The 144,179-nt window shown below is 39.5% G+C and overlaps 4 protein-coding genes and 1 non-coding gene across 7 annotated transcripts; all 5 read right to left on the bottom strand.

The window, feature by feature from the left end:
- Nucleotides 1–48,882: 48,882 nt before the first annotated feature.
- Nucleotides 48,883–69,580, bottom strand: stk33 (serine/threonine kinase 33). Its single transcript, XM_062429500.1, has 14 exons — nucleotides 69,531–69,580; nucleotides 61,841–61,957; nucleotides 61,208–61,321; nucleotides 60,967–61,071; nucleotides 60,705–60,843; nucleotides 53,670–53,755; nucleotides 53,059–53,146; nucleotides 52,013–52,088; nucleotides 51,824–51,936; nucleotides 51,572–51,657; nucleotides 51,407–51,479; nucleotides 50,113–50,276; nucleotides 49,405–49,491; nucleotides 48,883–49,119 (listed from the first exon to the last, which is right to left on the bottom strand). Exons 2-14 carry the CDS (start codon nucleotides 61,955–61,957, stop codon nucleotides 48,883–48,885), a joined length of 1,485 nt encoding a protein of 494 aa, XP_062285484.1. The 5' UTR covers nucleotides 69,531–69,580.
- Nucleotides 69,581–71,145: 1,565 nt separating this feature from the next.
- On the bottom strand, nucleotides 71,146–74,443 carry rerglb (RERG/RAS-like b). Its single transcript, XM_062418862.1, has 5 exons — nucleotides 74,392–74,443; nucleotides 73,393–73,449; nucleotides 72,799–72,872; nucleotides 72,181–72,329; nucleotides 71,146–71,431 (listed from the first exon to the last, which is right to left on the bottom strand). Exons 1-5 carry the CDS (start codon nucleotides 74,441–74,443, stop codon nucleotides 71,146–71,148), a joined length of 618 nt encoding a protein of 205 aa, XP_062274846.1.
- A 3,330-nt stretch (nucleotides 74,444–77,773) lies between these two features.
- Nucleotides 77,774–96,084, bottom strand: trim66 (tripartite motif containing 66). The gene is made up of 18 exons (XM_062415657.1): nucleotides 96,073–96,084; nucleotides 91,997–92,216; nucleotides 90,974–91,184; nucleotides 89,017–89,146; nucleotides 88,568–88,684; nucleotides 88,281–88,395; nucleotides 87,884–88,030; nucleotides 87,103–87,220; nucleotides 85,900–86,747; nucleotides 83,719–83,925; nucleotides 82,972–83,101; nucleotides 82,796–82,877; nucleotides 82,527–82,713; nucleotides 81,072–81,991; nucleotides 80,842–80,965; nucleotides 80,650–80,724; nucleotides 79,651–79,803; nucleotides 77,774–79,486 (listed from the first exon to the last, which is right to left on the bottom strand). Exons 2-18 carry the CDS (start codon nucleotides 92,003–92,005, stop codon nucleotides 79,250–79,252), a joined length of 3,810 nt encoding a protein of 1,269 aa, XP_062271641.1. The 5' UTR covers nucleotides 92,006–92,216; nucleotides 96,073–96,084; the 3' UTR covers nucleotides 77,774–79,249.
- Nucleotides 96,085–98,055: 1,971 nt separating this feature from the next.
- dennd2b (DENN domain containing 2B) lies at nucleotides 98,056–143,714 on the bottom strand. 3 transcript variants are annotated; one of them, XM_062423153.1, is made up of 20 exons: nucleotides 143,644–143,714; nucleotides 127,428–127,526; nucleotides 122,503–123,783; nucleotides 121,016–121,161; nucleotides 116,734–116,855; nucleotides 116,157–116,372; nucleotides 115,657–115,753; nucleotides 115,436–115,480; nucleotides 115,037–115,221; nucleotides 113,971–114,080; nucleotides 113,554–113,623; nucleotides 111,970–112,047; nucleotides 110,673–110,813; nucleotides 110,357–110,505; nucleotides 103,262–103,439; nucleotides 102,218–102,259; nucleotides 101,771–101,882; nucleotides 99,669–99,908; nucleotides 99,082–99,168; nucleotides 98,056–98,561 (listed from the first exon to the last, which is right to left on the bottom strand). In XM_062423153.1, exons 2-20 carry the CDS (start codon nucleotides 127,499–127,501, stop codon nucleotides 98,527–98,529), a joined length of 3,408 nt encoding a protein of 1,135 aa, XP_062279137.1. In that variant the 5' UTR covers nucleotides 127,502–127,526; nucleotides 143,644–143,714; the 3' UTR covers nucleotides 98,056–98,526. The 3 variants fall into 3 exon arrangements, with proteins under 3 accessions (XP_062279137.1, XP_062279121.1, XP_062279130.1); XM_062423137.1 differs by lacking the exon at nucleotides 143,644–143,714 and adding an exon at nucleotides 138,680–138,831 and having other exon boundaries at nucleotides 127,428–127,529; XM_062423146.1 differs by lacking the exon at nucleotides 143,644–143,714 and adding an exon at nucleotides 138,680–138,828.
- trnae-uuc (transfer RNA glutamic acid (anticodon UUC)) lies at nucleotides 101,084–101,155 on the bottom strand. Its single transcript has one exon. It is a non-coding gene; the product is annotated as a tRNA-Glu (tRNA).
- Nucleotides 143,715–144,179: the final 465 nt, after the last annotated feature.

Below are 144,179 nucleotides of genomic sequence, written 5' to 3'. Positions count from 1 at the left end.
AGTCCCAGAAAATTCAAGTACAGCTCCACTTCAGCAACCAAGGACCACCAGGTTGAGACACTGGAGGAGTACTGCAGAGGAAGGCTGAACTTCACCTTTCTGGACAAACTGAGGCAGGAGCTTGGAAGTGCACAGCCCCACTGACTCGGCACAGTGGAAGGACATTGACCAGGGTCTTAACACTGTTCATTCACTCTGCGATTTCAGTGGTTTCCAGGAGGAGGAGACCCAACTCTAAACAGAACTGAGAGTCTTCCATGCATCATACCAATGTCCCAAGAGGACCACCAAGGGGATGATGCTGTAATTAAAGAATTTGATGCTCACACTGTAATCCCCACACTTTTAAAGCTCATCAAAACATACACCTGTGTCAACAGCAACTGTAAAACGCTCTTATTCAAATATAATATATCTATATATATCTTGCGCTAACAGTGTGTATTTATTTATTTTGTAAATTTCAATCATCTTTAAATTTCACAACAATACACAAATTTAAAATTGATTTGTGGTTAGTTGAAGGCCATATGTTACATCATTCAGCTACATGTTGATGGGTGACACTTGAAATCGGGGTTGGGGGTTTCCCTTTCTTCAGGTTAGAGCAACAGTCCCTCAAAATGTCTGTGCACGTCCCTGATAATGACAGCTATCCTTTTTAGCTCCAGTGTTTTCTGAAATAGGTAAGTTAAACACAGCGATTATTTGGTTCAAAATCATGTCCTTCACCAGTTAATTAATGTGACAGTTGTTATTCTATTTGTCCTTTTCTACATTTACTTAAGCTTTTTCTCTGTTTCTCAATCTTTGCACCACAAATGTGTCATTCTTTCATCAGAGAAATGGCTGCAGGACAGGTTATCTCTGCTCTGCCATCTGACGAAAGGGTTTAGTGGCGACGAGGGATGTGGTTCTGGATGACAGATTTTAATTACAGGAACACAGGCTAGTGACACTCGAATGACCAGTTGCAGCTTACCATCAGCCAATCACCACTGATAACCAGATGATGAGCGCAGAGCGACCAATTAACTGTGAAAGGGCAGCAGTGCCACATCAGCTATAGTGCTGCTATGCCACGTGATCTTCATTGTAGGTGCAAATCTCAGAAGACAGACTTGTCATGTCAAAGTGGTTAAATGTGTGGACTCACATCTGCAAACAGGGGTGCGTATCTTTAAAGCCCATGTAACAGGTCTGCAACATGGCCTGGGAGAGTTTCCTTATTTCCTCATGTGAATTATCAAATTTCATCCTTCTGTTATAGTCCTGATATAGTGTCAATTTATGGCATGCGGTTTCATTGCCAGAAATTCATAGCAGTATTATAGTTACTATAACTGTGGTACATTACTAATGAACCCTTTTAGAAATTAGTATAATTTGTAAAAATTGTTGCTCTTTTATTTTCTTTTTAAAAATATGTTTCACTGCATTTTGTGTGAAAGGTGATATATAATCTTTCCACTTATATATCAGATGATGCAGTACTATAACTATTGGTCTACCCAAAGTATATTGTTTCCACATCAATAAACTCCATCATTAAAATGCTCAAAGATGTATTTGTCAGTGATAGTAACAGTAGAATATACTATAATAACATAACAGGTGTTTGCTAATAATCAGTATCACCTACATTATTACATTTTACCCTGAAGAGGAAATGAATGTCTGTCGAAAATGTCATGGCAAATCATCAAATAATTATTGGGACATAACAAGCACCAAATAACACACACACACACACACACACACACACACACACACACACACACACAAAAAGACAACCTCCTGGTGACGCTAGAGAAAAAGTCAGTAGATCACAAAGTCATAGGGTTCATCATCTGGGAACCATGAATGTAAAACATTTCAGTGGTGGGCTGACTGACTGATGGACATTGTCATTCACAGAGAGGATAAAAATTAGGCATTTAAATCCTGTTGAAATGGCATACGGTGACACAGACATCTAAAATTCCTTTTCAAACATGTTTAGTCCAGCAACCTAAAGACCACCAAATCAGTGTAACTGGGTAGTTATTTGTAATAATATCATGGTAACATGTAAAAGAAAATTCCTTAAGTTTTCTGTCTTTCTATCACTACAGTGCGACATAAGAATCCAACACGTGATTTTATTCACCATAGTGTTTGATGCTCTGTTGTCTGTTATGAACACACATCACTGTGACTAAAAAATAGTTTACTGCAAAGTGCACAACAACTTCCTACAGCTGGCTCCAGTGCTTGATCGCTCAAGAGTGTAGTTGTTGTAGCGAGTGTAGTTAATATCGTTAACTGCGATCATATTTGCTGTAGACCAGTGGCTGCTCCAGTACAGGAGCCATGCGAGGATGTGAGTGTGTGATGTTTAAACCAACAGCAGCACAGAGCACAGGCCTTTCCTGCTTCACACGGAGCATAGAGTAGAACCTGAGCAGCTATATTCTCGTTATTCTGTAGTCGCAGCCTGCTGGTCTGTAGGTATATAGGCATTTGGGCGAGTGGCTGGGAGTAGTGCAGTGTGAATGGTAACACCCAGGACAAATTACATGATGAGAGAAGAGTGGCCTCTCCCCCGCTGAGCCATGGTGGCATCACAGAGGCGGAAAATGACAATTCCTTGAAAAGGTCATACAAGACGCCTGCACTGTGATACGAGCTTACAGCCAATCTGACAATCTTAATTCAAATCATGACATTCCCCCAAAAAGTAGAACGTTTTCATCTCCCCATGTCAGAACAGCAGTCTGACCTTTAGCATGTAAGAACTTCCCTGAGTTTTAACAAATGCTAATCACAGCCCTTCATTAACGTGTCTCTTTCACGTTCCACAGACTGGCCCATTTGCAATTTATGCATTTCACACTGAGATTCAAAAGAGTAATAGGTTTTCTGTTATATTCTATTAACACCTATATTTTCCATGAATTGAGCCATCTAAAATGAAGTGATGGTATTCATTAAAACACATTTCATCATGATGAAACCAGAAATGCCTTTTGTAAGAAGCTGTCGCATTTAATAATTTATGTTTTTATCGGCTCGTAATCAAACATTTTTCATACCAATAACTACCTATTTGCTGTTGCTATATCTCGATTTTTTTTTTGTGCTTAACTGGAGGAAAATCCTTGACAATGAATTTCATGCTTCAACCAACCACCTACCTGCATGGCCTGTGTGTGTGTCCCACACCTTAATACCACTGGTGATGAAATGTCATGGAATATTCACCTGCAGAGTTACAGACCTCACATCTGGTATAGCATTGTTTTTAGTCATGTTAGCAACATAGCTCTGGGGATGGGGAAAATTTCAGTTTGTCAAATACCTATGGCCTTTATGAACTACTTTATGACGAAAGCTAATGACAAATTATTTTTTATTTAAAAAAAAATGTATCAGATATTTTGATAGCTTATCGTTCTCACTTCCCACCTTTCCTGGGCCTGCCTTTAGTGTTTTGGCCCAGCTAAAGGGATGAAATGACAGTACGCTGGAATAACTGTCCATGAAGTACCCTGCTACATTCATGTCAAAAGTAGAATTCCAGAAAGTGACAGCTGCACCAGCCTAAGATGTGGACAGGCAATTTTGTCAGACATGTTGTGAGTCAGTCTAACTGTTGTTCTGAGGAAACAAGACTAGGTCAAAACCTGGTATACAGCTGGACCGCGTATAAAACATTAGAGGGTTGTACATTTGGAACAGCAGATACAGAAAGTGGTGACACTCGGCCGAGACGACTGATAAAGTTATCATTTTATCACTCCATCGATCAGGGAAGTTACACCATTTGTTGCCCTTCATTGGCGTAACTTCATTGTTACTTCACAGTCAGGTCCTTGTGGTCCAGCCAAAAAGGGATCATGATGAAAAATGTTTTACTCAAACAATGTACTTTTTTGTTTTATTCAATTTTTTCTAAGTTTTAAAACAAGATGGCAATATTCACAGCCTTCTCTACAGTGTCTACCTTAAAGTTGAACTGAAATTTTAATTATTCTCACTTTTTGTGTATGGAAGCTAGTTAGCCTGGCTTGCTTACATTAGCACTGATTCACACTAGACATTACTTTTTGTTCATATTATTAACACCCCATTCAATGGTCTGTTTGTCCTACTTTGAACAAAACATACTGTCGGTTTTGTGTTGTTCATAGATCCAGTTGTGGTGATGATAAATTATTGGCCTGTCAAACTCAGATCAGACTGTTGGATGTAAAGTAATATTATGAACTATTAGTGCCCATCCACACAGATGTTGCACCAATTAAGTTACAAGTACCAAAACTTTGTGCCACAAGGAAGATACTAATGTAGAGGGCAGACAAATAAATACAACAAAAAAGTTTTTCTTGTTGGGAATTATATTGTTGGCCATGTAAGCACATAAGTAAAAACTACAGATATATAAACTGATTTCTTAGCAACAATAAGTGCTAATAAACTGTTTTGTTTAGTTTTTTTCCACAATTTTTTCTTTTGGAGCTGCTTTGTGTCACTGCAAAAATCATCTCTCTGCATCATTTGATCTACCTCTCTCTCCATCTCTCCAGGATAAGTTGCTCATGTTCCAGATCTACAAGAATATTCACAGAAACGGCCTCAATTCATTCACTGGTGTGCTCTGATCTGTGTTGGAGTGAAACGATCCCGAGCTCTCGATGAAATCCAAACACGGGCAGCAATACTGTCGGGCTACTGTGTGGACTAGAGGAGATAGGGCAGCAAAGCCTTCCTCACAGCTGGGTGCCCAGATTAATAGGCAAGATAGACATAGTGTATGTGTTTACTCATCATTCTGATTGTGGCTGTCTGGTACAAAGGCTTTATTTGAACAGGTCAAGATTGTAGATGACTGTATGAGAAGCAATATAAATTAAGATATGCTGAGAGGCATAATAACGTAACGGCATAATAACGTGCACTCACTTCCATCATAAAACACACAGCAGGCTCGTAGCTCAGCCATCTCTGTCTCTGCATATTTAAATCTACTTCCAGTATCATACACAATTCCCCATTCCCCTCTCAAAAACTATTCCGCCACTTCAGAGAAAAAAGGCCTTTAATATATGAAATTCCGATGCTGCTGTGTCAGTTGGTGAGAGTTCAGGTTTTACAAGGAGCTGCACTTCAGGATGTGACCCGGTGCCACGCATATCTTCTGTCTCATTGTAACATTTCTCTTGCCGAGGTTAATGAGCTTGACACTGGGTGCCCTCAGTCTGCTCGACAGACAGAGTTACCTTGCATTTCTCCTTCTTTTCTCTCTGCATGCTCGTCAACCTACAGCCTAACATCTCCATGGTTGAAAACAGCAATTTCATTTAGCACATGCAGCCAGGGAAAAGTTATCACGTAGCAGACTGGTCACCTGTGCTTTCAAGGCTGTTCAGCAAGGTCATACACTCAGCAATTAGCTGCATCTACTTGGTTTGTCACCCACAGCCTCCAAGGGATTCATTGTCCTCACTCTGCTTCATTCATGGTCTTTGACAAACTGATCCATGACTCTCCTCTTTCATTTAAGTCATTTGCTAATCATTAGAGCCATTTCTAACATTATGCTTTATATTTTTTTTTACCAATCCTAATTATTTAATGACAAGGAAAACACAAGCCGATTTGAAGGATCTATCTTTAAATCTGTGGCTTCATGCATTTTTAATTGAACATGATTGTAGCATTAACAGCTGAATATGCAGCCAGCCTTTTCTCACATTTGTCTGAGGCTTAAGTGGAAGTACCTTAAATTAAAAGGCTATAGAAATCAATACAAGTAGCATCCATGAAAGAGCACATATCTTCAACAGTGTGTCTCCTAATGCATCACTCACCACATGCTCTGCTCTTATGTCTAAAAGCACTTGTGCGCAGTAAGAAGCTGCCCATCTCAGATGTTGCCAAATACTGGAGATGGCCTGTCTGAAGAAGCTTTACAGTTTGGTCTAATGCTACATTAATGGATTATTATCATGCAGAGCAGTGCTGTCAAAATATATTTATGGGTCAATGACGTATAAGGATTTAGAACAACTCAATTGTAGAATAATAAAAAACAAGCATATCTAATGCAGTAGTTCAAACATTCAGAATGTTGTGTAACTGAAGATCCATATTAGACATTTGAAATTAAGTGATTTTAGTGGGGGTTTTTCAAGATTAATTGGCACTGGCCTTAAAAAGAGTCATGTGGTGCGACCATGATTCATCTTGAAATAAATCAATTTACTTAACACGCTTCACATCTTTTTTTACAAGTTTTCAGTAATATAAAGTGTTTGGAAACAAAGTATTTTAATTTTTTTTTTTTAATTTTTGTAAATGATGATCTTTTATTTAGAAAAGATATTTCAAGATGAATCATGGTCGCACCAAATGACTTTTTTTCAGGCCAGTGCCAATTAATCTGGAAAAACCCCCACTAAAATCACTTTCAAATTGTAATATGAATTGTCAGGTACACAACATTCTGAATGTTTGAACTACTGCATTAGATATGCTTGTTTTTTTATTCTAAAATTGAGTTGTTGAAAATCCTTATTTTAAGATTTTGCTTTCATATGATGCAACAATAAACATTTTGACAAACACGGTACAACTGGACAATAACTGCTTTCAGAATGAGTTTGCATTTAGAAAATTGATTTCACACTAATTTAATATAGTACATCTATAACAAGCTTGGATTACATTCTGCCTGTTCTCTAGATGGTGATAGTGTGGTGTTAATAATATATTTCTAAACCACATCAAATAAAATTCATTTTAGAGGGAGCAGAGGGGATGATTGGGAGACTCAGAATCTAAGCTTTCTGACACGGACAGAGATGGAGGTCTGAGCTGCCCACTCTAGGTCATTTCCACAAAACAATCTGATACAGATTTCTTACTGGTGGGAGATTGTCTGTTTTCTTCTTCTTAAAGGTGTAGCTCCTTTATTGGTATGTATCCCTCATCTTCCCTCAATTGGAATCTTTATCCTACACATATACTCCAACACACAGATTTGTACGAGCAAAAACAGTGAATCTGCAGCGCCAGCGAGCGAGGCTGCAAAGGACTGCATGAAAAGAACTCATTAAAGCTGTGACTCACACACGGAGACACTCCAGCTTGCACTGATTTGAGATAATTTGTGCGTAAATCCAATGCTGTTGTCCAACAACATATTTTCTAATTGCCCCTGCAAACTCACGCACACTTGTACACATTTTCAGACACCTGCGCACACACTCATACACCGTGGCACATAAGATCTCCCCTCATACAGTGAGAGTCAAAACTGAAAAATAGATGAGATCTTTGTCACTCAAATGGCTGTAGGTTTCTTAAGTGCTGTCAGAGTACGGATGAGGCCAACATGCATTATGGAAGACAGTGCCTTACTAAGCGCCTTGGCTTTCTGCCTGGTCCATGGCACAAAACTGTCTAATGGAGTTGAAGACATGGTAATTTCTGTGGCAACCTAAGATTCTATAATAATATTTAAAGTTGGAAGCTAATTAATCTCAGAGGTATATCACAGGCTTAAGGCCTTTCTGCACTGTCTGGGGCAGCTAATTCCTTCCATCTGGGGTGTTGAGGAGCATAAATGGGAGTTTACCAGATTAGCCTCAGACACAGGATCTTTAAAGGGAACTGCTTGTTCTCTTCAGATTGGAGATCTGTCCTCCGTGCACAGCAAAATAGGGGATAGGCTAATAAAGCCCTGTTGTATGCTTATGTGACTGGTTTGACTTGAGGGCTAAAAATGGAATCCAATGCACAAGAGAAAGCCATTTTTTACTGATGTGTAAAGCGGGACATGGGTAGTATTCATTTAAATCCATGTAGAGTGCATGCCTTTCAAATTACACTTGTAGTGGACTTTCTTGCAGAACGTGCACTTACAAAAATAGCTTATGGTACTTCTGTGGTAGATATGCATCTGTGTAGATTAACCAAAAGCTACAGTATCGTACATTTTGAAATTAGAATTATCTAAAAGTATTGTTGTAGCTGATTAGATGGCAGAGATCACAGACTTCTCGTTACTGCTACCACGCAGTGTGGTTTATGGTGACTAAATTGGAACACAATGACAGATGAACAATGTTATTTGTCTGTTTCAAACACATATACTTAATAGTAATATTATGTCGTGCCGGTTTTGGTGAGATCGACCTGTCCTGATAAGACCAAGGTCATCTGTTAGGAGTGTCTGCATAGGAAATGAGTGCAAGCTCCCAGCAGACTCAGCAGGGAGCTGCAGAGATGAGTTAATAGTCACCGCTCTGGTTTTAAATTCTGTCTGCAGTCCTAGTTGAGTTTCTTACCCTCCATCCATGGCACAGAGTGTTTAAAAAAGAGACACAGGAGCAGGAGAACAGGAAGACTGACATAGAATTGATAGTGTAAGAGAGACATAACAACAGAGAAAAAGGGAGTGCTCACATGGCAGCATCATCTGTCCCTTTCCTCTAATCATTTTCCAATTCATGTCCTTTCTGTAAAGCACAAGTTTCACTCTGGATTCACACAGCAGAAATTCAAATTACCCACAGCGCTGCAGACTGGACCCAGAGTCAACCAAGTTAGTTAAGTTAATTTCCCCATGTGCCATTTTGGGTGGGCAGAAGAAGCCATCTCACCTACAGTTTATGTCAGTCACAGCTCGCAATGAGGAATTATTAGGGTGGATTTGACATGAAATGTTGGACGTAGTCAACCTCTACCTTTTCTCCCCCCATTAGTCTCTGAGAGGGATACTTGACAGGGAGTGCCATCAGCTAGCATCAGATCAGCCAGCAAAGCTCTCTCCTCCCCCGCAGATGCACCTTGGGCCTGCAGTGGTCTCCTCCTCTTCTTTGTTCAGTGCATCTGTTCAGCGTCAGATGACAACACTGATTAGCCTCACTCAGGGTCTTAATAAGACAACCAGAGTCCAGAAAGGCAGCACAAGGCAGACACAAACACACCGGATCACCCAGCTGTAATCACTACATGCCCAGCCTTTATGCTTACCATATCCGACTATGACTTGCCCTCATAGTTAAGTTAACCCTAATGAGGTCTGGAAAATCACCAAGTATTAGTGATTTATAAAGAGGAGCAAGTCAGATCCCATCTGCTGCTTTTCCTGACATCCACACTGCATGGACCAAAAGCCATAAGCCACTTATTCTAATTTCCTTTATCATGTCTGTAGCTGTCCCTTAATGTCAAGCTCTGGTTTAAATCCAAGTACACTTAAGCATTAATTCAGTGCTTAAACTCACACTGCTTTGAATGTTTCTCCATCCTTTGCTTCCAACCATTTTTGGCTGGACCGGCCACAGACCAGCCCTATAACCCTGAATGTCTGTCCGTGACTGACTCACTAAGTGATGAAGTTACACCACTGGTGTAGCTGAGTGTTGGAGTTTCCTTAGTGGTTGTTGTTCTTTCAAAAGTTTTAATATTTTTCGGTAAAAAATTAACCATTTAGATCATTTCAGAGCTGATCATCTCAGCTGCAAGCAGCTGGGCTCCAGAGATGATCAGCTGGTTGTCATCCATTGTCATTCCTTAAAGAAAATGATCCAATGAACTAATCTGCACCTCTTTTGTAACAGCAGGCTCTGATGTTTCCGTAGCATTTTAATATATGATATAATTCCTTTTAGAAGACAAATGTCGGTTGATGAAATCTAATATTTGTAGCTGCTGCATTAATTTGTCTGAATGTAATGTGAAGGTTCATGTTTTTTTTGGGTGGGGACAACAGAACATTTCTATGAATATGTTTAAAATAAACAGATCTGATTATAGAACATTTTGTGTTATTTTATTTAGCATCCTCCCGGAAATGTTTTGAAACTGAGTCAAACTTGCCAAGTCCTCAAAACACCTATGTGACTGTACTGTGACAAAATAATCTCAACTGAAAGCTCGACCATCAGTTTTTTCTCACAAAAAGTAACCTCATTGACAGAGATGCAGTAAATGATGTTGCTCAGTCTGTAATTTAGCTATAATAAAATCCAAAATGTTATATGTAGCTTTATAAAAGTCTACAATACTATTTGTTTACTGATTCACTGTTTTCTTTTTTGACAGTGAATTAAAACAGTTTGGCCTTAATCTCTAACAGATTTTGAGTGAAGTAGCAATAGAAAGGCTTATCAGGTTTAAAGGAAAAAATGGAAAGTGCCCTAAAATCTGTTTTCTAAACAGACTATAAATTTGCACTTTATGGGGTTCAATAAATTCTTTGACACACTCTATTTATGTTCTTTTACATTTCTTCTACTTTTATTATAGTGGAGGAGGGCAGCAGAGTTGTAGCTATTATAAAAACACAAATGTACAGTATTCAGGCGAAGCAGTTAGCTCCAATTGTGTAATGCTATATTAAGTATGTTTAATGCTTTTCTTATGTGTACACCACCTTGAGTTATAACTGCTGTATGACAAGTGCTATATACATAAATAAACTTAAGTCTTGTTACTGAGTGTTCAACTTAATTGCAGACAATTTCAAAGTATGGCGTTAAGCTTAAAAATGCTAACAAAGTAGTTTGCAGTATCTTTTTTTCAAACAAAATGGTGTTCTCTGTAAATAACAAAAGCAGAGCAGTGGTGTTTTCCTGTCAAATTAAAGGGTAAACCATGCACAAGGCGGCTCCAAATATTCATAGACTATTTTATAACAGGAGCTGGTGCCTTACAAATTATACCTCTCGCTTGATTCACATTCTGTTTCATTCCCAGACCATGTTTTCAATTATTAGAATGTATAATACAAAAAGTGCTACAAAAACAAGCAACTTAATACATTTATGTAATTGCCAATTGGCCAGTCTGACCCATTTCTCAAATCTAAAATCAATGTTTCAGTCATTCATTAATTTGAAATGAAATACATTTTTCCAAAACTTATATGACATGCACATCCTAGAGCAGCACAGGAGAAATAAACATTTAGATGTTGTTTGTTTCAAGTTGGACATGTGTGTAGGTACAGGTGGGTGTGCAACCTCAGCTCTCTGTAGGGCTTAGCTCCTACAGGATGAACTTCTCCCACTCGTTTTCACTGTCTCCCCCACTGCCTCCTGGCGGATGCTCCTCACTCTGATATGTGTGTCCCAGCCCACCTGTTCAGGCCTCATTACTGTCAGGCCTGTGTTAATAAATATCCAGGTGTAGAGCGCTCCTCAGTGCCTGTACTTCATCACTGAGGAGCTCAGTCTGCCGGGCGCCCCCTCCTCTCCTGCAGCAAGGCTGACAGGAACCATGATTACACTGTAAGCACTGTAGTTATTCACCTTCTGCCCAAACTCCGACACTGCACTCCATCTTACACACCAGTGCAGAGGCACGCACACATACACTGTTCATGCACATGTACGCATCTGTAGAGGAACACACACACACACACACACACACACACACACACACACACACACACACACACACACACACACACACACACACACCAACAAACAAATACTTACAGATATTTGCACTTTCATTCCCATTATTTCTTCCCTTTGGTGTAACCATTGGTGTCCAGACAACATGTACAATACTTTTCCATTTGCACTGTAAGAACATCTCTACAGCAATGTTTGGTTCCCTTGGTCAATCATTATTGTAGTGGTGGTTCACAACACTGAGCAATGAAATGAATTTTGAAATACAGTCCTTTTGGCACTACGCTGTTATATTACTTGCATCATCTAAAATACAAAAAGTTCAGTTTGTAACACAGTGTGACGTGTGAAGATTCACAGACCAAAAGACTGAAAAAAATCAAGCTTCTGACAAACTGAGGCAATATTCATTCTGTCATGTAGTCTTGACAAGTTTCAAAAATCAACTTTTTTTTAAATATTTGATTGTTTTTCTCTGCTGATAATGTCTCCATCTTCGTCTTTTACATTTGCACTCAAATGCTCTGCAGGGAGTCCTTGATCATTGTTAGTCACCAAGACAGCTTTTTTTATCCAGCACCTACTTCATTCCATGTTTTCAAATCATTTTTATCTATGATTGACTCCTAAAAGCTGAGCCAGCCCTGGATCTTTGGGTGCCCTAATCAAAATATGGTTGGGGGCCCCTCTGACTGTTGTGCATTCTCACCACATATGGCATATGTGTGCATGGAGGCAACATCTTTCGTTTATAAGTAAGACCTGATGAAAAACAATAGCTATTTTATAAGTATTAAGACTATATCATTATATCTACTATGTTTGATGTGTAACAGGAAGAATATGATGCCAGCAGTGGTACTGCAATGAATGGCAGTGCAAGATCGAAAGACACCTAGGAACTCAATGCTGAATAAAAAGACTGATAAAGTGACTATGACTGACACTTACCATCTATCCAGTAGGGGTCCAGAGTGAATAAGGTGTGGCACCAATTCCTCCAACTCTTTCAACTCCTCCAACTCCTGATTTTTTTCAGTGCCTCATCAAGTACATCAAAAAAGAAAAAGATATACATATTTTGAAGAGAAGTTATAAATCTTACATATTCAGCTCATACTTATTAATTTCGTAAATTACATCAATGATTATCTATTCATTTATATTAAAACCAAACATTACTGTAAATATGTAATTTATTCTAAGAGTAAAACAAACACTCTCCCCTGAACCCATAAAGCTTTCAACATCTTCCAATTATCTGATCCATAACTGTACTACACTGTTATCACTATATAGGTAATTAGACTCGTATGTACAGTAAAAAAAAAAAAAAATTCTCCCACTTATTTGAGTGTTGTATACATTTTTGCTAATTATCTTTTTTGCTTTGCTGTAATGGTACAATTTCCAGCTGGGATTAATAAAGTATTATATCCAGCAAAAAAGCCAAATAGGCTACACAAAAGATTTTCTTAATTTTTCTTTAATGGTCGCTGGTCAACTTTTTCATACATCTATTTCAGGGATTAAATGCCCTCACATGCCATTATTAAACAGTGGAAAACTAATGTTAGTACTTTACTAACATTAATTAATCCAACCTAATCTGCTAACTAGCATAGCTTCAAGCATATGCTAGACAATGCTTTATATTGCAGACATTTGATTTTCAAGTTTGTGTAGTGTTATGTTACAAATGACCGACCGTGTTGATATTTTAGTTGTCATCAACTCTAGGTGACAACTGTAATGGTTATTTATTCAATTTGTTAGCCACGTACTACAATCACCTGGAGGAGGACAGCAGTCGTAGTCATGTTCCTGCACCAGCAACACTACATCAACACACTACCTTTCATCATCCACCGTTTCCTCCACATCACAACCTCTTCTTTCTGCCGTTTGTCTCTAGCACAGTTAATTTTTTCTCCAGTTATCCCACAAAAATTTGAAGGGACAACCTGCAGTTTCAAATATTTGCAACCAGATTTTGGGTGGGCAAGGGCCACATCCTTATTAAAGTGCAAGACACACAAATAAGTACATCCCGCCTCACAGTAAATCCTGCTCCCTCTTCTCTTCTTATGGACAAACTCCATTTCCTTTTTAAATGTTAGTTGGTTGGAAAGCTGCAAAACGACAAATACGACTGTTTCTTTTTTTAAGTTTGAACAGTATATCACACCACATGCCTGACTGCTTTTGGACTCTGCCATTGTTTTGACTATGAGTTAAACTAGCACTGTAGCAGAAGAGGGTTTTCCCGACATCTGGTTTGTGCTTACAGTATTGTGAAATAATCCTATGGAGCAAGCCTAACCCTAAACTGCCGGGGCAGCTTTTTTGCCATAATAAACAACTCAATTAATAACCACTATGCTTATTATGAAGCTTAAGATAGAGAGCTGTATGTCTTTTTATTTTATTCTTTACGTTCTTCCTGAGATTGTTTAAAGAAAGACAGATGACTCAGTAATAAACAAATGACTTGATTCTTGAGTTTCTTTGCAGTGTTCCCTCACAGAGAAATGTTTATTATTGATTATTATTGTTTTGTTATTGCTTGTTTGTTGTTTCATATATTGTATGAGGTAAAAAAGAAAGAAAGAAAGAAAGAAAATATAACACTAAAGCATATTTCCACAGTATTGCAATATACATAATAGCTCAGTAATGAATTACTGGGGCTAAGCACATCAGTCTTGTGATATGCACTTATCACCTCAAACATACACTTCCAGGCCACAGTGCAATCTGAAAATCTAATCAGAGAAGCTATCATGATATTGACCTTCTAAAGTCTGAATCAGAAATTAATTTCAGTCAGTAAGTCAGTTTAAGGTTCTTAGTTTCTCCTTCATCAGAAACTTTAAACATTATTTCTCCTGTTTTTCCACAACTTTATGTGATGAACAAATGTAGTTATAATATTTTTATGTAATGAGCAACCCTCCGAAGGCTGCCTTAATTTACTGGGCATCTTAGGAGTGCTCAGTAAAAGGAGCATGAAAGATTTTAGGAATGTAATTACTTAGATAACTGAGTGAATCCATAAAAACCTCTATTACATTTCAATTGTTTGGTTAATGAAAAAAATCCTACATGAGAAGAGGATGCTACCAATAACTGTATATTTTCTCCTGTAATCTTTTGTGTACAGCTGTTTTTTTGAGTATTTTGGAAAATCGCTCAGTAAATGTCTTTACTGAAGTGCGTTTTCCTTGAGCACCGAGTGTGGATGCCACCAACAGTGTGCAATGAAATAGAAAGCAGTAACATACTTTTAGTGCGTTGTTTTTTTTGTTTGTTTGTTTGTTTGTTTTTTGTGCTTATTTTACTGTTTCATTTTTTGTAAACCAAAACAATGTAATTTGAACTCTTCTTGAAGGCCACGGTTCCCAGCACTAAAGCTAAAGGCTTTATATTAAATCTACAGAGAATTCTTTCATCATGTAGGTCATCTTGAAAGTCTCCTATATTCAATTTATTTTTGCTTAAAAACATTCTTGGCAGCCCTCTGTGAAATCACCACTCTTGTATCTTTTTGTGTGGGCTCCCACCTCATTGCATGTATGAGGTCAGTGTGAATGGGTGAGTGGGTCACCCAGCCTGGTGTGAGGGCTCTCGTCTCAGCAGCTCTAAGCAGCCAGGGCGGCGATGAGCGGTGGCCAGGGGAATGACAGGGAGGACACAACCACTTGACTCTGGAGAAGCAATCAGACACTAAGGGGTTTAATACACTGCCTTGGGTATGAGCCGCAGCAATTGGGTTTGATAGCCGTGTCATTATGAGAGGAGGGCGTCTGGAGGTCTTCAGCGGCCGGGGATTAGAGTAGAAGAGGGCAACGTAGAGACGGAAAAGAGAAGAGCTGGAGAGCAGGCGGTGGGAATCTCAGCGCCTGCTGCTTTGGACACAGGCCTTTCTCACCTCCTCAACTCACTGTCATCATCACACTCCCACTGCTCTCACTGATTTCCTTTCACATAAGTGACAATGAGAGCAAGCCTTGAAAAGACAATACTAGAGGTCACTCCCACAGTGTGTCTGTGGAGCCCTTAGTGTTTTTGAGCTTGTTTTACACCCGTTCTAATTTGCTGCTATGCAGACCATTATAGTGTATTTCTTCACCAACACCTAATTAAGAGGATATCAGTGACACTGTCTAAAGCATTTTCTGTCTTTGGTTTTCTGTACGTCCTCCTCCCTTTGTAGCTTCTGTAATCAGTGGAAGTGTGAGAAAATCTCAAGACATCCCATAAAATAACAATTTTTGTGCAGAACATTCTGCAAAAAAATCTGACAGTCAACAATAATTTTGCTTAATTCTTTGCCAGACTTATTAAGTGCCTTTTCCCATAAGATGCAAGTTGTTGTTCCCCCACTTTACTCAACTCCTAGAAATGTGAAGGTCTTACTGTTGAGTGAGAGCTCATAGTGCAGTGTGCAGTCGTGTCTATGAGAGAGAGATGTGGAGAGTGAGAGTGAAGGAAGTCAACCTGTGATGGATACGATGGCAGATGCTAGGGTAAGAGTTGTCATCAGCCTTCCCGGAGCCTTATGGAAGAGAGCCAGGTACACAGCTTTGATTGGGCCTACTGTGGCTGTGCTGTTTGCCACAGCACAGCTTTGATTAGTGCCTCCATGAAAATGTATGCCCTATGCTCAAAGAAAACTGGGGGAGTAACTACCTGTCAGGAAATTCACAAACAAGGCTACCTAGAGCACAGGGAACTGTATATTTTAAAGTCTAATATTCACCGCCATTTCATTTCATTTCATTGTGGGGGACTTGCCAAATCCCTGCAGATACCCCACCCCACTGCACCTTTGCAAAAGGTCCCCAGATAAGGGGTAGGTGCACCACTAACCCCCCTCCCAAAAGATAGGTGTGGGGGAACGTGCTCTCTCTCAGCTACACAACAAAGGCTCTCTGCCAGATGCTGTGAATACAAAAAATCCCCGCAACACAAACTCAAAATGTATAAATTAATCAGAGTGCAAGTAAATAAATAAATAATGTATATGAGGAGCTAATTAAATGTGTTTATTCCTGTTATCATATGCTGCCCTCATTTCCACCACTTTAAGTCATGAATCATTAAGTGGCTGCTAAATTGGTCTCTTGGGCCATCCTAGTGGCAGGGGGTGGTCAAATCCTGTCTGGCAGAAGGCAGGTGTGCAGCGGACGGACGGATGGCCTGTGCTCCCGTAGTCCTCGGACAGCGGCGCCTGACAGAGGGGAAGCAGGCATCATGCTGGGAGGTGAGTGGCCGGAGGAGAGCCTGTAGCAGAGCGGCTGACAGGACCGCCCGTCACCGAGCCTGCTCCGCTTTGATTAATGAGGGCATTTGAAAGACAATTAGTGGGAGCAGATTTGCCTTCAACTACCTTATCAATCAGAACTCTTTTAATTCAATGTGTAGCCCTCTCTGCACCAAAATGAGTGTGTAAGCATGGTGTATCTGGGCAGGAACAGCCTGCCAGTCAACAGGAGGTGGGAGAGGAAGGCCAGTCTATAAAATCCAATTTTACTGATTTTACTATACTTTTTATCAAACATTTAAGAAATTATTATGTGGAATATATATTTTCTCTATACATAAAAAGAGTGTCAGCACTGCATGAACAGACAAAGCACTCATATTGGACAATTTTGCAAAAGCTTGGATTACATTCGACAGCAGCATTTCTTAATATGTCAAACCAATGCCAGCGTTTTTCATAGCAGCTATGGTATGGGAAAGTTTAGGGAAATATTGAGGTTATGGCAAATAAATTATGATTAAGGTGGTTAGAAAAAAGCTTATTAAAAACAGTTGGATTGTGATGGGACACAAACTTCCAAATCAAAGTTGCATCAGGATGTGTCAACCCCTCCAAGCTCCTGTGAACCTTGTGTTGCTACCTAAAGGGTGTGCTTCTTCATGTATTGACATTGAACATAAATTGTGTGCCACATAATTGCTCAGCATGACAAAATTCCCAGGGATACTGAATGGGACAATGAGAAGCAACTACTTCCCCAGTAACAAGAGTTTAAAAGTAACTCAGTAGATTGCATGTCAGTTACTTACAAAGTGAAGGAAAAACTATTCAGGTAATCTTGTATCACTAATAATGATCAGAAAATACTTATGTAATAAGGAGTAAAGATGGTGGTGTAAAGGCCTACACCAACTTTTAACACTATAAAGTACCTGCTTAATGACATCAACCATGTTACTAACCAGGTTTTCCTGCTTATATATAATCGTTGGATCTCCCAAAAAAAAAAACTCACAATCTTTTACCTGTTATTGGTCTATTGGCCCCTCCCTGAGCTAATACCTTATCGTGGTGGAGGGGTTTGCGTGTCCCAATGAACCCAGGAGCTCCGTTGTCGGGGGCGTCATGCCCCTGGTAGGGTCACCCAAGGCAAACAGGTCCGGGGGGAGGGACCAGACAAAGCGTAGCTCACAAAACCCAAATGACAAATACAATACATGGTCCTTGGTTTCCCTTGCCCGGACGCGGGTCACCGGGGCCCCCCCCTGGAGCCAGGCCTGGGGGTGGGGCTCGATGGCGAGCGCCTGGTGGCCGGGCCTGCACCCATGGGGCCCGGCCGGGCACAGCCCGAAGAGGAAACATGGGACCCCCTTCCAGCGGACCCACCACCCGCAGGAGGGGCCAGAGGGGAAGGGTGCGATGTGAGCTGGGCAGCAGCCGAAGGCGGGGACCTTGGCGGTCCGATCCTCGGCTGCAGAAGCTGGCTCTAGGGACGTGGAATGTCACCTCTCTGGCGGGGAAGGAGCCCGAGCTGGTGCGCGAGGTTGAGAAGTTCCGGCTAGATATAGTCGGCCTCACCTCGACGCATAGCAAGGGCTCTGGAACCAGTCTTCTCGAGAGGGGTTGGACTCTCGTCCACTCTGGAGTTGCCGTTGGTGAAAGGCGCCGGGCAGGGGTGGCAATACTTATTGCCCCTTGGCTTGGCGCCTGTATGTTGGAGTTTACCCCAGTGGATGAAAGGGTAGCATCCCTCCGCCTTCGGGTGGGGGGACGGATCCTGACTGTTGTTTGTGCCTATGGCCCAAACAGCAGCTCAGAGTATCCACCCTTTCTGGACTCCTTGGAGGGGGTGCTGGAAAGTGCTCCCTCTGGGGATTCCATCATTCTGCTGGGGGACTTCAACGCTCACGTCGGCAGCGACAGTGAGACCTGGAAGGGTGTGATTGGGAGGAACGGCCCCCCCAATCTGAACCCGAGCGGTGTTCTGTTATTGGACTTCTGTGCTCATCACAGATTGTCCATAACAAACACCATGTTCAAGCATAAGGGTGTCCATATGTGCACTTGGCACCAGGACACCCTTTGCCGCAGTTCGATGATTGACTTTGTAGTCGTGTCGTAGGACTTGCGGCCGCATGTCTTGGACACTCGGGCGAAGAGAGGGGCGGAGCTGTCAACTGATCACCACCTGGTGGTGAGTTGGCTCCGATGGTGGGGGAGGATGCCGGTCAGACCTGGCAGACCTAAACGCATTGTGAGGGTCTGCTGGGAACGTCTGGCAGAGTCTCCTGTCAGAGAGAGCTTCAATTCCCACCTCCGGGAGAACTTTGACCATGTACCGGGGGAGGCGAGGGACATTGAGTCCGAGTGGGCCATGTTCCGCGCCTCCATTGTCAAGGCGGCCGACCGGTCCTGTGGCCGCAAGGTGGTCGGTGCCTGTCGTGGCGGCAATACCCGAACCCGCTGGTGGACACCGGCGGTGAGGGATGCCGTCACGCTGAAGAAGGAGTCCTATAGGGCCTTTTTGGCCTGTGGGACTCCGGAGGCAGCAGGCAGGTACCGGCAGGCCAAGCGGGGGGCGGCTGCGGCGGTCGCTGAGGCAAAAACCCGGACATGGGAGGAGTTCGGTGAGGCCATGGAGAACGACTTCCGGACGGCTTCGAAGAGGTTCTGGACCACCATCCGGCGTCTCAAGAGGGGGAAGCAGTGCACCGTCAATACTGTGTATGGGGCTGACGGTGCCCTGCTGACCTCGACTCGGGACGTCGTGGATCGGTGGAAGGAATACTTCGAAGACCTCCTCAATCCCACCGACACGCCTTCCGGTAAGGAAGCAGGGCCTGGGGACCCGGGTGTGGGCTCTCCTATCTCTGGGGCTGAGGTCGCCGAGGTGGTCAAGAAGCTCCTCGGTGGCAAGGCCCCGGGGGTGGATGAGATCCGCCCGGAGTTCCACAAGGCCCTGGATGTTGTGGGGCTGTCATGGTTGACACGACTCTGCAACATCGCGTGGACATCGGGGGCAGTGCCTCTGGATTGGCAAACTGGGGTGGTGGTCCCTCTTTTTAAGAAGGGGGACCGGAGGGTGTGTTCCAACTATAGGGGGATCACACTCCTCAGCCTCCCTGGTAAGGTCTATTCGGGGGTACTGGAGAGGAGGGTCCGTCGGATAGTCGAACCTCGGATTCAGGAGGAGCAATGTGGTTTTCGTCCGGGTCGTGGAACTGTGGACCAGCTCTACACCCTCTGCAGGATCCTTGAGGGTGCATGGGAGTTTGCCCAACCAGTCCACATGTGCTTTGTGGACTTGGAAAAGGCATTCGACCGTGTCCCTCGGGGGGTCCTGTGGGGGGTTCTCCGGGAGTACGGGGTATCGGACCCCCTGATACAGGCCGTCCGTTCCCTGTACGACCGGTGTCAGAGCTTGGTCCGCATAGCTGGTAGTAAGTCGGACTCGTTTCCGGTGGGGGTTGGACTCCGCCAGGGCTGCCCTTTGTCACCGATCCTGTTCATAATTTTTATGGACAGGATTTCTAGGCGCAGCCAGGGCGTTGAGGGGTTCCGGTTTGGTGACCTCAGGATTGGGTCACTGCTTTTTGCAGATGATGTGGTCCTGTTGGCTTCATCAGACCGTGACCTCCAACTCTCACTGGATCGGTTCGCCGCCGAGTGTGAAGCGGCCGGGATGAGAATCAGCACCTCCAAATCCGAGTCCATGGTCCTCAGCCGGAAAAGGGTGGAGTGCACCCTGCGGGTCGGGGATGAGATCCTGCACCCAGTGGAGGAGTTCAAGTACCTCGGGATCTTGTTCACGAGTGAGGGAAGGATGGAGTGGGAGATCGACAGGCGGATCGGTGCGGCGTCTGCAGTAATGCGGGCTCTGCACTGATCCGTCGTGGTGAAGAGATAGCTGAGCCGAAAGGCGAAGCTCTCGATTTACCAGTCGATCTTCGTTCCTACCCTCACCTATGGTCATGAGCTTTGGGTAGTGACCGAAAGAACGAGATCGCGGGTACAAGCGGCCGAAATGAGCTTCCTCCGTAGGGTGGCTGGGCTCTCCCTTAGAGATAGGGTGAGAAGGTTGGTCATCCGGGAGGAGCTCGGAGTAGACCCGCTGCTCCTCCACGTTGAGAAGAGCCAGATGAGGTGGCTCGGGCATCTAGTTAGGATGCCTCCCGGACGCCTCCCAGGTGAGGTGTTGAGGGCACGTCCCACCGGTAGGAGACCCCGGGGAAGACCCAGGACACGCTGGAGAGACTATGTCTCTCGGCTGGCCTGGGAACGCCTCGGGATCCCCCGGGAAGAGCTGGACAAAGTGGCTGGGGAGAGGGAAGTCTGGGCTTCCCTGCTTAGGCTGCTGCCCCCGCGACCCGACCCCGGATAAGCGGTAGAAGATGGATGGATGGTCTATAACCTTAACAGGTTCAGACAATTTTACAGAAAATCTTACAAAGCCTGCTCCCCAGTTTTACCTACCAAAGTCTTCATGGCACATTTCTACTACTTTCTCTTAAGAACTGACAGCAGCAAAGGTCAATATTCAGGAGATATTTTTCAACTTCATGACAGCTCAGAAGAGTGCTCAACAAATATACATATTAAGAGTTCAGTTGAGTCCTGCAGCATTTCATCTGTCTATACAGCAGCCTTCTTGCACAATTACACTTGTCAATCATTTGAACTCAAATGATTTGAACCACTGGAGAAATGATGTAGATCTGCCAGTGTGCTTAAGAGGCTGAAAGATGTGTTTTCATAAAGCTGGAAACAAGCAAGTGAGGAAGTGTCTCTATTGATTCTACTGCCTGTAAATAAAACAGGGGCAAAAAAGAAACAAACAACTCTGGCGGAGAGAACATGGGGAGGAAAAAAATCAATAGGTTCCCTCACTGGTGGGTCTTCTCTGGTCAGACTATTCTCTCTGGGTAAGGCTGTCTGCAGGCAGTAAGGAGGGGAACAGTCAACCTGCTCTTGATTTCCAAATGTCTTTTATAATGGGGCTCTCCTGTGAGTACAGCTCATGTGCATTTAACCCATACAGCTACCTGAGAAAAAAAAACACAAAAATGTTTGGCTGGGGCTTCTTCTCACAAAAAGATAACAGCTTTGAGCAAAAGATGCAGGATAGTTTTATTACAAACTCAAATTACTCCATGTTTTAAAGGGGAACTCTGAACGAGCTTTGTCAAGTTGGAGAAAATTACTCAAGTGATTTATTACTCATCTGAGTAATTTTCGGGGGGTGGGGGGTGAGAAAGACTGCATGAAGTTACATTATAGTAATTTTACGATCCAGTTTTTATGAAACCCATACCAAGGTCTAAAGAAAATCTCTGCTGCGTAGATTTTGACCATTCTTAATCCAACTTTAAGGCATTTCCCTATGTTATGGAAGTTCAAAATCAAATTGCTTGATTACCCCATTCAGAGTGAATTATTGGTGTTCATCATTGGTGCATATTAAAGTGTGGATCATTTGAAGATGAAACTTTTCCACATCAAATATATGAAAAGATACTCTAAAGTATAAAATATTGCATGTGTGAGGATGTTTTGTTTTTTTCTTTTTTATGTGAAGATGAGTGGACTTGTGAAGATGAGTGGACTTGAGTGGATGAGTCTTGCCCAGAACATGTGATCATTTTCCATGTATCTGTCTAACGTGTGTGCTCTCGCAGTTTCGTTGGGGAAATAACATAAAAAATACCAAAAATCTATTTTTAGACTATCAAAAAAACAATGAAAACATTATCATATGGTCCTGCAGTATATGAGGACAAACACTTTTAACTTTCTCCATTTCTGAAGGCCCGTGAGGTATTCGGTTCCACTGTGGTAAAACCAGGCCAGTTGTGGACATTTGGCAGCTCTGCCTGCCTCCTCTCCTTGTTCCAGCTTAGCCAGCAATAAGGATGCTGCCTGCCACCCTCCATTTCCTATTAGCTGTTTTATTTCACGGGAAATTTGCTTCCTGCTTGCTGTAATTGGTATGTAGGCACCTCCTGATGTGGGCATTAGGATTTTTAATACAATATTTTACGCAGGTGAGAATGCGCATATATTACCCTTTCAGAAGCACATTATTTGATTGTCATTCACAATTATTTACCCATACTCTGTGTGAAACAAAGTTAAAGATTGTGGCTAATGTTATTAGCTAAATACATGTAGGCATAACTTTGTTTCCCCACACTTACTGCACAATGGCGATAATAACGTTATCTGAGGACTTAAAACTTTGGTGATTTTTTTCCAGCAACAGCTCTAAAATGGAACTTAATCCATAAACGCAGGTTGGTTTGCATGTTGCACTAAAAGACTGCACTGTTTTTGTATCAGCATGAGCAAGCAAGTAATGAAAGGCAACACATTAAGTCAGGAAAACCAGCAGAGAATGATTTTTATCCATGTCCCTAAAGAAATACCTCATATAGGCGCGCAAGTGGTCGAGTGGTTAGAGCGCATGCCATATACGCAGCCGACCCCTGTTCGAATCCCGAAAGGAAGTCCTTCGCTGCATGTCAAACCCCCCTCCTCTCTCCCATGTTTCCTGTCAGTCTACTGATAAATAAAGGCATCTATGCCAACAAAATATTTAAAAATAAAAATACCTCATATGGTGACAGAATTTGCAATGACAAATGTTATAGGGGGTACACAGACAGGATCTCATACAGCATGTCCTTTAAAAATATTTGTTCATGTAGCGAGACAAAAAAAAAGAGTTACTTACTTTAATTCATTACATTTCTAAAGGTTTGGTTCCTGCAAATTGGTAGTCAATTGTGTGTTTGGAATTCAAGATGGTATTGAATTGTGAAATTGCAGCAAGTCTCTCTCCAGCAGAGGCCAGAACTGGGTGCCATAATGATATTCATTTTCAAACAGGAGAACATTCTAATGGGCAATTAAGATGATCAAGCCTGCCAAGATACACGTGAAGAACGGAGTGCTGGTGCCAGTGATTACGTGTCCTCCGCCCCTGCCTCCTTCCTGCGCTGGCCCAGGCTTTGTCTTATGTGTGTGCATAAGTAGCAGGGAGGGAGAGAGGGAAAAGGCTCCAAAAGCACAATATAATTGAACTTTCCACATTATTTCTCACTAATATGTGCTGCCACTTGGTCTCATTAGTGGAATGATGTGCTCTGCCATTCTGGAATGAACTCTTTGCCCGAGTAATTAAGGCTCCTAAAGTTTCTAGTCCTTTGTTTAAAGAATTCGTCCTTGTGCTCTCCATGCCCCATCAGCTGCCTAATTAGCAGGGCCTTTGTGTGATTAAAAATTCTCACAGAGATTCCGTTGGATATTTTCCTCTGTTAATGAGTGTTTGTGGACAGCTGGGAACGGGCGCAGGCTCCCTCCTCGTAGGACCTCCTGTGCATTGGGCAGACCTCTGTCAGGGCCCAAGAGTGAGAGCTGTCATTTCCGTAATGGGGATGGAAATTGGTCAAAACCCACCAAGGCCCCCGCAGGAATGGAAATGCCTTGAAATATAAATGAGGATGAATATTCATAATTCTTCCACTTCGATAAAAAAGTGCTGAGTATTAATATACATGTCTGTCAGTTGAAGCAGCACCAGGAACTCAGTGTGCTATGTCTGCCCATTAACGCAGACCTTGGCTTCATTTGCTATTATCCTCAGGTTCTTTTTCTCCCTAAAGTTGGGGTCACCCTCTCCACTGAGAATTGTACATTGGAGGCTTTCCTTTTGTTACAATTCTCCCACTTAAAGTGTCTCGAAGAGAGAGACAGGAAGGGAAAGAGAGGGAGAGAGAGAGAGAAGGCCCTGAAAGAGCCAGAAATACATTTAATGAAGCCCACTCGGAAGTAAGGTAAGCAGGGGTCAAATCCAAATGAAACGAACAAGCCTGCTATGTGTGCAGCTGGAGGACAGCAGAAATCCAGAGGGAGAAAAAGAGCGACGCTGGGAGGAAAGGCCTGGAGAAGAAGAACTAGTCCACGTTGGTTTAGCAGCCTGGGATAGATACCATCAGCCTTGTAGCCAATTCCTCGCCTCACCTCTGTCTTCATGCGTCTCCTGTTGCAAATTTACTTGTTCATACAGTACATCACATCTATGTTTCAATAATGAGCTGAATCTCTTCCACATGAAAGATCTGTACAGTGTCCACTGCTTAAACAAACACTGCCTCCTGCTCTGAGGAAAGAAGATGCCCTTTAAAGCCGGATGTGTGAGCCTCGCTTTGGCGAAGCTGCAGGAGAGAGAAAATCTAAGTAATGATACGACTTGGCTTGCACAAGGAGAAACTGTTTAACCAAGTGATGGAGCAATGGATTTTTTTTTTTAACATCATTATAGGCACAGAGCGGTATTATATTTCTATGTTACTGACCTGGATCTCCAGAGGAAAACAGCTATGATATACATACATCTTACAGAACAATTTACATATCAATGAACATATTTAGACTCTAAAATAAAATCCATTCAAATTCTGTGAGAAAATTGTTACTTACCCTTTCTAAGTATGATTTTCAAAATCATTGTGGATGTACTGAAGATAAGTGTCCATGGTGAAGGTTAAAGAGATAAGATTGATTATCAAATAATAAATCAGCCGGGGATGATTTCCTATTTGCTGGGCTCGTGAGATGTATTTCTTGATGTAGCTGGATTCAGTTTCCTTGCTATCTTATCACATGCCATTTGCATGCTTCTTTAATGTATTAGCCCTCTAAACATTAATAGATATTCATGTTGTTTTTTTTAAACAGTGTACCTGCAGACCTCCTCACAAGAATCGTTCCACACTTAAAAGTTAGGTCTTATTTGGATTGAGTTAAATTTCCTGGATCCATGCAGCTCTGGGTAATTTGTTTGTTTTTAATTAAAATCTAATGTAGCCTTCTCAGGGCCTGGCAACTCTGCAGCTCTGCCCAGTGACTGGGGGATATTTAATAAGCTGCAGTGCTGAAAGTTGTTTCATTAGGTGTGAAAAGGGCTGATAACTCAATAGCCAACAGCCAAACATCCTCTCTGTGTCGGTTTCCTGCCTCTTTAATCTGTTTTTCATTCTGCCTGGCATGCTGTAGCAGTTCAGGGGGACTTCACAAAAAGGAAAAGACATTCATCACCATCGGGCCTCCAACAAACCAGGGTGACAGAGCGAGCCAGCTGGTTTGGCTGAAGAAGGAGACGATCAGACTGCAGAGCACGATGGCTAAAGCACTTTGTGTGCACTGGAGATTGCATGTGTGTTCGAGTGTAAATGTCTTTTCATCTCATACATTTAGTCCCAGGAGTGTGATCATTAATTATCTCATTCATGAGTCAATGACACACATTTCCTAAAGCTTTCAATGGTACAGTCCACCTTTTTATTTCTTTGTTCACCACCCTGACTGGCATCAAACCAACATATTGCATACGTGCTGTTGATACATTTCGATTTAAGATTTTCAGTGGGGCAGAATCAAGTAGCCTATACTAGATCCATCATGATCAGCAGTCTTCAAAAACCGGTTGTTGTCGTTATGTTAGTACAGTATTATAGCAGATTCACATTTGTGGTTATTGTATTCTTATTGTGTCTATAACTTAGCAACGTGTGGGAACCACAGACTGTATATAAAGATGGATGTAGCGAGATGTGACATCACAGCGCTATGTTTCCGTTTGGAGCTAGGACCAAACATTAGTTATTTTAGCTAAATTGTGCTTACATGGCAGGTAATATTAAGCTTTCTGAAATATTGCAAAAACAGTCAGACTCAGTGTGAGTCCCGGATCTGAAGAGAGCAGCAGGTGAGCCAACTGTCAATCATGCCCACATAGCAGCCATCAAAGCTACTATAAGTCTTCCAATCTTATTAACGGAGTAATAAGTTCCAAAATGACCACCAACACACTTAACTGAGGACCACAGGTTAAGGATTGAGACCATAATGATTCGTTGAAAAAAATGTTTTAATTTAGTATCCCAGAGATGTCAATTTGAGTAATTTTTGGATTTTGGGTTAGGGTTATCTAGCGGCTGTCAGCAGCATTGCACTTTCAGGTGCTTTCATATTGACCCTAGCCTTAAGCCATGGTTGTTGCCACAAGGTGGGAACAAAATAACAGGTAAGATATCATGAGAAAAGGGGTTGTCCACTGCCTGAAAGAGCTCAACACAATGCAGCTTCAGAAAACACGTGTAACTAGACAAAGCACAAGCAAACGAAGAAAATGTCTATCACTTTGAAATTATTATGTCCATTTACAAAAAAAATGCTGCAAATAAGTAAACACAAGAAAATTAAAACACATTTGCTGATTTGACAAGACATTCACAGCAAGACACACAATGCAAATACAGGAAACAAGCAAGCAAGTAGAAATGCTGCATGTTGTACAGAACAACAGAACAAAGCTACAACATGAGTTTCCCTGACACACTAAGAACCAATTGAAGTGTTTGTAAAAGGTTTAAGCTAGTTATTTAGCCAATATCAGAACCATGAGATCAGAATGTTAAACCTAAAATAAACATTATTAGCCTACAAATGGTGGACATATTCAGCTTTTAGTGTCCCCAGGAAATTACTGTTGTGATGTGTTTCGGTGGCAGTGTAACAGTGTGGCCTGTCTTACGTTGAAAAACATCAGTCTTCTTCACTTTTGTGCAAAACTATCCAATGCAAATCCTTCAAATCCAGAGCCTTGATCAGATCACTAGATGCTAATAACAGCTAATTATGCACTCTGAGCTGTTTCCTTTTTAGGATATTGAACGTTTTGTATTCATTATGTTGTTAGTTTGTGCAGTGTATGGCACAAAAAACATGTTTTTGTTTCAATTTTATCTCTCCATCTGCTCTCAGTGATAATTTTCTACACTGGATATACACAATGACATGGCTCAGAAGACCATCTATTAACTAGACATTTTTGGATCAAGATGGGTCATACATGAAGCATTGTTAGCCAAATAATACTTATTTCAATCAACTATTTAATTACACAAATTTGCACAGTTTTATTAACGTTTTAAAATGTTCATACAAATGTTTTACAGTCCTCTTTAATCAATGTAATTACTTTTTTCAGTGATGTCTTTATTACTTATCTTCACAAGGGGTTGAGTGCTGTGCATGACCTGGGCGATGTTTTGTCACTGTTTAGTATGCAAATAATACCTGCATTTATAAAAACCCAGAAACTGCAGACCTTAAATAAACCCTGCTCATTTTAAACATGCCAATGTACATGCATAGATCACTCTTTGTATGCAGAGTTGCTTGGTTGTGTTGAGGCAGTAATGTTCCAGACATATCATTAAAGTAACCACCACTGAGTTATTTTCTTCTACCTGAAAAATGTGACAGGCCAAGTATCTCGTAGCCTCTTTTTTCCATACTGAATAGATAACACAGGCCCTAATTTGCTGCTAGAGATCTGTGGCGTAGTTGAGTGTTCCCCCTCCCTCACTCACTCCTTCAGGGAGGACTTCTGAAGCTCTTACAGTAATAAGGCGACAAGTATTCCTTCACGTGTTGAACTACATCAAGCCCACTAATCCTTGTAGATTGAAGCCGCCCACTGATTTAGATTGTCATTATGTGTTTCATAAACGTTCCACTCTGAGGTTTTATATTCAAAAAATCTGAAGAGGTGGAGGTGGGAGAGAGGATGTAAATGGTCCTTTCATTACCATTCATCCCTCTGTATGCAGAGTTTAAAAAGGGAAACGTAGATGTGCTTGCTCAATGGCTCTGTTCCACCTGAGATGAAAGGCTATTTACATCCAGTGATGATGATGATGGCTGTGGGAGCTGCCGATGTTTCCAGGCGACTGGGTTTCCCTGCTCACCGTCATTTGACAGGCTTTAAGGAGCACACTGTTAAAGCTCTGCAGACATTGTGACCATCACACCTAATTGACCAGAGGGGCTGTGCCTTAAGCGAAACAGAAGTATAACAACTGAAAAAATGAACCTCTTCCTCCACATTACCAGATGGACGTGACAGTGCAGACAAATCACAGGTCACCACTTGTTATGTGTGAAGCCATATAATTGTCTTGTTTGAGATACACTAAGCCTGATCTTTCAGTTTGTAAGCTGTAAGAAACTGGACCATAAGAATGACTGTGAAGCCGGGGGGAAAGTTTGGTTCCTTTTTTCTTGTCCTGCTCATTCTTGTTTCATGCAGCTTTGATAAGTTGATCGCTGATAAGTGTTATTCATTTCAATGAGTAAGCCAATTAAAAATTGAGTTTTATCTAATTTAACAGTTAGGCATAATTTGCAAGAGTTTAAACTGAAAATTCACAGTTAATAGTGTGGTTTAATTTAATTTTCCACTTTTTTTCTGGAATATTGGATTAAAAGGATTGAAACTTTGTCTTCCCATTGCACAACTCTATTGGTCTATTTAATTAGCCATTTTTACCGCTGAGACGTGTGCATAAAGCAAAATCCCATATCCCAGAAAATAAATGAATAATTAAAATAAATGTATGCTTAAAGGCAATTAAAGTGGTAACTGCTTTGGCTGCTACATTTGTACCACTTGTCCTGGAAGGTTTAAGTGTAAAGAAATGTAAATGTGCACAATGTTACTGACTTCAGGTGGGAAATGGCTCCACAGCAAACCTAAAATAATAAAATGGAGCAACTGAAACAGGCAGCTCTATTTTTCATGAATAAGGTCACTTATCAGTGAATGTAATGTCACCAAGTTCTCTTCATCAATTCAATAACAGTGCAAAAGTGAAAAAAAATAGTTGGGTCATTTCTTTGTAATACACCCCTGGGCTTTTTATTATGACTTCATTTCCCGTTGTAATATTGGAACGTCTCTATAATTGTAAAAGTGTAATAGACTCTAATATAATTTCATTTTGAACCCTGAATGGTCTATGCCATCTCTGCTCAATCTGAAAGGAATAATGATTTTTAATGTCCACACATGGCTTCCCGTGACCTTATTCAATCTCTGGGCTGATCAGGAAATATATTGATTCAATTACAGTGCTGATGACAAGCGAACAGAGGAGTGGAGGGAAAAAAGGTCAGCATATATTTGAAAATGTAAATCTTAACAATGTCTTTTGGGTTTGCTGAAAAAAGCCATTATCAAATGCCATTTGGCTCCAGTGGCATCTAGCCCTCTGCCTTTTTCCCCCACACCAATGGGAATAGTTAGAATATTTAGGATATCCATAGTGGATTTTTCCTTTGTCAGCAAGTGAGATGAATTCAGAGCATGTGCCTCTATTTTGCTATTTGCTATGATTGTGTTGAATATAATGGCTCACATTATTTCTTTAGCATAAAATGTCCAGTACTGGCCTTTTGGAGACTTCCTAATGACCTTGAGGTAATGACTTTCCAATGCTTTTGTATGTACCACACAGTTCTTCTGCTGCATAAGCTGCTCTATAAGTAAATTAGCCTGTCTGTACTCAAACACTGAACAAAGCTCTCAAATTCATTCCCTCTCAAATTACATGCACGCCACACCGGGCTCTACTAATTATTTGTTTGGTCATTAAAAACTCATTAAATTTAAATTGTTCATTTGCATATCACTGTGTGTTGCATCATAAATTATTAATTGGAGATAAATAAATGAATTCAATTAGAAAAAATAAGTAATGCAACATATGCACCAACAGGAATCTTGTGCTCGTCTTTCTGTTGACATTGAGGTTTTGCTTTTGGAAAAATACTGTGCCACAGCCTCAAGTCCAATTGTCCGAATAAAGAACATACACCATGAAAGAGATCTTTGTTAAAAAAGGGAATAACTATAGAAAATCTGAATTCCAGAGAGCAGATCTGAGGTGGTGCTGATGAGTGCGGTGCGGATCACAGCTGCATGGCCAAGATGAACATACTGTTAAAATTCTTTCTACAGACAAAAGTGGAAAAAATGTTCTCCTCTTCTGTTTTACATTTCACTGATTAACCCCCTACCCCCTCCCCTGCTGTCACTGTTTGGCTTTGATGAATTTGAATAAATCGACTTTTCTCTTGCTGACAAATATTTAAGCAATCCAGCCAAAGAAAGGCAATTTTCCTTAACCCAACTCATTACCTCACATCTGTATGTGTTTTGTGGTTGGACCATCTTGTCTCAGGGCTGGAATAATATTCCATCTCATTGCAAACAATTATGCTGCAACAAAACTCTTGTGCTTTTACTCTGTGTAGGGTATTTGTTTTCTGGCTGAGGCTGTTGCTGTTCTTGTTGCTCGTGTTGTTTCAGTTACTTTATATGCCCACTATTTTCCAGTTCTAGGGATTGGTAAATGTTCACCCTTTTTCAAATCACTTCATTAATTAAATGGGATTGGGAAAGGTTCTGAGCTAATGGATTAGACTGGGGCTGACTGGTTCAGGCCTTTTACCAGAGGTCACATTTCATTTGCTGCCTATGTCAAGCGACCAGTAGCAGGGCCTTAGAGGCAATCTAATCAATGTCTGCGTGCCGTAGCCCTTGAATGAATCCATTAAAGTTATGTGGATGCATCCTGCACAGAGAAAAAAAAGTCTCCTGATACCTCTGATAGAAATTAGCCATGAATTAGGGGAGAGGCTGGGCTCATTCTGGATGCCAGCCAAAGCAGAATTAATAGGCCATCAGAGCCTCTTGTGTGTTAAATCCCATTTGTTCGCCCATGGTTTATGAAAGCTCCTCCTCTGTTGCTCCAGGCCTGGCGTGAGACCCCCGAACACCCACCACAAAACTTCACTCATTAAATAAAGTTCTGGGAGGAGACGAGGCAGGGAGGGCTGGAGATCGGGGACATAGCTGCAATTTAGGCTGGTGTTGTTGGAGATGATGATTCTGAGGGGCCGGACTGAGCTGGGGTTGTGATTGCATTTGGGGTTTGGATGGGCTTATTCTGCAGCCAGGAATGGAGCTAAGAGGACTTTAGCGGGACACTGGGGGGACGATAGTCACGTGGGCCTCTTCAGCACCAACTTTATCTCAGCAGTGTCCACTAATCCCACAAATTGATCCTCAGTGTTTCTGTGTTTAAGTGGAGGAAAAGCTCTGACCAGATCTCTTTGGAAAAGGATGTCTGAAATGCCTAAACCTATCAGAGGGAGAGGTTTCACCCCTGCAATTTTTCAAGCACTTTGTGGCACACGATCATTATTTTCTGTATGCCTGAAAACACGCAGCATCATATGAGATAATTACTGGACATATACTTTACTTAAAGAGTAATAGCTTTTGGCATGCCTGACTCAGAAAGTCATGAAGTCAGTGCTTGGAGTTTGTTGCTTATGAACAAACAATGTTCTCCTGTAAGAGTTTCCTCATCGCTGTATGCCTGATTTACTATATGATATTTTTCAGCATAGTATTTTTCAGCTTCAACTGGACCAGTTTATCAACAATTTAACTATAGTACTCAGCTATGCTACCAGCTTGGCTCAAGGGATGGCAACGTTGGTTTGTTGGTCAGTCTATTAGTTCACCACACAGACTGAAATAAATCAACATTTATGAGACACAGTGCCAACTGTTGTGCAAATATTCATGGTCACTAGTGGATGACGCCTAATGTCTTTGATGCGCTGACTTGTGGCTTTTAGTGAATTGTCTCAACAGCTATTTGATGGATTGTGATAACAGTTTCAGATTGATGCACCCTCAGGTAAACATTTGAATTTGAATTTAAATCCAACACCTTGTTTTGTAACCAAATACCTGCGAAACTAATTATATTCCCATCAGTGTACATTGTGTTTAGCCATAATCAGCCAATGTTAGCATGCTAACAGGCTAAACTAAGATGGTGGCCAAAGTAAGCATTATTTCCGATGCTAACATCAACATGTTAGTGTTGTCATTGTGAGCATATTAGCAAGTTGCTGTTAGCATTTACCGGCGTAGCTCAAAGCACTGCTGTATAGTACAGAGCCCCGAGCATGGATGCTTGTCTTGTATCAATATAGTGCTAGTTCAATATATTGTAGAATTTTTATAATGGATGTGTGGCTATTTTTAGCCCACATTTTCACTGAATGGAATATTCATTTTTTTGATTTCATGCATCTGGTTGCGATAAACACAATGTTGCCATGCTTTTCCTTTTAAACCATTAGGAAGGCACACCATTGCTGATGTAACACAGCCTACACTGCATAGCCGTCATTTAAAAGCACTCCTGCTTTCTTTGTTTGTTATACAACTTGTTTCTACCTAAAGCTTTATAGTTGAAATGCTACCGCTCTTTTTCAAAGCAGCTGTGGTATTTTCAGTGTCACAGTAGTAACTTCTAACAGACCTTTTCATGTAAAGCCACAGACGGCAGAGACAGTTATATCTGCTGGTAAAAAGCAGTTAATTACAGTGTGACATTTAATTTGACTAAGTGTCTCAATGTACGCTGGGGACAGTTTGCAGGCAGAAACAAAACAGCAAAGATGAACTTGGAAGATCTTGCTGCCTCATTTGTGCCACTGTACGCAACAAAAGCACTGACTCACCTTGACAGAAGCAGCGATAACCTCTAACTGAACTGGTCCCATCCAAATCCAGCAGCCAACCAACATAACACAGAGATGGGTGGCTCAGAAGGGAGTCTTCAAACTGCTGCTACACAGAGAAGTTTGCATACTGAACCCACTGGAGGGCCATTACAGCTCAACCGTTCTTTTCACTGCACTGATAAACAACAATTCCCAGAGTCCCTGAGTCCTCCGTTGTCCGAATTTACATGAGGTCTGGGGGCTTCAGCGCATGTGAGTGTTAGAGGTCAGAGCAAGTGTGTATTCACAAACACGCAACACAAAGAAGATGATACAGCAGACATAATAACTTTGCTTTAAATCCCTCCATGTAAAGCTTAAAAACTAACTTTTAAAATGCTTGCATGCACAAATGCACCTGTACACATACTGTATTCATGCCTCCGTATACACATGCACACTCACGATGCTATATACTATAAAAAAAAATGCATGCTGTTATAGACACACTGTATGTAAATGAGATCTAAAATGGCTCTCGTGCTTGCCCTCTTCCTCCGGTGCCAGAGTCACGCATCATTGTCAGCAGCCAGCAAAACAAGATGAAATAAAATTCTAAGCCGTCCTGGCAGTCAAGGACACCATTCCCTCACCGTAATAGCCTGTATCGCCTAGCCACTCCATGTGTAGCTTTTCTTCATTGCTCTGGGCTTTTATTCCTGGCAATAAGCTCTTTATCACTCCTCAACACAATTCATTTAAAACCACCGTCAAGAAGCAATCAAACCTTAAGTAAGAGGATTCAAAGTCAGTGTGTTATTGTTAAGCAAAGTAGCATTACTTCATTTCCATAATGCACCCGGACAGAGATGCCAAATAGGTAATAATAAAGAACAGTTCACAAGAAAATAAACAGTTAATTTTTTTTCTCATTTTTGGGTCACCAAATGTAAATGCAATTCTTCATCCATCCGTGCTGTTTCCTCTTTCTTTCTTGCATTTGCCTCTTTATGTTTGGGTTAGTTGTCTTTCTGTCTTGGACACCTATGATTTAGCAATTCTTGACATATCCATTACACCTCACAGATTGGCTGTTCTCCTTTCCCTGTGTCTTGGCAACCTATAGAAATGACATGTACCCTTCCATTTTTTCCCCCTCCGATGTCCTCGTTTCACAGGGGGTGCGTTTAGAAAGAAGTGTATTCTAATTTGAGGAGTGTTCCCTTACTATTAACTATGGCTACAGCAGAGACATCAATCTTGACAAGGTCTTTTTGAACCATGTCTAAAAATGCAATACCATTGTGTATTTTTCACCTGCTCTCCACAGCCTGACCACAGATGGGTATTTCTACTGCCGGTTGTATGATTTACTATCTGCATTATTTTTGCCTCTATAGCAGTGTTTGGGAAATGGTTCACATGTCATCATTTTGTATATTTTATAGGTTGATTGCTTTGGTAGAATAACTTGTCTCTTCTTTTCTACAGCAGGGAAACAATACATTTTATAACAGGTGCAATAATTGATAGAATCAATGTCATCATCACCACAATCATCTTTATACTCTACAATGTTTACTTAACCGTTGAACCAGCTTCAGCTTCCAGAGGCACCTCAGTCCTCTTACATGGATGTTTACTTTTGGATTGATCTTCATCCTCATGTATTTGTATTTTCTATTGAGTCTTGATTTTTACATTCTTGACCGTCGCCTTTAATTGATCCAGTCAAAGAGGAAGTTCATCAGCTTGCAACTGCATCAATTTATTAATGGATTCAGTAAAACCACAAGGTCACTTTATGGCCCCACAGGATTGAGTCTGGTATACATATTAACTACTTTATGATTTCCAATACAAAAGAAATACATTGCCTCTAGATATAGCCGAGTTGAAACTAAACTTTCATTTGTACGTATTCAACATTTAACAAAGAGATATTTTGCATTACAAATCGAATCTTTATTTTTTGTATTATATCTCTTCAGGTATCAAAGTGTCAAATCACAATCCATTACTATATACTTGTTTTATTGAATTACTGTTGATAAAACGAGGACTCACTCTACAGACACATTTTATAGATAGGTATTTGCAGTCATTATCAAATAGCCCAATAATACCTGAGTTTTTTGCTGGTGTTTGTTGAACATGGTTATAAGTATGATTGTTTAATTCCATGTCCACTCTCCCCCCCCTCTAGTGCTTTCTATTTAATACACCAACTTCATCACCAGGGAGATTAAGGCTAATGCCTAAAGGAGCACAGCCCAAAATTGAAAAGAATTAACTGTAATTAGTGCGCTAACAAATGGCTAATATGATGGCAATTGTAATATTTTTATTATATAACCTGTAATCTCACTCTTGAGAACCTCATTTTAAAGTATGCTGAAAATTGATAGAGTTACTTTAATATCAATCAGTTTAATTAGGGAAAATACATACATCTAATAAACAATGGGTAAAAAAAGCATATTTATTATACAGCGCTGCTCTGTTCTCAGGGTCTTTACCTTTATGCATTATTCTTTAACAAATGTGACACAACACCGCTAAACACAGGTAAGCCGACATCAAGTGCAGCATCATTATACCAACACTGCAGCCACAGCAGGTAGTACAGCACATAAAAGGCCCTGCTAACTGTTTTTCTCCGGCCTGTAAACTCAGCTAATTAACAGTAGCTCCGTGCTTTTTGTATGTTGCCAGCTCTGTGTATTCCTTCAAGGCCATAGGATCTGCAACAATCTACAAGCCAATTGTCACAGAAAGAAAAAGTGAGATGGGCAGCAGTGGGCAGGGATTTGTTGGCTCTGTTAGTTATTAGATGGAGTGTTTTTTTTCCTCTTTTCTCACCTTCTGCTTGCTGCTGCTGCTGCCATCACTAGTGTCTTTCCACGCTAACAGTAATGAAAATAATAATAATGATAAGAATAGCATCACTTCAATCTCACTTTCAGTGATTACATTGTTCCACCCGTTTCCGTATCTGCTTAAATTATATTTAACTTCATCTGCTGTGGTCCGCAAACAGGATTACTGGTACTTATCTGAAATGAAAGTGCATTTTTAACGCAGTTTAATAACGAGAGTGGAAAATCCAGTCCATAGTAATAAAGCTGAAACTAATTCATTTCAATGGCTGTCGGTACAGAGTTTTTCTATTCTTCCTCACATGCCCATTCCCACTGTTAAAAACTGTTTTTAAAAAATGAAGAAGGCAGAAGGCCATTTGTGTAATCTGCTGCAGCCTGACATGAGGATGGTGATCACAGAAAACACTGAAGAATCTTCATCCAGCCGTCAAGAGCCTCTTCAAAGAGTCACTAAAAGGCCAACTTAAAAGCAACCAAGATCATCAAACTCTGAATACAACTTTTCTTAAGAGTCTTGAGCGGAGTGGAGGGTGAAGGGGTGGACCGCTAGGATGGAAGAGACAAACTGCCGCATGTCCTCATGCATCTAAAGTGGTCAGCAGTTTGAACCTGTCCGTGCCTCCTGTTCCATTATGGAATAGTAACACAGGGGCCTGTTTGTTCACCAAACACAATTAACAAGGTTTCTGCTGCACATCAATACTGCTATTTGCATAGGGTATTGATCTGAAGTCCTTATAATCACAAAATGTTAATTGCACCAATTAATTCTCAATCTGTTTGTGCCCTTGTCTGGCCGCCTTGAGCCCTGAAGGTCAGTGTGAAAATGAACTGCTCTTTGATTCTCCTCCAGGAAAAGATTTTTTCCCAAGACAACACAGTTTGCTACTGCGAAATCAAAAGGCCCTACCATCCTTTATCATTATTATCATTCCCTGTGAGTAGCAGCTAATGGGTTTGAAATCTTGTGATCTGATTTGTCCTTTTAAACAAGGTTTTTCTTGTCTCGTTCATTAACCAGGGTTGCTTCCTTTTCTCTGCAGAGCCACGGCTATTTACACCTCAAAGACACAGTATCCCGCTTTATATTGACTAATAAGTCATTTTCTGAGACAATGCATTGCCCGTTTGATTCATAGCCCATACGCAGTGTCTGTGAGTTTCCTGCTGTCTCTGGTCCTGCTGCTACACCATGTTATTACATGCTGAAACATGACCTCCTGGTTTATTGTCTGTTTGAGATGATCAGAATAATAAGTCAGAGCTGTCGACTCTGCTGCTCCTCTGTCTGTGATATGTAGGTAGACCTTCTTCCTTTGTTCCTGTTGGATCTTCTCCTTTTTTGAGTCGAAACATGATACTGTATTGCTGCAGTTGTAGCAATAATTACATATATCATTTTATGTGTAGTGAAGAATTAAAAACTGACTAAGTGGTGAGAAAAAAATTATCTTTTTACCTTGGCTGTATTTACCAGTATTGATTGGAGTCTGTGCTAATTGCTTTTCACTCTATCTTGATACAATAAACAGCAAAAACACAATTATAGGTTTTGCAACGTATTTTTCTCCCCAATATCAGTACATATCAGTTCAGAAGGACCTCTCTTCCAATCCCCGTCACCCATGCCTGAACACAGCCAAATGACAAATGAGCCACCCTGTGTGAAAGATGAATTTCAATCCACTACACCTGTGCCACCCCACCAAATGAAAGGACTGATTGCCTCCAATTGCATATTTAAAATGCTTAATTCCTCCATTAAGAAACCTATTTACATGAATTAGAGACAATTAGCATTTTCAGACCCACTTCAACTTTGTTCGCCCCCATCCATTAACATTTGAAAGTGTCGGCTGCCAGACACAAGAAAGCCCCTCCATCTGATTTGTGCTGACCCCCTATGATGGCTGCCTGGAAGGACTTTTTTATCTGCGCCACCTTACTAAAGGAGGGGGCTGGCCCCGGGTCTATAGTAAGTCACCTCATTATGGTTAATCAACAAAAGCCAGTGAATGAAAGACAACAGAGTGAAGGGCAAAGGGATGTCTAATGGAGAAAAACTGAGGTGCAGGTCTTAAATCTCACCCACCTTTTATTAATTCGATGTATTAGAGTTCATGGGTTGTCCCTCTAATAGTGCACACTGAAGAGGAAAAATCTGTGGCCTCTAAACTGTCACTACTTAAGTGGAAATAATAAAGAAAAAAGTTGATAAAAGAGTATCAGGGTATGCACCTATCAGGTTTTTGAAGTTATTAGACCTTGTAGCTCCATCCAATCTGCACAACAGAAAATGAGGCCTCAGTGAAGATGTTTTGGCACAGCCTTGAATATTTTCATTGGTCAGCAATTACAGCATCTGATTCAAAGCACTTACACATCCTTGGGATGAGCTTTTTGATGGAGAAAAGCTGTCATCTTCTAATGAAGATGACAGAGAGGCTGTCCCACTCTCTGGGGAATTTATTAGAAAAAGGAGCCTCACATCATGTGAGTCACATGTAATGCTTTTTATTGCTGTAGTCACAGGCAAGGGAGGGAGGGAGAGCTTGTTTTGATGATTATATTCACTCTTGAAAATATATTAATATCTCTTTGAGTTGCATAAATCCTCTGTGTGTGTGCGTGTGTGTGTGTGTGTGTGTGTGTGTGTGTGTGTGTGTGTGTGTGTGCGTGTGTGTGTGTGTGTGTGTGTGCGTGTGTGTGTGCGTGTGTGTGTGCGTGTGTGTGTGTGTGTGTGTGAGAGAGAGAGAGAGGAATAGCAGCCGGAGAGAGGAACAGTAACCATCTACAATATAATAGTACATGTGTGTATGTAAATTGTATATGTAATTGTAATTCTTTGAGCTGTTCTAAAATTGAATTGAATTAATGTTGGTAGGTAGGTCGATCAGAACTTGAGTTCTGATCGAGAGAAGAAAAACATGACTCCAGGTTCCAAATTAACTTTTCCTTTGTTTTCTGTACAGTACAATTATTAACACCATAACATCCGTCAAGGCCAAAATCCCATTGGAAGTGTGTTATGGAGGTCAGCGTACTTAAGGATCAAAGGTGAATTCAATTGCTTTTAAAGCGTAAAACCTGGTGGAAAATGAGTGGTGGTACATGAGCCTGAAATTGAGATCCAGACCCTGCTAATACCTGCCCCTTTACAACCCAAATGTACTAAACTCTACTCGTACTGCTAAATTTTGGATCTGAAGACCTAAAGCATAGCCTAAACATGTGTTTAAAGGGTAAGGACAACCAGAACATAGAATGTTCTCCCACTTTCGTCAAGTGGTATGAAGCCAAAAAGTTAGTTCTCAAGGCCATGAATATTTCAGACTCAGACCTTAAAGTTGATTTAACATTGAAATTCAATGTAAACTGGTACTATACAACATATAGGCTGAAACAGTGGGCTAACAGTTTTGCTAGCTTGAGTGCTCTGGTCTTGAATTAAATTTGAGGAACGACTTTGGCAGACCATTTAAGAGAGGTACAGACTAAAATGGTTGACCCCCAAGTATAAAACAAACCATTGGCTGCTAACAAACTAAACTGTATCTGCAAGCAATAGATTTACTTGGTGTGAAACAATCAGCCCAGCAGCTGAGGACAGAGTGGACGCATCCTCTCATGCTGATGTACACACCATTATTTGACAAAAGAATTAAGGAGTCCCGTTGGAGGTTTCTTCCTTGAATGTTTTTCTTCCACCATATTCTTGCATCCAACACACAGGAAATACAAGTACTTAAATGTTAGATTACAGCAACATACTGGTCTCAGATCAGATTACATTACCCACACTATGTAATGTGGTATTAAATTGCATTCGGGAACTGCAACAAGAAGTACTTTGATACTTTAAAGGTAGTCGTTTTACATAACTGTGTACTGTAGTCTTCTTCTACTCTTTAACTGGTGCATTGCTACCTATAAGGTGCATTACTGCCACCAATTTTCAACATGAATCTTCACGCTCTTTAGTCAACAGAAATGTATCTTATCACGTCATCGTTGTGATTGTGCATGCAGAGATACTGTACTAAAATGATGGAGTTATGCCCATTCAACTATTGTTCTACAGTATCAACAGCTGTCACAATCTTATCAACATACCTTCAAGGAAAAAATACTATGTTACATAAACATATATTCCAACTTTGAAAATAATATTTAGATATACACAAAGTGGCTAAAATAACAGCAGACCTTACTGAGATATCGCATGAGATAGTACAGAATGGTTAAAATGATCAGTAATAAAATGTCAACAAAGTGTAAACAGTGTGCAACCAGAATATGAGAAAAAATATGCGACACATCACAGTTTATCTACAGGACGTTTAAAAAAAAGTGCAGTTATTCACAAAACCACATCTACTGTATCTACGAAAATTATTTGTAGGCATGTGTAGATACCTGTCCACTTTCTAGATATATGCCCTTGATTTGCTGCTCTACAGTATGTCAGCTCACAATTTCCAATCCCTGGCTTCCCTCAGCTCTCTCTGCCTGTGTCTGCTCACCAATAATTCCCTCCTGACTCTTTTAATATGACATACAGAGTGAATCTGAAACACAGGCTTCTCTTCTTCAATAGTGAAGAGTTTTTTGTTTGTCTGTTCTTTTATAATTCAGGACTAAAATTGTGCCAATGTCGATCGTAGAGTCCTTGTACCTGGACCAGGACATGCACCTGTTTATGTTGTTGAACACAGAGGACATGTGTAATCATCACCAAGATGCCAATTATCGATCATCCACAAATAATAAAAAATAATTCTAGATACACCCAAATAGGATACAGCTAACAAACTGCATACATTTATCATTTTCATCACTTCATTATCAGTACTTATTTCTGCTTTATCAGCCTCTTGCTTGGTCATTTTATGTGTACCACCAAAACTTTTCTCTTGGCTGTCCCATGCTATTCAGTGCAGGATCACTTGTGCTGAAGAGGCATCCATTTCTGTCCATTTCCTATGCTAGGTGATACTTAGACTTTTGGTTGTAACTCTACTTCATTAAAAAATATAAATAATTTGACAATTATCTAGAGAACTTTGTTAATGTGTTATATTTTAATAATTTATATCCTCATAACTATATATTTTTAACTTACATAATATTCTATTTTGGTTAATTTTGCCAGTAATGTTAGTTTGCCAACATCAGCTGAAGCTGCTGAGTGTAGCTCCTATGAAACACTTTGCAATCCTTCCAATATTTCAGGGCACACCAAAGGACAATCAAATGCCATCGTCTCACTGGATTTAGCAGCCTTATTGTGTTCGCCTCCTGACAATCTCCCTCCGACATATTTCAGAACAAAAGTGGTCACTTCCATAGTTTCCAACAATTTATGGCCATGTATGATTTATTTCCTAGAGTTACACATGTAGCAATGAAGAGTCACTGGTATATTTATTAGGGTATTTTTACCTTTGGTGATTAACTGTTCAGGTATATCATTAAATTAGTTGCCTGAGACAATGAATGCCACCATAAATAACTGAAGAGCATGAATGTGCGTACACGTCTAGTCTACACATGCCCATGCTGAGATAAACACAATGAAGCCTGTTTGAATGCATTTATTGTCTGCATTGCAAGGACAAGTCCTACGCACTATCATAATTGTGCTATTGATTATACATAACTCACTTTGTCTGATTATGATTACAATTTAATATTGACTTTACACGTGCAATGAATTCACTCTGCTGGTGTCAGTCTTGTTGACTTGTATGATCTATGATTCATCAATACAATTGATTCTCCCAAAGTTCATCCATCCATATGTGACTGGCACATCAGTATTTTACATAAAAAAAGATTGAGGGGAAGCAATCTGCATGTCAGCAAAATGTCACTATAATTGAGCATGGCTGATGTTATTGTCCCTTAACGAAGTTCTGACTGTTTTATAAACAGGGCTGGGAAAAGAGACATCAGTCACAAGGGAGACTGTTAACATTACCAAGGACAAGAACATCTCGCATTAAACAGGAGCAGCAGATGTGGCACTCTCCCTCATATGGAATATGAATGCACTCTGATACTCTTGTGTTTTACTCTTAGTATTACTGTATGTATCCTATTATCTATCTATGTGTTTGTTTGTGTGTTGAAACACCACAGTTATGGCAGGAGATGTGTTCACAGTTTACAGAACAAAAGGAGAACATGCACTACTACGATAGCACACAAGAATGACACTGAGCACACTGAGGCTAATTGGAAAAGGCCTGTTACTGATTACAGACACTCTGTTTGTGTGTCTATGTGTGTACATGTGTCCCGGGTGCCTTGCGTGGGTGCATGGCTATTCAGTCCACACACGCCGCGTATATCTGGCAATTGCGTTGCTGGTGGACACCGCTGTGACAGAGGGCTGTCCTCTGAGGTCTCTGGATATCCAGTGTAAATCCAGCCCCGTGGAGCTGTGAAAAAAGCTAATAATATGTTATTGCAGTCTAGGTCCCCCTGTCGCCTCTCCATCAGAGCACCACTGTCACCTTACACATGGACCACGGTGTGATAATGGACAATAATGCGGAGTAGCTGAGAGTGAGAAGTCCAATCTGCCTCCTGAGTGGTAAAAGGGCTGCGGGAAAGTACACCCCATATGCTGTGTGAGAGCTCCTGGCTCCGAGGCCGCGTGTCATTCCATCAAGAACCTCTGGGCATCCTTTCTGATAGGTAAGCATAGTTTTGATTGATTATTATCTTATTCCATAAAGCATGAAGGTTCAGTCTTGCCAAGAGAGGGCCTGTGTGGGTTTTCACAGCAAAACTCAGTAATTACATTTTGTTCCACTGAGAAGAGAGGCTAATTTGTGAATGCACCACAGCTTGTCAATACACCACAGCTTTGTTTTTGTTATAATAGTTTTTTAGGCATCCAAATATATAATCCAGCTACACAGAAGACTATTGCCTAATTGTTTCATCATGATGTATTTATTCATATTTAATGTAGATGCATTTTCTCCCCCAAAAACATGGTCATTAGTGGGAGCTTTCCAAAAAAATAAACGCGTAGATTTGTTGAGAGTGTTTAAATCTCTCAAAGAGAATCTGAAATCGTGTTATCAGCAGTGACTGCAGGCGTGTTTGCAGTTAGTGAAGCTCTGCCACACATACACTGCTGAGCTATTGTTCTGCTTTCTTTGTTTAGAACAAAGTTTTATAAAAAATAACCTTCATAACATAAGTAACAACTTCGTTTTCCAACCTAAACATATTAAATATGCTTCCTTTGATCAACCAAACGTTTCTGGTTTTGCTTACAGTTACATTTTCCCACTAGAGAAATGTAAAAACATTAGCAGCAGCAAAACAGTGCAGTAAAAACAAAGTGGTACAACTTTTAGCCAGACTGAGGCCTCTAGTGGCAGCTGAAGGCAACATACGCCTTATTTGACTCCTCTTCTTCTCCATTCATGAACTGCTTAAGAGTGTTTGTTTGTGTTTAAGGTAAATATCTTTTCATAGATTGTACATACAGTATATGTCAGACATAGCATCTGAAGGTGTAAAATACTGTTTAATTTAAAGTGTGATTTCTAATTTCTAAATCTTAAGAATGTTTCCACTTTTCACATTGCAGTGCTCTCTAAATTCATTGAGGTTAGAGTAAATGTAAGAAGGTAAATTGCCTCTGTAATTGTAATTATTGTGATGTTGAGAGGGCACCAGTGGCATTTCATTTTTCTGTCTGATGATTGAATTTCTGCCCCTCTTCTACGCCGACTTGTATTTTGGTGCGTGACCACAGGCTTTGTGGTTTTCCAAGCCTCATGGGACCAATTCCCATTATTTACTTGACTGTGACCCCGTATCATGACCCCTCAAGTCTCTCATTCTCCAGAAGCCTACTTTTAAATTGCCCATCTAATGGCAACCTGCATTTTTACTGAACTGTAATGAATGCTCCAATTACGCTGAAGGTGATGGAGGTGATTTTCCTATGATAGAGGGGGTGATTGGATCCCCCCACACTCCATTTCACTATCTCCCTGCTCTTCAGGCATTGCCACAGACCTGTGGTCAGCACTAGCTGTTGGGAGGAAACTAGGCCTCCACTTGTGGTAATGCACCCTCTCAGTGCACTGCCAAGCCGTGCACCAATGAGGTGACTACAGAATTAAGTGCTTGAAATAAATGAATTCATTCTGGCAGAAATGTGTCAAATGACCTTTCCGCTGCTCATTACACATGGTGCACATTACACTAGAGAAATGCTCCTGTTGTCTGGGCTCCTTTTGCCCCCCCCCCCCCCCTCCTCCCCTCCTCAGCTCTGCCTTGTCAAAAGGGAATGGTAATTAATTGAAATCATTTCCATGTGTAAGGTTGTGTAGATCCCTCCTCAAGGTGTGTCAATGGGTCGATAGATATTTGGAGTGTATAGTGGAGTCAGGTGATAAGAACTCAAGTCATACTCTGCTAAATGACTGCCAAAGCACCATAAAACCAATTCAAGGGCAGAGGAGTTTTGAGGGCAAGAAGTAACAGAGGGTAGGGAGGGGGGCATTGTCCCCAGTGGACGATATTTTGACAGTAGCGATGGTGGTCACTATCCACAGAAATTGAAATGTTTTGGATCATTCAAGGCTGGGCATTTTTCATTTTCCACCCTTTTTTTCCCTGTGATTAAAAGGTTGTTTGTGAGAACTGAACAGTCTCCTTGGAGGTGGTATCCTCCTGCTTGACTGAATGGGGGGCATTTTACCCAGCTCTGTGCACAAGAGAGGAGAGCTTATCCTAATGCAGAAGCTGTCTGTCTTTCTGCCAAGGAGAGATGCCGCTTTAAGAGGCCCATACATGGTGTTGATTAGTTTTACGGAGCGGGTATGCAGAGACCAATAAATTAAATAAGAATAAATTAAAAATGTACTCTAGCAGAAAATTGCTTGGAAAACAACCACCTCCCCATTAAAATATGTATAGTAATGCCTTTTATGTGAAGTAACCTGGGATTAGATATCACTGTAAATTAACACGCCATCCAACCGTAGTCAAGAACTTTTCACTTTTAACAAGGACTTATAAAAGAGGTATTTACTCCAGTGTGTTCAGTAATTAATTTGATATTCAAATGAGCTTACAGTATGTATTATAATTGCAAATATCCCAAATAAGTATAGTTTTAAAAAGGGGGGTAGTGTCAACAAAGATTGATTAGGCTTGCTTTGAAATTTGAGTTAAAGTCCTTTAAACGGGACATATTTGGTGTTTGGATCGCTCTGTTATACTCTGCAAGGTATTTTTTGATCCAGCACCCATCCTATTGGGTATTGGGATGTGCAAGTCTTTCTTATCATTTGCTTTTAAATTGCCATCTGTTTCAAATGTTTACTTGAGACGGGGTTTACCCCCCTCTTTCTTCTTCTCTGGTAATAGAGGCTTCTTGGTTTCCTCCTACCATTTGGCCATATGTATCTTGTATCCTCTGTGTCATATGGCCAATTTTTTATTTTATTTTTTTTTTTTTTGGGGGGGGGGGGGCAGCAGGCGACATGAACACACACACACGCACACACAAGGTAACGTAAACATTGAAGGGGATCAGGAACATCAGCATGTGTGATGAGCTCCCACAGATAACGTCTCCACAACATTTCCATGACATTGTAGCTGTGTTACCTCATTACCACAATGTCACAGCAGCAGTTTGAGGATGTTGTGTTTGGGGTGAGGATGGAGGGGAGTACAGGAAGGGAGGGGGTATGGGGGGTTTGGTGGGGGGGTCAGCTGCAGGTATTGGGCCTCTGCAGATGAGCTGATTAATTAAAGGGAGCTCTATTAAGGTTATTGAGATGCACCAACCCTCCCCTCTCATAGCAGCTCCCTCCATACTCCTCAGTGGATAAGGGTGGATGGAGAAGAGGGTGGAGAAGGGGGGGGGGGGGGGCACCCTTGCCTCTTTTGACATTAGCCCATGGGCACCCACTCCACGACTCTCGCCACAAGTGCCTCTCTGCACCCCACCTTTGCAGGAGTGACACTCTCTTCAGGCTCCAAAATGGGGCTGCAGAGTTTTTAATCCCTCCATCCCGTCAACCCACCCACCCTTACTTCCATCTGTCAGGAGCACTGCTGGAGGAAAGGCGGGAGGGCTGTGGGGTGGGTTGGGGGTGGGTACAGGGGGCGCATCCCTTGTTCCATCCCGACGAATTTTCTAATTTCCTTTGCCTCCATGCTTTGTCCCAAATTCACGCCCCTAACCTATCCACCATACAGCCCTGCTCGTTCTGTCGACCCCTCCCCTCCCACATCCTCTCTGTGTTGTTTTGGCCAAAACAGTAAAAGTAAAACTGGAGGCTCTAGTTGGCTTGCAGCAATACAAACTGACAGTATTTTCACCTAATTTTAGAACCTAGTTCTATCATATATGAAGGCACTGATTTTTCCGTACTTTTCTTGATGTGTTTCAGTCTCTTTACATTTCTTCCACCCTGAGGCATGTACAAGCTCTCCTATAATTTGCTGTAGGTCATACTCTACTTGCACAAATCAATTTGGTCTTCTTTTTTTGTGTTCCTATAATTAATTAAAAGTCTGGCACAAGACAATGAGGACCATATGCTGAAATCCCATCTCCTCTTCTGACAAAAAATTAGCCATACAGGAGGTTGTCTAAACAGACTTTATGCAAATCCAGTTTGGTAGTCTAAAGGGAAAAGAGGTTTATCTAACTGGATGAGTCATTTCTGTGTTTTTGATTTTAATTTCTGGAATTATCTACAAACAAAATCATATTTTGTAAAATACAACAGCAGCCAAAAAGAAGCATGTCTTAACCATTTATTTTGTTTGAATGGACCATCAAGACATAACCATACAGCATATTAATTAGTGACACATTACATGAACATCACAGTTTTTAATGGGCAGTGACTCAAGCAATCAATTCTAATTACACGTCTTCATGCATAAAAACCAGGTAGTGAGCTTTAGGGAAAGCACTCTCCTGTCAGATTTACTCCCGGAAATGAATTCAGCAACTTACTACAGCTCCATCTGCTGTTTATACCAGTCTGAGTAAACCAAAGGCACACAGTATGATAATAATGGTGCAGTCTTTTTGGCAAGCAGCTTGAATCAAAGATAATTCATGTGTCATTTGTTTATTCTCTGTCTGTTTTTTGTTATTGTTGTTTTTTTGTTTTTTTTTAAATCAATCACACTTCAAAAATCAGAAAGTGAAAAACAATTTTTCATACATACTCCCTATACTGAGAAACATCACCGAGAACTACCTAGACAGAATTTATTAAAAAGGTAAACATGTTGTGTCCCCACTTTTAAGACAATCACCTCAACCCTGAAATATAAAAACACCTTTTGAAAACAGTTTTTAACAAATGTGCACTACATTCACACATACGCACTAAAACACAGAGCTTGTGCGTGAACGGGTGGGGGCCCCATTGTTGGCACTCATTCACTTCAAGATGCAAATGGGTGGATTTGAAATTCAGCCTCTGTGTGTTATGCTTGGCTACTTTAATGTTGTATCTATGCTGGGGATTATTCTCTCTACAGCGGAAAAACCTGTGCTTGAATGGCAGTGCCCTCAAAGTAGCTCCTACTGCTTTCAATGGCCTCCAAACGAGATTAGACCCGTGGCTGCCCTCGGTCCCAATCCTCTGCATTCAGATGGAGCGTAACCAGCCTGTGTGACAGTTTTTCTGTTTTGACACTGAGTGGGTGCAGTCACTGCATATAGGGTGTTGTGGAATTGAGAGGTCAGAACAGAAAAAAGAAAATCCCAGTTGCTCACTGCGGTGTTGTGAAATGATATACAGTGAAACCTCCTGTGCTCTTTGAATAGTCTGGGAAATTTTGCATATAATTACAAAACAACAAAACTATCTTGTTCTTTTAAAATAACAAGACATATTTTAATACAATTGTTGTACAAAGTTTTATCTTTTATGATATTTGGCACATTGTTTTAAAAGTCTCCCTCTCAAAAATACATACACACATAAAGTGTACCTATTTGAATTATCCCCCCGAAAATATTACCGATTTTAAAACAGCTTCACAATTATGACAGACACTAATTCTTTGGGAATTTAGTTCTACATTTCTTTTTAAATATATATCTGTTTGGATATTGAAAACACTCTCACAATACACATACCTCATTCATATACATCCCTGTATTTTCCCCATGTAATAAATAACATTCCCTTTTAATAGAAAAGATTTCATTATTCTCAAGTGACGATTACTTTCTGTATGGAAAAGCATACATTCACAGTGTGTATTAAGACATGGCATTAATAATTATACTAATGATATGCTGCTAGGTAGTGAGTAAATTACTAAATAGCAGTTTGAGTAAGTATTGAGCTGTCCTCAGCTCAAATCTCCTGAGTGTCTCCAGTCTGCTGCGTTATAATTAAAACATTCAGATGCCACCAGTAATATGTGACAAACTCATTCAGTCTCTACTGGTCACTCGAAAGAAAAGTGTGAGTCTGTATTTGTGCTCCTTGGCATTCTCAAACAGTTGGCCGTGTAACAGTAAGCATTTGTGCAGCAGCTTTGCCCCATCCGGAGGATCACCTCAGACTGGGGCCCTTTCCTTTGGCACACAGCACAGCTGAGGCTTCATCTATTACTCTCACACAGTAAACCTGTATATGCTGTATAAGGCCCATTCATTTGACACTACTGTCACTGCTTAATCGCTGGTCTTCACCATAAAGGTGGCACCATTCACAGTAGTTACATTCACATCACTGCTAAACCACAGAATGATATACAATTACCAGAATAACATTAAATAAAAGATATGTCAAATAAAGTCCACCTCTAGTTTCATTTTCTCTTTTTTATGCTCACTTTCTTTTGTTCATATGTATCTGTCTCACACTTTCTCACGTGATCTGACTTGGTTTTTGTCTTGTTCTGAAGGGACAGTGGTCTTAGAGCTGGCAGGTGGTTTGCGGAAACCAGTCTTACTTTTAATGGAGGTAGATGGTCTCTGGTCATCTGCTTTACTCAAGTCAGGGGCTGCTCTCTGTACTGTACCGACGTCCCTCTTGTCCTGAGGCCTGCGCTGCTTTGCACTCGACTGTCTTGTTGGTTTCACACCAGGAAGAATCTACAGGGATGAGGTTCATATTAATCTTACATAACAGTATTAACTATCACATTAATTTAAAAACAGCTGCATGGCTACACCTTCATTACCATCTTCTGTAACAGGTTAATCTGGCACCATCTAGTGGTGACTAAATATGACATAGCATGCACAGCAATATGAAAACAAACAACAACAACAACAACAATATATATATATATATATATATATATATATATATATATAATTTTTTAATTATATATATAAACATTTACATATGAATTTAGGTTCAACGGTTCAACAGACCTGTGCAGTGCTGGGCTGAGGTGGTCCCTGGATTTCAGAGACATTTTTGCGCTTGTCCTGCTGGAGATGGCCACCGCCCTCTTTGTTCTTCATACCAAGATAAAAGGAAAACCCAAACAGAAACATTAGAGATCTATACTTGGACCTCATGGCCATAAATAACAGATAAAGGCTGACCTATAGAGCGGAAAATGCAGGGTTTTTTTGACCGGTCTTCTGATCAAAATTAGAGTCACGATTCTAATTTGGATATTGACATGATAAAAACAGTAACTTTAAAAAGTGCAGCATGATCACACACAAAATACTTTTAACTCTGTATTGCAATGTAAAACTACATGCAGGGAATCATGGAGATTATATACAAACCACAAGGTGGTTTTGCAAACTCTAAGCTGTTTTGTAAAATACAAGATTGTGTAATAACCTTAATATTTTTTGCCAATATGATGACATGGTTATTAAGGTTATACTGTCCTGATCATCTGACCACTAATGTTACCCTTGTGACCTCTGTCAGTCAGTATTTAAAAAATGATCAGGACCATTATGAATAATGGCCAAAACTTCAACAAGTTGTAAAAAGTTTTGCTCTAAGTGTAATCTACATTACTTTATAGCATATAAATTTAGAGTCCTGAATAAGAAAACACATAGGGAAGTCAGGTCAACAATGTGACGGAGCTATGCTAAACAGACATACAGTACCGGTTTGGTGGATGAGGAGGGTGTGCAGAGGCTGCAGTCTCTCTCAGGACTGAGCTTAGCCTGGCTCCTGCAGCTGCTGTCTGTTTCTGTTGAAGCTGTGCTGTGGAGCAGGGACAGGTCAAGGGTGTCTTCAGAAGAGGTAAAGTCCTCCAGAGCTCTTGTAACTGTTGTGGACAATAATAAATAACATCAGCATCAAGTAATCTGATGTGGATTTGGTTTATCACACTTTCACTATCAGTTAACTCTCTTTGCTAAAATGAACCCAACCATGAATTAAACAGAATAGAAACTATTTTTAAAAATGTTGAAAACTTTCAATTTTTTCCCTTCTCTTTCTATTTCTGCTCTATTATCATATACCACAAAAACTTGTTGTATATTATCACTTTCACATTGTTGTTTATTCAAATGATCAAATCATGACCTGGAAGATTTTAAATTATCGGCAACGCTGCCTGTGATGCACAAGTTTATAATGTAATATAAACATACTTATTATGTGTCTACTTATAGCACTGTAATAATTACTTGTGAATATTAATAATTATGTATAACAATAATCATAACACATTATAAAACATTTTCTAAGGAATTGTAAGGTCAACTATCATGATACTTCATAATTGCTGATAACTAACAATAGTTAATACACTATCATAGTGTATTATAATTACAGTGAGTTTTTCAGGGAAATGTTCATTAATGAAATGTGAATGTCCATCATTTAGTTGTTCATCATTTAAAAAATGTGTGAAAATGGAGTATTAATTAAACCCATTAAACAAAGAAATTAATCTTATGCATAGATTTAATTAAATTTTTTCACTTTATTTAAAGCAAATAATGACCTCTTGACCAGCTTGTAATGCAATATATCTGCTTATACCTCAGGAATTTCATTACTTCATTTAAAACACATAATGACCACTTACAGTAACTTACAATCACATTATAATGCATTATAACAGCGATTATAATGCATTATAAAATGATTATAATGTATTACAACTATGAGAATTATAATACAATATAATCCTTACGAAAAAATGTCAGTGAGTGACCAACAATTATTAAGTATTATGATACTTGACCTTCTAAGTAATTATGAAATGCTTTATTTGTATGATTATTGTTATAAAGCATTAAAAAATATGAGTGCTAACTCTAGTAATACAGTGCTATTAGCAGATTATAATGCATTATAAGTTTGTTTATAATGCATTATAAACATGGGTGTCATAGAAAGTGTTACCATTATTTGAACTCAGTTAAATTTTCATCATTGTCTTACTCTCTTCCTGTTCCTTGTGGTGCCGCATCATCTCCAGAACATTGGATGGTATAGCAGGCATATTAGTGTCACCCTGTTGGACAAAGCACCCCATAAGAGCTCCTCGTGTGACCCATTTGGTTCCATTTCAGTTTCTGAATGCAGCTGGAAGAAACAGTGCCTTACTGTAATCCAGGGGTTTTCTAGTAGCTGATTAGCTGACATGCGGTAGGCAGGGTCAACCTTCAGAAGGCAAGTCAATACATTTTTTGCTGTTGAGACAAACTCAAGCCAATCGGTGAGTTTGTTAGTAACAATCTGAACTGCTTGATCAATCTGAATGTATGCACCATCCATATTTTCCTTCACTCCATATCAAAAACAATTTCTTCTTTTTTACAGGATTACATTTATTTAAGAATGGAGATGAAGTATCACCTGCATCACTGACTGCGGACCAGATGGGTTGAGTAAATTTAAGTTCTTTCTTCATAATCTTCTCAAGTAGGGTTGACTTTGTTTTGGACATAAATGGAGGCTCCCCAGATAGCCTACAGGAACACAGGAGCACATACAGACACATGTATCCTGCAGTATGTATGTGCATGCGTGTGTGTCTGTACTTACAATATATACATAATGATTCCAATACTCCACTCGTCACACCACTGGCTGTAACAACGACCGCTCATCATTTCAGGAGCTGAAATTCACACACAAATGTACAGTATGGAGATATGGAAAGTTAAGGCCTCAAACGACTACTAGTTAAAACTAGTCAATGCTTGTTGAGCATGTTTCAGTGGGTAAATCATATAGTTTGTATCATGTTTTATCAGTACATTCACAAGGACACAAGCACAGGAGTGATGTGATACACATGGCAGTTTTAAAGCATATCCACAGCTGGTGGCAGTAATGAACTGTAAAAGATGGCTTTAGCACCATTAAAAATTGAGAAGAAGAAGCTGGGAACAATGCAGATTTCACAAAATTAAAACTAGAATGTTTTGAAGGTCAGTGGTGATGTAAGTAAAGAGAGGAGCCTAATTTAAAGATATCCTGAGGGGACGCTGTTACGTTTAGATTCAGTGTTTTTCACTAAACACATTATGTGTATCCTTGAGGCCTAACATCTCATGTAACATTCACAGACCAAATTTGTGATTATTTGAAACCTGCATTGTTTATTTCCATGTTTTTATATCCATCCAACATTGAGTAGCATCCTGTCTTACCCTTTTCAGCATTTTCTAGCATGTTACCTCCAATTGTTACCAATTGTTAATCAGTGAAATAGCTTGAAAAGAAGTTACATCACAACGTAGTTTGAATACTATACACTTTAGTATCATGACTGTGCAAATGCTAGCATAGCACAGGACACAGATAAATCAATCATACCTTTGATTCTACATTCAAGTATAATATAAATATAATAAGTGTGGATATAAAATATACCTGACATATTCTTGATTCAAAAATTAAAATAACACTCACTGCTAAGAAAAGCGACAGTGAATAGGATTTGAATTTTTCCAACTTTTGCAACCCTCACCTGAGAGGATCAAAAAGACAGCGTAGAAAACAACAATTCATTCTAACTTAAAGCTCTAACTCTGTGGTCATCTGTGCAGCCTACTAGTGTACTGTAGTAGATGCAGATGTCATACCCATATAGATAAGAGTCCCACAAGCATCTGTCATCATGTTTTCCATCCCAACACCACCTGTCATTACTGATAATCCAAAGTCTGTCACCTAGGTAGAGAACAGAATAGAAAAAATACAGATGAACATAATTTAGATGTTTTCACAGAATTAAAGACTTTGAGAACAAAATAGCTGTAAAGGCTGTATAGATCTACATATTTACTATGGGATATGAATACAAAAGCAAAAAAGGAGAAAGAATAGACCAATACCTGTGAAATTAAAGTCATTTATGCTCTACCATGACAATATTTTCTCACAACACGTACATGTGTATTCGTGTATGTGTGGCCTATTCTCATTTTAGCTTGCACACCAGGTATGTCTTTGGTTGGCTTGTTGTCAATGTGCACAACATGCTGTGCTCAGCTGTTAATTTGTTTAAAGATACAGTTGAGCTTTTCTTTGTACAGGTGTATTATAAAGGAAGACCAGGGGGAGTCTGTCATAATGAGGTAGTATTTAAAGCCTTTACTAAATATAGAGGAAATAGTGGGCAAGAAAAGATTTCCCATTGCGCTCAGTCCAGAAGCATTGAAGGGGAGGTTCAAAATTTGTTTCACCATCTTACCTTGATATTAATCTTGTCATTACCATCCTTGTCGAGATTATTTTTCACAAGAATATTTTCAAGTTTCAAATCCCGATGCACAATGTCTGTAGATGGAGAAAACAAAATTTTATACAGACATAAAAGGTTTGATATAAGTTGTCTCGGTTGCTGTGTAGCTGATTTTCTAAGTGAAATACCAAAATAATGTGAAGGTAAATCATCAATTACTACCACACTGGATATATTTGTTATTCTCCCCCATGATCCCCGTGAAGATAAGCATGTTGGTAAAACTCATTGACCTTAACCTTGAGGCACTGGGCTCAAAACAAGAGTTGGTCTCTGGGTACGGCTCCTAAATAGTTAAGATGGGCCAAGCAGCAGACAAATTTGCCTACACATACACATGTGTGTGTGTGTATATATAAACAATATAACAAGACTCTGATTTGATTTATAAATAGATTTGGGATTGGAGTTGGAGTACTGATGAAAATAAATATTGCCTGTGATATTTAATTGCAACATGACTTGATGATATTAGTCACCACAATTAACTGTTGTAACTGTTTCACACACACTAACACAGTGCTCCGTTTACGTTGCTTACAGTATGCCAGGCTAAAGGGCCTCGTTAACAAAACTTGGTGGAGTGAGAGATGGCAGGTGGAAAATACAATTTGCCCTGGGCAGTCTTTTTCACTGCACTGCTTGAAGCAACCAATTATACGACACAACAGTGTTGATGGTGTGGGAAAGGTAAGTTAGACCAACTGTGTGCACAAAACACCTGAAAATGTTCTTTTTTCCATCTTGAGGTATTTCTTCTTTCATTTGTTCCCGGTCTTTCAACTGCTAGCTGGCAGCAGATCTGTCAATTTCATATTTATAACTGTCTTAAGGTAATAATTATACATTTCGTTTGGTTATTTAATAATTTCTGATTAGATTAAATCACTTAATAACTACCTTAATATATTGCAATTATGCATTGCATGTTTAACATGTGATCTGCAGTGTTAATAGTTACATGTACCATATTTTAATTGTAGCATATGTTAGCATTAAAGCTCAAAGCACAACTGAGCCCAAATACAACTAAGACTAATACCTCAGCTGAATCTGATAATTGACAGCAAAAATGTGATAATCTGAGAAAACCTTCACAAAATCAAGCTGGTTGACCTTTTATGATCATCATGATTGGTCATAAGTCCAAATGCCTACCTAATTCAAAGTCAGAATGAATGAAGGCTTTATTTCAAACATGTAGAAAAACAAAAACAAAGAAAAAATATAAATATATGTATCTTACATAACAGAAAACAACAGTCAAACGCACAAAACAAGGAAAACAAAATTGATTAAACATGTTTGAAAAGGAGTAGGAAGAAGCATTCACTTATTGAATCCTACCCCTTCTCCAAATTTATAATTCAACTATTTATTATTTATTTATTTCCTGTGTGTTTATATCTTATTTATGTATGTATTTTAATCCTAATTGTTATTTATATTTACTTATTACCATATCTAAATAATCAAACATATTTGTCTGATACAGACTCAAAAGAAATAAAATAAATTAAACAGATAAACAAATAATAAAGAGAATAATATGTGCAAACCTAGTGCTCGTCCCACCCTCCTTCCTCCCTGTACCTAGTGTAAACCATGTGCTTATACCGCTGTTTAAACATGTTCTTGCTTGGACATTGCTTCAGCCCCCCCGACAACCTGTTCCACAGTTTCACCCCACATACCGACACACAGTGAGTTTTTAAAGTTGTGCGAGCAAATGGATGCTTGAAGTTCATTTCCCCCCTGAGATTATATCCCCCTTCTCTCTGAAAAAACAGTTTTTGAATGTTGACCGGAAGTAGATTGTTGGCTGCTTTGTACATGATTTGTGCGGTTTGAAACTGAACTAAATCTATAAGTTTAAGTGTTTTTGATTTCAAGAATAAAGGGTTGGTGTGTTCTCTGTAACTAGTGTTGTGAATTATCCTAATGGCTCTCTTCTGCAATATAATCAGCGGTTGTAGTGTACATTTATAAGTGTTTCCCCAGATCCCTACACAGTAATTTAAATATGATAATATTAATGAGTTCTAAAGTATGTGGAGTGATCTGTGGTCCAGGAAGTGTTTTGCCTTACTTAATACTGAAATGCTGCGTGACAGTTTGGTTTGTACATGTTTTATGTGAGATTTCCATGTCAGTTTATCATCCATAATTACCCCAAGAAATTTATTTTCATGTACCCTTACAATATCTACCCCATCTACTTGTATATGAACGTTATTACTTTTACAATTCCCAAATAGCATGACTTTTGTTTTATTGAGATTTAATGACAATTTGTTTCTATCAAACCATATCTTTATTTTAGACAGCTCTATTGCAAGCATCTCTAGAAGATCTTGTAAATTTCCCCCCTGAACAAAAAATATTTGTATCGTCAGCAAATAAAACTAATTTTAATAACTTCGAAACCCTGCAGATGTCGTTTATGTATAAAATGAACAGTTTTGGACCCAATACTGACCCCTGGGGGACACCACAAGCAATGTCCAAGCATGATGAAGTACAGTCCCCCAACTTCACAAACTGTTTCCTGTTCTGTAAATAACTCTTCACCCAGTGTAAAACTATCCCCCTGATCCCATACCGTTCCAGTTTATTGATTAATATGTCATGATTGATTGTGTCAAAAGCTTTTTTGAGGTCAATGAATATTCCAATTGCGTACAGTTTATGATCTATAGCATTTGCAATTTCCTCAACTGACTCCATTAATGCCAGTGATGTTGAGCTGTTAGATCTGAATCCATATTGACTGTCAGTGAGAATTTTATGTTTATCCAGGAACTTGTCTAATCTATTGTTAAATATTTTTTCTAGAATTTTTGAGAATTGTGGTAGTAAAGAAACAGGCCTGTAGTTTGTGAAGTGGTGTCTATCCCCAGTTTTATACAGCGGCACAACTTTTGCTATTTTCATTTTGTTTGGAAATTTACCGGTTTGGAATGACAAATTACAGATGAAAGTTAATGGCTTTGAAATCCCCTCAATGACTCTTTTTACAATATTCATGTCAATATTATCATAGTCAGTAGATGTTTTATGTTTACAACTTTTTACAATATCAATTATTTCCTTTTCTTCCACTGCTGTGAGGAACATTGAGTTTTGATTCCTATCTATAATACTGTCATTCCAATCCTGAGATGGGCATGGATCTGGGATTTTTTCTGCCAGGTTTGGTCCAACATTTACGAAGAACTTATTAAAACTATTTACAATGTCGTCCATGTTGTCTTTCTTAATGTTGTTATCTATAAAATATTGTGGGTAACATTGTCTAGAGCTATTTTTGATGATATTATTTAATAAATCCCATATTCCTTTAATATTGTTTATATTGTTAATTAATATTCCATGATAGTATTCCTTCCTGCTAGCTCTAATGATATTGATTAGCTTATTTTTATACTTTTTATATTTAATCTCTGCCTCTATAGTTTTCTGTTTTATAAATTCTCTATACAGAGTATTTTTCTCTATTCTCTATACAGAGGCATTTTGTAATCCCTTAGTGATCCACGGCCGATCTGTATATTTATGTTTCTTGCTGTATCGTTTAACTGGACAATTTTTGTTATATAGTGATGTGAATATCCGAAGAAATGTTTCATATGCATTGTCAACATCATTATTCTTAAATATATCATCCCAGTTTTGCATTAATAAGTCATTTTTAAATGCATTCATATTTTCCTCAGTCCTCAATCGTCTATATATTGGTCTTGTATTGGAATGATCTCCTTTAAACTTGCCATCATACACTGTAAAAACTGGTAGGTGGTCGCTAATGTCGATGACTAATAATCCACTCACAGTATTATTTTCAATGTCATTAGTGAATATCTTGTCGATCAATGTGGAACTATGTGATGTAATTCTACTAGGTTTGGTGACTTTTGGATAAAGGCTCATGCTGTACATAGTGTTGATGAATTCATCAGTCATATTATGCTTATTAGGATTTAAAAGGTCAATATTGAAATCGCCACAGATGAAAATAATTTTTTGATTCATCCTTGAAAAAGATTCCTCAATCCAGTCTTTGAATAACTCCATATTAGACCCTGGTGTTCTATATATACACAACTGATTATTACATTCTTGGCTTTCATCATGCAGATTTCAATAGTTATACATTCAAGTAGATTATCCATTGCAGTTGACATATTGTCCAATATCTTGTAATCCAAATTTCTGTCCACATATACAGCCACACCTCCTCCTCCTTTGTTCTTTCTGTTTATATAGTTGAGTTCATATCCATCCATCTCAAAATCCATCCCTTTATCAGCGTTGATCCAAGTTTCTGATATAGCAATAATTTTGAAAGGTTCTGTAAACTGATTTAAATAGTCCTTAATATTATTAAAGTTTGCGTACATACTTCTACTGTTGAAATGTATTATGGATAACTTGTTGTCAGTTTTAACAGTCTGATTGTATTGATCATTCGTGTAATAATAACAGTTGTCATTAATATTGGAAAAAAAGTTGTTGTCCGGATCTATATCGTTTTCTATATCCAGTAAATTGTGATCAGAATATTGAAAGGTTTTTAGCTCCACATTGTTGTGATCAGGAATCCTTTGAGATGTGTCATTATTCCCAGTTGCAGATGAGTGATTTATTTCCGATGGTGTCATGGTTGTGTGTTGCGAGATGCGTCATACCTCACAGTCCGTGTCATGGTGATTATTGGTACTTGTCCAGTTCCTCCATGGTCCTGATGACCACAACCTTGGCTTGCTCCGGCGTTCCGTTGAGTTTGATGAATACTTTGCCATTATTAGTCCATGTGCTTTGAATTTTTCCCTGCTTTCTCAAGTTGCGTGCCTTCCATGCAATGTCAGAATTTCGTTTTGTGAGGTGCTCATTCATGAATACATCTGTTCCTTTAAGTTTCCTTCCCTGTTTCAGCAGCGTAGATTTGTACTTCCTATTTGTGAATCTCATGATAACGGCCGGTGTGTTTCTGTCATTTCTCCGGGGCAGGGTATGGCACGCTTCCACGTTGTTTAAATCCACATCAATGCCCTTTGAGTGGAGGAAAGCAGCCACCTGCTGCTCTGCCGATCTGCCATCCTGCTCACCGGGCTCCATCCCGTTGTCATTGGTCACTGCCCGGGCGTATGACCGCGGTTTAATGCGGAGTCCGGTGATGATCACATCATTTATCCTGGAGTACTGCTCCAACTCCGCCACTCGGTTCTCCAGTTCCTCCAGACGCCGGTCTTTCTCGGCGTTCTGGATCTGGAGAGCCGTCACCTGCTCCACCAGCTTCAGGATTCCTTCCTGCTGCTCTTTAATAGCAGAAATTTCCACTGTCATAAAATCGAGGGTCGCCTTGAGATCACAGGCCCCCTCAGCTGTTGTTGCCTTCTTTGGCGGCATACTGCTGCTTGGTAACGCTAGCGTACGCCGCGTCAGCTGTTTACCTGGCCACCGGCTAACTAGTTAACAAACTAGCATACAAGGCCAAGTCTCAAGTCAGCGCCGCAAAATAAAGCAGTGTCCAATGGCCAATACTGATCAGTTTTCGAAGATCAGTATTCAAAATGCTTCTGATAACTTTATATTCAAAGTCGAGCACCAACTCATGAGAGAGCGAATACCACTAACTCAACTAGACTTGTTAGGCTTTCATGGACTTTTAGTAAGCTTTTAAACTAGGGTGTAACTCTATATCACTACTGAGCTGCCAGTGGTGCTGTCAGCACTGTTTTATAAGTATCATAGTATCATTAGTCTTTGTAGGGGTAAAACAAACCAGCACCGTGGGACTCTCTCTTTGAAAACACACCAAACACACCAGAATTGCTCCCCAGCTTGTTGTAAATTAGTCATTAGACACATGTAATGATGCCTCATTGCCAGGCAATGTCCTAAATTACAGCTAACCACAGATTGCACCATTAAAAGGGGAAGTGGCATTTTCAAATAAAAAACGCAGATGTAATTAAAATAATTGTTGTGTTGTTTTCAAACAGTTGTTTATTATTACTTAAGGGCTATAGTTTGAGTGGAATAATAGCCCCCTTTCCACTAAGAAAGTTCCTGGTCAAATTTAGGAAGTCCTCTCACTCGGTCCTCTCAGCCGTAGTGTCTCCATAGCAGAGTAGGACCCACCGGACTCTGACCGTGTAGTCACCGAGGTGACGTGCCGGAAGCATAACAAAGAAAACAACAACGAGGAGGTAAACATGGAAGGAACTGACCGGTGGTCGCCGTGTTTCTGGTCTGTGTGTTCATGTATATGGCGGTGGACGCTATGATCTTTTTTCCAGCAGTGTAGTCGCTTTCTACTACTGTTCTTCTTCTGTTGGGTTTTAAAAATGCCGCTTATTTTGACACTTCCTATTGACACCACACCCTGCTTTGAGTATACCTTATCAGCACCGAGTAAACCTCAAGTCCCACCCAGGAGTTTTTTGGGGCCGAACGGAGTACATGCCCTGAGGCAGGGACTTGTTTTAGCCGCAGTGAAAATGTTCAGAGAGATTGTCCTTCTGGGGAGGTTCCTGCTATGGAGACACACACTGACGGCCATGGCCCCGTAAAATTAACCCGAAGTTCCTGCAGTGGAAACGGGTCTAATGGCACCATGGTGTTATTACAACTTAAAGTAACTGAAGCACACGTTACATAAAATCTGAAATGGTCAATTAATTTATAAAATACCAAACAGTAAAACATCATTCATACCACTAGTGCCACACTACAGTGTTATAAAGTTGAGAATATGAACTATATGGAAAATAACAAGCTGAAAAGCATTGTTTCACTTGTTTCTTGTCTGTTGCTTAAGTAACTAAATCTGTAAACACACCCAACAGTGATTTCAGGAGGCACACATCTGTATCACAAGCAAGGTGAGGACTGAAATCATTGGGGGTCATAAAAATAGATTTTCTAGTGGTGTAAAGGTAATATGTATTATCAAAATGTCAATCTGTAAAATGTCATTACCTCTTTTGTGAAGGTAGACGATGGCGTCAGCTAAGCTGCGGATGATATGTCTTGTCTCATCTTCTGTAAAGAACATTTTCTTCAGCAGCAGCTCCTTCAGTTCACCTCCATCACACAGCTCAGTAACCAAATAAGTCATCTAGAAACAAGTAGAGAGAATACATTTTACCATAGAGCCAATTTGTGGGTGATTATCAGTGATATTTATGCAGAGTAGCACAGTAATAGTAGATTATGTTTGTTACTTAGAAGTGAGACTCACCTTAGCTGTCTCGTAGGACTCCTCGAGATGTATTATGTTAGCATGATTCACTTGTCTGAGAATCTTTAATTCCTGCTCCAGCAGCTTGACTTTTGAACTTCCTGCCTGGATGGTAACAGGAAGTCAAATCAGAGCTGAGTTGTAGCATTGTTATGACCATTTGTTTCTCTCCTAAGACTAAATTCTACTTTTTTATCATAATAAAAAATTGGCTTCCCAGCGGGATACAAAATGCACTCACCTCTGGTCTGCAAACCTCCTTGATAGCCCATTGTGTATTTGTCTCAATGTGAGTGGCTTGATAAACAACCCCAAAGCTACCTTGACCCAATTTCCTTCCAAATGTATATATTTCCTATGGGGAAGAGAAAATAACATTAATATAGTTGCAATCTACACTTGCTCACTGTCAGTCAGAGACAGCAGAGGATTTCCCTTGAGCTTGTGTTTAAGACTCAAGGATCATTTCACTGCTTTGTTTCACAAAAACATTATGTCTTAGCTCAAAACCTAAATTCTGAAGCACATCCAAATTTCAAGCTCTCTAAAAAAACTGAAAGTTTTCAGGTCTCTGGAGCTGCAGAATATAGTATTTCTAATCAAGTTACAAATGATTAAGTTGCTGCTGCAGTTCGTTCAATCTCAAGTCTAATTAACTTGATCATTATCTGTGTGCATGCAAGGCTGAGCACGGGCTGCTTTGGATTTGGCAAAGGGAGCAGTGAAATTCCCCAGTCAAGGGGGGGGGGGGGGGCATACAGCGGCAACATGAAGTCTGATCCTCTTCTGGTGCAGATAGAGTACTATAGAGTTACCGGTGTGTGAGTGTGACTTATTCAGTGGTGGCCCCAAAGCACAACACAGCTCTCCGAACCTTAAGGTCAGCGTCATCCTCCAGACGTATGTGAGGTGCCTCCTTCTCCACTGTGTCCCTGCCGGTCCGCTGGGAGACCATGTTCATGTCTAGTCCACTAACATCTGCTTGTGTCATCTAGAGAAGAAGAAAGCAGTCATTATCGCAGTGCATGGCTAAAGAAATCCTTGGCTAATGAATAATAACTGACTCATCACTGAGTTATTACAACAGAATAATCAGTGAAATTATTTTTAAAATAATTTTATTATTACAGATGAATGCAGTCGTGCAGAGGGAATTGTTTTTTCAAAACAAAATAAAGACCAACACAAATTTGTGAATGTTGTCATGGTGCCACTGATGTGATCCATCATTTTACATTAATAACTTAAACCTGTGCAAACACTTGTAGACGAGACGATGAGCATTCAAAGTTCTTCCATCAGTACTTGATGTTTGGTACGTCATTATGTGGCCTCACGTCGTCAGCACTGACGCAGGGCAGAGAACATACCAACCAAAACACAGATTAAGTGCGTGTTGGTTTGTCCAATCAACTTAAAGTACGGTTCCAACTAATAATTATTTTCATTACTGATTAATTTATTGATATTGTTGACTACTCAATTAATAAGTTACAGTGGTTAACAATAATGAAAATGGCCATAAATACTAGCAAGTGCCCAAGGTGACTTTTGGCCGACCAATAGTCAGATAGCCAAAAGGCATTACATTTATAGTTATATATAAAACAGAGAAAAAAGCTGTAAATTATTTCACATTTGACCAGAATACATTATAAATTCATTATCAAATCATTTTTGAGATGATAAACTTTCATTTGACCAATTGTTGCAACAATCTGTAATAATAATACGATTTTTCCAGAGAGATTGTGTACCCGAAATCAATTGTCTTATTTCTGGTTTGCCTAAATTCAAGATATAATGCAAAATATTGTCTTATAATAATAATCCGTTCTGCTAGAGAAACAGTATAAAAATATGGACAGAATATTGACACTTATGTTGCTACACTGACTTTATCAGTGAGCAGAGTTACTTCCTGAAGTGACTTTGATGCTGTCGCTGACTTTTAATTTCTCGACTTCAACTTGTCAATTTTATTTTTTAAATTTCTGGTTTATGACCAAACTGCTGTCTCTGTCTGAGTCCATATTAACTTTAAGCACAATTTACCCAGCTTGAAAAACAGTCTCTAAAGCCAAATTAAATGTAAAGCAATTATCAAGTGATGACTGGGAGCGATGAAGTGGATCCACCACACGCACAGCAATTAATTATTAACAAGGAAGCGGTGTCTTTAACCTCTTCACTCTGATGCATTATTTTAGCCCTGACAGGGCTCTCATAACAGGCCTGTCTCTCCCATTATCTCCCGTCTATTTTCCAATCAAAATGATTGTGACAGCCTCTGGAAACTCCAATCACCTCAATCATAGCTCATTTGTGGGAGACAGAGGCATGCAATGAGTGTATCACTGGGGAGCTGAAGGACTGCAGAGGAGGGTCCTGTGCACCTCAGATGTCTCCAAGACAGAGGTGTCTGGTTCCTTGGCGGCAGATCCCCAATGCAAAGGAAATGGGATCTCAGGGTCAGGTCAGGTTGAGAAGTCTGACCTTAAAAAAGGTCACTAAACAGACACAGGGGTTGAATGTTGTCTATCTGCGGTGTCTAAACCTGTTTTTCTACATCTAGGAGGTCAAACTAAAGGTGAAACACAAAATAGGGTTACTTTAGTTATTTATCTATTTACTTATTCATTTAAACTTGATAAATTAAAACTTACACACAGTGGCCTGCAGCCAACCACAAGCCCAAACAAGGTACACGAGGAGCCCGAGGAAGAAGAAAACCCCAGAAAGAATCAGATTTGGGCCCAAATGTACCCAAGAATTACTGCATTTGAAGCTCATAAATTAGAAACATACACAGTTCATCCTATTAGTGGAAAAAATCTTGTATTTTGTAAATGCCGATGACAAATACTTCCATTTCTTTCCACCCCGTGAGGACCAGGCAGGCGGTTCGTGCTACTCCTCCTGTATACCTCCACTCTTCGGGGGAGTGACGAGGAAACGATCCTTTCCTGGCATCAAACTCACACACACTGAAAATTGTGTTTGTTGAAATGATCGACTGCTAGAAACACAACAGGGAAATAAACCTCCCTGCTATGATGGAGGAGAATTTGGCCGCTGTGCCAACTGTGAGCCTAAAAAGTTTTTTATTAAGGCGAATTCTCTTTGCAGTAGCTGCACCTGTACGAAATAATCTTTCATCATCTTCATTTTTCTATTGCTTTGATTAATGTCAGAGAGCCATGGTATCACCAGATCATTTTCTTTTTCTTTTCTGAGTAACAATGTCAAACATAATGGTCTTTGTTCAGAGGCAGACACGCCGAAGGATGAGCAAACATCCGCACGCGGCCCAAAATCACGAGGAGACACAGGCTGTGGTCCACCTACAGACAGTCTGCCTCGTCTCCAGTTTCGGCAGGAGGTAATTAGAGCTGACGGTTCATCACAAGTCAAGTCCAAACACGCCTCATCTCTCCATCATTCTGTCATACAGCGATTTATGTTTATTTTACACTTCTGAGTGAAAACCAACAGGACCCAGTGACTGAGAGAGTGTGGGGGTCGAAGAAAGAAGTGAGCACACAAAATCAACGTCACTGTGGAGCAAAGAGAGCGTCAACATACAGAGGACGACTCTGATCCAGATCCTCGTTTTCCATTAATTCAAGATAATGTAGATTACTTTTTCTCTCACCTTTAACGCCAGTAACACGACTAAATACCAGCATGTAAAGGCTGCAACGTTCTTTACGTCTCACAATATAAAATGTGATGAACTCTGCCCCCTAGCTTTCTCCGCCTATCAAGTACGGCAGCAACTAATGATCATTTATTTTCCTTATCGATTAATCAGCTGATCACTTTCTTAATCAAACGATTAGTCGTTGGGTCTATAACATGTCAGAAAATTTCCAAAAGCCTCAAATGTCTCAAAGATATTCAGTTTACTGTCACAGAGGACAAAAAAGAACCAGGAAACATTCACATTTAAAAAGTGAAAGAAATTTTTATTTTTATTTTTCTCACAAAATATCTCAAAACAATTGATCAATTATAAAAATAGTTGTCGATTAATTTTCAGTCAATGGGCTAATCGTTGCAGCTCTAATGCCATCATTATCGCTTATTGTTTGAATTGCTGTGTTGATATCTGTCTAATCGTAATAATAATTGACAGATTACTGAATGATGTTTATAAATGCCATCTGCACCAAAAGTCATCGGCAGAGTATCCCCATCAGAACTGAAACCAGAGAGTCAAACCAGTTACCCCTTTTTAATCTCGGCCACATCATCGAGATAACGCACATTTCAATTATTGTGCGGGGCCTTTAGAAGTTTGTTTTCTTTAATGGCACAGGCAGTAGAATAAATTAGGCTTAAGCAGCGCTCTAATGACGCTGCCTCTAGCTGTAACAAGCAGCCGCTAAAATATAGCCTGAAAATCAAACAAAAACAGAGTCTCACTAACTGCAATTAAAACGTACACTCTATCCGTTTTGCTTGAGCCCAAATATTACATTTTCCTCATGTGAAACTTAATCATTTATTGACAGCTTGGCTTTGATGACAAATGATAAACTTCACAGTCCTAATGAAGCGTGGAATTACATTACCTGATGAGGCAAGAAATTGCATGTTTAGAATGCAAATACAGAGCCTGTCGACTCCGCTACGTTATGGGGTGAATCCTAATATTATGCAGAGAGATTATCAAAGCCTGTGGTCTAAATGTAATATACCAAAAACACATCAACATTAAGCCATCACTAAAGAGCTGTGAAAATACCTAGTAGTGTACCTGACAGCTGAGGGACCAAATGACTGGAGGTGCTTTAAAAAGGTTCAGTTTTCAAGTCTGTCTCAAAACAACGGTCAAGTGCCCAAATGTCTGTGGTTTTTCTTGCTATAATCGTTCCTCCTTTTTATATTGACCATTAAAAGCTCCCTTTATAATCCACTTGCAATCTAAGTGATGGGGGACAAAATCCACAAGCTTCCTTGTGTGCAAAAATGTTATATAAAAGTTTATCTGAAGCTAATATCCATCCAAATTAGTCAAATCAAGTAGATATCTTTCAGCATTAGTCTTTTTCGTAACCAAGTCCCTCTTTTTGCTGCTATTCTTCCACCAGCTCAACAGGGAAACACAAAGAGGGAACTTGCTAAAAAGACTGTAAATGTAGGAGATATCCACTACTTCATATGATTAACTTAGACTTTGACTGCTGAAGCCTCACATAAGCTTCACCAGTGGCGTCAACTTCTTAAGCCCCCCTAAATAATTTTATGTTCATTTATTAATTTTTATTTTTTTTTTTTTACAAAAAAGGGCAGATAAATTCAATATAATGTGGCCAGAATATGAGTTCAAATAAATAATCATATAACCAGTCATTATCAACTTAAATAAGATCATAAATCTTAGTTTCCCTTCACTTCATAGCGGAGGGTAGAGAGTCCGAGTCAGTGCGTCTTTATCCAATCCATTCCACTTGTTCCTATAGAGCACACCCACATCACAGAAATCCAGTCCACGTTTTCCAGGTTGCACTCTCTGGGTACCTGCAGCATGTGTGAGCGGAGCATACAGAAGCAACTAGAGTAGCATTAGGATAAGGTGACCAGACGTCCCCGATTTCCGGGGACAGTCCCCGTTTTGGGTGACCTGTCCCCGGTCAAAGCTGTCCCCGAAAATGTCCCCGATTTTGACACTGATTGGGGGAAAAATGCACGCAGATAAAATTACCAGTTATTACGGTAGCCATTTAACGCATCTCCAGAGAAGACGTCGTATGACGTACAGACGTCAACAACAATCTAGAGGCGGCAAAAAGGAGAGAAAAGTAGACCAGCGGCCGCGATAAATGCCATGGTATGTTGTGTATGAACTTATTTACTTTGTGTGAACTGGCAGTAGATTTGGCTGTGTGTGTGTATGTGTGTGTGTGTGTGTGTGTGTGTGTGTGTGTGTGTGTGTGTGTGTGTGTGTGTGTGTGTGTGTCTGAATTGATGTAACGTTAAAGTAAGTATGATTGTTTATCTGAACTGAAGACCTGAGACTCGTTAAAATAATACATTCATTAATAATAGGTCAATGGCTCTTCTTCTTCTTACTAGAGGTGTATTTTGTTGTGACTTTTTTGTACTATTTGGGCCAGGCCAAAGGCTGCAGGAACTGAATCAGAATAATACAGATAGAACTGATTTAGCTTATCTTACACATGTGAAATAGGAGACACATATATGATTACAGGAGAATTAAGATCAAACAACACTCAAGTATATGACTTGAGTGTTAACAATATATTCTTCAATATATTGAAAATATATTGTCTCAAGTATAACTGGTTTCAATATTAGCAACTAAACTGACGCCGTAGCGGTTGTCATGGCAACTAACATAGCGCCGTAGCGATCATCATAGCAACTAAGCTAGCACCGTAGCGATCGTCATTTAGTGCACTTTACATACAATAATCACATACAACGCCAACCACACACAAATAGTAAACTCACCCTCCTCAAGGACGCACATGAGCACACAATGACACATCTTATTACACTTTGCCACCCTTAAAAACAGACGACATTCTTTGATGCTTCCACCCACCAAGTAACTGCCAATTGTAGCCATTTTATTTTAAAATGGTGTACTTTGTGAGAACACAGTGCTCTTTTTTTTGCATACAGTTTTCGATAATACATGTGGGCTCTTAATGAATAAGAAGCATTGGTTGAATACGGCACTGTAGCTATGTGGATTTTTTCTTTTTTTGTTGTTGTTAATGCTGTAAACATACAGTACTTCCTGTGTTTGTTGTTGTACTGTGTTAAAAATGTAATGGTGGCCTAAAACATTTACACAGTAAAGTATCTCTGTTAAATCTGTCCAAAAAGTGGAAAAGCAGTTTCTCAGTTTTTGTTAACTGTTTGTGAAATTAAACGTTCGCTCACATCCTGTGCATTTCCTGGGGGTTAAGCCCCCCCTGTCCTTAAAACCTAGTGACGCCCCTGAGCTTCACATAAACTTTTAAAAGCATTTTTACACAAAATGACTGTGTACACACTGTGGAGTTTGGTCCCCATCACTTATATCTAAGGCACATTTGAAGGGAATCGTTTATATAGGCCCATACATATATCAAAGATATATCATTTATAGTTATTAAGTTCACATTTTATACAATAGATATAGTTAAAGTGTAAAATATCTTGCCTCCATTACATATCTTTGTCACAAGTGTTTGATGACCACATTGCAAAAATGTGCTTTTTATGTATATTCGGTATAAGATAATCTGCAATAAATCATAACTCCCTAATATCGATATCGGTCGGGCCCTACTTTGAATACAGAATAGACAGGAGGAATGATTACAATGAGAAAACCTCTCTCACATGGCTGTTTTTTAAGGCAGACTTGAAACAAATTGTGAACCTCCCTTCAAGTTCCTATTCGTCCTACACTCAGCAAACAAGTAATGCATGTAGCGTCCCAATAAATAAATAATTTATACCCCCCCCCCCCCCCTTCAGGAATCCCCTCTGTCTTCAATGGTCATGTTTGATAAGTGTCAATTGGCATGAAAACATGCTTCGCCAAAAGGAAGCAAACGATCAAACTCTGCCATTTGCTCAGAGCACTCCACATGTTGCTAGGAGATAAGGGCCAACAAATTCAAAATTTCTCATTGGTTTAATCCTGGTTAAAGCTAATCTCTGCCCTTGCTGGGCTCAGCCTTGGGAGGCTAGGAGGGCAGACGTCTAGAAAAATGTAGGCCATAGCAGAAACAAGAACAAATCAAATTCATTTCAGTGACAACCCGGAGAGGACTCAGCACATTCATATCGGAGCACACAGCCGTCCATACCTTCACTTAGAAATCATTCACTGTCCAGCTGCCAGGCCGATAACGTAATGTTTGTTTAACTAGAACAAAAGATAGAGGGCAACCTTCGTAAACACCAAAGACATCTGCGATTACAGATGACAGCAGCTGATGCTTTAACACACTCAGAACATTTAATGAACACCTTCTCGATAAGAAGTCGTACATGAAGACACATACTCAGTAGCCTATACAGGTGCAAAAAACCTTAATGTTACACTTATTCGACAGCAACTGCTACACTTGCCAAACGCTAACTCTAATTAGGTATTATTGCAGACCTATAAAATGTGTTTTCCTGCTCACTAAAGTTCATTTTCTCCACAACCGTGCAACAACTTTAACATTAGCTGGTTAATTATCGAATAAAGTAGGAGACTAGGAGATAAGAATACTTTATTTCTAAGGAAGATAACAAAACCAGACCTTTATTTTTGATAAACTGATCCACTGTTACTCTGTCGTGCACCGTCTTGTATCTTTCCTGCGAAATAATCTACTTTAAAAGGTGAAAAGGTGCCGACAGTGTGAAGTTTCTGACAGCAAATTCAGGCAAACCGCATTCAGCGCAGTGCAAGTTGTCATGGTAACGACACATAAAGTTGCACAAACGTCTGCATGTGGGGTAAAACGCTTTAAATGACGCCGCTGTGAGTGTACCTTGACAAAGTGGCAGCTGCTTTTGTGAAATTGAACAAACCAGTTTCTTACCTCATCGAAGACATCATGTTGGAGTCCGCAGGTTGGTATTTTAACCCCAAACTTTTTCGCTGAGTGACTACGGATAGCGAAGAGGGACAAAATTCCAATGAATGAACGGTTCTTCTCTTTAATTCAGCGGTTTGCAGCGCCCCCTGTGGCTCATGTGTGTAGCTAAACCTGTCCACCTGAGCTGAAGGAAACCACAATGTAATATAAACATGGTCCCTGCAGGAGCTTTAGTGAAATTCCAGCATGCACAGGTTATTTTATGTAAAGATGACAGTTCCTCTCAGTGACACCCCGGATTTTGTCCGGTCATTAGTCTCCATCTAGTGGAGAAAATTGTTACTGAAGTTGTCTTTGATGGTGGTGGTATTGCCTTAGATTAGAAGGTCAACACTTAACAGTATTAACAGTATGTTGCTGTTTGTGACCTGTGTTCACAGATTGTAATTAAATCTACAAAAACAGGAAATAATAAACTAATATAATTATAATATTCTGACATGAAGTGTAGAATAGGTTAAAAAGATCAAACAATTTATGGCTGTGAGCTATGGGAGTAAACATTGATAACCACCTCTCTGTTAAACTGTGTCATATTTTACCAAGACATACTGGTATGTTTGTGTGCAAAACATTTGGCACAATCTCATACCAGTACTAATCTGTTACTGCAATTTATTGTCTGGATCTCTAACTGCACTACAAAAAAGTAATAGTAAACCAATGTCTAAATGTCTACTCTAAACTCAGAACAGCAGGCACAATTTTAATTCACTCTTAAAGTGGATTGGTTTTCATTCATGTCTTTCAAATGTCGTTTACCATTTATTTGTTCAAATTTTTGTTATGCTTTTTCTTACTTTCTATCATTACACTGTTCATTTATCTAACTGAGGGATGGCAGTAATCCCACTGAAAACTGTTAACTGAGTTAGGCCTCAGCTATATTTAGGTTAAAATGGGGTTGTTTGCATACAATTTATAGTGATCAGTGGAATGGGGCCTTTGTAAATATTTTACTGTAACTGTTATTTGGGCAGCCCTAACTTTAATCTTGGCATAGCAATTAACTACACACCGTATATTACGGTAAGTGATCCTACTGGAACAACATCTGCTTTTCAACAATGATACAACTTTCTCTGAAAGTTATAATCAATACAGACAAACATTTTACTGGCAGATATACAAAGCAGATTACAATACATTTAGTTAATTTTTGTCTGTAATCCACACCAAACCAAACCAGTCACAATGCAAACTGTAGCATAAATCAACCTTTTTTCAAACAAAAACTCTGATAATTTCAAAAATATTAGAATTAGTATATGTCATAACATGTTAAAGAAAAAAATCTTATTAACCTTTGACACTACCTGTTTCTTGTGTTCAATAAGAGAGGAGAAATGTATTAAAATAATTGTTGCTATCAAATTGTCTTCATACAAATGGAGGTGAAACATTAAACTATGACATAACCGAGAGCCTGATATCACTTTATTACATTTTGAAATTCTCAGTAAAACATGTCCAGATATGTTTAACAATATAAAAATGCTGGAGTATTCAGTCTAACAACATGGTTAGTTACATCCATGACTGTAACTAATTTTCTCCATCAGACAGACTGTCGCCTTTTACCAAACACATTATTGATGAGTTTGGCCATGGACTTGGAGCCACTGTATCTTCTGCACTCTGCACGTTGCTTAAGGTGCTCCATCACATGGCGAATGAGTTTTGTAAAGAGGTTGGATATCTCCGCATAGTCTTCTGCTGCAGACACTTCCTGGAAGTGGCAGTGGTTTTCCTGAGCCACAAATTGGCCCTCCTCCTCGCTTACCTGCCGAGCACTGCAGAGGTCCTGCTTGTTCCCCACCAGAAAGACTGGGACATCCACCAATCTGTCACAGCAGAGTGCACCAAGGTAATTCAACAATCACTGAACCAGTTGCAGAATATGTTCCTTAAGGTAGGTCAGATTCATAACAGACCCGATGCAAACAGTTCACAAACAATGTGAAATACTGGGTGCTTATTACAGTGAATAGTGTCAATCAAAGCTGTTATAGCTATTTATGTGTGTGTATCTGTAATCAAGAGTTTTCAGACTCATGCAGGAAAGGCCCACAGTGCTCCACTTAATTTACCAATCAGGTGAGAACTTGTAAAAAAAAACCAAAAAAACATGTAAAAACAAACAAACAAATCAAAAATTCAGGGAGTTTTCATCTTCTCCCTCAAGCTTGAGCCATTTTGCAAAAATCTTACTAAAATTCATCAAGTGCCTGAGTATTTCATCATAATTAAGAAAAATGGATATAAAGCACCATAAGTTTATTTAATTGAGCATATTAATGAATGTTCTCCATTAATGAACTTCGAGGCGTTTGAGGTTTCAGTCGTAAAATAATCTTTATGAAGCCTAAAATCAAAGTGTCTTCAATCCTTTTTGCTTATGTTCATATTGCCTCCTTGAAACTCTACTTTATACCAGTACAGCATGTTGGAATTTAGCCCTTAACTTGCAGCATACCATATTGATCTTCACCCTGATAGGCCTACACACACTCATCTCAGGAATGGGACTCATTAGTTCATCAAAGTAAATCCCTCAGCTCGGCTTCATTCCCAGCAGACTACGGTCACTTACCCCTTGCAGCTCTCCTCTCGGGTCTCTTTGATCTGCTGCACGATGCCTCTGGCATGGAGGAAGGACATTCGGTCACTGATGTCGTACACCACCAAAAATCCATCTGCCCAGTTTACAGTCTCCTCCAGGATACATCTGCTGCCTCCACCCTGGCACAACAAAGGTAGATGTGGAGTTCAAACACAGCAAATGGTTTATCAACTTATTTGACGACAGAAGCAATGAAAAGTTTTTAAAAAGTAGGATACTTTATGTCCACCCCACTGTTGGAAGGCTGTAAAAAGTGATCCATATTATTTTCAAGATAAACAAAAATGAGCTCAAAGAGACAGTAAATTATCCACTGCACGGTATAGCCATGGAGATCATGTTACATGAGAGTTTTGTAGTCAATAAAAGTAAAAACTTTGAAGATAACGAAACCATCTGTGCTCATTTTACACATTCGGCTGCCGTATAGTTACTACATAAACCTTTAAAGGCCAGTGTGTGTCCTCAGTTACAAGTTATACTTATAATAACTTGAGACCAAACACAAATGATTTGGATGCTATACCTAGTACAAGGGAAGAATAACTATTAAGCAACTACTATATATACTATTTATTTTTTATTTACCTGTGAACATGGATCGAATATATCCAAGTTTAACTGTCTCCCATCAATCGACAGCCTTTTATGGTACAAAGAATCTGCAACAAATCAAATGAAAATGAGCTATTTTAAAAAAGCAATACATGCTATGTATCAAATTAACCAATGATTATGAATACAAGTGGAGACTTTAGTAAATTAAAGTGCCAAAGCTTTCTTACTGAGAGGCAATGAATACAGTGTTGTGCCAGTTTAGTCAAACTATGGAACAATGACTACTATAATTACTGTGGTGCATGATTGCTCAGAGGGGGCAAACAAGCTAATTAATTTAAGCCAGAAGTGGAAAGGTCTGAAACGTTATATCCCTCTGCAAACTGTAATTCTATTACAGTCATCCAGCCTGTAAGATAAACACTGAGTGATGGTGAAATGTGCTCGTCAACGACCTCAAACCCATAAGAAAAAGACTGAAAAGAGGATTTAGTTGAGTCACCTTAAATATAATGACATTACTGTGGGGCCAGCAGAAACACTGTGGAAAACCCATTAGTGCAATATATGATATGTCTTACTGTGTGATATAATAACATTACTGTTATGAGTATATTTACGTACTGGCACTGGAAGCATACTCTCCAATAAAACGTTTCGTCAGGAATCTCACCAGAACAGCTGGAGGGAATAAGAGACCAAGAAAGAGAGAGTCAGTATTGGAGGTACATGCAGGCTACTGATACAATCACATTTAATGTGAAATCATTGCAAACCATACAGCAGTTCAAAATCAATGCCAAATTTCAAATGCAATGACAGCTGAAAATTGGAATTGTTCATAGACTTCATCATATACAGATGTGTTTGTGTCCTTATCCTGCACAGCTCAATGCAATGAAAATATATTTTGATACAGTACATGATAACATTTGAAGAAACATCACTCTAGATTAATATGTAATTCAAAATATACTGTTTGTGAAATTCATCCACATATTTGTTGAATAAATTACATTATATTTTCAAATGTACAGTATGTCCATAAACGTCTGTTCTATAAAGGTTAGCATGTTTGTCATTATTGAATAGTCTTGTGGCAGTATAGTCTTCAATAAAACAAAAGAACTGAATCCCCACAAAAAAAAACACAAAAATTCTGATATAGGTTTCCTCAACTTAAACTTTTTCTTAGAAGGAGATCATGAAAGGAGGATCCTCTGCTAAAGGGTGGAAATTCTACAGTCAGCCTTTGGGGACACATTCATGTCAAATCACTTATTTCACTCAAAACAGAATTGGTTAGCTACAAGTTACTACTATCAGTCTTTATCTCCTCTCACATTTGTCGACTGCAAAGCAAATTATTTTATAATGTTATGCGCTGCCATAATCATCTGTCTTGATTTAACATAGCTCAAAGAGTAAAAAAATTTGTGTTTTACAATATACAGTATGTCAGATAAACAGACACATAAACAAAGTTGTCTCATTTTCATATTGTCTACATTTATGCATACTACCATGCATAATTTACAGACAACAAAGACAAATCAGCAAAAGAGTACATGTCAGTCTTCACTGTAAAAACTCTGAGTTGTCAGTTGTGTCTGATTTGCTCACCTGTTTTTCCAGCACCCTCGCTCCCCAGCAGAGCCAACTTGATGTCATTCATGACGGTAAGTTGGAAGTGAGCTGTTGAAATTCTCACACTACTTGTCTGTCTGTCTCTCTACTGTACTACCTCCCACTTTATGAGCTGCACTCACACAAGTGTTTGGAAGAGCTACTTCACCGTCACACGTCCCTCTGTGAGAACACATGCAGAGTCTCTGCAGCTTCTCAGGAAGGAAGTTCTCCAAGCGGGGGACACATAGGGTGACCAGCACAATACACATTATATAGATGCAGATTTTTTTTTTTAGAATAAGGAACCTTATTTGAAAAAAGTGATTATTTTGCAAAACAGGAAATGTTATGCATGATGTGCAGCATATTTTTTATGGTGCACAGTAGAATACATCAGTCACAATGTCAAAATGTAGACTTTGGTTTTCCCAGTGTATAAATATATATATAAATATATATAATATATATAAATATTATTTTGATCAGTGCAATTAATTAATAGTGCACAGTTATCTAAAGAGACATATGGTAGTAGTAGTAGTAGTAGTATTAGTAGTAGCTTTATTGTCATTATATTGAGGGTCACACAACAATAAAACTAAATTTAGAAAGCACTCCCTGAGGCATAAGAAAATTAAAAACAATTTAAGAAATAAATAAAGCATTGATCATCTATAAGGGTAATAATGTGCAATATGCAATACAATGTGCAATATGAAAACACAGCAAACAGCAGCAAATATCAAACTTTGAGGATATTTGGCAGAACTAATGATACCACAGATATATTACAGTTGCAGAATCAAACCTGCTTAAAACCAAGAAAAGCATATGTAAAAACAGTCAGTTGACCTCATTCAATTCAGCTTCCCCTCTCTTTCACCCCACCACAGCACAAAAAGACTCCAAACTTTGATTTCCCCGACTGCTTCACTGGTCAGCTTTCATTTTTCTCTCCGTACTCTCGGCACTATTCTGTCTGCCCTTTTCATTGTTCACCAAAGGTCACAGAAGTGTCTCATTATGAACCTGTAATATTTTACTCCAAGCCTGCTGACTGAAAGGTCACAAACCTCACTGAAGAATAAAATGTAGCAAGATGCCCCCTGACCAAAACAGTGTACATATAACATAATATATCTACTACTTATTAGTGTGTGTACACTCAAGAAAAAGAAAAACAGAAGAATAAAAAAGAAAGAAAATGAGCAGTGTTAGTATTTATAATAAGTATTCATATTTATTGTAACACTGATGTCAAACTGCCACTTAGACAGCATTTGCACTGAGGAGGTTGCATCATTGCAGTTTAACAAAAATAACACTCCAACACACTTAAAAACGCGGTCCTTACCACAGAAATAATTTTACCTATTAAAATACATCCCTTATTCTAGTATGACTAAATATAAAACAGATATACAGATACCGAAATCGAGCTGAAAGAAATGTTGTGCCTTTGACACCGTTTCTCAACTTTGCACCACAATCACAACATTGTTTTACATGCAATTGAATGTTCTCTAAGAAAAAAAGTCCTTGATCTAATTTCTTGTGTGATGTGAGCCAGCAGTGTCTCCTGGGCAAAACGCCGCAGGGCCAGGCAGCAGGGTGACATCATGTCTGTGTTGAAGACAGTCTCCAGTGAGTTACATCGCTATTTTTCTCATTGTTTTCCAGCCAATCTCATTCTTCATCACATGTTAGAGATTTGTTTAAAGTTCTATTTAAAGCCACAATAAAACACTGGTACAAAATCTTCAGTGGTACAAAATTAAAAATCATAAAAAAGCTCATGTTTTGGCTTGTAAACAGGTCTCCAAGGTCTAGAAATTCAGAGCAGACAAAAATTAATGAGGCAAGTGTAAAAAGATTAAAAACAGAAAAAGACGTGAAGTAATAATATGTTGTTGGTGGCATCATAAATCTGGAAGCCAAAATTCGAATTTTATTACGTTTTTTGCCCTGAATGAGGTCTTCCAGGGGGCGTTCCCCCTCGGGCCCCATCAAAGTGCTGCCAGAGGTGTTACACACGTGGAAACATAGAGGTACATGTGATTCCTCAGTTTCATTATTTTTACGTCAATTCCTTTGGTAGTATTAAAAAAAGTAACTAAAGCCCACTGTAGGCTATATGTCCACAATACAAAAAAGCACTTTAATATTCCTTCAGTACTGTACTATCATGATGTTTCAAATCATGATTAACATTGATTTAGCTGTTTTCCAAAAATGCAACAGTTTCAGAAGCAGCAAGGTCACAACTGGATGTTTTGTTCAAGCTAAGTTAATCTTGCCGTTTTAGCATTAGTTAAATGAGCATAAAGCCGTAACATACCTAGAAACTTTTGATTGACTTGATCTGACAGATTTTGATATCACTGACAAATAATGACATGATTTATTTTGATATCACTGACAAATAATGACATGATTTATTTTTTAACTATATATGGTTTACATTTGCTTCACAGCTAATGCTGTATGTGGTTCAGAATCCTCTTAAAAACATTCCTTATGACTTCCTTAAAATATATTGCATTATTAATCTTATCAGGGAAAGCTGCTGTGATATTCATTTGTTAATTGTGTGGCTTTTTACTATATTTACAATATCTTCTGAATTCTATTCATGCCCTGAGTTGGACAGTTAGCTCCAAAACCTGCAGAAATAATCTTCTGCAGGTTCTTACAAAAACAAGCTCCAGTTCGGTCTCTGTTCCACCACACTGAAAGCCAAACCATGTTATATCATCCAACACAAACACATTTATTATCCTGTACCTAAAAGCAATTTCAGCACTGGATGCAATCATTATTATTGAGTTGAATCAGCACAGACACAATGGAATTAGACCAGAAGATGAAACTCAGAAGATTGTTTTATAGGGAAAATTCAGGGTTTTTTCCACTGCTGAGTCAAATCTGACAATAGAGTTTAATTCAAATTCAAATGATCTGAATGCATCTTATAGCGTTGAAATGCATTTAGAAGAAATTAACTCCATGAAAATATGATACTTCCATCATATTTGAGCTACTCCCAAAGTAAATAAAGGAGAAATAAAATGTAAGGTAACAATGTACGAGCACTATTTTTATTGAAAAGGAATTATATGCTGGTGCATATTTTATAAATGAATCTGAAAGAGATCACAATATCCCAAAACTATAATTGCAACCCCATAAATAGCTGGAATATGAAACACATACATTAAAACGGCCACACAGTGGCTTTTCCATTCGTCCATCTTCTGTAACATATTGTATAATGATTAATAGCACATGGAAAATAATAAAAGACATATTTTCTCTTGAATGCATTTTTATTGATATTCATATATGTGCATTTATGGCTCATTGTTACAGTAAAAAAAAGGAAGAAAAAAAACCCAGACTGCTCTCCTGAAACGGTGACAGAAAACTACAGTCAGTACAGTTATAGCATAATAAGTCTTCCTTCATACTGTAGGAAATACTATTATATCTATTGATTTCAAATAAAGTAACATTACATATACTGTATATTCAGTAATTGACAACAATCAAGGAGTGCACAGACAATAATTTGTGCAGTAAAACTGTCAAAGTCAAGTCAATTCTATCTTAAGCTGCAGGAAGCAAGTTAAAGTATGTTTAAAAAGAGGAAATGTGCTACAGCAGCGGGTAATACAAAATGATATGTTTCCTCTCTACTGCGTGACTCTACAAATCACAAGGACAGTTTATAATTATCAATACAGAATGATATCAATACCTTTCACTCTTGCTAGGCCTGAGATACTTAAGATAACGGGGAAACATTTCTTTTTAACATTTGGAACAAAAATGTTTCATACACAAACTTAATTCATGGTTAAATGTATAATTTCCTTAAATACCTCTAACTAACAGAGAGTTACTGCACTGTTACTGCATTGTTGTGTTGATCTGGATCCACAGATATTGAATTATATTACAAACACGTACATTTTTATGACCTGTTGAGGTCTAACACTGGTTATCGTAGACTCTCTGTATCACTTGGGCTTTTCAAGAAAGCTACTGATAATTATGTCAAATAATCAAACCTATGATAATTGCCTGCAATCATTTAGTCACTAAAAATAAAGAGGGAAATATAATAAAATAAACCTCTATACAGTTACAGATGTATAAATATGCTGAACATTTACCAAGGTGGTAAATACAATATTTCAAAGTGCTGTGTATAATCAGGGCTATATTCACCTAAAAAAAAGTCAAGAAATCCACTTAATAAAGACACACAGTGAGTTTACTAAACATCAAACAACAGCATTCTTTTTGTACAGTGAAGCATAAAGCTTTAGGTATATGATTTAAATTAATTTAAGTAATCTCCAGTGTATCAGGGAAAATCATGGGCAAAATATGATATGAAATGGTGACAATTATAACATCAAATATTTTCTATAACCGACTGCAGAAACAACCCAACAAATTCTGGATTCTGGTTTGTTGACTCATTTTCTCCAACCGGATATACATTCAAATATGTAGCATATAGTATGTAACCTTAACATGTTTCAATCATTTTTTTCTGTCTGTAAGATGCTCAACTGAAATCTACAGGGATATTCAATATTATATTCAATAGTAATAGATTCTTGAGTTACTAATGTTGAAATATTGTTTCATTCGTTTCATTATGTTTAGCTGCCATCAGATGGCAGCACTGTGATATTATTGCAAACCACAACATACCTTAGGGTTACTGTTAAATTACAGCATGAACACACTGTTACAGCCCCCCAGCTGCTCAACAAAGCAGCATAATTACACATAAATACAGAAATTTATGTGTCCTTAGTTGCACTGCATTCATCTCTGGTTAGAAGTGATTTTTCCTTGACTTGAGAGAGTGTCTCCTCTTCCTCTTCCTGTGACACTGCTCCCTCCTCTCTGGCCAGGGGAAACCACCCTCGGCGGTCCTGTAGGCCTCATCGTACTCATCACTGTCACTGTCTGCCTCAGCCACAGGAAAAACTCTGTCAGGGAAAACTTCCTTCAGCTTGGAGGTGAAGAACCCCTCCAGGCTGCGGCCTGCTTGGGCCACCTCAGAATCAGGCTGCAGTCAGAAAGACACAGCTATTACACACAGATCAGTGCAATTTAATGGATGATCACTTCCATTTATAATTTTAACAGAGATCAATTATAATCATGATAATAACTGTAATTACAGTATGAGTAAAATTGTATACACATAAAGGTTAACAAAATTTAACTTACATAATTGAATTTTGCACAGTTGCGGAACATGAGACAGACATCAGCAACAAACTGGTCTGGTGAGTTATAATGTCGGGTATTCCTCTTGTTGAGTTTGGCCCTGATCACAGACAGATCCATGGGCCTCTTGATGATCTGGTAGTAATGACGAGCCTGCATGAGAAATCAGTGGTATTTAAGATATTTATATAATCCACGCAGTCACTTTCTTTCCATCTCACTCATTTGAACTGAATTGCCTCATAGATCCTTTTGCCTTCACAAAGCATCAAACAAATGTTTTGCTTGGACGTAAATCATACCACTGCAGTTTGAAGAATATTACTCAAGCAGTGATAGATGAGCGATGAAGGCACAAGTCTTGATAATGTCATAGATTAAGACTGGTTGCAATTTTAACAACACTGGACTGAATAGTAGGTTAGGTATTAGGAAATGAACTTACTGTTTATTCTCATTCACTACACTTAGGGATTGATTTCACTGTGAACTTGCAGTTTCACAGACACATAGCTGCATTTGCATTGGCAGTTGTGACAGTCTGTGTGTTTCTTGCTTGAAGTGCTTGCAATAGTGTCATAATTAAATCTTCTTTGTAAGTGGCTTGTGTTTCACAAGAAGTGTTTAAGATTACCAGGAAACCTGTAGAGACTACCCCTGTTACCAGGCTTTATGCTATGCTATGCTTAGCTAATTGGCTGCTGGCTGCAGCTTCATATTCAAGGAACAGATACGAAAGTGGTATCAGTCTTCTCATCTACTATAATTCTCAGCAAGGAAATGAATCACATATTTCCCAAAATGCTTAAGTAAAGCTTGCTGGTTATCAATCTCTCTGACCCAAAAATGAATAAGTGTGTTGATGTAAGCAGAAACATGAGAAAAGCTCTTTGTGATGCTACGTTGCTATAGGCACAGTATAATGACAAACAAATGAGATCATGAAGGGGGAACTGGCTTTTACTGTCACTGGACTGTAATAAAAGGGCCATCACTCACAAGTGGACTGACGGGCTCATGGAAGGGAGCACTCAGGATGTTACTGAGGACCAGAAGAGTCAGCCTCTCACATTTCTAATAAAAAAAAGTAAGCCAAACAGGAAAAAATGATTATAAAAGCAGGAAAAGGAATTAAATAACAGGAAACACTGAACTGGCACCACGCCACCGCCGCCATTATGAGTGACTTACTCTCTGGTCACATGCAGACAGTCCATGTGCTGACGTGTGTTCCCCTGACGTTCTCTCATTCTCACAATCGTACTGAACCTCAGGCTGCACAACATCTCTGCACAGACTGCACACCCAGTCACCTCTGAGCAGGATAAGAAACATGAACAATAACATTTCACATAAACAGTTTGATAGGATGCAAGATGATAGCAGTGAACATATTTCAGGTAAGAGTATAAGAAGCTTACGAAGGGAAGCTTAGTAGAGATGGGATATGACAAGACAGATGAAAGACTTTTGGACAGCGATCACAGCACAGCAGGTCCCCGCCGATCAGACACACAGCACAGAAATCCTCACTCTCCATCTCTGCACTGTCCTGCTCAGACTGGACTTCCTCTGTCCCAATCTGCAGGGCCGGGTTTGCAATTAGAAACTGCCTCTGACTAGATCCAATGTGGGGCTCGTCTTCCAAGTCAGAGCGAAGCGGTTGTGGGTCGTCCGTTGTCAGTTCAGGTTCAGATTCGATGTCGATTTCAGACTCCACAGAGCCCTGAGAATCCAGCGGTTGATCGGATACAATGTCAGAATCAGTTTCTGCCTGGAAGCTGGGATCGTATTCAGGCTGGACATCTGACTCAGTTTCAGCATCGCCTGATTCTGCATCAGCATCCAGCCCTTGGCCATCCTCAGATCCTGCTCCTACATCTGACTCTGGGTCTGCCTCATATTCAAGACTTGGCTCTGAATCCCCCACAGTGTGAGTTTCCTCACAGGGCCCCACTACCCCTGCAGCCACTGATTTCTCCTTGGCCAGACATTCAAGATCAGCCTCCAATGAAGACTCTGCAATTAAGTCAGAATCTGGAGATGCATCTGAATCTAGCTGTGGGTTACAGTCTGGATCTACTTGAGAAACAACTGCTACTTCTGAGAATGATCTGGGATCAGAGTCTGAGTCCAGATCAAGCACAGTGTACCTCTGTGGCAAATATTCAGGGTCAGTGGATGGCAGTGTGGATGCTTTGCAAGAGCTTAGTCTCCCTCGGTTGTCAAACTCACTGCTGGCTGAGTGTGTGGTAGACTGATTGCAAGTTTGTCGCTCTGTATATGGTGGCACTGTGACTGAGTTGGTGGTCGTCATGGTCTCGGAGCCTCCAGTAATACCCTACATTTACAACAAGGAGAGGAAAGGAGCGGAGAGGAGAGTTATGTGCTATTATTACATTTTATTTTTTAAATATATTTTTGATATTTGACGCTTATCTGATGCCTTTTAGCAGAATGTTAACTAGAACATCCAGTATGAAATAAAATAATAATTTGTACCATCATCCCAACATTGTATGAAGGTAATTATATATCATCTACATGGGACGAAACCCTGAGAACATTTTTGTATTGATCTAAATTGCCTTCAAGCTCTCGTCCAAATCTGGTCACTTCTCATCACCTCTAGCTCCAAAAAACCCAGATAGCATCACTCAAAATGCCAAATTCAAGGCTTGAAATTGGGAGTTTACAAACAAACTTGTGACGTCACAGTGGCTCAGTCCATTATTTTATGGTTTACCCCCTATCGCCACTTCGGGAATGATTGCCAATTACAATATGGGATTGTAAAACCAAATCCTATGAGCTCAACTGGTAAATTATGAATATCTTAATCTTGTCTTTTCTGTATAAAAAGAAATGATACATACTACAAGGGCTACATCATGCCAGGTTTTCTGCTGCAGCAAACTTTCATTCTTCTCCATTGTGCTTGCAGGTAAAGGGTCACTCTGCCGTCTTCCGTGTGGGGGGAGTTGAGACACGAGGATTTTGAGACGCTCTAAGCAAACCACTGGAACCCTGGGCCTTCCCAAGTCCTTCTGAACATCCATGTTGCTTTAGAGGCAAGAAGACAACAAATGATGAAAACTACAACTTATTTTCATGACTTATTTTCACGTCTTTTTTTAGTATGTACCTGTTGTGACTGTTTCGTGACGACCTGCACTTTTCCTTGGATTTATAGTCAATCTCTTCATTTGCATAAGTAAAAGAATGATCTAAAGACAAGAAGATTATGAGCAAGTATTCACAAACTCTGTATTTTGTTTAATCAAAGATGTAATAAAATGATTGAAAGTAATTTTCCAGCACCTGGCTCTGTCTTATAGGACAGTAATGGAGACCGGTGGCCTCTGGAGGGCGCTGTTTCAAATGAAGTTTCCTTGACAACACAAAGTACACCATCTGAAGCTCTCCTCTGCCTGGGATCCTTACCTGCAAACTGGGAACAAAACAGATGTCATGTGGGGAGCTTCATCCAATCACTGACTTGTAAAGGGTTTTGTAGTTGGTTATAGAAGCATGTTGTCTTTCACATAAAGTTAAAATATGAACATGGCCAAAATTGGAGCCATTACTCGTTTTCCCCTGCCTGAAGTGGTATACAATATTTACTTGGATCAAATCTAAACTAAAGGTTCAGATTTCATACTTGACCTCAGACAAAGCAGTTGAGAAAACAAACTCACTACGAGGTCTCTTTAGTAGCTGTTCTAGAGCTTACGATCATAATCACATGTACATCACATCTACATTGGCAGATGGAGTTTGCCCTGTTGTCATGAAATTATAGAAATTCAAATTTCCATTTCTTATGTCTTTTCTTGGATAAGATCACTTTAAAGTGGTCAGAGAATATTGAAATTTGAATACCTACAAGTCCTTGACAACCCAGCAACCTTTGTCAACTACATGCAATTTAAAACTGATGCTTTGATCTAAAATTGTTTTTGAAATATATATTAATTTTTCAGTGGAAATGTATACTCTTCTTCCTCTGTGGGAATCACCTCTCTTCTTCCTGACAGCAGAGCTTCAGTTCCTCTGATGCAGTGTTACCTTATGTGCAGCTCCTGCCTCTCGGCTGTGAGTGCATCCTGTGGGCCTTTCATTGTAAGGGCTGGTGGCTGGGGCTGCGAGTTCTGCCGGGATGCTCTGGGAGCGTCTCTTCCTCCTCGCGCACACTGAACTAGGGCTGAGCCTGCTGCTCTGAACGTCAGAGCCACGCTTGTGGTCTGTCACTGACACCTCCAGGGACGTGGATCTCTGTCAGGAGCACAAACATATAAAACTGAGCAGCAGTTTCGAGCTGTATCACATGCACAGATGCACCTGTTCATGCCCTTAACAACAGAGGGGAGAGAGAAGGAGCGCAGAGGAAACAACCTTGAGTGTCACTTAGGCATTAACACATGGACGCACACACATGCAGGCACATGCTAAATTAACAAAAACATCACTCAGAGTCTATTCTGAGACTAATTCAAAACAACTCAATCCTTACAAACATGGCTGCATATATTACTGTTATTGTACAGGCAATGAAAGGACTAGTTACAACACAAATTATCATATGTAAATTCACCATTTGGGATGCAGTGTGGCCCTTTGATTAAGCCAGAACTGCAAATCACTTACTGCTCCACTCTGGTCCTCCTCAATTTAACTAATGCAAATATCCCGAAAAGCTCCTTTAAACACATCAGCTGTGTCTTCAACTAATATAAGCAGGAGGGCTGACAAATCACTTCACACCAGTTCTTTTAAAGCGTCCCTCTTTCTTCTTTTTCTAGTGCACGATCATACATATTCAGACCAGGCTGACACAGAGCACCTGCTCTTAGGTATTGTGCGATTAAAACAGTTACCTGATCCATGCCACCTGGGAGAGGTACGCAACATTGTGACTGTGGAGGAAAATAGACTATAATCCTTCTCTCTTGAACAATGGGGGGTGTTGGAATTTAACTCAGTGCTAACCAGAGCTGAAATCAAACTGGCAGCTCCCACTATTCCCTTAGTGACTTATTAATGACAGGTTAAGTACATAAATGACTGCACCCCAGTGGTTTCATATCATTTTCAGATGCTTGAAAATGCAAAGTTAATACATATCTGCATTTGCAAGAATTTTTTGAAATGTGATTATGCGGTTGCTGGCATCAAGTGTGATTATGTTGAACAGTGCTCTCCTTTCTAGGATGCTTTGCTATAAACAGCTCAACTTTAATTGTCAGGGCAGCTCTTTGTTTTCCTGTCATCCTTTCTTCATGAAAGGAGGAGCATTTTTCTGTTGCACCATCTGTTTTCAGGCTAGCTGTCATCTGTGGGAAGTGATCATTCTGGCATTAAAATAAACAGTTTTCTTTTAGTTTCAGTCGTTTATAGATTTTAATTAACGCTAAATATATATTCCTGCCTTGGACTGAACACTACTTTTTTCAGAAATAAATAAAATAAATGCTTCCCATAAATATAACTTTTCCTTGTAGCTTTTTCTTTTAAACTTAAATTGCATTTGTCACTTAATTATACTATACTACCAATTAGGCTTCTGTTCTTTTGTTGTTTCAGTTTATCTCAGCAAGTGTCTGAAAGTCTGTACTTTATAGGAAATAGGCTTGAGCCTGACTAATGCATTGTGGTTTTTGACAGGTGTGTAAACAGAGTTCTGTGGTTTTTAACATGGTATGAGTTGTGAGCTGGGTTAAAACTTTTTGAGCCAACAGAAACTTTGCAGAACCACATGTGAAACGACAAATTGAAGACCAAAGTGCAAAACATCCCTCTGCATGCATTACCTCAGAGTGGCAACTGCTGCTGAATTTTAAAATATGTTCATAACTATGCTACTTCACTACATCACTTTATGAAGTTTATTACAATCAAAACATTGTCATTTATATGCTGATGGGCTGTTAAGTACAGCCTCACCAATCTGCAGGGCCAATATTAGCTAAATATAAAATTACAGTACAGTAATGTTTTACAGGCTGAATGTATCCTTTATTTTTCTTATTAAATGTATTTTTGTTGTATTAGTTTTTCTAAATTTAGTTGTCTATAATCACTTAAATCCCAGCACTAATATATGTATTAATAATATTAACATATGTATGTCAAAACAAAATTGAGAGATCTTTCCCAAAACAGTTTTTAATGGTATGTTTAAGTTAATGGAAAACATTTATTGCCAATATCCAGTATCTGTCAGGCTGTGTTGTTAACTTAATCTCTCACCCTTCCATCTCGGTGGTCTCTGAGCATCAGTGCAGGTCTCATCCTCTGCTGCTCTATTCTCAGCTGTGCTGCTGGAGAAGCTTGGAAGTGATGTTGCTGTTGGACAGGACTTTGCTCCCCCCTTTCCTGCAGCTCCTCATCCAGTAGGTCTCTGTGTTCAGCCACTTCTGTTTGTCCATGAGTCCCCTCCACTCTGCATCTCTCCTCCCAGTTCTCTACAGTCATCACATCTCGGTCTACAGCTGTGTGGCTGAGCTCCTGCTGCAGAGCTGTGCCAGTGGACAGCTTACTCTGACGCTGGCTTTGCATTTGGCCCTGACCCAGCCTGTTACGGTCTGCACTCAGCCGAGGCTGGCTGTCTGGAAGAGCTTCCCTCTGGTGTTGGTGATAGAGATATGATTTAGTCTGAGACAGGGGCTGGGAGGTAGCAGCTTGTGGCTGGGATGACGATGCACGGCTGCAGTTGAGCTGGATGGGTCCCATGATCGAGACAGGGGATGATTGTGAGGGTGGTTGTAAGGCTGAGGAGCTGTTTGGGTCCAAGCATTTCTGGAGCTGCTGGCTCTGGTGCAGGGAGGCAGAGAGAAGGGTGGGCTGAACACAGCTGGAGTTGTAAAGTGTGGCTCCCAGCTGGCTTTTGTCCAGACTTGACAGATCGGGTTGAGAGGGAATGCCATGCAGGCAACACAACTGCGGTTCACAGCAGGTCTGGTACCCACAGCCTGACTCTCGTCCCCTGTGACACAGAGACGGCAAAGCCAAGCAGGTGATAGGCTGTGGCCTCAGAATACTGGCGCAGGCCAAACTCTGAGGGTAGGTGCAGTTTCCTCCCTCAACAGTCAGTTGCCCTGCAGAGCAACAGTCACATTAAGAGCTATGTTAAAAACTTCATGTGTCATACATAAAATAATATTTATAATGATAGTAATAACTATATTGCATAAAGTCCTGTCAAATGGGTAGGTATCCCATTTCACAGAAACAATTGACTGAACTTAAAAAACTAACATAACCAATTTTATAATTTCACCTTCACCTTTTAGATATTCACTGAATTCTGTCATGCAAAACACTTCAATTTGATTCTAATGCAATACGATTTGTATTGTGGCCTAACTTCCATTTTAATTCTCATTTGAATTGGTGAGAAATCATCATGCAACACTGTAGTACCCCAGCTAGCTTTAGTGACATTCATTTTACCTAAAGAGGAAATCTGCTTTGTCCAGTAACTAGCATCCCAGTTGAATCTGATCTTCATTGGACTCCAGGAGTCGGGGTGGAGTGATGGCTCAAGCAGTTGCTGCATCTGGAGTGAAATCTGAAAGAATAATGTATATTTTCTAAATTGCATTTTGCAGACTTCTGTCTATATGTGACATCACTAAGTTCCATGGTAAAATTACTGAAAATAGATGTGCATTCAACAAACACCTGGAAAGACAACGATTTATGAATTTCACTGGAACTCAAGCCACTGGAATCAAATATGACATTTGATATCTAACATTCAACTTCAGGTTGAAAGAGTAGTCACAATTTAGTACAGCACTTCCATAAAGCACAAGAGACAACTTTAAAAGCAGGAAGGAAACACATTCTGACTTTTTGCCCCTAGTGTGGATCGAGCACCAAAAAAATTGGACAACAGTGACAAAGCTCCTCCAGAGATGTAGAATACATTATACAACAGTACTATGTGTGACTAATAAACTGAACTTCATGTGTATAAATGTTGGAGTTCCCCCTTAAAAATAAACCTAGACTTTCAGCCGTTTGACATGTGCTAATATAGTAGACTTAAAAAAATCCCTTAAACTGAGTAATGGTAACTGTTAGCGGGGGGTTTACAAAGTAGATTTACATTTTTAAAAAGACATTGAGCTTTTTTTCTTTTCCCACAGAAATGAATTACTACTTTCTCACAGGACTGTGTGTGTTACAGTAAGACACTGGCCATGTGTTGACTGGCCTGTCAGCATACCAGTGCCCTGCTGAAGAGCACAGGGCCTCTGCAGTGGTGAGTTGTAGCCCAGGTGATGAACTTCTGCACGTGGTCCAGCTGGCCACACATCTCTATTGCCCCCTGCAGCTGGTCCTCCAGACGCTGCTGGAAGTCCTCTGAGATTTTCTGCAAGTAACCAATAAAACACGTACAGTAAGCACTGGCACACAGAGAGTCATGGCTGGACTGTGGACTAATCAGTGGCTCTGTTTTTTTGACAGATCCTGAGATGTTGGATTAAGCAGTTTAGCTAGATTATTGTGGGCTCTCATTTGCTTGCTTTTAAGACTGGTTAGATCACTGGTTACTGATTCTTTGCATGTATGTTCATGGCTGGCTGAACGATAAGAGGGAAAGAAAGAGAGACAGTAATTACCTCCAGTTGCTCTATTAATAGGTTGGCTCGTTTGTTAAGCTCATTCATCATAATCATCTTTGCCATTTTAATTTGGTTCTCGGCCTTCCTGTGTGCAATCTTCACTCCGTGAACTCTACAAAGACAGGAAGGAGAAAATAAATGTCTCACTCCTTAGCAGGAAAATCCAAAATGCAGAACATTTTAGCATTATTTCAGTCTTTAATTTATGCATTTTCTATATTCAACACTGTTTCATTTTTGAGTTTTTGTGTTAGAAGCTGGCTTTTTCTTTAGTCTATACCAACCTGTCCTCTATCTGCTTGGCATTGTTCTCCACTGCAGATCTCCTCTCTTCCACCTGCACCATCAGGCTCTCAAACAACCACTGCTGATCCTGCAGGGCCTTCCCAATCTGCACCACCCTGAACACGCAAGGCACAGGATCACAGCATGAGCCAGATAGAAAGTTTATTAATTTATTCCTTGGGCTCAAAGAACACCAGAATTAAATGTGTTACTCCTGGGGACAAGACATTATGCAGGTGACCTTAGAGGAAACTACTGTACTATAACATCACAGAAAACAAAAGCGTATGAATACTTAATAGGCATTAGGCAGGCCAAGGGTAGTGTATGCAGATAGCGTTGATAAAAGTGACAGGGCGTTTAGAGAGCACTGTTTCTTAGAGGAAGTTTTTAACCTGCGGTTAGCCCTTCTCGGCAGCGTCCTTGTGCTGAGTGTCAGAGGACTGACCTGTGGTTTTTGTGGGAGGACAGGTGACAGCTGCTACAGCACAGAAGGTCACATGACTCACAAAACAGCTCCAAGGGCTCCTGTCTGTGAGAGTGGCACATGAGGAGGGAACAAGGATACGACCCCGGTCCTAAAAAACAGACGGAGGGGAGGAAGGGAGGAGGGAGAAAGCATGGAGCATTAGCAACACTCGACAAGCAATTCACACCCACAGAAAGAAGAGCGCCATCAGTGTGCAGCATGTGATTAAAAGCTGAGAACACATTTGGGGAGAACAAAAGCTTTACTGGTACTATTTTAAGCATATTTGAAGAAGTGAAAATAGCTTTATAATGTCTCAGGATCTGGAGGGAGCTTTCTAAAATCATAAAAAATTACCCGGATGATGTCATAGCGATGTCACAAAGATGATCTCAGTTTAGGCTTGGAGACTATACAACTCTAACAGAAAACCTGCTTTACAAACTTGGGACAAAGAAATTGATTGACATGGCTGTTTAGCAGGCAGAGAGGGGGTCTAAGCTAAAGACACCTCTGAGTTGCATTATGGGAAATGTGTTTTTGGGGCTTGACCTAAAGTTGATACTAAAATTCAGGATATTTCAGGCACTGCCACTTTGATTTTGACCTTCTTTTTAAAATCTGTCTTTTACAAGTCTGAGCTTTATGGAAATGCAATACTAAACCGCTGGAGCTCCGTGTAAAATCTGATGGTTGTTTGCTTGAACTTTGCAAGGAATTTGTACATAAAGTTTTCAAGAATTTAATATATGCTTGTCAGACTATTTTGTAGAAGTTGTGTAGACAGCATGTTTTTAAGGTTTCAGCTGTATATAGTCTACCAGGAGTTAAACCTGTACAATCTTTTCGACAGGGTGTTTTTGTTAAAATGACTGAAAGACAAATGTCTAACCCATTTATACACTTATTATTTGTTTAAATACATTTAAACTTTTCACAGTATAAGCAGTCTGTGAAATGGTGAAGCATTACACAGGCAGAACTGCGAGTGGTTAAAAGGAAACTGTGATGAGTTATATTAGCCTGCCTGTAATATTAGCTGGCCTTGATCTGTACAAAGGCGATGCAATTGTGGGAGATTAGGCCTCAAATTGAGGTTACAGTAAGACAGTTTTAAAGAGTATCGACTGACAAAGATGTAAGTGAACAATATTTCAGCCCTGTCCAATCTGTATTTGATGCACCAGCAACCACACACATTAATACAACAGCACACACTCAAAAACGTCTTTCACACTGTTCTAAATAGGTCACTGTAGAAACTGTTGGCCCACAGAACGTTAATCTAACAATAGCTGGTTAAGGCTAATGAACGCAGCCCTACTGCTCTCTGCTGGCCGCCTCACCTCAACCAACCCCCTCCTGCCTGTACGCGGCTGCTCATCACAGATCTTTGGTTGAGCTGAGCATCATCCTGTGTGCATAAACCCAATGTGACTGACCACATCCTGACTGTCAGCGCAGTAACACTGCTGTTCTCACAAATACACAAACCAAACAGTAACACTCCCGCATCACAATAAAGGTGTCAAGAGTCCTCTCATTATTATTTCATAACTAGTGCTGAGAAGGTCTGCAAAAGCAGCTTGGAACAAAGCTGCCACACATACTGGAGGGTCTTTAAATAGCAACACACTAATATTAGCAAAAAATAAATCATGCAGGCGCCTAAGAATCTGGGCCACATTTGAAATAAAGGTGCAATAAAACAGGGATCTCTAGGAAAGATTATCAACCATCACTGCCATCATGCATAATTCATAGCAATGGTTCCTACTGAGACATGACTAACAAACAAACAGGGCACAAGAAGAAAAGCAAAACAGTTGTCTTAGATGACAAAGGGACAGACTGTGCAGTCACACTAATAATCTGTCATACTGGCCTGGAAAGTGGAGGCAACACACTCTTGAAATAAGTAAATAGCCATGCTTGCCTTGTCCAGTTGGAGGCAGGGAGCTGGATCCTCTCTGGTACAGGTCTAGACACTGGGCAGCACTGGGCCTCTGTTGGTGCAAGTCTATGTACTGGGAAGTTGAAGGGACTCTCTGATGCTGATGTGCATCTGTGCACTGGTAACACAACCACTTGTTGCAGAGTGTGCACAGGCTGTGTGCAAGTGTTGTCTCTGAACACTGTGAGCAGCTCTGACAGACACATAAAGAAAAACCTTGTGTTGAAAATATACACTTAACACACACACACACACACACACACACACACACACACACACAGACACACACACACACATAGACACACAGATGGCCATATGATAAAAAGATGATGTGGCATGTCAAAAACATGTGTTGCACCCTAACTTTGGACTAAATCACACTTCAGAGGGTTGTTGTTTTCTTGTGGTTGTGAACAACTTTCAGAAGCATATGAGTGAATCCTCACAAGGGTGAAACTAAGCCTGTACATGCATCATTTACTGTAATTTATAAACTAACTGACATTTTCAACCATAAGCATTTCAACATTATTATGTAAAACTTTTTTTTTAAAGTACATAAATCAAAGCATGAACACAATGTTATTATCAAAAAATTACATCTGATTTCGCTATAAAAGCAGTAAAAGATAACTCAAGCTGTCACCGGAAATCTTCTAAGATGTTGCACAGTAAAGTTGTTTACACTTAAGTTATACTTTTTTATTCTCTGTGGAGAAATTCATCCTCTGCAGTTGAGCAGCACCCAGGGACCAACTCTAGTTTTAAATGTGCCTTATCAAACTGAAGATCAGACTACTCTGATCGGGTGGTAAGGGACCAAAACAAACATAAGAAGCATGCAAACTCCATACAAATAGGCCCTGGTTTGCCCTGAAGTGATTCAAGCACAGAATCAACAGTGCAAACTCAGAAACCACAAAAAAAGAAATAACATCACTAACATCTCAGAAAAAAAGGACGTTAAAATCAAGATCGGAAACAATGGTAAAAGAAATATCTTACCTTCTCCATTTCAGTGCCTTGGAGAGTGGAGTTGCCTTCTCGGCAGGAGGGAGAGGAGAGGAGAGCGAGCAGCCTGACGTCTCAGCAGCAGAAACACTAAGGCTTCTACCTGAGGCAGGAAGCAGTGCGCACCGAGAGGTGGCCTCAGAGGAGATGGCTTACATGACAGCCTCACTGTGCTCTCTCCTCCCCCAGTTCATCCATGTGTAGGACCCCCTTACTGCAGCAGAGGAGAGGAGTGTCACATTCAAATTCATCCCCTGCTCGCTGGTGCAGCCACCAAAAAAGGGAGAAAATCTAATCCTTTTCTTTTTTTTTAAAAAATAAGCCTGTGCATAATAATTGGGAATTAGGGAGATAAGATAATTATTTTTTTGTAGGGCAAAATATCCCCGGAAGCGCTTTCCAAAATGGAGGAAGGAAGACCAAGTGACCTACAATGAGAAAGGAGGGAGTAATTGTACTGTAAGCACTGTTTAGGTCTTTAGAGCAAGCAATGTGAGGCAGGACTAGGTGATGTTAGGCTCAAGTTGTTTTGGGCTATAAAGGGCTGGCTGTGGCCTTCTTCCTCATCCCTTTGTCAGCACGAGGAGGGGACAGGTCCCAGTGGAGCTGCACACTAACGTGGCACACCAAAACCGGGTCAGGCTCTGATAAGCTCCAGATGGGACTAGGATACACTCCTGTAATTCCCTCTCACAATGTGAAATCAATTAAGACTTTAACACAGCAGATCAGAGAAAATTAACGGCAAATACTGTAGGATCAAAGACAAGGATCTAAAGTAAAATCTAGACACAGAGAGGATACGTTTACAATGCTCTGACTGTATTTTTGCAAAAAGCATGCCAGTGTTTTCTTTTGCAGATGACTTGAAACAAGGAACTGATGCACAGGACAGTGTTAAAACCAATCGAAACTTGAGGCACACGCCAAACATCAAATATAACCCAAAATTAAACCATTGTAACATCTGAAGCTGCGAGCAAGTCTGCCTAACAACAACCCCTGCAGCCTGACCTACAAATCTGACAACTTTCTCATCCTTGGGTGCTTCAGTGGAGAGCTTAGAGCAATCCCATTCCCCATTGTGCAGTCAAAGACCCAATTTGAAACACAATTAGTCAGTTGTAGTGCACCCTGCCTCCTGTTCACTCAGCTCTGTAGCATCTTCAGACTGCGCACATACTTTCACTGCACCCGCCATGCATTTATCTTTCAAACAGAAACCTCCCGCCAGCTTCCGTGTACAGCTAAGTGAACCTGGCACCAGTTATGCATGCCATCTCAAGAGATGTCACAATAATAGAAACCTGCACAGTGATCTCTCCCTTGAAAGCACCCCTATGTAACATCTATTAACACTAGGTTGATGAGATCACACAGAAAGCAGGATTATCTTCAACCAGTCTTAAAATATTAAAACATTTTCCCATTTCTCTCCTCAGACAATTCAGGAATTCATGCACAGAAAAGAGTCATCACTAGTCTCCTGCTTATCCATTGAAAATGCAAAGAAATTCTTACTGAATGATAATAACTCTTAAATGTATGGATAGGTGAAGGGTTTTTCAGTCATTGCAACTTGACAGAGACTGTGACGAGATGTATTCTCTAATATTTTGTACTTTTGTTTTCACCATGCCTCTTGTCAAACGGTTAAAATAGATTGACCAGCTCCTCCTGCTTGTTACTGCAGTTTTAATTTCTGTTTGTTGTGACACCTCACACTTATGCATTCAGAGATCTTCCATTTTAAAACTTAGTATAACCTGCATCATGTTGTTAAAACAGCAATTTAATGTTTGGCCACTGGGGGCCAGACAAAGTTTAATACAAGCTGAGACACACAGCTCTGACAGATGCTTGCTCCATTGAAGATCCCTTCCAGACATGTATTAAGACATATTATAATACTCTGCTTTGAACAAAAACGTGAGTCTCATTTTTTTTTCCACAAAAAAAGTATAGTTACAGTACCAAGTTAAAATTCTAGAAATTACACCACATCCTTCACCCTCAATAACAAATTCAGAATATATGAATGTGCAAATATTGTTCATTTAAAAGACATAACTGCTGCACACAAGATGTCTCCTACTTCACTGTAAAGTCCATTCTCAGCATTTGTGCACTGGAGGATTCAAGTGTATCCTGATTCATTTGTGTAAGCAGAATATTGGACCAGAATTGGCCACCAAACTACTTGTGATGTCAGAAATCATGCTCGTAGGCCTGCTCCTTAAAACCGTATTTTTAATTAGCTCAAAGAAACGTTCCAGTTTCAGAAGAAAAACAGTTTTCTAGTGTCAAACTCAGCACATACATCATTCTGCACAGTGAAACTCAAACATCCAAGCGACCAAAAAAACAGATAAACCTATTTTTGAGTGGAGGGGGGATTCTTTAAGTTATTGTAGTTAGCTGACATGTTAGTCAACAACTGTCTATTTACACACTCTGCAAACTCAGATGAAATTGCTGAAACAACGACATAAAAAGATTCAAAGAGCAGCAGAGTTGGGTGACTTTGCTTTCTTGTCTATGTGTCTGTCACTGTAATATTTTTCACATTACACGTAGCAATTTAACTCAGTATTAATATAAAACGTAGTGATTAATGCAGCGTTAAGTTAGCCTTTTGCATGTTGATTTCTAAAACTGTAATTGCAGTCTGTGCCAACATTTTACCAGAACAAAAACAGTCAACTGTCATTGAAAATGCATAAAACAGATGGCAGGCATTTTGAAATATAAAAAGAGCACAATTTAGCTTATTGCTGATATATATCAGTATTTGTTGACCTGTAACTAACAACAATTGACATTACAGACATACTGAATGTGTCTCCAGTCCATCCACCAGCGAGCACTGGCATGCTGAGATGTCCCACTCAGAACATATCATGCTCAAGATTATTTAATAACCAAATCTAAAGGATCCCAAAAATGAAATATTGACCAATATATAATTGTTGTGTTTTTATTCTTAAACACTGATATCTATCAGATTGTCTCAAGCTTTTTGTTTAATTTGTACAGATTTGAAGTCTGATTCTTATACTTTTTTTTTTTAAACTAAATATCTTTACAGTTGAATTTTCAACATTTTTTTTGTTTTGAGGCAACATATAAATAAAAATGTAATACAGTTATTTAGTATCCCTTCACAAGGATTATTAATTTCATTTTTCAAAGCGTATTTGAACTCAGAGAAAAAATTCTAACATGCAGTTTGCAGGCTGTGTGTTTGGTGCAGCATTCATTTATGGCCATGCCTTTGTAAACTTTGATTCAAATAGAGTATACATCTGATTTTCCCCTGATCGTCTGCCGCATGCAGCACTTTCTGTGATAGCCTACTGAAGTTTAGAGTAAGCTTTAACTCAGGCTCATCTTCATTTATGCGACCACCACCACCATCATCATCATCATCATCATTTATGGTGTCACTCTCTTGAGATATATCACTGTAAAACAACAAATCCCTGCATGAATACAGTTTTGTGTGTTTTGTGTCTTGTTACTCACTGTTAAGCTGTGGGAATTTGGGATTTCCAGTGATTGTCCTTACGGCACGTTCCTGTTCCACCTGTTCATAAACGTGTCAGTCTGACAGCACTTTATTGACGCGTCCTCGCATAACAACAACCATGGTGTCAGTCATAGCTGCAGAGTGCCTGCCCCCGCATCCTCTGTTTTCATTGGCAGCCTCACCTCCAGCGCATCACTGAGCGTGATATTATTTTTTAGAAAGTGCGCATGAGATTACGCCCCTATCATGGCATCGTGCGTGGTGCAATCCAAAACACAACAAGAGGACAGCACACAGACAGCACGCAGTACAAAGCCTCCTGAAACTGTGTGTGTGCCTATATATAAATCCTGCTGTGAAGTGCACATCTCATACAAAACATCCTAGAAGTAGACATTATGAGCGCGTGTGAGGATGTAAGAGTGCTGTTTTCAGTCCTGAGGAGACGAGTGTGTCTGCAATGCAACTCAACTTCTGCTGTCAGCCTGTCAATCATGTCAGCTGTCCTGCACTGTGTGTGAGAGGTTTTTTTTCTTTTTACCTTGACCCGTTCATCTCCGAGTGACGATCCCCCCCATCGGATGTCGCTCTTTGGCCCGGCCAAATTTTGGAGATGGCAAGTCTCGCAGTTAATCGTGAGATTTTACAGTCATGCAATACTTCTGACGTTTCTCAAAGCTGTAGTGTGACACTGTCTTATAAAGTTTACAACAGTATATTATATAGTATATAATATATACTATATATGTATATGTATATATAATATATACTATATATTATATAGTATATAATATATACTATATATGTCACACTATGAGGGAGGGGTTTTTTGCTTAATAAACGTATTCATTTTTTTGTGGTTATTGTTTGCTTAATAAACGTATTAAGAAAAAAACCCCACAAAAAAACCCTCCCTCATAGTGTGACATATATAGTATATATGATATACTATATTATTAGAATTGATAATATTACTGATGCACTGACATAAAAACAACATTTTAATGTAGTGTAATATGCTATATGAAAATTGATCATATTTGATATGCTTATGAGAGCATTTAAAGATCATAATGTGCAAAGCAACCAGTAACTGTAGGTGTCAAATAAATGTAGTGGGGTAAAAAGTACAATGTTCACCTCTAAAATGGGATTAAGTATGCAGTAGAAAATTGAGTAATATTAAATAATATAGATCAAGTAGCTCAAAATTACACTTAAGTACAGAAAATGTTCTTGGTAACCTTCCCTCACTGCTGCTGCAACTGCATTATACAGCTGACACATTATTATAACTATATGATTCACATCTACTCTCATATTTTATAGCAAGGCATGGACTGAAACAAACATTACTACAAATTGAAATAAGTGACTGACTGAGTCTGGAGGTAAAGGTTTACTGTTTTCTTGAGTCAAGTTACCATTACCACCATTCACGTTATGTATATATATATATATATATATATATATATATATATATATATATATATACATGTATGTGTGTGTGTAAAAAGCAGCATACAATCATTTTCTTATACAGATAAAAGCACTAACAGTAAATGCACTGAAGTTAAACTACTCACTTTGAACCATGCCCTCCTTACTGTTAAATTATTGATGCACCGACTTGCAGTCTTTTAAAGTAGCAGGTGGTCCAGTATCACTGCCCCGTGTCTTTTACTGCTGTGTAGAAATGCGTTCATCTTCGGTATGTAAATTCTTAATTTGTAAAGCAACAGACATCAGGTAAGTATAATGGATTGAAAGTTAAATATCTTCTTTTGAAATGTAGCTGTTGAGGTGAAATTATAAGGGTTAGGGTTGTGTGGAAATAAAGTGCTTCTACTGTACCTTGAAATCTTACATGACCGTTTGTTTAATATGCTTTCCTACAGGACATCACAGACGTCCTGTGAGATAAGTAATTTCAGTTTGGTTTTCAGGATTATCTGAAACACAGAACACACTTACTGGGCATCAAATGTCATCCTTAATTGCCGTAAAGGCCGCAAGCAGTGGAAAAGTAACATGGTGGCTGAAATCAACAGTGAGCCTCTCAGTTAGGAGAGCTAATAACAGCATGGCAGTGACAGCCACCAGAGTGATGTGCACAGACGTAATTAGGTTACCAGCAGCATGTGGTAGCTGGTGCTAGACTAACTGTGCCTTTAGGGATCTTACTAGCTTCTCCTAATGCATAGCTTAGGGGGAAGCTGTCATTGAGTTGTCACATGTAGAGTGAGGCGATTTTATACCGCAAAAATGTGAATTACATATTTCTCTTCCCAAAAGTGACATCTGTATGATTTGGGCCTTGATTTTTGGGAAACAATGAGAAGAAAGAAATAAAAGCCATATTGTTGTTAATAATAATTGATTCATATGACAGGAAAACTCTTGATGTACAAAAAATAAGGGCAACTTCAGGATGGCAGGCAGGTGTGGATCTCAGATTCACCTTCAAACAACAATTACCAACATAAATATATAACATGTACATGACTAGTAAACTCAATAGCAAACTAAACCATTTGGTGCATTTGAAATATTGTTTTTTTAATAAAAGATTGCAAAAGACTTTATGAACAGTTACAATAATCTTCTTCATTGTCTTGATGCATGTACAGTTTCAAATAGGTTCTACACTCCTTAAACAGAGGACAACACTGTCGTGAAATAATGCAAAATGAAAACATAGAAACTGTACATCTATGCCCATATTAAGTCACATACGCTCACACATTCTGATAACACTCTTTACAAGCACACCTGGACATCAGTGGTTACTCTACGGCTCACTCGTCGTGTACCGTCCTGCTATCACTATCTCATTAGGTACTATAAACATACACTGAAGAGTATCACAGCCAGCTTGCAGTGAAATATATACATGTTTACACAGAAAAACAGAGTGAGAATCATCACGATGCAGAGATTTGGGACATCAGGTCTTCAGTTTGTTGGTATACGCCTGAAAACAGAATCTTTCGCCTCAGTTCTTTTTGTGGAGAAACTTCATTTTACTTCCTAAAAACAGTGAAAACAAATCCATTAAATCGTGTATAATGCACGACACATGAGAAATATAATCACAGTAATGTATGTCTTTTTAAGTCTAGTTATTATACAATTCATGGTGATGAAGACAGACTGAGATAACAGGAAGCTTGAATTAAACCTAAATTGTCCCATAGTAGTCTGTGAAGAAATCTGAGTATCTGCTAATGTCTGATAAAATCTTAAACCTTATCATGAACTTTGGATGATTTCTTCCCTGTGAGATACTTAACTGTGAGAACCTTCTGCTTGCTTAGCAAACTAGTAGCAACGACAAATGGTGATCATGAAAAGATAAAAGTTGGTGTGTGACTCCCTCTGGCAACATAACAGTAATAACAAAGCGTCATCTGTAATCTAAACTTGAAGTGTGAACATTTTAGACAAAGTGAGAGAATAAAAATATTTGAATTTCTCTTATTTTGTTCATAACCTAATTTTAATCTCCTGGAGTCTGAGCCTGGTCCTTTATGTCTCCTGCAAAACTCACCTAAGCCTTTGAGGAACTTGTTGACTCCACTCTGCTCTGTGTCTGGCAGCTCCTCCAGATACTGATCCACCCTCTGCTCAAACAGACCTGTTAACAGCAGAATACAAGAGATTATATATATATATATATATATATATATATATATATATATATATATATATAATATATTAGGTATATATATATATATATATATAATGCTAATAACAATAATAATAATAAAAATAATACATGTAGATATGAAGATTGTTCCAGGATATTATAATGACTCTGATCTGCCAGAGAGCCACTAGAGGTCAGTGTTAGTGCAGTATCTTCTGTTAGAGCAGGGATGGCAATCCACTGAGGTTCAGGCTTTTCATTATACTAAAACTGTATATTTTTCATTTTAACACAATAGAACATTCCCTGACATAGGACTGTTTATAAATGATAAAGAAAAAAGAAAAAAAAGAAAAAAGATCGAAATAAAGAATACACACATACATACACATACACATAAATAATACGTAAATAATAATTACAAAGAGATAGACTACAGTAAAACTTTTAAAGAAGAAATAAGTGACACTCTGGGAAGGACAGTCTACCTTTAGCCCGGGTCTTCCTCAGCTCTCGATCCTGAATGAACCCTGCAAACATCTGAGACTCCATGAAGACGCCCAAGAAGCGACGGATACTCTTAGACGCCACAGACTTGCGGAAGGCTTCTCTTTGGAAAACGCGTTCCCCGCGCTCGTTCTGGGTGATAAACAGGGAGTAATGGCCAATGGTCTCCAGGAAGAAGCGGATGAAAGCCTCTGACACCAGACTGTTTAAGGAGTTGTACTCTGCAGACACAGGGGAAAGGAGAATATTCACATTATTAAGTGTATTGGCATTCACTACAGACTTTTCAAACTGGACGGCATGTTGACACATTTCAAATAACTTGTCAGATAGGTCTTTAAGTGGCCTGAGAGCAGTCAGAGTCAGATTAAAGTAAAAACATGGTTTGGCTCAATGCTCAGAGCCACACAAACAATAAAAACTAGCCGCTGCTGTTAACTGTGTGGAGACTTGGGGATATATCTCATGATCCTACAGCCTAAAGCAACAAAGAAGAGATAATAATAATGATGACAAAGCATGTGGCTCTTTATTATAACTAGGTCTTTTACATTGGTGATGTCAAAGTATTGTTGATGTTAAATGGTTGTTACCCTGAAGCTATCTGAATATTTCAGTGTGCTTACATGGGCACAGGCCCAGACCTTCATGACTGCACAAAAGACACAGCGAATATCAACTCTGAGGTTGCTGACAAAGACTTTCTCAAATAATATGAGCTGAAGAGAAATCTGTCTATAGCTACTGTACATGCCAAGAAACTCTGTGAATATTACAGAAATAGCTGAAATCCACAAGAGCCGAGGAACCCAAACTCCATCTCTGGGGCCTCATTAAAGGACAAATCCAGCTTTACTGAGGTTTTTACTGCATGCCCCCCTGGCTACTTTATTTTACGATGCTAACTCTATGTTATTTGCTTCTAATCACTGTCCATTTTTGAAAGTAAATATTATGAAATCTACGCTATATATATTACAAGTTACTTAATTGATATGTGTAGTCATAATTACATAAAATCAAACTTAAACTTTTAGTTAATCTAACAAACTATATGCTTCGCAAGTGTCTTGCTTTAGCTTGAGCAAGTTGTTATTGACATGCAGCAGATTTAACAACAGCATTAGTTGTTGGGTGAAACTTTTATGTTTGCAAGAGATGTGGGAAGCAGAAAGACAGAAAGTTTTTGCCACGTCTAGGCTTTCTTCGTAGTTAGTATAAAAACATGAAACAGTCATTCAAAAACTAACATGTAGCTTTTTGTTATTGTCTTGTGATTGTCCATAATCTTGACTTTATTTTTGCTCAGGGAAGCATTTCGCTACTATTGTTTCAAAACTTGCTTTATAAAATAAAGATATTATTGATCCCCTGGGAGGAATTTACAAAATCCTAGTTCCCATACCGGGAGTCGAACCCGGGCCGCCTGGGTGAAAACCAGGAATCCTAACCGCTAGACCATATGGGAGGTGCATGTGTACATCCAGATATCAACTTACAGCTGCAACTTTGCAAAACATGACTACTCATAGTAATATCTTAATCTTAGCATCTGAAAAACAATTGAAAGTCTGAAGCATTTAAAAAAACTGATATTAAATAACTTATATCATTCCACATTTATATAAAAAAATAATTAATCAAAATCGAAAATACACAAAATTATGCGAAAAAGTTTTTCTCATCATCCTTATGTTTGAAAATTTAAAAAAAAATGTGTTGAAAAGAAAAATGCTTGAAAATGGATCTTTGTTTTTTTCTACTCATAACTGTGGTTGATACTGGGTTGTTATACGACCACATTAATTAAAATAATGACGCCTTACGGATCACATGAAAAATACTTATAATTTACGACCACTCGGTTCAACATATAGCTCTCATCAGCAGAATAACACTGTATCATTTCACCTCTCAGGTGAGCAATAGTGACTCACAGTGATAAAAAGTCTGGTAGACAACATCGTCATTTAAGTAGAGTTTCACTGAGACTTTGACTGCACATGTTATGCGACAGAAACTGTTTTAATTAACAAGGAAAACATCTGTCTTGATAGAGTCAGATGATTTTTCTCTTATTCACCTTCATCTGACTCGCTGTCAGAGTCCTGATTGATGATGTCATTCCTCTGTTCCAACGCTTGCTCAAGGGCTGCCTGAAGTTTCCGCGGCAACAGCGAGGCCTCGTCGTCCATCTATAAGCAGCAGAAAACACTGAAGTCACCAGTGATAAACAACAATGTTTGGAGAATTAAATTCGAAGGCATGTATAGTACGTACAACAGAGAACTTAATGTTTTTCTCCCACTTTTTCCCCGTTACAGGGTTTTTTGGGGATAGTTTTTCATTATCCGAATTGAGGGTCTAGGGATCAATGTTTTTGTGAAGCTGTACAGACTGTAAAGTCCTCCTGAGGCACATGAGTGATTTGTGATATTGGGCTATACAATAAAAACTGACTTGACCTCAGCTTAATCTTGTTCAAGTTTTTTTTCTCTCTCTCTTTTGTTTCACAAGTTAAAAGACAAACCTGCCGGATGAAGCGGTCAGTTCCCAGGTCGACCATTAAAGCCTGAGAAGAAGAAAAAGAAAAGTGTATTACGCTTGAGATGTAATAAAAACCAGCATTTCCTAATTTTACTGTATTTTATATGCACTAATTAAGTAGCATGCTTCCCTAGGCCTGTCAAATTCCCCTGCCAAAACTGTTTATGAGAAGGAAGCCTGAGATCTTTGGCTGGTGCTGCCCTGCTACTTTCTGGCTCTTTACCAACTGTCCCTACCAGCACTACTTGAGATGACTTGCTGTGTATCTGTGTGAAATATTTACACGTACATGTACAGTATGAATGTAATACATGGATGAATCATTTTAAGGTCAGCAACACTTCACAGGCTTGCACGGTATGAACTGAAATCAAAGTTCCAAAAGGTATGGCTTAAATGTTATAGCTCTTTACAGGAAAAACTAACAAGAAACACTCTTAGTCACTTATTGAAAACACTCGATGCTTTTACTAAAGAGGAAATCATCAATAAATCAAAAATCACCTAAAAGTCACATCTTGTAAATTAGGTTACAATACACAATATTTTGAAATGTCAAACTGTTCACCCAATTTGCAACATGAGAGTATTTCTGCTCATGTCAATTTTGACACTTTTCACTAATCTGTATCTAAACTAGATGTATAATTTGTAAGGGACAATTGTCTGTGAAACATGACTCCATTTGTGATCAACGTAAAAGCTCACATGGTCTGAATGTTACCATGTAAACCTGTGGAAGTCACCTGGCTGGTTCCCTTATATAATAAGACCAGAGGCAGAGGAGGTTTAACAGATACAGCAGCAGCCAGCCAAACTCATAATACACTGAATCTGTATTGCTTTAGTTTATCAGCCAAGACAGAAATGTGCACTATTCCAAAAAAAAACCACTTCAATTAGGCAGAGAACAAAGAGAGACAGATTGAACAATCAGTGATATCCATTATGTTCTAACAGACAACAGAGTTTGGGGGAAAAAACTGCAACCAGATGGTCAGAGAGAATCCAGAGAGAGTAAACTTACCTCTTCTACCGGCAGCTCTTTAAGCTTAGGCAATGAACTGGACAGCAGCCCCACCAGGAAGGGAGTGGGACAGCAGACAATATCCAACATGGACCCTGGCAGTACAGGGATGAAGGTGTGTTGCCAGGAGAAGGGGTAGAGCAGCGCCACTACTGCAAGCATGCAGCTGGACAGGGTACTGATGATGGCAGACACAAAAAAAAGAGGACAAACAACATCAATCACCTTCACACTCACACAGCACTGCCCTGCAGTAGGCCACACCAGATTCAACTAAAAGCAGGGCAGATGTTTCACAAGATAATGAAAACCTTTTTTTTCCCAGGCTGAAAGGGGAGTGGTGAGTTTGTGGCAACAGCTTTTTCCTAAAAACAGCCTACTGCAATTAGGAACTTTTGTAAAGTGAAAAAAACAGAATATCACTACTTTTAAATCAATATCATTAAATCATTGACTGGGGGACATAGTGTTCTATATGAGCCTAAACAGTCCATTTCCATGTCCAAGCTCTTTCCCGAAGTTAAATTGACTACTTGATCCTCTTTTCCTTGAAACAGTTACTTTTATATGAGGCGTAACAGCCCAACTATGTACTCTGGATTTGACACTTTGCTCTTCCTGCAGCTCTTCTGAGTGACAGCGGGATCCGACAGACAGTTCTCACACTTTGACAAAGAGATTTCTTTGAAGGACTCAGTACTACAACAACATCTGGGCGAGTTCTCTAAATGATTCAAAGCTTAATCTGGGTTCACTTCAATGTCAGTGTAAATTGATTTAATACAAACCACATAGATGGATGGTAATTAAAAAAAAAAAAAACTCTTATCATCAGTAATTAACATTACTCTATCTGCAGGGGTGGCGTGACTCTGACATGTTGCTGTGGTTAAACTGGAGGCTTGTTGACGCAATACCAACAAGCACCAATTCGGTTAAACTTCGACAGCTGTGGTATAACATCAAGATCACAAATAGCAGCCAGTCTTTCTCACGATCCGTCGCTTGTTGACAGTGGCTGACCCTCCTCCCCTCTGTCCTCTACATACTGTCCAGTCCATGTACACAAAGAGAGTGAAAATAAACTGTGGATCCAATCATACAGACACACACACACAGAAACACTCAGTGGAGCACTAAATCAGTATGGATCAAGAACAAGACCAGGGATCAAACATGGTATGCAAACGCACCCCACTTGAGATATATACACTTTTAATGAGGAATGTTTTCTGTGGTTGCTGTCATCAACAGCAGACAGAACATCCAAGTAAACACAAGTTACTCCCTTTTATGCAACCTCATTCACACTGAGCTTCAGCTTCAGACAGAAAAACCTTTGAAGAACATACAGGGAACAGAGAAGATGTTAATCCATAGTCAACGTGTTGAGATAAACGACATGCCCAGGCTATATGTTTGCCACAGGCCTTTTCATCTTAACTTCCCATGAGTCAAATTGAAAAGTTAAAATGTGTTTTCTTGACAGGATAAAATAGAATTACACCAGTGGAAACCCAAAGGCTATAATAACCACAGCGTTCAGTCTTTTTAGGCCTCTTCCAGTTCACTCATAACATGAAGCACTTGCAGCTTTGCTTTGGCCGGTCTAATTTCCATTTGCCTGAGGAGGGCTTGATAATTCCTAACAGATCCCGTCTCCTGGGTTTGACGAGTTTCAACAGGGAGTGATGGGGCACAGATCTCTGAAAACCTTCGCCACAGGCTACACGTGGTCCGACACAACACTGATACCAAAAGGATCAATTACACTCATTCCCCAACCACACACTCCTGGGAGAAGATGAACTTGCAATGAAAACACTCTGCACTACCAGAGGTTGCCAGTCAACAAAAGTGAGGGACATTCCTGTTTTATCCAGACCAAAACTTCAGACTCCAGGATCACACATGGGTCATAATAAAAGCCATACAAAGAGAAATGGTTTCTAATAGGTGAGGATAACATACAAGTAACAGGAAATTAAACATCCTGAATTAAAGTGGAGTAGGGGAGATTTTGTGAGCAATGTCTGCTTTTACTTCACTATTTGATACTTCTTTGTTATTTTCTGATATTTATACAATATGTTGTGTATATGTACATACATATAGAGGCTGTGGTGGTGGTGGCGGTGGTGTATCAGATAGCATTATGTTAAGATGTTCTTTTTTATTTTGTCCCTCTTTAAAAGATATAAAAGGACAAATTAACTCCAAACCTTTTATGCTATATGCTGGTTTCTAACAAAGCATAGCTAAAATAGGACTAATTTGTAGTGTAAGCAAAAAGCTGTCCTTTTACATATTAAGCAGATATGAAGCCAAATTAGCACTGTTTTGTGTTTTGTGTTTGGGTATACTTGACGAATATAATTTCAGTATTCATTTTCCTTTTAGCTCTCGTTTGGTCTCTACCAACTCCTGAGGGAAAAATGTGGCTCTTTAGCCGCTAAATGCTCCGCTATGTTCACCAACCAGTTGCTAACTCTTCCTGTCTGCCATTTAATGCTGGGCATGAAGCATCTGAGCCTTTTTTTAATGAAAACAGTCGCCTGTTGTTGCTGGAAACAAGAAGCTCATGAGAGCTGTAAGAGTGAAAAAGAAAACAGTGAAGTTGTGGGCTGTAAAACCAAAATAATTTGGTGAAAGATGCTACAATGCTCTGATGGGGAACTACAGAGTTGGCTGTTAACTCTGGTTGGTTACGACAAGCTACACCTTTAACATCACACGTGGTCATTTGAATCTTTGTTATGAAAATATTGATCTGAGCAATTTTAATGAAACCCATAATTCCGAGATAGAGGGAGAGGGAGAGGGACACAATGCTGTACTTTAGCATTGCTGCTGAAGTACAGCATTGTGTCTACCAGTCTTGACTCTGCAAAGTCTTGATTCCACAGGACAGAAGAGGACTAGGTCGGGAGCAAACTGAGCCACAACTGTCAGACACCAGCTGTGCTGCAAAGCTCTGTAAAACCATTTTTCAATGTTAAAGCTCTTCCCAAGCTCTTCCCAAGCTCTTCCCAAGCTCCTCATAACACTTAGAAATCATATAAAGAAGGAGTAGAGTACATATATACCTATAGGATTTCTATGACAAGCTGTGCAGGGTGTATTTTTATCCTTGTACAGAATGATCTCTGCTCCCTTGGTCCCCAAATGGTTTTCCCTCTCTTCCTGTCTATAAGGTTCTCCACCACCAGCTCACAGTCTCGGCTCCAGCTCCAGAGACGGCAGCAGAAGCCATTTTACAATGAAAAATGTCTTCCCAATAGGAAACCCTATACATGTTCTTATTAAAACTGCAATAATGTCCGAGTTTGATTAAGGCTGTCTAGAGAACAGATGAATGTGTGCAGGTGTTTGGGTACACATGTGAATGTGAGCGTCGATACGGAGATGTAAGCATTCATGAGAGAAACACTGATGTAAAAATCAGCTGTTCAGGCTCTGGTAATAGCCGGGTCCTCCTCTTTTCTTTGAAAACAGAAACATTTCACATGTTTACAGTGTGTGGATTTCACTCTACCTCTGAGTTAAATACCACATGGGAAACTGGTTAAGTTGTTAAAAGTGGTTTTGGCCTTGTGCCAGCACTGCAGAGCATGTTACAGAAAGTGTCTGAGAATAACTAACGGACTAAATGAAGTAAACTTGATTAGAAAAATGCCAGCAGCAGTGACTATAACTCTACCTGCCTTCACCATTTATCATAATACTGCAGCTGCAAAACAAACTATTTATCATCCAGTTTAATGACCATTTGTTTTTTTAAGGCATGTTTTTGTCTTTTTTAATAGAGAGCTAATAATGGAGAAGGAGGGGGGCGGGGGGGGGGGGGGGGGGGGGGGTGACATGCAACAGGGGTCCCAAGCCAGAGTCAAACCATGGACATTGTGATAATGTGGCATGCACTGTACCATTTGGCTACCAGGGGGCTCCTCAACAACCAGTTTTGAGTTTGCTTTTGGCACATATGAAAACCAAAATGAACAGCATTAAAGAGAAACCAGAGAGTGTCTATGCAGAAACCCAAGCAGCTGCCTGTACCACAGAAAAGTGAGCATGATTAATTCAACATGGCCAGGAGAAAAGCTTTCAGAGCCATTGTTTAGTTTACCTCTACAGTCCCCTCCTTTCCTTTTCACTCTTCCCTTCTCTTCTCCTCTCAAGCAAAGACTTCTCAGGTTTCATTTTATTCCTCACTCTTCTTCTTAGCTACCCAAATCAATCTGTGAGACACAAACTTACTGTAACAAATGTTATTTGATTGTGTGTTATTATAATGCAGGGAAGACTGAAACATCTTAACCTGTGGTTCTCAAACTGGAGAGGGGCAGCACTGTGACATGTGGAGAACATACAGTTAAAATCATATGATTCATTAAGTAACTATAACCAACCATGTGCACTGACTATTGCAGGAATAAAAGAGTTGATGCTCATTGAGTAAACACATCAGTTGAAGCCTAAATATGACAAAGCCTATCTTGCTCTCAACTTCATTATCAAGTTGAAGATTTGTCTCTTTTATGTCTAATACATTTAAGATTTACATTTTGTCATTTGGCAGACACTTTTATCGAAAGCCACTTACACATGAGGCAAAAGAATCATGTGTTAGAAGACAGTGATTCCAGAGCCATGGTACAAAATCTCAAGTAGCTGATCAGGTACAAGGCAATGAGCACTATTATAAGTAGTATTAAAGTAAAAAACAAATACAAATGCATAAGAAATGCCAGAAAGAACAAGAAAGCAGTGCAAACATTAACAAGGTGCTAAAAGGTTAAAGGTGCTTTGAGGTGTAATAGTTCATCCATCTTTCCTTTGCAAAACATTTTTCTTAATGGTTGATTAAAAAAACTAAAATGTATTGGATTTATACTTGAGAGGGTATGATTGCTTTTTTTGTCCTCCGAAGGGGGTGTGACAGAAAAAGGTTAGAGAACTACAGAACAATAGAGTCACATGAGGGAAAGTCATTAAGATCCAATATGCAGTCTTTTTTTTCTTCTTTTTTTTTTTTTTACTGTGGGAGCATTTCATCACCATGCCAAGAGATAAATCCAGACATGCACATATAATTTGGTAACAGTCTTCAACTCTTGCCTGAGGACTGACAGAGACTGTTTACATAAGTCTGCAGCACTGACAAAACTCACTCAGCATTTGCCGGGCAATTGAATTAAGCAATTACAGAGTGACATAGCTAACGGTAAATTTATCTGATTATGCATCCAACGTGTTATTACAGGCAGCGGACGGTGAATGATCACTTAAAAAGAAATTGTCTTTGCAGACTTTCATGTAAAAGCAGCAACCTCCTTTGATAAAAAAACAAAGGTTTCCGTGTAATATTAGAACAGGTAAGTGAACGCAACACGCTCAGGAAACAGAGGATAGAAAACTCCACAGAGAACCATTTCCTAACATGGTGTTTCCTCTCAGTTCCTGCTTGTATTGGATATACATTTCAAGGGAAAGAAACATACATCACGTTCTACTGCCAAGGTATTTTGGGAATGGATTATGTACAAGAGCCCCAGTGGGAGAAGCCCTTTTATCATAGAAGTCATTAATGCTACAGTGAGGCCCTGTCACTGTTTTCAAAAGAAACCAAAACACAGGAGCTCTGCATGTACGCATCCACACTTACACATTTAAATACATACACCCACACCCACACACACACACACACACACACGCACACACACACACACATTTGAGCACATCATGAAGTAAATGGCATCAATCAAGGACAGTGACTGCCAGTTAAAATTATAGAATTTGTATTTGCAATTTGCTTTTTTGTAGTTATTTTAGTTTTCTGTAACTTAATTTGCGGTTTGAAACTGTAATATATGTACTTTCACTGCAAGTATTTTAACTGGTGTTCTGCTTCATAGTCATTTAACTTTGTGCAAATTTATGACCATTTAAAATTTGTATGGTGGCACTGTTTATGTTAAAAACAAGCTAAGACACTGTGGGCTTTGTTCTACAACATTTTGTGAAACTAGCACCAAGATTGTGATAAATGACTGTCTTGAAAGATGTATACAAGTGACGCATCACTGTCTTTGACAATATATTCTATTAGTATTGTAGCATGAGTTAGTTCATGATTCCCACCCAGTGACTCCTTGATGTTATCACCTCTGGTAATGAGCATCTAAGACCGATTTTCTCAAGGGACACAGAGAGTGCCGCCGCTCATACACAGGGAGTGAACGTGGCATCATAAGTCAAACGGTGACAGTCGAGCCACAGATCAGAGGGCAGAGTCGCGCACACAGGAAGTGCATTCCTTCCCCTCACAGTCACTGCCCCCACTGATGTTTGTTTAAACTGGGCTCTGATACATGGAGAGATTACTTCTCTACTCAAATCTCCTCCCACTCCACCCTCGCCTCCAACGCTCCAAAAGTACCCCTCTCTATTCTGTAACAAGAGGACAGATTGGGACACTGTGCCCTTGGAGACCCTTCACATCTTATCAGCCCCACCCTTTTCTCCTCATTTCTGTGACCCACTTTAGTTCTGGCCTGACTGACTGACTGACTGACTGACTGACTGACTGACTGACTGACTGACTGACTAAATAACCTGTGGTCTGACCTTCTCATTCTAGTATACAATAATCAAGCATCTCTACGCATGGGACAACCATTAGAAAATTGGGGACACAGTAACCTAAAAATGCAAGATGTATTCTATATACTGTTACATTACTGTGTAATGGAGTTTCACCGTGACCCATGAGTGATATTTATCCATCTATTCATCCATGATGAGGCTTTCAGGAGGGCTGAAACCTATTATGGCTCACATGAATTCATTTAAATATTTTTTAACTCTATTTGTTTCTCAGACTGTATTATTTTGTTTAAAATTCCAGAAATTATCGATTCTGAAATAATCTATTTGTTTTGAACAAATTATTAAAAATATGTACAAAGGTTCAAACAACAGTAACAGAGTGGCCACTCTCAAAAATCATAGAGGGGCAACGGAGAAAATTACATGCTTTTGTTTAACTGAAATGACGATATTTTGCAGATGATGATAGTGATGATAGAGCCTCACCTGAGTTTATCAGCCACAAAGATAACTCTACGCTCCAGCAGCAGCGAGGCAAAGACACGTATCACCTGCCGTACACCGAGGCAACTGAACAGACTTTCAAAGTCCACATGCTCCAGTCTGGAGTCGGTGGGCCGCCTCAGCTCGATGACCTGAACAAGCACAAAGAACTGGAATTGGACTGTGAAAACAATTTGAGTAAATAAAGGAAGCTTTAATGAAATATACTATCAGATCGAGCCACCAAGACCATGTAGATGGTACAATAAAAGTCATGACAGAAAAAAGAGCTGTGTTCTGCTCTATCAGCAGTTCTGACCTCATTTCCTGCACCAGGCAGAAAGGTCTTTACTTTGATGATCTTCCCTGGTGCAGGGAAGGGTGACTCCATTAAACTCCTCATGAAGGGGTAGACCAGGGCTGCTGAGATGCCTCGCCGCCTCTCCACCTCATCCAGGATCTAAACATTGAGAGAAAAAAAGCATGATTTCCTCAACATATTTTAAGTGACATCAACAACACACAAGTCTCATTGGAAATGTGTTCTTATGAATTGGTCTGTCTGTCTGTCTGTCTGTCTGTCTGTCTATCTATCTATCTATCTATCTATCTATCTATCTATCTATCTATCTATCTATCTATCTATCTATCTATCTATCATTAGAAATTGCCTGGAGCTAGGTATTCTTTTTCTGTTTTCAAAAATAGCAAATTAATTTCTTTCCATGTCTGTGTGATTGGAAAATTCCACCTAGTGTGCCTGTCTGTCTGTTTTGGTCCAAGCTGCCTCCTGCCTGGAAAGTTGATTGGAGAATCACTTGTTGTCAAGGTCATATGATATCACCTCTGTCCATCTCTCTGTCTGTCTCACACACAACTGCCTCTGAAATCAAACACTTCCATCCTCTATCATTTACCAGCAAAGCACTCTAAAGTCTTCTTTGTGTCACAGGTGTGTTGCTGTACCATTACATAACTGGAGACATTTCAGATATTCACTGTTGAAATATCACATGATGCAAAACCAGACAAACCATAGTACAAGTACACATTTCATTCACAAATTAAATGATAAATGATAAAAAGCATCTATAGCTACAGTATATGGTTACTTAACCTACAGTACATGACACAACTATTTTGCTTTAACTTGCAAAGAAAATTTCAGACTTTTGATCACACTTCACTTACAGACTTAAAGGGCTTCACAAGGACCCCATTATTAAACACTGGAGACATCACATGTTTGAAACATACCATGCTATTTTATTTTTACATCATATAGCAGCTACTCTGTTTCACCAGTCTGGACTCTCTCACTTTGAATTTTGAAGTCACCAGATAAGGCGGAAAAAGTCAAACACACTGGCTGCTCTGCTCTTTGTTAGCACCACTGAGACAAAAGTGAAGGAAACAATTACTCTGGGGTATCAGAAAGTGAAAAAAATAGACTGAAATAAGGTTTACCAATGAGCAGGCATTCAGCAGAAGGTCTGCTGAATGTCATTTACTTCAGCTACGAGACAGGTTAACACAGCTACACAACACAAACAGCTAGCTCACTGTGGCTGCGTGTTTGTATGTATGTAGATATGAATGGGCAAGACTGAGCTCACCGTGGAAAACAAGTCAAAACAGCCCAGTCTGCTGATGACACAGTACACCTCTGGCAGGCGAGGTCCTTTCCCACTCGGCTGAAAGAGAAAGCAACAGAAACTCATTGGACAGAGTCGATGACAGACTTAATAAGGAGACAGTGGTTTTATGTGTTAAACCATATTCACAGACATCCTGAGAGCTGTCTACAAACACAGAAAAGCGCTCTTTTCTCATCAAAAGATGTGCGATACATAAAGAATCAGCAGATAATATGCAGATAAGTTACTTAAATACTGTAGCTGAAGTCTAAAATCTAGTCATCTGAGGTGGAAGTCTTTGATGCGGATACCAACTTCCTAAACACAGGTGATTTATCTGCTTCTGCTGATCATATCTACCTTGCTATGTACACTCATAGGCCATTATGTGCTTCGAGACATCGGGGCACAGACACAGACACTCAAACACACGGACACAAATGAACACAAGCACTCAAGAAACGCCAAACCACTTGTCCATATTAGGTATACAATTTTCTCCTCTTGTTTCTCCTCCGCTTTTCCAAATGGATGATTAAATCAACTATGTGGAGCTTGATTCAAGTCCTCAGGAATGCTTGGTTACTGCCAACTGCTGGACAGACAGCGGGGAGGAAACAAAGTTACTGGAGGAGAGAGGCTCACCTCTTTCTCTACCTTCATTAAACTCTGCTTCTATCAAGATGAATTTCAGAGGCGATCAAGCATGAGAGAAACACAGGTTAGCCTGGTCAAAGAATTCAAAAGATGTCCGGCTGTTACCCAACACATATACACAATGTTACCCAGCACATGCACAGTGGTAAAGACACTCCCAGTAAACCTCAGAGAGCATACACACTGCAGTACTGTAAACACACTCAGAAATACCAAACGGCAAACAAAATCACCACCACATTCACAGAATCCCACATAGTCATGCTCATTGCCCGCAAGCTAAACGGGAAGCTCAACAAAAAACTTCAAAGTGCTCTGCAGCCTCATTATATAGAAGAAATGCTCCACAATGACAAAGTTAAGATTTTTCATGGCTTTTCTTTGTCTTGCCTTTCCTGAGAAGCTCTTGTTAAATTGAATGAGTCCATTTTAACTGGGTTTCAGCTTAAATTATTATATTATTATATACTTTCTATTACTGATTTTTTTGTGGTATTAACTATATTAAGATCACAAGTAAATGTCTTTATAAGATCAATTTATGATTATATCACATTCAAACTAAATGTGTTATGTTAGATTTACATATTTAATACTGCACTTCTTGTGTATTTATTTCCTGGGTAAAACTGAACAGTAAAAGGTTTATAAATCCCTGTATGCTCATGCAGATTTGCTGCTGTAATCATAAGTGTGTGGGTCTTTTTTGTGCGCCAACATGTTTCACACCAATGTAGTCATGACTTGTTATTGTTGTCTTTATAGATTTTTCTTTCCTGCTGCCACAATGGACTCTCACGCAACACACAGGAAGACCATGTTCGAGTGAAATGGTCTGTCACAACAAACAGGCCTCAGCAGGGTGTGAAAAGGGAGCAGATGACCAGGAGCTGAATGGTGACTTACCAGCAGGCGTCGGCAGTACCCAAACCTCCGGCTGCCGTCCTCACCGGTCAACATAAAGGAGAAGGTCTCACTGCAGCAAAGGTCAATAGAAACGCTCATAGTAAGGTAGGCAGGTACAGAGCTCCTGTCAGCTGCTGTACTACATGGATAAACATTGTATTCTATATAACAGCAATGACAGAGTGGAGATATTTTCAAGATAATCACACTGATAAGCTGTACATAAAATAATTATTCATGACATACAGTAGCTTCACAATGGTCTGCTCAGACAATAGTTGTTTCTGTTTTCAAAGATAGTTCATTTCCTCTAAACCTTCATTTACACAAACATATATGTCGTAACAATAACAAGACAACAGATCAGTTCATTACAATGAATTTGACCCTGGACGAGGGGGGGATTCTCAGTCATACCTGGAGTATTCAGACACAGGACTCCAGTCTTTTGCATCAGGGAAACAAAACTGAGGAATTGCTTTGAGCCTCTGTTCGGCCTCCCTTATCTGCTTGGTGGGCCTCTCTAGCTGTGAGAGGAGAGGAGAGGAGAGGAGAGGAGAGGAGAGGAGAGGAGAGGAGAGGAGAGGAGAGGAGAGGAGAGGAGAGGAGAGGAGAGGAGAGGACAGGAGAGGAGAGGACAGGAGAGGAGAGGAGTTTCAGTTTGCTCACTGTCATTCAGAAACCTCCTTTTTTTTTTAAATCCCCATAGATCTCAGAGTGACCAGTGCATGACCTGACTAACATTTCTCCCATACAAACTGAAACCTTTGCCCCATCTGATTCTCATCAATTTAACAATTAAGTGTATGCTTCCTCTGGCTGGCAGAGATGTACTTCTCCCAAGAGTCACTTCTGCAGAGCCAAATCTTAACATCTTTAAAATATAGTTTTGAATAACTGCTACAAAAATGGATCCTGGTGTTTGAAACAGGATCCCAAGACTCCCTTGGCTCTGTGTTATAAATCTTTAAGATGTGATGTGCAGTTTCTGACCACTAGCAGTGCTCAGGAGCAATGTTTTTTAAGAATGGGTCCCTGTTTTGTTTGTATTGTGCACAAGTATTCTTGTGCACTACAAACAAGGGGTGATCAACACGTAATCTCTGCTGTGATCCATATGCAACATTTTACAGCTTATATTAATATTATTATTAAAACCATTTAAAATAGTTTTTTCCTCAATTTACAACATGTTGACCCTCCAGCCTGACATTCAAAATGACATCAAATCTCACAGACAAAAACAAAATGTTAACTCAAGGAATTTTGGTAAGCTTTGAAATAGTGTCTGCAGTGGTTTGTCCAGGCAGTATTTTGTCATTCCTGAGCTAAATCACATACTATGAAGCATTTTAGGGGCACTGGCACACTGACTTTTGGGATTTTGCTTCATGTAAAAATAAATCCAGTCACTGAGGATATATGTTATGCCAGATGTAAAAGGTTCAACAGCAGGTTTTAGTTATAATTGTCATGCCTTTACCTTGGGGAACTGATAGGTGACCTCTGGGGAGTACGAGTTTTTGCTGGGTTTCTTTTTCAGGGAAACAACCACAAAATACTCAAAGAGTTCTCTTTCCTGCCACTCAATGAGCTGCAGCTCCAGTGTGCGGTAGCTGGGGGCCCGTCGAAGGATGGACTGCAGTTTCAACAACCTCTGGGTGTGAGCTGAGGAGGGAGGGAAGCATTCATTCACATTGAAATGCAACCTTAGACTCACATGAAATTCATCTTCAGACAGTCAAGAAATTAAATCTGTTAAAACCATAACTGCCATGAGAAGCTGCTCCACAAATACAGAAGAAAGCAGCTCAGAGAAAAACGTGAGAACAAACAGAAGTCCAGCACCTCACCCATGGAAATGGACTCTGTGGTCACTCACCTTTGAACCTGTCGTCAGAGTCACTCTCACTCTCGCTGTTGTCATCTGGAGGCAGACATGAGACAGACAAGAAGATTTTTTTACGGGTCAAAGGGCAATTCCACAAACATGTGTTTATGTCACAAGAAGGAACATAGCTAGAACTCTATGTGGGTGGCTGAGATGCAAATATTTACACACTTATCTGTTTGGTGGATAAAGGGAAAAAAGGGAGTCCTTACCTCTCAAAGATGCAGTCTCAACATTGGACATGGACAGCTTCTTAAGCCTCTTCTTCCCACGTTTAGTGCAGTAAATGGAGTTGATCCTCTGGACCAGCTGCAGTAAACAGAGGAAAGAAGAGATTCTCTGTGGGAAATCTTCGAAAGTTTTGTTTCTTTTGATTCTAAGTATAAAGGAAATATATGGTGTACATGGCCAAACGTAACACTTTAAAACACTGTACATGTGCTTTAAGTGTTGCGGAAAAACAGAACTCTAAAATGAGTTCTTGAGAAATGGTACCACAAGGGCTTAGACTCAAGCAGTGATTACATGAATTGAAGCACTGTTTTATAAATACCTATTGTCTAAATGAAGGCAGCATAACTGATCCAGAGCTGCTCTAACTCTGACTGGGATACTAAAGAAACTTGAGCTGGTCTGAGAAGCCAAAGAGGATGGAGACAGAGCTCTGCAAGGAGTTAGCGTAGGTGTTTGTGTAGGATGTAGCCATGTGTACCTTGGGGATCCTCCAGTGCCTGTGTGAGGCCAGGGTATCACTTGTGCCACAGAGGCTATCGTCCAGCAGGCCACAAGTTGAAGCTGATACACTCCGCTGAGGAAGAAGCAGCATTTCATCATGGCTGTGGCGTTTGGATAACTGCGACAACCGGTGGCTCGTCCTGTCGCTGGGACCAGAGAGGCGAAGGGACTGGCTACTGGGTTTGGAAGGCAACTAGTCACAGAAAACAGAAGATAGAGGGTTTAGTACATTTCACCTGACACTCATCCCAGTCCATTAATTCAAAATATTTTACTTTTTTTAATGATGTAAAAATAAAATCCTATTTTTAAGGGAAATAAGTGCTTTGTGAGAGATAAATCTGCAGCTGGACCTGTCTGTGAAACATCACCAGGTCAAACTGTTTCCTGCAGCACCACAAACGAGGTGTGAGATTCTTTAGAAGGATCTTTTCCAGGGTATTCAGCACTGACATCCAGTGAGGGGATTCACTCTCCCCCAGAAAAAAATATGAGCTCTGTTTACAAAAGGAAAATATGTCAGAGCTGTCAATCCCGGCAGGCTTATGACTTACCTGAGGTGGAAGGTTCAGCTTCCTGTCCATGGTGGTCCAAGGTCTATTTCTGTCCAAAAGACAAGTCTTTCGACCCAAACTCCTCCGCTTCAGGTCAACATCTTCGTATGGATTCTCCTTCTCTGTGGGGATGATATAGATTTTCAATGTGGCTCAAACATAATGTCAGTAACTTTCCAAGGCCAGAGGCTGTTTTTGACAGAAGACACCAGAAGTAGTAGGGTCAAAAAGGGTAAACAGGGCAATAAAAGGTGTCAGGGGCACCGGAGTGCCTCCCTATGGTTTGTCTTAAAGAAGATGAGTCATGAAAGGTAAGTCAAAGGTCACTCCCAACTGGCTCACTGGGCCCCACAGGCCCCAGTGGGCCCAGCTGAAACTGCTGGATGCAACACTGCTGGTGAGTCACTGTCCAGGCATGCAAACTGTCTGCTCCCAGTGAGGAAGAGGGGGCTCATCTTCTTAGACAACGATTCTGGATGTGAAAGTTTCTTGTACAAATATGACTAGAATAGCTTTTGTTATACAGTACCACTTAAAAATTTGGACACATTTTCCTATTAATTTGAATATTGAAAGTATGTCCAATCTTTTGAAAAGTACTGTGCATATTTTTCTTTCTTGTGAAGTACTGAAGCATGTCCCATACACAAATCCATATATACTACATTGTACATTGAAAATAACTTACATAACTTCATAAAGTCAAGAGGTTGGGATATTTAGCACAACAAGCTAGCAAATCTCTATAAACGGAACCATGTTCCCGCGCATACACAGAACTACTCTCCAGAGACTGAAAACATGATTGCTGTTATTAGTCTTTGGAGGCATTTCTAAACAAACTACTATGTCCAAACTCTTCCGGGCCAAGGAACACGTCACCCAGTGCAGCCGTGAGGGTCATAGACGTGCTTTTAATAGCTTTTGAGCAATAACGGAGGCCTACAGCCCAGAGGAATACAATAAATGCAGCTTTGGATACACACACAATTTACACACAATATCAAGACTCTGCACATGACAATAAGAAAAATATAGAGCAGAGCCATAAGCTTTAAGACTCTGACTAGGGTCTAAATTCTCATTTCTATTTTAGGAATGACGTGAAAAATTCAACACTGCACCTCAACAAGTCCCAATAAGCAGAGACTTTGCTACTGTATTCTCTGTAGATATACTTCAGTCAATAGATGATAGCAGAAAAGGAAAGAAAAGGCACATTACAGAGCTCTGCACAGCTCTCACTGATGTCACCTGGCAGAAGGCCAACTTCAATAAAGAGAAAACTTGTGTAACACCACAGTCCATGTCTATTCAGACATGTGCTCTGAGAATAGCTTTTTGGCAGGGTCTGAAAAAGGTTGTGAGAAAGTGAAGAAACCACACTGAAGTATAAAAACAGAGCCAGATGGCGTCGAAATGCATGAGAGAAACTTTTAACAGAAAGAAAAGCAGTGTTATCTGTCAATAGAAAGGAAAAAAACCAAAATCTATTTGGTAGCTTTGTTCCTTCTTCCTGAGTATATTAGTTGAAAACCTGATGAACTCAAGATGTCAAACAATCACTGTGCGTGTTAAAAATGATTAACATTAACCTAAAGGCACAGCTTTGTTCTGTTCTTTATTTTGAGGTTAATTATTAAACCTTTTTTAGGTAAGTACTCATACCCAGGCACTCACATGAAGACATGCACTGTACATGCTGTGTCACAAAGTAAATTAGCTTACTGGGGTGATTTTCTGCGCATCATTGAAACTGAGGACCAGAATAAGAGGGCTTAGTCTGACCCCATGTTGTGCTGCAACTCCATTAAACTGAAGCAGAGCTGTAATGAGAGCCTGCTGGGAAAATGATATGTCTGTATAGCTGCTTATATACTGGAGGGTACTAATCTACTTCTCTGATTGCAAGCATCCAGATCTCTCTAACACACTCCCAGACACACCGTAATATGTGGGGAGTGGATACACCTCAACTGCACACTGTGATTGTACATTTCTTTGTACATAATGGACTCTCTGGGCAGGGTGAGGAACAGAACAAACTATACCAACTATGTCAGTATCAGCTTACCCTATGAAATAGACAAGCTACAGTATAGTTGCCCTGCCTGCCCATTCATGGTCTGAACACAAATGTGCATGGGATGAAAAAATAGGTTAGTGTTTTGTTAAAATATTTGGCAGCACTGCAAACTATACATTGTGTCCATCCTGAGAACAGTCTGCTTTTGACCACATACAAACTATGTAAAATAATGGACAGTAGTTTTCATATCTTTTGCACCAAAGACTAACAAAATTACAGGCTCAATAGCGCCAGTGCAACTAGATTTGAATGTGAATCACTCCTAACGTGTACCAAACCTTCTCCCAGATTTATTCACAAGAGTTTAATTGGCAAACTACGTCAGTGAAGGTAACGCAACACTGTGAGGTTGAAACAGGCTAGGACTCAATAATACAGACAGCTGAATCATAGTTTCACAAGTGCATGGGGTGTGATTCATCAGCCTGTAAAGAAATCACTTATTGAGGCACCATTAATCCCGTATAGACTGCAGTAGCATGGTATCAAAGGTAAAAAATGACTTTAAGGTCAACATCAGGCATCATAAACATGTGCCAAAAGACAAGATTTTCAAAGAGAGCATCCTCATTTTCATGCTAACTCTGGTACAATAGATGTTTGAGGGAAATAAGTGGAGACTTCTGGTTATCTGAGTCAGATGAAATAGGAAAATAGGGGCACAGAGGGACTGAAACATGGCTCATTTCTGTCTGCTGTGGTTGCTTCTCAAATGGATCATCTGACCTGTAAACCACTGCATAGTGGTGTTGGAAACCACTGTTATACTCCATTAGGACTCAGTTTGAAAACCTGTTTTGAAATAGCTGGAAATAGCTGGAACAATTTCAAACTCAGTCGGAAACAATGTCGCTGTCAGGAACAAACAGACATTGGCAGAAGTGCCTCTCTAAACTGCGAACTCTACACTCTACAGTGCTGGCGGAACAATGGGGGCTTTGTTGGGATTCATATGAAAATCAGTCATGCCCTTACGCTCTCTCTGAGACTGCTGCACATCCTCGGCTTCACTAAACTGCTGATGTTCACGGCACTGATCTGAATGGCTAGTTGTAGGAATACCATGAAATAATATAATACCTGCATATCAAAAACATTCAACTCTTATTTGATCATCGCTGAACATTTATCATGAAAGATATTTCAGTGTGTGAAAATTTGACCACACCTCAAAGTCAAGCTTCATCATGAAACACAGAATTCATGATGTTTAAGCCAAACTATAATTACACTGACACATTTCCACCACATTAAGTATGCACTAAGAGATCTGGCAATTGGACTGGGCAGAAGTCCTGGGGTCATTTGTTAGCGGAAAGGAATTTGAGTTTAGTATGTCAAGAAATTCATGCACACATTACCTCAGAGAACTGTTAAGTGGATCCTGTTTACAGTGAGACACACGACTTGTCTCTAAAAGAGTTACAATGTGAGAAGATGAAAATCTTTTAAAAAATTAATCCAAATTCAAGGTAAGTATAGATTTCACCATTAGTTTTGTCCTCAAGCTGCACGATTATAGCTAAAATAAGTTTAGTTTCTGATTGCTCATACTCTCTATATGTGTCAGATGGTGCTGGACAGCAGTGTGAATTTGGTGGAAAACCACACAATCTCGACAGTAAAATACAGTCTCTACAGCCACATGTTATCCATTAATCTCATTCTCAGGCCACAGGAGTGTTCACTGACTACTACCATGAGGACTCTTTTTCTATAACCCACACTTCTGCATGAGGCAGATGCAGGAGGAGGAGCGACACTGACAATCTTATTAAACCAGGCAAAACAGGGGCTACTGTATCACATTCAGTAAAACATCTGTCTACTGGCCACTACTACATTCACTATTATCAACATTTTTTCAATTCATAGTCAATGTATAATTACATATCCAAAAAGTAAGTAAGTACAGAGCAATAAAAAACAAAGCTTTTCAAAAATACTAAGAATTTCAAGATAAATGCATTACTTCGCACTGCTGCAAAGTTTGAATTGAAATGAGTCTTGAATACTTCATCAGGAGTTCAGATAAGTAACTATCAGTTTACTCACATACTTTCACTGTCTTACTCATAACAATGTATTATCTAATATGACATCATCTCCCCAATATGAGTTGAATCAAACTGCATCCAAAAGGTCACGCAGACACCACTCCTGTTTTCAAAGTTAGCGTAACAGTGTGCTTACCTACTATGTCCTCATAGGCATTCTCCTCTAAAGTGCTTTTGGAAATGGGTCGACTCCGTGTCTCTGTGGTTATTGTGCCATTCTCCGCAGGTGAGGACGGATACGAAGATGGTAAGCTTGCAGCATCCTCTGACTCACATGATTCCCTGAAAATTAAATAAAATCAAAACAGAGCAAGATGGGCAAGATGTTGACAGATAAGCAGAGAGAAAGAGTGCAGTAAGACACTCTCTACTGGCCAACTGCTCACAGAAAAAAGCTGAACAGGTTCTTAAGACACTTTTAATCCAATCCAAATTCACAAAAAATAACATATCCCTCAAAACGCCTCAAATCAGAGGCTACTAAGTATAAAAAACAGAAAAGGGAGTTACAGAGAAATGCCACAAGGAACATGTGCTCCAATCACAGGGAAATTCCTGACAAGTCACAAGTAAACATGCAGATATCTTACTATTTCTGAGTGCTCTTTGCACACTGTAAGGCACACAGCATATGCTGTGGCACTGCAGAGGAACTTTACTACATCAGAGCAGGGATCTACAGTACGGTCATGTCGCTCCATCGACAGCTTGTGGCTTTTAAGCTTGGTCTGAAATTGCTTGAACCACAGGAATTTTAAACACAGTCCAAGGGATGAACATTTAAGGCTTTTCATCCCCATTTTACATTGGGAAAATCTGGAGAGGCCCCACCCTCACGCCAAAAAATCTGAGGACATCTGATCCTGAGAACTATAAGAATAAAAATAAGAGTAGACAACAACAGCAAAAATTCAGCCAATATGAACGCAACAGAGGAACGTGATAGTTTCTATTGGATATTTGCTGCTGCCAGTTTAAAGGAAGTTGGAAAAATGACAATACTTCAATTACAGTATGTGTACTTTGTGAACTTTTTTAGCAAGAAATTGAATATAGATTTGTTATGAGTGTGTACAAACATTATTTGCCTTTTCTAGCCAGTAGGCATTCACCTTATGATAAACCAATCATGATAAAACCACACAATGCTCTTTAAATGAAGTAAAAAACACTATTCTTCTTAAATGCATAATAATAATACAGCTTCAACACTAACGCAACTTCATGAGAAGCAAATTAAACTGCTCCAACACTACAACCAGACACGTTAATAAGTAACTTATTAAACTGCAACACCAACAAAGCAAACACTCCACAGGTTCTGCAGAAGTTTATCAGACATGTTAGAAAATTTAGTGTATACAACTGTGGGTTTCACCAAAGGGGTGTTGCTAGCAGGAAGCAGGTTGTACAGTGCACTTTTATGCAGTGGCGCTTCATCTCTGGTACATGTTGTTTGATCTGGGGGGGCTCAAGATAAAGGACACAAATGTTTTATTCTCTGACAATGTAGGAAACAAACTGATACACAGTTGATCTCCATGCTTGAGCAGACTTTCAATAATATAGAGTATTTTTACATCAGCATGTGGAGAACCATAAATACACTGATCCTTGTCTCACCTGTCTTGGATTCTGATGGGAGTGCTCCCCTCCGACTTTGCAGTGCGTGTCATGCTGGGTGCAGGGGTCGAGGGGAGAGGCGGGGGAGACTCAGAAGCTGGAGGTAGTCCATTGGATGGCAACGCGCTCTTCTGATCCCGTTTGGCATCGTACTCAAAAGTGCGTTTGGGTTTGGGTAAGGGGTTGACTGGAGAGCCCACAGTAGTCTGTTGGCTGGGTGGCTCTGGGCTCTCAGACCTGGTTGAGCTCACACTAAACCTTTGTCTGAGTTTAGAGAGCTTATCAGACACCAAAACAGGGTCTGGTTCAGTGGCCACTGAGCAAATGCTGCTGCGCTTGCTGGTGCATGTACTGTCCAAGTCATCACCTATCACAAAAGACTTTTGTCTTATCTTGTCTGGAGCATAGCAATTACTCAGATAGCGTGGAGGAGGTGGGGTGGGATTCTCCTTCAGGGCTTGCTCTATCTTTTGTATCCTGTTGAGGACTGCTGATGTCTCCTTCCGAGCAGACAGGGAACGTACAAACGTTCCTGAGGACTCGGTCTTGCCTATCCTTTTCTGGAAGCGACCCAGGCTATCTTTATCTGAAACTCCTTCCTCTTCCTCTGTCTCTGTATAGGAGCATTCTGAGAACGCAGTGCTCATCCTGCGAACCCCCTTAAAGTCAAACGTCTTCTCGCTACAGGGAGAAGAGAGCAGGCTTGGGCAGCCCTCACTGCCCCCTACACGCTCCCCTCCTGGTCTTTTATCCAGACACAAGCTCATCCTAGGAAGAGAGACCCTCCTGCACTCCCATTCTGAGATCTTTTTGCGGATTGTGGTGGGAGGAACACCTGCTACTGAGCGGGTGAGAGATAGGGTGCGCTTGTGGCTTTGGCTAGAGTGAGGTCCTAGTGAGAGCGTGCTCCAACTCAGGGGCCTACCATTAAGTCCATCTCCCAGAGAGAGATCCGCTTGGTTGTCCTTCTGGTCCTCAACACTGTGACTTTCCTGATTCTCCTTGGTTTGAGTTGGGGGCTTATAGATGGAGAGCCTGTTGTCCAGGCAACTGATGCTCCTGGATTTGGTGAGACGGCCTTGGGATTCAGTATCACCAGTGAGAGATGCACCAATGCACAGGGTAGCGGCCTTGCTGTTCCAGCCAGCACGTACCAGAAACCTGCCGTCAGTCCTGAGGTACCTGCTCTGTTTCCCAGAGTTCTCACTGTCACTGAGGAGAGGCTGCTGGCTCTTCCCCTGGCAGGCAGATAGGACAAGACAGGGTGATGTAGACTGGCACCTAAAAAAAGACAGAGAAAGGCGTGAAAAAATATTTTACAAAACAACAACAAAAAAGCATTTCAGTCTAACAGATACAAACACACTGAAAGAGGCAAGTTATAGGAGCTGCCAATCTCCAACCCTTCTGCAGCAGAATCTCAATGTGGAACAGATGGGAGAAAACTCTTAAAATTCAGCCGAAAATTCAGAATTAATTTCCAAGATCAAAGATCGAATGAAAACCTGAGCCACTTATTTAGAATAACCACAGGAAAGTATTCTGTCTTTGGCAACACGAGATCAAAATTAAGGCCAAAGGAAATACAGACTACATTAAAATGCCACTGTGGATTTTTCCACATAATCAAACTATTTTGAGGAGAATCACAGTGGACCTCACACAGAAAGCAGGATTTATTACAGAGGTCTTACCTGTAAAAGTCTCCCTGCTCCTCTCTGGTCCTCAAAGCTTTCTGCTGCTAAGTGATACTAAGTGCTTTTCCCCAGCTCACTGCTGACTGTATCATCGTTCAACACCCGCACACACAGTTTCTCACTGTGCTTGCCTCATTAGAGATTTCCACAGAGGCCAAACTTTCCCTGTAGATCCCAGACACCTTAGTACTCATAGTCGTTCAGGAACCTTCTCATGACTTGGAAGCTGGTGAGTTCTTGCGAAAGTGGAGCATTTGGGGATCTGATGTCATAGTCATGGTTAGAATAACAAGCGTTATGGGAGGAGGAAGCTGAGGACTGTGGACTGTGATCCAACAATGCAGGTTGGGACATATCTGGCTTCACACCTATCTGCCCTTCCCTGGTTTCATTCCTCCTGCTCCAGGGCGGAGAGACTTTTACAACACCTAGGAACCTGCAAAACTGCAAGTAGTATGATGGATGCATCTTATCTTACTTCACTTGAAGAAATATGAGAACTCAGAACCAGTGAACCAGCCTTAACCAGAATGATAAAAAAGTGTAAAAGAATCTTGAATCAACAGGATTTGTCTTAGCAGGGAATACATTTGATATGATAGTTCTTACAATGTTGTTTTCAGTCTAATATTTGGTATTGATTGATTATTACATGTCAAAATGTGTGAATTTCACTTTGAACTTTTTTTCTGAACAGGTCTTCTTATTATATTCTCACTCAAACACAGTTATCAATGTCAATATACAGCCTGAAGAGAACATTTAAAATCTGTCAGACTTTCTTATTTACATCACTACAAGTAAAACACACTGCATGTTTTATGAGGAAGCAGACTGAATGAACATACTGATATTAATCAGCGGTCCAACACATGACGCTGCAGTGATTCAGTAGGGAGTCATTTGAATTTGTCTTTGGCAAATTAAAACCCAAACGGTTCCTCGGAAAAACTCCTAACTTAAATTGCCAAGTCATGTGGCTAAAGTAGGAAGCCAGCGAGAGAGAAGAGTGTCTCTGAAGTTAAGTATCAATGGCTATGTTTTAGTAGCAACCAGACCAAACAGTCACTAACGAACGTCTAGTATCAGTTTTAATGCACATGGTTGACCTAATCTCATATCATTATTTGTTTTTTGTGTACTTGTTTTGGTTCATATGTCAGTTTGTAATAAACACAATTGACATTTTATCTATTTACATAGCAACAGATTCTATAACTGCAAAAATTAAATCAATAAAACCTTGAGCTCATTTAGTTATCTATACGCTGTAAATGTTAAGACTACAGAGTGAAGATTTTCAGACACAAAAAGAAAATATGTGCAGAATTTGGGTCTGTTGGGGTCTTGGGGACTTTCTAGGAAGTTCTGCTAGTCTCTCCATCATGCTTGTAAAAATAAGCCCAGTTCAGTCAGCTTCAGCTGAGCCGGCCATAAATAAAGTACCATACAAAGCACTAAATGCCAGTGTCAACCTGGCCTCTGGCTTTCACTCAGGCAACCAGGGCAAGTCAACCACAATCCACTTCCTGTTACTGACCAGGATGGAGGGGGCAGACTTTTTACAAGAGCAGCATGTCTACTGTTTTAGCTCAACATAGATAAGTATGTAGTTGTATGCCTTGACTGCCATTTGTTTATGTATTAACAAACAGTATGTCCCATTTTAATCAGGAGAGTTTGCGGTTAAATCTGCTCATGTGCATGATATACAGTACATATACAAACAGAGTAGTTTGTAATTCAATCTAGTGAATATGCATTTCTGGTTATATAAATCACTAGTCACAGATGGTAGTAAATCACTCTCTGGATTATTGTTTGTATTTCACTGTGATCTTTGACATGTATGCAAACTATAACGTCATAAAATTGCCAAGTAAGACACTGTGTAAGTTTTCAATTATCCTGTCACAGTGGACTCACATCACAAGGCGATGATGTTTTTTCTTTTCTTTTTTTTTGTTCTTTTCCCACCATGTTGGTGCATGTTGCAATGTGTGTGCCTCTTGAGGCTATAATGTTCAGCGTAGGTGTAATCAAGCTAAGAGGCTAGTGTCAGATAGATTTTATACTTTAAGGAATTGTATTGTGCAGCGCTACCCAACACAACTAGTATCTCCCCTTCTGTTAAAATGTGCAGAGGCAAAGTATATGTGCGTCATGAGATTTGAAAGCAATCTTAAAGAATCTAGGGAAGCTTGAACCAATGAGGTCACTAAGCTGTTAATAAGACTGTATTTCGAAGACAAATACATTAATCAAAAAGGGTTAAATGAACAGTCATCATGTCAGAGGAATGCAGCCAACAGGGTGAGAGAGCTTTGTGCTTCTGCGATAAGTTTTTCTCACATTTATATTCGCCAGGTTTCCCAAACTCTGTTTGCACATTTACCAGCAAATGAAAGCAACAGATGTTTTAATCCATATCCTAATAATAGCATTATGATTCAAATATATGTGGTTTGCCACTTCCAGTAGGTCTAATTTACACTGCAAGTAGTTACAGAAACCCGCTGCCACAGCTGCTGTGTGAGAAATATTGTCCTGTGTGTTAACCACCATTGCCTTACCAGCACAGACAATTAGGAAGGAAGGAAGGAATAAGCGACCCTGCCAGTCCAATAGTAAAATTGATATACAGTATGAGAAAAACCAGAAGATGCCCCACTGATAACAATCATCTAGTTCAAAATCAGCCTGCCAGCCTGGTGTGACCGTTGACAATGTAAACAAACTACATTTCACAACCGTGATGTACGATTGTTATGTATAACTGCTGTTTGTGACATGATATTAAACCTTTTCTCACCAAGCTGACTATTCCCTCTGGACTGACAGTTTTTGGCTTGATAAAAATGGACAGGATGACAGACTGTAAGGTTGAACAGTCAAGATATCACATATCATTCCCAAAGTTTGTTTTTCTCTCGCAGAAGGACACTGTCGGTTCTCAACATGCTAACACAAGCTTCATCTCACTACTCACAGTTAAGATTTGGATGGGGCCCTTGTCCAGGATACAGGATCGTACTTGCAACAGATTTGGATGTCTTATAATGACTGACAATCTTTGGCTGTAGTTTCCCATGAGGGGAAAAAAAGAGCACTTGTTTCTCTTTCAAATTAAAAGAGCAAAAAGATCCAGCCAGATATATACTTTGATAACAATTTGGCATTACAGGAAGAGCACACCAATGAGCCCACCCTTTCCCAGATGTTACTGACCTGTCGGGGATGTCCCGGGGAGTTTTAACCTCTCCTGCACGAGGCGCAGCCTTCGAACTCTTGTTGGCAGTCATGTTTGTCTGCAAGCCGCCCACTCACCTGCTGGACAAACACAAGGATGTTAAACATTAGAAAAGCTGCAGCATTCCATACATTTTACAAAAAAAACCCTGAACTGATAATGGATACTAAAAACTCATCTAAGGTTGTTTGGGTTTGTGGGTAAAATTAGAAAATTAAACTGGGAATTAATGCTATTATTATAATAGCATTGGGATTAAACTTAATAAAGTAATGAAAAGATGCAATACTGTCATGAACATGGACTTTAATCTAGTGTCTCATAACAAAACAGGAGACCTGGGTCCTTTCTGTGCTCATAAAGGACCCAGGACAAACATTTTTGTGCCATCAGTATGAACAGGACAACTCATGTGAGCCAAATTCCCAGCTCCGCTCACCACCTGGGTTCAATGTAAATCTGACAGCTTAACTATGATATCAAAGAGTGAACACTGGTTTCAATAATAATAAAACCTTACTAGTATAACCCCGTAGTCGGTTATCTTGAACTCGAACCCTAAATTCAACCTTTTTCCAACCATAAGAGGAGAGTAACAGTCATTGCACTTGACACCATTTCATTAGGTAAGCTATGAAAGAAGTGCTACAGATTTCCCCACTTCACTGCACCTGTCATGTTGAATCTACAATGGAAATATTGCAGATGGTCATCTGTAATAATGAACTGAATATGTTTTGGGGTTTAAACCAACTGTAGACCAAACGATGAATTGATTCATTACCAAAAAATCTGTATTGATTATGAAAGCAACTGTGAATTGCAGCCCTTGAAAATATTGTGCCAGAGAAACTCAGCTATTCCTCCACCTAGAACATCAAATATCAAACAACACAAAATGATGTCACTGCCACAGAAAACGATAAACTGAGAGTTAGAAATATTTAATAACTTGGTCATTTCTTACATGTGTTTAAAAATAACCTTGTCAGTGTTCTCTGGTGAACAAACAACATAATAGAGACACTGTTTCTAAATGACCACAATCATATCTTTGGCATTTCTGCTCTGCAATTTATTGTTGCTTATTAGCTGACATGTACACAGATACTAATGTACAATAATCCAATTTCGGCCAATATATCAGCCTGGCAGACATTTACTGGTCTACAGTGGCTCAATACTTAACTGTGCAGATACACGGTCGCCCATAAAGTTGGAATAATTTTGTTTTCAGAGATTCAGACACATTCCTCTTTTTATTTTCTATTCATACACATCAGTAATCACCTTTGACCAGGTGCAATGAGATTGATCAATACAATTTTGAGAGTATATACACTTTTATCTATCAAGAATAAATCACATTGTCACAATCATTTCATGAGAAGAAGTAAAAAATATTTGATTCCAACTTTATGGGTGACCGTGTATGTAGGTTTGGTTTTATGTGCCAAGATTTCAAATTATCCCTGTCTGAGATTTCTGTCTCTGACTGAACACAACACAGCTGAACAGACTTTTCAATGGAGGTGAATGGCTATAGGTAATGCTAAAAGCATTCAGGTCACTGTTGGGTATTCCTAAAAGCATGCTCACACAGAGACATGTTGTTAATACTTATGAATTTCATTTACAGTAATGTAACATCATCATTCAACACAATGAAAAGTCCTAACAAACAAACAAACAAACAAACAAACAAACAAAAAACACCCACTGAAGACCAGTTCCTTAAAATAAACACTTTCTGGACTTTATCTCAAATTAGACCCATTAGCACTCAGTTAAATCCTCCCCTCAAACTGGAGGCCACTGCCCCTGAAAATCACTTTTTAAATGCAGCATTGACCCTTTCAAGAAAGCTCAAAGCGATTGTTCTGGTGCATAAGGAGGTCAAATGGAGATCCATAGAGATCAGAGGTGGAGGATGGGAGGGTGCTTGGCAGCATGACTTGTTTACAGGAAGTTGTTGTATGAAGTAGCCAGCCAACCAGTAGTGCAGCTGAGTCCTATAGAGACAGATGAGGAGAGCGAGGGAGCATTCCTGCTGTCAGCTATTTCCTGTAACTGTGGCCTATGCTAAGAGGACGGGCCATGCATCATTATTTTCATCAAACACAGAGAATGGTGTTGTCCTGTCCTGCTCACAAATCTCCTCTCCTGTTGTCATTCTGTGTTTTAGATTGCAAGAGTAAAACATGAAAAACATTACACTCAAAAAAAAATAGGGCAGGATCACTAAGATCCTATAGTTTCTGTGACACAGAGACATTTTAAACATAAAAGTACTCTAAAATACATTAACTAAAGTTTGACAAGTTTGCAGGTGAGAGAGAGTTTCCTATCGAGCAAAATCTGATCCATTATTTTCATAAATCAGAGAGCCAGAGCCATATTTGGGGCAAAGACTATCAATGACTGTTCAGTGAAGACACACTTTTGTATAGAAAAATAAACAAAAAGTAGCTAAATAATGTATCCATGATTGCAAGATTAAGCAAAACAAACCATTCTGGACATATAACATAAAAAGGGAAATTGAGAAATAATATGTGGAGCTTGAGAAATACAACATTGCTCTAAATTAGACCAAATGAATGTTACGTGGGTGGAATATTTCAACCTATAACATTCAGACACAGTGACAGCTGTGAAACATTACCTCTGATTAATACCTGCTGAAAAAATATTGTACGTTTTGGGTAGTGAGACTTAATATTCTCTGTGTCACAAGCACTGGTTGTTTAATGAAAGCAAATCGATTAGAGGAAAAACTGCAATCAGCAAAGAAAATAAAATTGCTAACATTTTATGTTCGCTCTTCACACCTTTGTTATGTTCATTTGTAGGAATTAAACATTTTCTTTTTTTTGACAAAGAAAGCTACAATCACAGAAATAGGCCACAGAGGCCCAAGACGGACTCTGCAGTGTAAACACCAAGGCGTTAGCCAACTGACTTCCTGAGGTCTGATACCATCTCCCTACACAGTCTGTAAACAACCACTTCTAAGAAAGCTCAAGAGTACCTTTAAAGTGCATTCAACCAGATTGAAGACAAATTTTCTCTTGAGATGTCAGAGCCGAAGGCAAGTTAATGGTCAACTGTGAAAAGTCAACAGCTTCATGCTGATTTGAGGCATTCTTCAAATCACAACTGGGTCCTGATGACAAACAAAAGGACATTAAAGACGATGTCTTGTGCACATTTTCAGGTTCATGTTTATATTCTGGGAATCAACTGTTATAAATCCTTGCATAATTTACAGTTAAAAAACCTCCTCATTTAATATATACTCTCCATGCAGCTCAGCCCCTCAGTTCAGCCTCTGTCTGAAACAGGCAGTTTTATCTAATGTCTCTTTAAGGCTGCCCTTTGAGCCCACTCTGTTCTGATTTCAAATTTTTGGACATCATAACAATAAAAAAACAAACAAACAAACCAAAAAATTAGGAATCACAAACAGTATGATAAGTCCCCTTTAATGTATATATATGGGAACACTTTGGCTGTTGTGTTATTCAAGACATGAGTTAGTGGAATTAACAATATCGCCAAGGATGAAAATTAAGTTGCAAGCCACTTAAAAGCATATTCTGTTATGGTTGTTTAAAATATACAATATACAGACAAAGACAGTGAAGTGAAGTATGCTTTTTTGAAGTTTTGAATTTAATGTAACTAACCAAACAGATCAGGTAACAAACACAAGCAAGTCTAAAGGATGTCACATAGTCTTTTTTCTATGTAAGCTGTGCATCATGACGTCAGGATAAACCATCACCCATGTGTATCAATGTTCCAGAGAAGCAACCTTTTCACCACATTGGCCCCCAGATTGGCACATCTGCTCTTCAGTAACATAAACACTTCTGTCTGACAGCAGACTATCACATTATCATGAATGAATTAGTGACCACAACTAACAATAACCAAAAAATATCATATACAATTTATAGCTAATAAAACAAGACATCCAGTTTCAGAGAAGTTACAGTAAAAGTTCTTCTTCCCTTTTTTTGTAAAGAGATACTTTTACATTTCCTTCAGTAATTCCCATTACGTCAAACTCAACACAGAGGGAGGTAAAGACTCATCCATGAGTTGGCTTGTGTTTGGCCACAACATGAGAATAAATCCCAAAAGCCAAACTGTCCCTTTGAGAAATTCGACACCATCATCTTAATGACCTAGCTTGGCCATTTCTGGGATTTTCCTGGTTTTGCTATGTTCAAGTCAAGAAGGACTAATTGATTACGTGAGAGGCATATCAGTGATGCATATTTTCCTTAGCAAAACAAGACTGTATTCATGAAATGGAATTGAAACACTGTGTCCATTAGACTATTGGGACTGGTATAAAAGAGCCCTTTGTGTTCAATACGTCCTTGAGAGGGAGATGGTGGTTAAAATGTAAGTCTTTTATCAGCTCTGTGTGTGTGTGTGTGTGTGTGTGTGTGTGTGTGTGTGTGTGTGTGTGTGTGTGTGTGTGTGTGTGTGTGTGTGTGTGTGTGTGTGTGTGTGTGTGTGGAAGAGAGAGACTTAATTAGGTTAAATATCTTTCAAAAGAGCGCCCACACGTCCTTGGCCCTGTCACATTTGACAGATCATCTGATACACAGTTCTCCTCACTTCATGCAGGAATGTACTAATATTTGCCCTATCCATCAGACCGCCGCTGCATTCAGAGTATTAAAGAATGTTTTCAAAGGGTGAAAGAAAACACAAGAGACGGAGCTGAGACACCTGGATCTGATGCCAAGAAGAGCTTCTTTCTCATTCAACAAAGTCGACACACAGTTACGCACAGTTGAGGCACCTGGCACTTGATGTTCACTCGTTGAGGTGACATCATGGTGGACAAACTTTGATTAACCTCCTGCGACTGGGTTTCCTATGAGATCTTCATTTATCCTTAAGGACGCAGGAGGAGACACAACAGTTCCCATAAACAGTGGCTAATGCTGTAATTCTCTCCAGTCTGCTGCTACTCAGCTTTTCTGGCTGACCCGGTCCTCCGTTTCTGCTGATCAGCAACCTGTCTTCAAGGTTTTTAAAAACCACCACAGAACTTACATGCAGCCAAGAGGCTATGTGGAAAGGAAGAGTGAAAATCTCTGCAAATTCTCAACTCTTCCCAGACGTCACAACTCACTGGCAGACGTGGGTGTATGAGCCCACACACTGATCCATGCCATTGTTGCAAAATCAGCAGACAGACCAGTTTTGTCCTCTAAGAACAAAAAAGAGACCTTAGGTGGTTGAGTTGCATCATCTGAATTCACATTAAAGCATTTACAACACACTTATGAACTGTGTATGGTGGGAGAGCCAAACCTTTGTGCTGAAACATAAAGACTGATGTATTATATTGAAAATATATGTATTCCATTCATAATCTTTCTCTGAAGGCAAGTTTAAGGCTCTGACAGCCTCTATGTGTCTCTATGTAAAAGAAAACCGCCAAGGTTGATGCTACTGGCAGTTGCACACAGCCATACCTACATAATTACCAAAATACTCTACCACATACTTTGCCATGCTGCCATTATATAGCTCAGTTAGCCAGGTGGAACCAATTCTTGGAATCTTTTTTTATCTCCTTTTTTAGCCGTTTCAGCTTCTTTCTTTTTTTCTGAGTAATCATGGCGTGTTGCTCTTTGTGGAAAAGAGGGAAAACCCTTCTGTGTAACCTAGATATGAGTATGCACAGCTGCAGAGGCAGGCATGTGGAAAACAGGCTTATATCCATCTGAGCTGCAGCAGAGGTTGGGGGGCTGTGGGGGGGGGGGGGGGGGGGGGGGGTAGATTTTTTGTCACAGAGCTGACCTCTGACACACAGTCTTTGACTTTTGCCCGGAAATAAAGGAGGTAAAGGTGTATTCTTGTTTACCACTGTCTTTTAAGTCAAAGTTTGACTAACCCAACATAAATTAGCTGTCATCGCCTGCATTGTTTCTTCAATAAGAACATGTTTCAGTTTTTACCAATCAAGCAGGTTAGAATCTATAATGTCATATTTCCATCTAAATTAGCAAATGCTGAACAAAATTTCAAAAAGTTAGCAAAAGAAAATTCAGATCGATGTTTTTCTATCAACAACTTTTATGCCAATAACGACAATACAAGAGGAGATTTATTCAAAAATCTGTTTGCATCAGTATTTTGCTCAGCCTCTCTCAATACAAAATGTCCTCTGTTTCCCATCACTCATTACATTAGTGCTTGCGACATACGAGGTCACTGAATGAATAAAGATAACTGGAAGTGATCTCATAAGGAAAACCATCATGTGTATCATGACAAAGTCAGTCAAAGAAATTGCATCTGTCCTTTATATTAATCGAATATGTTCCTACACAAAGTAAGCACTTTATTACAGCTGTCCACTTTATAAAGAGGCTTAAGAAGCGAGAGCCTTGAGAAACGACGTGTGCCATTTATTCTGAATATCAACAGGTTCTGACAAGTGTTAAACCGCTGAAAGCATCATAAACATCAACCTCATGAAAGTGTTAGCAATCACAGACAATGAGTAAGCCTGGCGTGTTCACATGGTGACATCATGTCATGGTGACACGATATGAAGAATAGCTCTGCACATCACGCACATCCAACTTATCACACCACTAAATGTACAGTGTATAATCAGATTATTAATTGGTTATAATGTTATATATTTACTATTCAGCAAACATAAAGAAATGCCATTAAAGAGGTGCCACCTGCACTAAGCTAACTGGCTTTTTAAAACTATAGTTTCCATGGCAGCAAGTATCAAAGCAAAGTCTGAGGCTGTAAATCAGGGATAATAAAAGAATGAATGTAGGTAGCAACTGGGGAACAACAGGCTTAAACAAGCTAAAATACATCCTCTAGTGTTCTCACAGCAGAGTCAAACATGTCTGTGACGGGAAAAGGAGACATAAATAAACAAAACAGTGTATGTGTATTAGAGTTCAATGTTGTAAACTCACAAGCAAGGAATATGTTCAAGATGAACTTGAGTTGAACTTTGCTCCATTTGTTTCAACACAGACATGGTTGCAGAAGCTTTCTTCCAGCACGTCATTACCTCTGGGATAGTGACTCACTCTCTCTTAATCCTTGTATGTAATATGGAGGTTATAACAAATCTCTACTATTTTATACTCTACCTGCTCACCTAAATGCGTTTAAAAGTGTACCTACTATCTTCATTTCTGTGATTCATGTGTGATCTTGAGCCATGTGATTGTGAAACAAAAGCTGAAACATTGTACAACACAGCCACAGCCTACGACTACAGTCACTGGTAGTTTACAAAGATGACTGAATGAGTATTTACATGCACGTCAGCTTGGTTGCTTCATGCCAGTCAATGAAGCATGGAAGAAAAAAATTCTTTATATCAAAGGAGGAATTCTCTCAGTGATTAATAACTTTATTAGAGCTCGGGGGTAAAGCAGGAAGAGATGGTCTTGTGACCTCGACCCTGGTTAAAATTCATGGTCCTGACTGAGAGATCAGCCAAATGGAAATTATACAGACAGATCAAATCTGAACTCCCTTTGGCAAAATGATGAACAAAACTGCTCCTTCAGAGCTGCTCCACAGCCAAAAGTATCATCAGACTCTTGTACTCAGCAACTCCAAGGCATGTGTTTGTTTGTATGAGTGTGAAGTATAAAATACTGATGAACAACGAAGATTTCCCAAAAACATCTCAGTATAAATGAAGACAAACAAGACTGTAGATGAGAGTCTAAAAAACGGACCGACCAACAGACCAACACTGCCATCCCTTGCCGTCCTCTAGCATGGCTGTAAACCACTAAGCCCCTGACTCTAGGTCTAAAAGGTTATGTGCCATCTGAAAATCTGTGAAACTATGAAACTATTGCTACCACCAAAAACACCAAAAGTTATTCCTGAAACTGCCAGAACTGCAGATCATATTCTACACAAATACCTGCAGCACCTAAGTTCAGCTACACAAATAACGTTTTCCAAGACTTAAAGATGGAGTGCGAGACTTTTGTTTCCCCTTCTGGCAGTTAGAGTAATTACAAGAACACTGTCGACACATGCTTACGTCATAGACTCTGCTTTAGCCTACTCCGTCACGACTGTTGTGGCAGTAAAATGGTGGATAAATGGTTTTGAACGTCACACAACGCCCTCCAAATGACTCATTTTAGTATCCGAATTTGATGCACTAATTACAATAACACTTAAAAAGTCTAGTAGATTGATTGGACCGTTTTATCCCCATTCAAGTTAGAAGAAAGCTAACAGGAAGTTAGACGTCTCGGCCAGCAGAAGTCTGCCCATAGAGCATAGCAGTAAGCATTCATCCTGCTAGTGCAGGAATGTCGAACCCGACACTTGATGAAAAACTCTGGTATACTGTGAAATACAAAGAGATGTATCTAGAAGTGATAGGCTTAATCAGCATTGTGTGAATTTGTTAGGCTAGGGCTTGAATGTAATGGTCTTTCATTTATATGTAAAAGTTCCCACTGCAGCTTTAACAGGTAAAAAAAAAAGATTAGCCTCCCTCTTAAATGTGCTTTCTTCCATGAAAGCTGCTCCAATTGTCACCCTGCCTCTACTGAGGGAACAACGGGAAGTACTTCAAACATCACTGACTAGTTGTTACCTTGTTCTTACATTTTGTTACATGATGAGGCAACAATGGATGGAAAGAATAAAATATCTTTCTAACCTCTGGCTATTACGTTTGATGATTTTACATCCACCACTGTGTAAAGTCAAGTATGAATCAGCTGCTGACAAGGTGCTAATTTTTCTGTTAAAGACGGAGACTCAAAAACACAATAAAACTTTGCTTTCCTGAAGTGTCTCTATTTAGAGCTGTTGGCTGTAGCCCCAACTCAGCACACACAGTAGCACTGTACATATGAAAAAGTCATCAGCAATGTCTTTTTATAAACACGGTGGTTTCTAAAAATGCACAGACCTTGTTGCTGTTTGCATGAAAAAGTACTTTTTTACCAAAGTACGAACACAGGAAGTCAAAACTGTCTATTTACATCTAAAATGTCCTAAAGAGTCGTTGTTTTTAGTTGTTTTAAGCTTGATGTACTACGAAAAAAGAGGAAAGAGAGGTGTTATTGTGATGTTCATGAACAACGGTCCCTTTGAAAGTGTGTGGTGATAGGCCAGGCTCACTGCTGCTGCACTGAAAGGGGGACAGAGCAGAACCTCCTCAATAGCTTCATGTTGACAGTCCTGTCCAGTGAGGTCATTGTTTGATCTGCACAATAGAAAGTCTTTTGGGAAATAAAGAGAGCTAAATAAAATTAGTCGAAGCATTCTAACAGCTTGGTTTTGTTAGGTTTGCATTGTGTGTAGAGTAATCCTATACAAATTGAGTCATTTATGTATCATTTTGTCAAGAAAAATAATATGTAAACAGTGGTGAAAGGCAGAAACCAGCCTTTCTTTAACTGCAGATGTGGTCCCATGTCTGTAAACTACTTGTTGCGTTAAAATACACATAGTGGTAGAAAACTACGAGTCACGTGAACTGTTTTCTTAGTGTAGGAGTTAATGGAAAAATAGATGTTTAAAAAAATGCTAATCTTTCACTAGGGAATCATTTTGTTCATCCATCACTTGTTGCTTGGTTTTTAACCAAATTTGATCAAAATCTTCTAACTTTAACACTGTTTTATACCATTTTAAACTGAATATCTTTGGGGTGTTGGACTGTTGGTCTGACAATACAAGACATTTGAATGGGGCTGCAACTAACAAATATTTTCATAATTGATTCATTTGTCAATTATTTTAGTTGATTGATCTATGAAGTGTCAGAAAATGGTGAAAGCGCCAATCACTGTTTCCCAAAGACCAAGATGTAACCTCAAATGTCTTGTTTTGTCCAGACCAACACCAAAACACAAACAAAGATATTCAGTTTAGTGTCTTAGACGACTAAACAAACTAAAGACACCACGAAATAATTACATTTAAGAAGCTGAGACGTTAAAAAAAAGACTTAAAACAATTAATCAATTATCAAAATAAATCATGTGTTCAGTCGATTCATAGATGAATCATTGTAATAATTGAAACAGATCATCTCAGGCTCCAGGAAACTGAGATGGGCATTTTTCACTGTTTCCTAGGACAAACCATGAATCAATTGATTAAGAAGATTATCAACAGATGAGCCAACTAAATAATGAAATGAATTAGTTGCAGCCCTAATGTACACACAGTACAACAGTGCTATACTTATGTAAGTACATTAACCATATAGTGGAGCTGCAACGATTAGGCAACTAATCAATAAGTTGAAATAAATTACCAATTATTTTGATAATTCATTGTTTTGAGTCATTTTTCAAGACAAAATGTCAAACTTCTGTGGTTCAAACTTCTCGAATGTGAATATGTTTGGTCTGTTTTAGTCTTTTATGATAGTAAATTCAATATCTTTGAAGACATTTGAGGTTACACCTTGAGCTTTGGGAAATAATGATTGACAATATTAACCATGTTCTGACATCTTCCAGACCAGGTGACTCATTGAGAAAATAAACAACAGAATAATGGATAATGAATATAATCATTAATTGCAGCCCTAATGTACACACAATACATATCAGTAATATGTAAGTACATAACTGTACACTACAGTGAGTGTGCACTGTTGATGTGCTGTACATGGCACATACATTCAGCACTTACTGAGACAGCTGCATGAGTGCCATCTTGCATAAAATCTGTAGAAAGTATGACCAATATCCTATCAGATAAAATGTAAAGTCAAACATTCATGTGGGTTTTATCTCCCAGGACAAAAGAACTTGCCATCCTAAAGTCCAACCTACAACAGGAAAAGGACAGTTGAGAGTGGTGTGAGTCCTGCTGTTATCTGCTGCTTTAACGTTATGTCTTTTTAGCTTAGTTCAGATCACTTGGTCCAGGTTAATTACAATGCACAGCCTCACCGCTGATGGGACATTTTCCTGCATTCAAAGGGTCAACTAAAAAAACAACAACTAGTGTTTTAGCCAGCTTGCTGCACTTCATGGCTTAACATGTCTATGACCAAATATGGTCACACGAAGATTTACACTACACTACAAACTTTTTTTTACACAACCTTAATAGATATTTTCAGTAGTTTGTAACGATATCTAAACATTCAATCTTCCTGCTTAAAAGTCGTGTCCAGTAACTAACTAACTCGCGTCTTCTTCTTTTTTTTTACCTCCAGGTTTCTCCTCTCATCCATGGCTGCTGACATTTTCTGATTGTAATCCCTTTGCGACGCACACAAATCCAGTTCGTCTATGCGGCGAGAAACTTTGGCCGGTTTGGTCTGATACCTGCCCTCCTCAATAAACTCCGACTCATGTCTTTCCAACCAAAACCGACAAAAAAAGAGAGAGAAAAAAAAAACCCTCCTGCCTCCCCTCTCACAGCCGCTCGCAGAGTGGGAGGCAGGACTTGTTGCCTTGGAGACGGGTTGTTTGCCCCCCGCTTTTCTCCAGATTTGGCCCCATGCCCTCCTCCTCAGCCAGGCATTCACACTCTCTCCCCTCTTGTTTATTGTCACGCCGGGTTTGAGGAGTGTGGATGAATATGCACCAGTTGAATGGATGGGGGCAGCTATGGGACATTGTCTGCATACATTTCATCCACACACACAAAGATTTCTTTCATTTGTCAGAAGATGAAGGTTTGTTACCAAGGAGAGCACTGAAATCACTTTTAATCCAGTGCCAGTGACATGATTATATGTCTAACATTGGTGTGTAAGGCTCTCATAGCCAGTACGGCTATGGGAGCCTTACACACACTTTGTATTTGTTCATATATTCATCTCCAATTTGTATTTGATATTATTTACAGTAATAATTATTATTATTGCGCTGTTAACCATCCTCCATTGGCACAGACTCTATCATAGTGATAGCTCTTTTATGATGGCCAGATTATCACTTCACTGCTGTGTTTTTATTTTATTCTTGGCCGTTTTGGATGCCTAAATGTCCCTCAGGATCAGTATATAAGTATCTCTCTCTCTATGAACTACAGTTTTGTGCCATTTACTTGTGCTGTATACATTTCAGAGGTAAATACTGTACTGTTTACTGCAGTACATTGATCAGTGATGAGTCATAGTTAATGGTAACAGATTCATATTTTACATACAAATTGTTTGATCATTTTATACAAATATTTATAGATTTAATTGTTAAAAACTGTGTGTACTGTGTACATCAGTAATGTAGAGAATATGTGTAGAAAGAAGTATTCATCCTATGCTAAATGTACTTAAAGTATTAAAAGTAAACATACACATTTTGCAGAATCATGGTCCTTATCAGTGTTATATCACTGTACAGTACAGTGTATTATATTATACGGGCAGTTGAAACAGATTTGAGCTACTCTACATACTGCTGGGCAGTTTGTAAGATGAGAAAAGGTTTGCAACATCTTCAGCTGAAAAGTATTAAGTGACCTAAAGTACAAGTACCTTAAAACTGTACTTAAGTACAGTACTTGAGTAAATGTACTTAGTTAAACTGCCAAGCTAAACTACAAATTTCAAAAAAATGGCTCATCAGTTATAATATTATTAAAAATAGAAGGTATGAAAATAGAAAGTAGTATTTCTATCCTTTACTTTAGTAGATTTAGCAATACAGCAGTTTAAGAATACTCCCTTATAAATTGTAAAGTGTGTAACTATATGTAACAATACATAATTAGAAAAATGTACTTTAAATATCAAAACTAAAAGTACTCATGCAATAGAATGGCCCCCGGCTAGTGTTATATTATTGCACAGAACAATATAATATATCTTAATGAATTGAGAATAACTGGAACTACTGTTGTGCAGTATAATTAGATAAATATTACCAGCAAAACATATGTTAAGTCTTAAAAGTTAAAAGTACTCATAATGGAAAAGAATCACTGCTGTTATTACTATAAATATTATGTTATTGAATTATTACCCCTGGTGCATTAACAATTAAACAACATTTTAAATATGCAGCTGTGTAGAAGTGTATTTTAATATCTAACATTTTGTTATATAACATTTTAACTGATCAAATGTTTTTGTAAACTTACTGTATATTTTTCATCTGCAAAGTAAAACCTACAGCTGTCAGATGAAGAAGTGCTCTAATCAATTCTCTGAAATATAGTGAAGTAGAACTATTAAATGATATATAGTTGTGATACTCAAATAAAGTACAAATACTCATGTAAAACTGTGGAGCACATAGTTACATCCCAGCAGTACTTTGCTCTAATTGTATTCTACTGCATGTATTTGGGCTTTTTGTCATAAAATGTTGCTGTGTTGGGGCTGAACCAAGACCAAAACTGAAGGTGACCACAAAAATGTCAATATTCACCCAAAATGAAATATCCCCCCTTGGATTGAGTTAACTCCAACCAAATGAAACCTCTTAACTCTCACTGTAGCTCTGACAAATAAAACACATCTGTGTAGTGTCAGCTGATGTTGTCCAGTTCATATAAATGCATTTCCACAAAGATTAAAGATTACAACAGCGAGATGAGGAAGCCACAAGTATGTCCAACTTGTACTTGTACTGCATGCTTCTCAATAATCCGCTGGTCAGTATCTGTTCAGTATAAGTAAACAAGCATATTTATATGAAGACTTAATTTTGTTTTCAGTTATGCTGCTACGACATGCATCATAATCTCATTTACAGGGGTCATCATCATTTAAGGGATTTTCTGCCTCTTTTTAATCTGATTTATCAGTACAGTTGAGCCTTTTCACGCAATTTGAACAATTGCTGTTTTATTTGCTTATCAACTGGAAGTAAATGAAAGCTCCATGACAAATGAGCAAATTTAAACTGCCGATGAAGACTGTATGATACATTAAAAAGCTCCAGAACAAGCACGTAAGTGGACCTCGAGTAGAGGGTGTTTTGTTGGCGGTTTCCAGGGTCAAGAGTTGTTGTCAAGAGCGTCTGTTCACTATATATTAAAAACCTCACACTGATGAACGTGCATCGTGTTGCCATTTATGGTGAACTGTCAATGCTGCTACATGCAACATCCACACACCAAAGGTTTGAAGCCCTACCCATCCATAAAACCTGCTCCATTCAGTCTCTTGGGGTGTCTTATCATCCCCCAGACTTGGGAACAGAGGAAGTCACAAAACCCACACATCCGTCATCACAGTTCGTAGCATCAAGTCAGCAGGAAGCCTACAGCTCTGCCACTGTGCAGCTTTTCTCGGTCTCAGTCAAAACCTTTCAAGGCCCTCGTAAAGATTGTCCTTCCTGCGAATCCTCACTGTCTGAACACAAAAGAGGGAGACACTCACAGCTTTTTGTGGGATGTTTTACCTGAAAGTAAGCTTCAACTTGTGGAATTCATTGTACCAGTGATCGCTGAGCCATCTGGATTTCTCATGAGAAGCCACTTCCTTTTTCTTGCATGACACAGGAGAATTAAACGAAGTTCAAATCAAACCACAACATGCATCTGCTCCATGTATACACTTGCATTAATACATGATATCCTTACAGCTGTGACAGGACTTAGCATTATGCTCGGCTTCTCATGATTAGACACCGGCTCAAACCACAGTCGCAAAAGAGTGAACATTTATTATCAGAGATAAAATCACTGAATCTTATGTGTGTTTGTTTAGGATCCACCGTAAATCCAAAACACTCAGACATTCAAGTGGGATTATTCCACGAAGCTATGGGGCTTTTGCCACCTACACTCCAAAAATGCACCCCTAATCCTTTCTCTTTCAGCCTCTGCATGTTCCAGACAGCAAGGAGTGGAGAAAAGTATGGAAATATTGAACACATCTGAGAGGAGAACAGCAACAGGCCGAAGACACTGCATAGTTATCTGCTCCATTTTGTCATAAAAATAAGTTCGGGGCAATAAACACTGTATCTGGTTTCGGGAAACGACCTGAGGCGACTCTTAAACTTCAGAATTAAGTGGAGTCAGGTTGAGAAGACACAACTTGTCTGGTAGAGATATGAGCTGCAAATGAAATTAAGCTGCAAGTGTCTTCTGTAGAAAAAGTGAAATAAAAAGAGTGTGACTAGCTCCTCAAACTTTTTTTTTTTTAATATTTGACTGCACAACACTCCTACTGTGCTACTTTTGCTATTCTGTTGTTGTTCAGGAATGTGAGCTGTTTGATTATTCATATATTCAAGAGTTTGCAGCCTCAGGCACATTTCAAACCTGTTTGGACTCTTATTTTTTTGCATGCAGACTCCATTTTGCTGCTGAAAACTGGTATCAACATCATGACTCCCTTATTGTGTTGGCAGTGTCAGGGGTGAGGATGTTTTTTGTCATGTTTTTGTCATTGTCACACATCATCAAACAGCACAATCAATAATGAAAGAAAAGTACTGGGATGATGAATCGATTACTTCGGACAAACAATAATCTGCAGCTAATCAATTCATTCTTTGATTAACAAATGAATAATAAAATGTTAAAAGAAGTAACATTGTGTTACTGCCACCAAAATGCTTTATGCTTTGAATAACTGCAGCCTCAACAGCACAGCGGCAATTATTCAAGCAAAGTTTAGCACAAGGACATTCCTTTATCTCATGACATTTTTCTTTTTGTTTCCACACAGCAGCCACAACATCACAGGCTCAGAAACCTTGAATAGTGGTGTGTGATGTTTCATACAGCTTGTGTATGAGCGTGCATGTACGAGCAGGTTGATGAATTGTCCAAAGAAAACTGAACAAAAACTTGTTGGGATTTGCCAGGAAATAGAGTAAGTAAAGGTGATTGATGAGAAATGTTTGGAGGGTTCAAAAGACATTGATTATTTGAACAGAGCAAATCCAAAGGCTGAGGCGCCCCCTGTAGGCTGAATCATGCAAATGCAGCACAAAAGCTTGGAAAGATAACTTTTCCCCCCTAAAGTAGAGAGGATTTGACAGTTTACCAACATCGATCAAACCCAGTGTCTATTAATGACTTTAACCTTTGCCATGTTAAATATTTTAACAACACAGTAGACTGTAGAATATGGAGACATTTTCTTCTCTTATCAACATATCTGTCACAGATGCCAGAAAATACAGTAAGTTACTCAAAAAAGTTACATGTCGTTAGATTTCAACATTTAAATCATGTAGTGAGATGAAACTAAAGCCTACCTGCCTTTTTTATGTAGTTGAAGTGTTTGGTCAGTGATCCATTCTTGAACAGAGGCTCTGTCGCTTTTCTGTCTGTGCAGCCTGAAAGCTGATTTCTTTTTCTGCGGAAAAATAGTCTCCTCAGTATAACTGCATGAAAAAAACAGTGGACTGCACAGGAAATGGTGACGCAGCAGTATGTAAATCACTTCTCTAAAAGAAAAGATGATACTTTATGGCTTTCAAATATAATATTAAGTATAACTTAGACAACCTTCAAAATTAAATAAGTCACGCTTTGGCACAACAGATGTGAACGACGAGTTTTACAGGTAATTTCCAGATTATTTAGAGTCAGTGAAAGTTACTTCTTGAATGTGCCAGAAATTGATACATCCAATTAGGCTAATCGTAGTTTCCCCCCTTTTTTAAACGCAAATTTAACATACCTGTTGATTTTTATAACAAACTGAGTATCTGTATTTCTCCATTGTGTCAAATGCTTATTAATCAGAAAACTGATGCCAACATGGTGACAAAAATGTTCAAAAAAAATTTCAT

The sequence above is a fragment of the Scomber scombrus genome, chromosome 1 (genome assembly GCF_963691925.1).
Source record: "Scomber scombrus chromosome 1, fScoSco1.1, whole genome shotgun sequence".
NCBI classification, from domain to species: domain Eukaryota; kingdom Metazoa; phylum Chordata; class Actinopteri; order Scombriformes; family Scombridae; genus Scomber; species Scomber scombrus.
The sequence above is the reverse complement of the archived record's forward strand: the minus strand, read 5'-3'. Positions and strand labels throughout refer to the sequence as shown.

Excerpts from the sequence above, each read along its gene's own strand:
- rerglb (XM_062418862.1), bottom strand. The coding sequence starts at position 74,443 with ATGAATGACATCAAGTTGGCTCTGCTGGGGAGCGAGGGTGCTGGAAAA. Across the intron at positions 73,450-74,391 it reads CGAGGGTGCTGGAAAAACAG|CTGTTCTGGTGAGATTCCTG; the intron begins GTGAGCAAATCA and ends TATTCCCTCCAG. Across the intron at positions 72,330-72,798 it reads TATTCGATCCATGTTCACAG|GGTGGAGGCAGCAGATGTAT; the intron begins GTAAATAAAAAA and ends TTGTTGTGCCAG.
- stk33 (XM_062429500.1), bottom strand. The coding sequence starts at position 61,957 with ATGACACAAGCAGATGTTAGTGGACTAGACATGAACATGGTCTCCCAG. Across the intron at positions 60,844-60,966 it reads AGTCCTACGAGACAGCTAAG|ATGACTTATTTGGTTACTGA; the intron begins GTGAGTCTCACT and ends ACTTGTTTCTAG. Across the intron at positions 52,089-53,058 it reads TGGGACTCTTATCTATATGG|CTCCTGAAATGATGAGCGGT; the intron begins GTATGACATCTG and ends TGTGAATTTCAG.
- trim66 (XM_062415657.1), bottom strand. Across the intron at positions 88,685-89,016 it reads TCCTCCCACAAAAACCACAG|GGTGGTGCAGATTGGGAAGG; the intron begins GTCAGTCCTCTG and ends TTGCGTGTTCAG. Across the intron at positions 82,878-82,971 it reads GTCCTATAAGACAGAGCCAG|ATCATTCTTTTACTTATGCA; the intron begins GTGCTGGAAAAT and ends TCTTGTCTTTAG.
- dennd2b (XM_062423153.1), bottom strand. The coding sequence starts at position 127,501 with ATGACTGCCAACAAGAGTTCGAAGGCTGCGCCTCGTGCAGGAGAGGTT. Across the intron at positions 116,856-121,015 it reads TGCCTATGAGGACATAGTAG|AGAAGGAGAATCCATACGAA; the intron begins GTAAGCACACTG and ends TCATCCCCACAG. Across the intron at positions 99,169-99,668 it reads GAGGAAGACCCGGGCTAAAG|GTCTGTTTGAGCAGAGGGTG; the intron begins GTAGACTGTCCT and ends TGCTGTTAACAG.